The 144,179-nt window shown below is 37.6% G+C and overlaps 11 protein-coding genes across 16 annotated transcripts; 5 read left to right on the top strand and 6 right to left on the bottom strand.

Annotated features, from left to right (window-relative positions):
- The first annotated feature begins 1,372 nt into the window (after nt 1-1,372).
- LOC117335438 (urease accessory protein D-like) lies at nt 1,373-16,209 on the top strand. The gene is made up of 9 exons (XM_033895417.1): nt 1,373-1,576; nt 2,869-3,033; nt 5,549-5,707; nt 6,228-6,356; nt 12,541-12,632; nt 12,950-13,061; nt 13,413-13,500; nt 14,048-14,151; nt 15,411-16,209. Exons 1-9 carry the CDS (start codon nt 1,574-1,576, stop codon nt 15,486-15,488), a joined length of 930 nt encoding a protein of 309 aa, XP_033751308.1. The 5' UTR covers nt 1,373-1,573; the 3' UTR covers nt 15,489-16,209.
- An 814-nt stretch (nt 16,210-17,023) lies between these two features.
- Nucleotides 17,024-26,780, bottom strand: LOC117335436. The gene is made up of 8 exons (XM_033895414.1): nt 26,591-26,780; nt 24,785-26,156; nt 24,321-24,490; nt 23,941-24,108; nt 23,133-23,271; nt 21,891-22,013; nt 21,426-21,611; nt 17,024-20,898 (listed from the first exon to the last, which is right to left on the bottom strand). The coding sequence occupies exons 2-8, from the start codon at nt 26,127-26,129 to the stop codon at nt 20,006-20,008; spliced, it is 3,024 nt and encodes a 1,007-aa protein (XP_033751305.1). The 5' UTR covers nt 26,130-26,156; nt 26,591-26,780; the 3' UTR covers nt 17,024-20,005.
- A 98-nt stretch (nt 26,781-26,878) lies between these two features.
- On the top strand, nt 26,879-31,438 carry LOC117335437. 2 transcript variants are annotated; one of them, XM_033895415.1, is made up of 3 exons: nt 26,879-27,004; nt 28,951-29,116; nt 29,868-31,438. In XM_033895415.1, exons 2-3 carry the CDS (start codon nt 28,952-28,954, stop codon nt 30,723-30,725), a joined length of 1,023 nt encoding a protein of 340 aa, XP_033751306.1. In that variant the 5' UTR covers nt 26,879-27,004; nt 28,951; the 3' UTR covers nt 30,726-31,438. The 2 variants fall into 2 exon arrangements, with proteins under 2 accessions (XP_033751306.1, XP_033751307.1); XM_033895416.1 differs by lacking the exon at nt 26,879-27,004 and adding an exon at nt 27,017-27,189.
- Nucleotides 31,439-32,196: 758 nt separating this feature from the next.
- LOC117335605 (C2 domain-containing protein 5-like) lies at nt 32,197-82,043 on the bottom strand. Its single transcript, XM_033895725.1, has 31 exons — nt 81,952-82,043; nt 79,236-79,361; nt 78,739-78,825; nt 78,440-78,480; nt 77,694-77,824; nt 77,201-77,296; nt 76,320-76,473; nt 76,020-76,082; nt 75,413-75,544; nt 71,326-71,639; nt 70,891-70,994; nt 69,920-70,028; nt 69,325-69,439; nt 68,499-68,702; nt 67,720-67,821; nt 67,085-67,174; nt 65,098-65,155; nt 64,111-64,164; nt 63,607-63,681; nt 63,258-63,320; nt 62,227-62,325; nt 46,394-46,498; nt 44,044-44,172; nt 43,618-43,704; nt 43,140-43,229; nt 42,031-42,133; nt 40,787-40,900; nt 38,260-38,318; nt 37,743-37,868; nt 37,194-37,340; nt 32,197-36,776 (listed from the first exon to the last, which is right to left on the bottom strand). Exons 2-31 carry the CDS (start codon nt 79,323-79,325, stop codon nt 36,636-36,638), a joined length of 3,282 nt encoding a protein of 1,093 aa, XP_033751616.1. The 5' UTR covers nt 79,326-79,361; nt 81,952-82,043; the 3' UTR covers nt 32,197-36,635.
- LOC117335604 (POTE ankyrin domain family member G-like) lies at nt 54,606-62,122 on the top strand. The gene is made up of 6 exons (XM_033895724.1): nt 54,606-55,117; nt 55,668-55,868; nt 56,143-56,241; nt 57,546-57,644; nt 58,829-58,930; nt 59,403-62,122. The coding sequence occupies exons 2-6, from the start codon at nt 55,704-55,706 to the stop codon at nt 59,991-59,993; spliced, it is 1,056 nt and encodes a 351-aa protein (XP_033751615.1). The 5' UTR covers nt 54,606-55,117; nt 55,668-55,703; the 3' UTR covers nt 59,994-62,122.
- A 3,520-nt stretch (nt 82,044-85,563) lies between the features above and the next one.
- LOC117336189 lies at nt 85,564-89,786 on the bottom strand. Its single transcript, XM_033896638.1, has 2 exons — nt 89,637-89,786; nt 85,564-87,125 (listed from the first exon to the last, which is right to left on the bottom strand). Exon 2 carries the CDS (start codon nt 86,449-86,451, stop codon nt 85,729-85,731), a length of 723 nt encoding a protein of 240 aa, XP_033752529.1. The 5' UTR covers nt 86,452-87,125; nt 89,637-89,786; the 3' UTR covers nt 85,564-85,728.
- A 2,514-nt stretch (nt 89,787-92,300) lies between these two features.
- LOC117336190 (proline-rich transmembrane protein 1-like) lies at nt 92,301-94,833 on the bottom strand. 2 transcript variants are annotated; one of them, XM_033896641.1, is made up of 4 exons: nt 94,728-94,833; nt 94,234-94,286; nt 93,370-93,477; nt 92,301-92,963 (listed from the first exon to the last, which is right to left on the bottom strand). In XM_033896641.1, the coding sequence occupies exons 2-4, from the start codon at nt 94,273-94,275 to the stop codon at nt 92,811-92,813; spliced, it is 303 nt and encodes a 100-aa protein (XP_033752532.1). In that variant the 5' UTR covers nt 94,276-94,286; nt 94,728-94,833; the 3' UTR covers nt 92,301-92,810. The 2 variants fall into 2 exon arrangements, with proteins under 2 accessions (XP_033752532.1, XP_033752533.1); XM_033896642.1 differs by having other exon boundaries at nt 94,234-94,282; nt 94,728-94,809.
- Nucleotides 94,834-97,878: 3,045 nt separating this feature from the next.
- On the top strand, nt 97,879-99,003 carry LOC117336615. The gene has a single exon (XM_033897226.1). It carries the CDS (start codon nt 97,879-97,881, stop codon nt 99,001-99,003), a length of 1,125 nt encoding a protein of 374 aa, XP_033753117.1.
- Nucleotides 99,004-103,513: 4,510 nt separating this feature from the next.
- On the bottom strand, nt 103,514-104,896 carry LOC117336616 (toxin CrTX-A-like). The gene has a single exon (XM_033897227.1). It carries the CDS (start codon nt 104,894-104,896, stop codon nt 103,514-103,516), a length of 1,383 nt encoding a protein of 460 aa, XP_033753118.1.
- Nucleotides 104,897-106,070: 1,174 nt separating this feature from the next.
- LOC117336325 lies at nt 106,071-112,484 on the bottom strand. The gene is made up of 2 exons (XM_033896819.1): nt 112,409-112,484; nt 106,071-110,291 (listed from the first exon to the last, which is right to left on the bottom strand). Exon 2 carries the CDS (start codon nt 110,249-110,251, stop codon nt 108,890-108,892), a length of 1,362 nt encoding a protein of 453 aa, XP_033752710.1. The 5' UTR covers nt 110,252-110,291; nt 112,409-112,484; the 3' UTR covers nt 106,071-108,889.
- A 20,020-nt stretch (nt 112,485-132,504) lies between these two features.
- LOC117336206 (dentin sialophosphoprotein-like) lies at nt 132,505-142,117 on the top strand. Of its 4 annotated transcripts, none has more exons than XM_033896655.1 (4): nt 132,595-132,843; nt 133,659-133,696; nt 137,811-139,798; nt 139,844-142,117. In XM_033896655.1, the coding sequence occupies exons 3-4, from the start codon at nt 137,834-137,836 to the stop codon at nt 140,897-140,899; spliced, it is 3,021 nt and encodes a 1,006-aa protein (XP_033752546.1). In that variant the 5' UTR covers nt 132,595-132,843; nt 133,659-133,696; nt 137,811-137,833; the 3' UTR covers nt 140,900-142,117. The 4 variants fall into 4 exon arrangements, with proteins under 4 accessions (XP_033752545.1, XP_033752546.1, XP_033752547.1 ...); XM_033896656.1 differs by having other exon boundaries at nt 137,811-139,708; XM_033896654.1 differs by lacking the exon at nt 132,595-132,843 and adding an exon at nt 132,505-132,588 and having other exon boundaries at nt 137,811-142,117.
- Nucleotides 142,118-144,179: the final 2,062 nt, after the last annotated feature.

A 144,179-nucleotide genomic window follows, 5' to 3' on the forward strand; every position in this document is an offset into this window, starting at 1 on the left:
TTATTGGAAGAATTAAAATAAATATGCAAATCTCAAGGAAAGTAAAAATAAAACTCCGTTGTTTTCGATCACAATAAACAGTGGATATAGGGCTAAAAAGTAAACCCATGGGATACTAAGGTAGATGTTAAATTACTTTTCCCAATTCCTCCTTAGATTTAACCATTTCCCCCTCAGCTATATAGAACGAAATAGCATTTGATCGAGTGATCATAGTTAATGGTCGGTGGACAGCTATGGTTACTTTGGGCCAAATTATATTGAGCTCGGTTATATGGAATTTTAAAACAGTTGAGATATATGGAATTTTGGAAGAGTTGGGATGAAGGAATTTTAAAACAGTTGGGATGTAGGGAATTTTAAAACAGTTGGGATGTAGGGAATTTTAAAACAGTTGGAGTAAATGGAATTTTAAAACAGTTGGAGTAAATGGAATTTTAAAACAGTTGGAGTAAATGGAATTTTAAAACAGTTGGAGTAAATGGAATTTTAAAACAGTTGGGGTAAAATCAAATGGTTAAGGCCTATATACATATAAAGAGTGGTTAAATAGTGCAGATAGTTAATTGGAAGTTATCAAATGGTGATAACGGTGTGTGAAAAGTAAAATAAAAAAAAATCTATCTCTTTAAAATAGTCGAATATTTATTCCAAAGCCACAGTAGAGAGTTAAGTTCTTGTATCTCTAGTATTTGTCACAAACAGATTTGAAATCTGAGCATTCGATCTCAAAATGTGAATGCAAAGCTTACCGTTTTAAAAGGTATGGATGGATATGACGTAGTGTGAGGACCACTTTCTGCGACGTTTTCGCTTTGAAGAGCGTGCACCTGTGGCCTGCTTTATGTCTGTAGCAGTGACATTAGCGGAATTTGTAAATAAAATTTAGCGCAAATAGGAACATAAAATCGATATTCGTAGTTCCATGAACTTCGTAAGAGATTAGCTGACTAATTTTTAAGAGACCTGCAGTAGTATAAAACCACTGTACCTTTCTATTATAGATAGTTTATTTAATTTATTTATTTAACGGGTTTCACGTCTGCCATTACGGCCTTGCGGTTTTATAACTAGGTCTCAAGCTGCTCATACTTATATATAGTAACCCCCTCCCCCCTCCGACAGATAGGGATAGTTGACAATTAAGTAGTTATGTCTCCGTTTAAAGCATACAATTCAGTAATGTTTGCAGGACGTACAAAATAGCCATAAATCGTCAGTAAAATGATTACCTTAATTTGTCAAGAAAATATATATAAGATTTTAATTTTATTACTGGACTTGAAATTTGGAACTCTCAATGTTTTCTAAATTGAAGACCTAAGTCATAGGATAGTTAATAAAACGGAGATAACTCTTGACACACACTACTAAATATATAGGTCAGAGCGGACACTGAGCCGATTATTACAGCAATCTTTTGTGTGTCATAAGACATTGTAAACACATACACGTACGCTGTAGGCGACACAGAACAGAAAGAAGAGAGACAGTCGGTACCCTGTACAAAACTGTATAAGGCCTACCACTCCGATGGTCACCATCAGAGCCGACGGAACCGTCATACTGAAATATGGTAAGAATTTGTCACACGTGTATTTGTGTATCAGTAAACACACACACGCACCTCACGCACATATGCCCAGGTGTATACAAAGTAATATATTTAGTAGGCATAAACTGGTGTCGTCCTTACATGATTAGGTTTATAAAACACATATTAAATTGGGAGCCTAATGTTAATTGCTCTTGTAGAAAAATTAAAAACAAAAAAAACAAAAAAAAAACTAAATCCTTATAAAACTCCAAATACACAGGAAGTACATTTGTAACTTTATAGTGGTCCCTGCTGCAGGTAAACCATAAAATTGTATCAGCTTTTGCAAATATAAACACATGAATCTGCATCTGTTATAAGGTATATAAATTATTTTAGCCTTTACCCCTACTATAGGTAATTTAGGCTAATATATATCTAAATAGGCCTACTAAAAATAACTATAGATGTAGACAACAATATGATTAAAATACATATCATTATTATATACCATACGTCATTATAGTGGATCATAACTTAAGAACTAATTATTTATCAAATAGTCATCAGAACTTAGGACAGGCCTGCATCCAGTCTGATAAAGTATTTCTTACATATTTTTCTGTTATTTAATTTATATATCCATCAAATTACATCAGTATAATTACGGTAAGTTTAATTGAAATATAATGATGATTTATATTTTAATCAAATTGGCGGACAGGTAAGGCTCTATAAGCTTTTTATATTACTGACCAGATATAGACACCTGTGTATCAAGTTATAACCATGGAAGAGTTAAATTATGCATAATATTTTGGAACTCTTTTAGTTTGTGGTATTATTAGAATTTTTTGAAATAACAACAGTAAATACATAAAAACTTGTATGGGATGCATAGGGCATTGAAATATTTTTCAAAATAATTTCATTTCAATTTGATGTCAATTACATCAAAATGATAAAAGATACATCCTCACAGGTATATGTAATGATATATCCTCACAGGTATATATAATGATATATCCTCACAAGTATATATAATGCTTGTATCAATCATAACATACAGTCAAACCTGTCTATAAAGTACACCAAAGGGACAGATCAAAAGTGTCCTTTATAGACAGGTGTCCTTTATACAGAGGTTAATTATACATTGAATTGGAAAGAGTTGGTCTAATGAGTCTGTCCTTTATAGATAAGTGTCCTTTATAAAGAGGTGTTCTTTATAACAGGTTTAAGTGTATATATATATACATTATGTATATATATGAAGATGTTCCCTTGGCTATGATCTATCAGACTGCATGTATTACATTTGTCACTTACAGCTTGTCACTGATGACAATAAAAATAAGGAGAGTAAATCCGTAGCCATGATATTGGCACGGCAACCGCAGGAACCAACAGCTAAAGTAGTCTTACAGGAGCAAGGAAGGAGAAAGGGGGAGGAATTCGGATTGTCAGAGGCGGTGACCATCAAATACACGTATCCTGTAAGTATTTCAAAGAGGGAGGAGGGAGGGGTTGTCAGAGGCGGTGACCATCAAATACTTCTATCTTGTAAGTATTTCACATAGGGACAGGGGAGGAGGGAGGGGTTGTCAGAGGCGGTGACCATCAAATACTTCTATCTTGTAAGTATTTCATAGAGGGACAGGGGAGGGAGGGGTTGTCAGAGGCGATGACCATCAAATACTTCTATCTTGTAAGTATTTCATAGAGGGAGGAGGGAGGGGTTGTCAGAGGCGGTGACCATCAAATACTTCTATCTTGTAAGTATTTCATAGAGGGACAGGGGAGGGAGGGGTTGTCAGAGGCGATGACCATCAAATACTTCTATCTTGTAAGTATTTCATAGAGGGAGGAGGGAGGGGTTGTCAGAGGCGGTGACCATCAAATACTTCTATCTTGTAAGTATTTCATAGAGGGAGGAGGGAGGGGTTGTCAGAGGGCGGTGACCATCAAATACTTCTATCTTGTAAGTATTTCATAGAGGGAGGAGGGAGGGGTTGTCAGAGGCGGTGACCATCAAATACTTCTATCTTGTAAGTATTTCATAGAGGGAGGAGGGAGGGGTTGTCAAATGCGGTGACTATCAAATAATCTTATCCTGTAAGTATTTCATAGAGGAGGAGGGAGGGGTTGTCAGATGCGGTGGCTATCAAATAATCTTATCCTGTAAGTATTTCATAGGGGGAGGAGGGAGGGGTTGTCAGAGGCGGTGACCATCAAATACTCGTATCCTGTAAGTGTTTTATAGAGGGAGGAGGGAGGGGTTGTCAGAGGCGGTGACCATCAAATACTCTTACCGTTATTCTGTAAGTACGTCTTAGGGGTAGAGGAGGAAGCCTGGGGGGACTTGGATTGTCAGAGGCTTTGACATCAAATAGTTTTATCTCATGAGTATTTTACAGGGGACAAGGGAGGAGGGAGGTCAGGGGAAATTGAATTGTCGGAGGCAGTGACCATTAGGGGTCAGGGGAGAAGGGGAGGGGAAACAAGGATTGTCAGAGGCAGGGGTCATTAGGGGTCAGGGGAGAAGGGGAGGGGAAAACAAGGATTGTCAGAGGCAGTGACCATTAGGGGTCAGGGGAGAAGGGGAGGGGAAACAAGGATTGTCAGAGGTAGGGGTCATTAGGGGTCAGGGGAGAAGGGGAGGGGAAACAAGGATTGTCAGAGGCGGGGGCATTAGGGGTCAGGAGAGAAGGGGAGGGGAAACAAGGATTGTCAGAGGCAGGGGGCATTAGGGGTCAGAAAAGAATGGGAGGGGAAACAAGGATTGTCAGAGGCGGGGGCATTAGGGGTCAGGAGAGAAGGGGAGGGGAAACAAGGATTGTCAGAGGCGGGGGCATTAGGGGTCAGGAGAGAAGGGGAGGGGAAACATGGATTGTCAGAGGTGGGGGCATTAGGGGTCAGGAGAGTAGGGGAGGGGAAACATGGATTGTCAGAGGTGGGGGCATTAGGGGTCAGGAGAGTAGGGGAGGGGAAACATGGATTGTCAGAGGCGGGGGCATTAGGGGTCAGGAGAGTATAGGGGAGGGGAAACAAGGATTGTCAGAGGCGGGGGCATTAGGGGTCAGGAGAGTATAGGGGAGGGGAAACAAGGATTGTCAGAGGTGGGGGCATTAGGGGTCAGGAGAGTAGGGGAGGGGAAACAAGGATTGTCAGAGGCGGGGGCATTAGGGGTCAGGAGAGAAGGGGAGGGGAAACATGGATTGTCAGAGGTGGGGGCATTAGGGGTCAGGAGAGTAGGGGAGGGGAAACATGGATTGTCAGAGGTGGGGGCATTAGGGGTCAGGAGAGTATAGGGGAGGGGAAACAAGGATTGTCAGAGGCGGGGGCATTAGGGGTCAGGAGAGTATAGGGGAGGGGAAACAAGGATTGTCAGAGGTGGGGGCATTAGGGGTCAGGAGAGTAGTGGAGGGGAAACAAGGATTGTCAGAGGCGGGGGCATTAGGGGTCAGGAGAGAAGCGGAGGGGAAACAAGGATTGTCAGAGGTGGGGGCATTAGGGGTCAGGAGAGTATAGGGGAGGGGAAACAAGGATTGTCAGAGGTGGGGGCATTAGGGGTCAGGAGAGTAGGGGAGGGGAAACAAGGATTGTCAGAGGTGGGGGCATTAGGGGTCAGGAGAGTATAGGGGAGGGGAAACAAGGATTGTCAGAGGCGGGGGCATTAGGGGTCAGGAGAGTAGGGGAGGGGAAACATGGATTGTCAGAGACAGGGTATTAGAGGCTAGGATAGTAGAGGATTGGAATCATGGGTTGTCAGATCTAGAGGCAGGGGGGATTAGGGGTCAGGAGATTACTGGAGGGGAAAAGGGATAACGTTTGAAATATATTTTGGGTCACAAATACACATACTCTCACATTGATTGGCATGTAATTCACAATATTCTGGTGAAATTCACTGAAGCACCAATGAATTTGACACTGATAGATTATTTATTATTTAAGAAACTATCTCTTGATATGTATATTACCTGAATTAACTCCATTTTGTTTCTGTAGATGAAAATCCTGGTACCAGAACATGTTGGCAATGGTACCTGTCGCTGGATTTTCCCAATCACATTTGGTGGAGGGTTGGTAGGTGGTGACAAGGTATCCATGGAGATAGACATCCAAGATGGCTGCTGTGGTCTACTGACAAGTCAAGAAGCTACAAAGGTCTCAGAGAGTATAAAAAGCCCAGATATTTTTACAGTACTTGATAGAGGACAGGAGACTTGATAAAGGAATTATTTTCTATCTACTTAAAATTGAGGAAAGACCATTTTTCTTAAATAAACAAGAGAAGTTAGTAAATTAAAAAAAAAAATTCAGTTTGTATAAAAAATAGATGTTATTCAATAAAGGCACTGGTTTAAATGATTAGATTTTTGCTGAACGCAGTTTCCTAATTAGAGATGTGGAAAATTCTTTTCTAATCTGAGAACAAAGCTAGGGTGTCAGGTGGCAACTTTTCTTTCACCATTGGCTGACCAGGGTTTCATTTATGATTAGACATGAAAAAAACGTTGATTGGGTCACCTGCCCGAACCACATGCATTTTCTCCAGTTATGATGGTTTCCTCCCACAGCTAGATCCACTGTGCCATCAATCCAGGCCAACACTAGTGATTGATATAAGTTATATAACTTGTTTAATGATTGTTGTAATATAAATAAAATCTATAATATTTTCCAGGTCTATCATTGTGAAGATGGAAAGCAGACAAGTCAGTCGTTTGTATATACAGTTGGAGAAGAGGCCTTGCTGTGTGTGTTACCCGACTATGTTGTGTGTTACAAAGATGCAGCATATACCCAGATACAGGTATGTTGTCATATACCCCGACACAGGTATGTTGTCATATACCCCAACATAGGTATGTTGTCATATACCCCGACACGGTTATGTTGTCATATACCCCGACACAGGTATGTTGTCATATACCCCGACACAGGTATGTTGTCATATACCCCAACACAGGTATATTGTCATATACCCCAACACGGTTATGTTGTCATATACCCCAACACAGGTATGTTGTCATATACCCCGACACAGGTATGTTGTCATATACCCCGACACAGGTATGTTGTCATATACCCAGATACAGGTATGTTGTCATATACCCAGATACAGGTATGTTGTCATATACCCCGACACAGGTATGTTGTCATATACCCAGATACAGGTATGTTGTCATATACCCAGATACAGGTATGTTGTCATATACCCCGACACGGTTATGTTGTCATATACCCCGACACGGGTATGTTGTCATATACCCTGACACAGGTATGTTGTCATATACCCCGACACAGGTATGTTGTCATATACCCCGACACAGGTATGTTGTCATATACCCCAACACAGGTATGTTGTCATATACCCCAACACGGTTATGTTGTCATATACCCCGACACAGGTATGTTGTCATATACCCCGACACAGGTATGTTGTCATATACCCCGATACAGGTATGTTGCCATATACCCAGATACAGGTATGTTGTCATATACCCCAACACAGGTATGTTGTCATATACCCAGATACAGGTATGTTGTCATATACCCCGACACAGGTATGTTGTCATATACCCCAACACAGGTATGTTGTCATATACCCCGACACGGTTATGTTGTCATATACCCCGACACAGGTATGTTGTCATATACCCCGACACGGTTATGTTGTCATATACCCAGATACAGGTATGTTGTCATATACCCCGACACAGGTATGTTGTCATATACCCCGACACAGGTATGTTGTCATATACCCCGATACAGGTATGTTGTCATATACCCAGATACAGGTATGTTGTCATATACCCCAACACAGGTATGTTGTCATATACCCCAACACAGGTATGTTGTCATATACCCCAACACAGGTATGTTGTCATATACCCCAACACAGGTATGTTGTCATATACCCCAACACGGTTATGTTGTCATATACGCCGACACAGGTATGTTGTCATATACCCCGACACAGGTATGTTGTCATATACCCCGATACAGGTATGTTGCCATATACCCAGATACAGGTATGTTGTCATATACCCCAACACAGGTTTGTTGTCATATACCCTGACACAGGTATGTTGTCATATACCCAGATACAGGTATGTTGTCATATACCCCGACACGGTTATGTTGTCATATACCCCGACACGGGTATGTTGTCATATACCCCGACACAGGTATGTTGTCATATACCCCGACACAGGTATGTTGTCATATACCCCGACACAGGTATGTTGTCATATACCCCAACACAGGTATGTTGTCATATACCCCAATAGGTTATGTTGTCATATACCCCGACACAGGTATGTTGTCATATACCCCGACACAGGTATGTTGTCATATACCCCGACACAGGTATGTTGTCATATACCCCGATACAGGTATGTTGTCATATACCCAGATACAGGTATGTTGTCATATACCCCAACACAGGTATGTTGTCATATACCCAGACACAAGTATGTTGTCATATCCCCCAACACAGGTATGTTGTCATATACCCCGACACAGGTATGTTGTCATATACCCCGATACAGGTATGTTGTCATATACCCAGATACAGGTATGTTGTCATATACCCCAACACAGGTATGTTGTCATATACCCAGACACAAGTATGTTGTCATATACCCCGACACAGGTATGTTGTCATATACCCCAACACAGGTATGTTGTCATATACCCCAACACGGTTATGTTGTCATATACCCCGACACAGGTATGTTGTCATATACCCCAACACAGGTATGTTGTCATATACCCAGACACAAGTATGTTGTCATATCCCCCAACACAGGTATGTTGTCATATACCCAGATACAGGTATGTTGTCATATACCCAGATACAGGTATGTTGTCATATACCCAGATACAGCTATGTTGTCATATACCCAGATACAGGTATGTTGTCATATACCCCGACACAGGTATGTTGTCATATACCCCGACACAGGTATGTTGTCATATACCCCAACACAGGTATGTTGTCATATACCCCAACACGGTTATGTTGTCATATACCCCGACACAGGTATGTTGTCATATACCCAACACAGGTATGTTGTCATATACCCAGATACAGGTATGTTGTCATATACCCCGACACAGGTATGTTGTCATATACCCCAACACAGGTATGTTGTCATATACCCCGACACGGTTATGTTGTCATATACCCCGACACAGGTATGTTGTCATATACCCAGATACAGGTATGTTGTCATATACCCCGACCCAGGTATGTTGTGATATACCCCGACACAGGTATGTTGTCATATACCCCGACACAGGTATGTTGTCATATACCCCGATACAGGTATGTTGTCATATACCCAGATACAGGTATGTTGTCATATACCCCAACACAGGTATGTTGTCATATACCCAGATACAGGTATGTTGTCATATACCCCAACACAGGTATGTTGTCATATCCCCCAACACAGGTATGTTGTCATATACCCCAACACAGGTATGTTGTCATATACCCCAACACGGTTATGTTGTCATATACCCCGACACAGGTATGTTGTCATATACCCCGACACAGGTATGTTGTCAAATACCCCGATACAGGTATGTTGCCATATACCCAGATACAAGTATGTTGTCATATCCCCCAACACAGGTTTGTTGTCATATACCCAGATACAGGTATGTTGTCATATACCCCAACACAGGTATGTTGTCATATACCCCGATACAGGTATGTTGTCATATACCCAGATACAGGTATGTTGTCATATACCCCAACACAGGTATGTTGTCATATACCCCAACACAGGTATGTTGTCATATACCCCAACACAGGTATGTTGTCATATACCCCAACACGGTTATGTTGTCATATACGCCGACACAGGTATGTTGTCATATACCCCGACACAGGTATGTTGTCATATACCCCGATACAGGTATGTTGCCATATACCCAGATACAGGTATGTTGTCATATACCCCAACACAGGTTTGTTGTCATATACCCTGACACAGGTATGTTGTCATATACCCAGATACAGGTATGTTGTCATATACCCCGACATGGTTATGTTGTCATATACCCTGACACGGGTATGTTGTCATATACCCCGACACAGGTATGTTGTCATATACCCTGACACAGGTATGTTGTCATATACCCAGACACAGGTATGTTGTCATATACCCCAACACAGGTATGTTGTCATATACCCCAATAGGTTATGTTGTCATATACCCCGACACAGGTATGTTGTCATATACCCCGACACAGGTATGTTGTCATATACCCCGATACAGGTATGTTGTCATATACCCCGATACAGGTATGTTGTCATATACCCAGATACAGGTATGTTGTCATATACCCCAACACAGGTATGTTGTCATATACCCAGACACAAGTATGTTGTCATATCCCCCAACACAGGTATGTTGTCATATACCCCGACACAGGTATGTTGTCATATACCCCGATACAGGTATGTTGTCATATACCCAGATACAGGTATGTTGTCATATACCCCAACACAGGTATGTTGTCATATACCCAGACACAAGTATGTTGTCATATACCCCGACACAGGTATGTTGTCATATACCCCAACACAGGTATGTTGTCATATACCCCAACACGGTTATGTTGTCATATACCCCGACACAGGTATGTTGTCATATACCCCAACACAGGTATGTTGTTATATACCCAGACACAAGTATGTTGTCATATCCCCCAACACAGGTATGTTGTCATATACCCAGATACAGGTATGTTGTCATATACCCAGATACAGGTATGTTGTCATATACCCAGATACAGGTATGTTGTCATATACCCAGATACAGGTATGTTGTCATATACCCCAACACAGGTATGTTGTCATATACCCAGACACAAGTATGTTGTCATATCCCCCAACACAGGTATGTTGTCATATACCCCAACACAGGTATGTTGTCATATACCCAGACACAGGTATGTTGTCATATACCCCGACACAGGTATGTTGTCATATACCCCGACACAGGTATGTTGTCATATACCCCAACACAGGTATGTTGTCATATACCCCAACACGGTTATGTTGTCATATACCCCGACACAGGTATGTTGTCATATACCCCAACACAGGTATGTTGTCATATACCCAGATACAGGTATGTTGTCATATACCCAGACACAGGTATGTTGTCATATACCCCAACACAGGTATGTTGTCATATACCCCGACACGGTTATGTTGTCATATACCCCGACACAGGTATGTTGTCATATACCCAGATACAGGTATGTTGTCATATACCCCGACCCAGGTATGTTGTCATATACCCCGACACAGGTATGTTGTCATATACCCCGACACAGGTATGTTGTCATACACCCCGATACAGGTATGTTGTCATATACCCAGATACAGGTATGTTGTCATATACCCCAACACAGGTATGTTGTCATATACCCAGATACAGGTATGTTGTCATATACCACAACACAGGTATGTTGTCATATCCCCCAACACAGGTATGTTGTCATATACCCCAACACAGGTATGTTGTCATATACCCAAACACGGTTATGTTGTCATATACCCCGACACAGGTATGTTGTCATATACCCCGACACAGGTATGTTGTCAAATACCCCGATACAGGTATGTTGCCATATACCCAGATACAAGTATGTTGTCATATCCCCCAACACAGGTTTGTTGTCATATACCCAGATACAGGTATGTTGTCATATACCCCAACACAGGTATGTTGTCATATACCCAGATACAGGTATGTTGTCATATACCCCGACACAGGTATGTTGTCATATACCCCAACACAGGTATGTTGTCATATACCCGACACAGGTATGTTGTCATATACCCCGACACAGGTATATTGTCATATACCCCGACACAGATATGTTGTCATATACCCCGACACAGGTATGTTGTCATATACTACGACACAGGTTTGTTGTCATATACCCCAACACAGGTTTGTTGTCATTTACCCCAACACAGGTATGTTGTCATATACCCCGACACGGTTATGTTGTCATATACCCCAACACGGTTATGTTGTCATATACCCCGACACAGATATGTTGTCATATACCCCAACACAGGTATGTTGTCATATACCCGACACAGGTATGTTGTCATATACCCCGACACAGGTATGTTGTCATATACCCAAACACAGTTATGTTGTCATATACCCAGACACTTGACAGCTCAGTCAGTAGAGAATCAGACCAATAGACTTCCAGTGAAGTTCTAAGGTATGTGGTGTGGTTAAATTCTTGGGTAAGGTACTTTACCCAGATAGTAATTTGTTCAGTGAGGTAGCCACCAGCTACTACAAGATGATTCCACTGCAAAATGACCTTGGCAATAAAACAAGCAACCAGGTAATCCACTGACATCAGTATGGCATGGTTACCTGGTTTAATTTCTTTGCTGGGTTCATCACTTTGTGAACAGCCAGATCATTTTGAAGCGGGTCTCCTTGTAGGAGTTGGTGACTACCTCTCTGAACATTATCCAGAGCAATTGGGGTAAAGTGTCTTGCCCAAGGACACAACCATGACTGCGTCCGCTGGCTCGTTATTCAGCTTCATGACAAACAGAGACCGACATGGTTAGAGGCATATACCTTGGATCATTAACTCCAGTATATATTCTGATAAGTTTGGTTCATCATAATTTCTTGATATAAATATACAGTCAAATCTTCTCTAACAAACCTTTGTCTAACTCCCTGTCTATAACGACCGTTTTGTAATGGTCCAAAGTGTTAACTATATATTGACACCATAGATAACGATCACCTGTACAACCCGACCAACGACCGGTCTATTTGGTCCTCTGATTTGGTATATAATGACCAGTCTGTGAAATCGACTTAGGGGGTTGCTTCCCTTTGTATGACATTAATGGGTAAGATGAAAATATACCTACTATGTGACTTATCATGTTACAACATAAAGCTGACTTTTGAATGTCTTAGGAGATCCAGCTATGTAGTACTGCCAATGTTGTGTTCCTGGACTGGATGACCGCTGGCAGGGTGGCGAGGAATGAAGAGTGGGAATTCAACAGGTAATTCTCTCAACCATTACACTACTTCTAGTCCACTGCATAAGATTGTATATGGTTTATTTTTGGAATCTTGTGATCAAGATGGGTCCAAATACACTTAGCCTGTAACAAATTCTCAGGTCCCTGTGGTCAGGACAGACCCAAATACACTTAGCCTGTAACAAATTCTCAGGTCCCTGTGATCAGGATGAGCCAAAACTGATTATCAGGTTCTGATATTATAAAGTTAGACTACTGAAGTAAGGTACATTATTATGTACTTGATAAGACTGATGAAGTGTGTACTTATGTACCTCACAAGTTGTTGTTCATGACAGGTATCTCAATAGGACAGAAATAAAAGTGGACGGGAAGTTGATATTTAAGGACCAGGTAGTGATGCAGGATTCACCCTACCTTACCATCCATCAGTCAATGAAGGATTATCAAGTAAGCCATGTTTCTCTACCTAATTTTACATACAGTTTAATCATCTTTGAAGTATTCTTTATAATAATGTAAAATATATTTTTTTTGTTCTTCAAACTAGTAAAAATATTCATTTGGCAATTAAGAATATTTCATTTTGTCAATATATTATTTTTTTGTTTTGATTGAAAGAAAGAAAAAAGGAAAATTTGCACTTCCTAGTGAAATATTGTGTTGTGTTAACATTTTAATTTGATAATGATGTAATGGTTACAGGTTGATAAACACTAATTTTAATAGTGATGAATTGAAAAGGTTGTCAGATTATAAAGGTTTGAGTCAGGACAGGGTAAACTTGATTTTATATTACAGGTGATAGGTACATGTGTACTACTAGGCAGCAAGCTCCAGGATATCTGTGTAAACCTTCAGAAGACTCTTTGTCCAAAAAAGAAATTTGGTAAGATTAATACATACTCAGTATTCATTTGGTACTGAACACTGAAGGGCTTCAGGCCACTAGATGCTGAAACCTGCTGAACTTGATGTTATTTATGGAATACTAAGAGACAAACATTTTATCAAATACTGAAAATTAGTTATTACAAGGCCACTAGTTACTGGCCAGTTCAGATATACAATCTTCCACTTTAGCAGGTGTTTGACCCAGGAACTTGGTGCCAATTCATAACTCAGGTTCTCATATATTATAATACATAAATGGAATGTGGGAGGGGAATATGTGTCATGTCCCTGTGCATTTTTGTAATTTTAAAGCAACTCTTTTGAAAATGAAAACATTAAGCACAGAAACAGGTCAAAAGTATTTGCACGATTACATTATTTTAAAATTACGTTTTCGTGCGAATACTTTTGTCTTAAATCTATGTGTTTCTAAGGTTGGAAGTTTGAGCTGCTATACTGGTTTACTGTGAATGTAACGGAGTGGTGTTGTTGGTATTTGTAGGAATATGTGATAAAGTAGGTGATCTTTTTGTTGTTTGTAGGCGAGAAGTACAACACAGACACAGTTTGTAGTGCCAGTCCTATAACAGACAAATATGGAATATCAGGCCTCTACATCCGTTTTATGACAAGGACCACAACAGCTGTAAGAATATATTTCATATTGACATGGTACCCAAGTCCGATTCCCTTCTAGCTTCCTGAATTTGCTCGATTGTTAAACCTCAATCCACAACCTCACCCTAAAAATAGGTGTACCCCCTTAGATTTCCTTACCCCATTTGATTGTAATAACCCGTTCTACGACCTCACCCTAACAATGGTTATTGTACCCCCTTAGACTCCCTAACCCAATTTGATTGAAATAACCCGTTCTACGACCTCACCCTAACAATGGTTATTGTACCCCTTAGATTCCCTAACCCTATTTGATTGTAATAACCTGTTCTACAACTTTACCCTAACAATGATAAGTGTACCCCTTCCCGACTTATCACATTATTAGTCTCCAACCGATGGAACTATAGGTTTCCTTTCTGTCCGGATGAACGCGTGTACTAGGTATGTACGTTTATCAGCAGTCTATCTGGTTCATTACCTAGGGATCTTAAAACTTCACACAATGATAATTGGTGATAATATCTCAGGACATGATTAGGTTCCAGGATTTTTTGGTCAAGGTCACTTTTACTAAGTATTATTAGTGGGTGCTGGTAGGGAACATGTAATGCTCGTCACATCAGCTATTACCAATGACTGAGTGAACAGATGTAACATTTGATAAATGGATATTTGAGTAAAGCTATAGATATTACACTCACCTCTCCTCAAAATGACAGAATTCCAACTTCTCTGTGAAAAGATATGGCGGGTCACCAGCATGACAGTATTCTCAGTTTTCTCAGGTACACCATTTCCTAACCTATTATGATCTGCAAGCTTCCATCATGGTCAATGCAAGCATTGAGATCAGTTGATAGATTGAAGCTTGTCAGGAAAATAAACAAAAGTTGTATACATTTACATGTATACACAGCAAAAATTGACCTGAAAAGGAGGTCAATTTCACAAGAAAAAAAATTCATGTCAATTTTGGTTCAAATTCAGGTCAATATCTTGACATGAATTGACTATTTTGCTCTTTTGTTGTCAGTTTGACCTGAAATTTTCACATGAAATTGACCTGAAGACATTTTGCCTGTGTATATGAACTGGGAAAAGGTTAAAAAAGATGTTTTTGAAAATAAATTATCGTAAAGCCACCAAGGTATATAACATAGTTATGTTCACTAATTATACACGAGGAGGTATTAAAGACAGATGCAGTGAAGAGACGGGTTTACATAATATCTCTCAAGTTTATGGTTTAATGGAATTTCACATTTATTTGACCCTTTTTTACAGGCCTATGCAGTGATCAGTGATATAGTTCAGCCATTGTTGCCAATACTTGGAGCAGATCCATTCCACAATAAATACTGACAAATCCTGTCAATATCTGCAGTAAGACTATCCTCACAGACTGTATCATACTTACTCTGTTCAGAGTATATAACAAGAATCTGGTGTTGTCTGGACAACAGATTTAAAATGTATCTGGAGTAGTAAGTATAAACAGGACTATAATTACAACAGGACAATGGAATCCCTCACAATGAGGCAGTCTGGTGATCGTCAAAATGGACCAACTACGCACACACAATTCTTCTGTGATACATCTTGCCATAGTAAAAAGTAAAGCTTCATATCTATCAGATATTTAGCATTCAACTCTTAGATATTACAAACTGCAACAATCAACTGGTTGTATAGCAGATTATTCCAATTTTAATCAGGTGAAAATTTTTACTTTAAAGAATTTTATTATAATAAAAAAATTGTACCATTTCTATAGCGAGACATTGTTCTTTTGATCTCTAAATAACAACCAGGATAATAGGTATCTGATGCAAATATTTTGAGACTTAAAAAGTTATCAAATCTCATTTTTCACATAAATCACTCATTAAATCTCGGGAACCAGCATTTAAAATGTTGTTAATCTGCCACACGTGTCTGTTTGGTATGTATGATATCCAAAGATTTGTTTCATCTGAAATGTTTTAACATTTGATGTAATAGATAATTTTTTGAATAAGTGCCTTTTTACAAACAAATGTATTAAAGATAAAATGTACAATATTAAATGTATTTATTTACTTTTGAACATGGTTTTGTTTTTAATCTATTAGCCCACTTTTATAGACAGCGGTCTTTTGAAGTCACGCTCATGTTCGTCATTCTTTACACATCATGAAACCACAGGGACTTGAAACAAATTCCCAGCCCATGGTTCATATATATGTATTATACCATCAAGATTCTATATAAAAAAATACATATATATATATATATATGGACAGTTGGTTGGAAATTTGTATCACGTTCCTGTTCTTGTAACAGCAGTTTCTAAAGCATTGGGTGAAGGGAAGCCTAGCAGGTACTTAAGATCGCTCTTCTCTTAGAATTCCTATGAAGGTTTCCAACAGCATTTAGATGTGAATATCCTAACATTCGAAGAAAATACAGAAACTGTCTTGGGAGTGAGGGATGCTGAATCCCATTAGGCCTATCTAAGAATTTTACCCGACAAACTTTGTAAATTCTGTCCTTCATTTCACTGCCATGACATAACATGTTGTGTATTTATAGGAATATTTTTGGAGTGCATCAATTTGTTTGCTGGGTTTATTGCCCCATGAACAGCGAGGGTCATTTTGAGGGGGTCTCCTTGTAGTAGTTGGTGACTATCTCACTGAACAACATACGAGAGGCTCGTCACATGTCTTGCCTAAGGACACAAGCACTACAACACAGACTGGTCCGTTTCTTGGCTTCCCCAGAAACAAACCAATACCGGGTAGGGAGCTTTGAAACATGCACCTCTTCACCCAAAGTTACTTGGCCAGCGCTCTAACCGACTGAGCTATCACATTCCCTCAGAGTGCATTAAAGAAAGAATAATGTATATCATTATATATATGTAAAATATTTTTAATAATTTAAAGTCACAAGGCACATTGAGCTGTGACAGCATATATCAACATACAGAGTATGTTTATACAGTAACAACAGAGGGATAATTGTTTTATACATAAATGTATATATAAACACCCCGAGGTTTGTACAATCTTTAACATGACACTCAACAACAAACATACAGAAACAGTGTGTAAGATTGATGATACAAGGTGTCGTCTGGGAAATGTTATCTGTACACCACTGATACAGTAAACTACGGAACACTACCAATCACAGTGGGATGTCTACATACAGCAAGATAAAAATCTACAAAATCTTTTTTCCTATAAATTCAACAGAAACATTTGCATATATTATCCTTTAAACTTTAAATGAAGGAAGACTTCCAAGTATGTTCTAACGTAATAAGGTAAAGCTTGTAAAATGTGTAATGTAACTGAGCCAATTCTAGTAAGAAAAGTAAATTAAATCTGGTTACTACTGAAAACGTGACTGAATCGTTCTGTCCAAACATTTATACAAAATATCAGATAGCTGAAAATTTCATGATTTAAGATTTTAACAGGTTAAATGTCAAAAAAGCTTGGGGCAAAATACCATCCATTGCTTGCATAATTAATTAAACAGGTGTCTAATTACTTGTGGTTTTATAAGTAAGAAAAAAACTTAATGGATCAAATTTTCATCTATGGACAGAATAGTTATTGTTCAAAACCAAATATACAAACAATAAGAATGGTAGAAATGTTGATTATTTAATCATGTACATGTTATTATGTAGAAATCTTTTTCTTACACACGTCCTAACCTCACAGCCTTATGACACTGCTTTTCTTTGCAATATTCCATCAAATGAATCACTATGTACATGTATCAGTTTTAAAAATCTATAGTACATATGTGTATGTGTTGTTTTTTCACAATTCACAGACCAAGAGAACAGGTTGCAAAATCTTCTGTTGGATTTTAAAATTATTATATACATGTAACTAAACCTCTACCAATATTATAAACATATTCCATTTGAACAAAGAAGGGTGTTTCAAATAATGTATAAAGAGGACCAACAGGACTAAGTCAGAAGACACAATATATAGCTCCCAGAGTGGGTTGACATTCCCTAGTAGTTTTGAAAAGTAGGTCAAATGTGACAAGTCAAGGTCAGCAGGTCTGCAAATGTACAACCAAAGGTCTTATCACAAGGAACACAAATGTCAAATATGAAAGCCCTGTATCATAATTATCATACAGTTCATATATTGTGGGCAAGGTTTAACATCATGGTCAAGGTCCACAAATGTAGAACCAATGGAAAGGTCTTATCACAAGGAACACAAATTGTCAAATATGAAAGTCCTATCACATACAGTTAATATACTGTGGCCAAGGTTAAAGTTTTTTAAAAGTAGCTGTCAGGTCAAGGACAGCAGGTATGCAAATGTTGTACCAATGGAAAAGTCTTGTCACAAGGAAGAAACATGTGATAAATACGGTAAGCTGTATCTTCATTACTATTGACTTAACACTGGTTTATAAAATCTTTAATCTAGCTGTTGACGAATGCCAATGCCGGTGGTATAGCAATAGCTTACCTGAACATTGCCCCAGCAAATTAAAAACTGTCCATTTCACATGAGATTTATGAATTAAACCCAATGAATTTTTCTTACATATAATCAATGATCAGTGTGCTGGGCTTTTTACAGCTATGTAATAGGAAGAACTCTTTTGTTTGAGAGGTATATAATACATGAAAATATTGTATATACAGTATACACGAAAATACTTTGTTTTTGAGGGATTGCTAACCTTAAAGTTAATTAGATCAGATTAATTTCAAGTGGTTTAATAACTGTAGGATAAAGTATCATATTCATTAATCTCTGTATGTTAAATAGCATTATTGGTATTCCTAATACAAAATGCGTTTGAAGGTTTTCTCTGAAAGAAAATAATTCAACAACTAGATCTAATTCAGATTTATACCTAGTAAACATTAAAACCATTTACAGTACAAAACAACATCACATCCTCACACCACATCTCAAACATGATTTTACATTAAAATTTTGGACTTGTGTCTGACAGCATGATGTTTTCAAATTAAATTAGAGCCGAATGCCAGCATCAGACAACTCTTTGGATAGCATACAATTCAGGAGAACAAACTCAGAAGACATGCCTGAACCAGTCATTCCCTCGGAGGACATGTCTGAATCAGTCATTACCTCAAAGGACATGCCTGAATCAGTTGTTCCCTCGGTGGACATGCCTGAAACAGTCATTCCCTCGGTGGACATGTCTGAATCAGTCGTTCCCTCGGACATGCCTGAATCAGTCATTCCCTAGGAGGACATGTCTGAATCAGTCGTTCCCTCGGACATGTCTGAATCAGTTGTTCCCTCGGTGGACATGCCTGAAACAGTCATTCCCTCGGTGGACATGCCTGAAACAGTCATTCCCTCAGACATGTCTGAATCAGTCGTTCCCTAGGACACATCTGAATCAGTCATTCCCTAGGACATGTCTGAATCAGTTGTTCCCTCGGTGGACATACCTGAAACAGTCATTCCCTCGGTGGACATGCCTGAATCAGTTGTTCCCTTTGAGGACATGTCTGAATCAGTCGTTCCCTTGGAGGACATGTCTGAATCAGTCATTCCCTCAGACATGCCTGAATCAGTTGTTCCCTCGGTGGACATGCCTGAAACAGTCATTCCCTCGGTGGACATGCCTGAATCAGTTGTTCCCTAGGAGGACATGCCTGAATCAGTCATTCCCCAGCTATAGGACATGCCTGGAACAGTTGTTCTCTCCGAGGAGATGCCTGAATCAGTCATTCCCTAGGACATGCTTGAAACCGTTGATCCCTAAAAGGACATGTCCGAATCAGACATTTTCTAGGAGGAATTGTCTGAAGCAGGTCCTTCAAAGTACATTACTAGTAATTGGTTTTTCACTAAGATTGCATGCCTAAATCAACTACTTAATGGACTTTGATCCTGTTCTCCAACACTCCAATTTAGACTTGAAATGTCGACAGGCAGTCCATCTTCCATCATATTAGTGTCAATTGGAAACTCGGCCAAGAATTTTGAAAGACTTTGGTTATGGTCCCCTCCCCCAAAGTCTGTTCCTGGGTCACAACGCAAGGGAGTTTGAGAAAAGGAGAAGTTAAAATCTAACACTGTAGAGTTGGGAGGAGTTCGGTTTTGCCCAAGAGATAACTTTTTTGCACATCGGATGTCAGGAGATATCAAAAAGCCCTTTGATTCTGTATCAGAATCCTTCAAGCAGTCCAAGAAACTTGAATCCAATAGTCCACTACTGCGAAGTGGAGTTAGGCCGATGATAGGGGAGGGCATTTGGGGAGAGGGAAATCCACAGGCTTTAAGTGGAGTAGATGTAGACACTGTTGTACTGCTACTCGTTGATAACACATTGGTCAGGGGATCCTCCTGCTCGAGATTGTCCAACTCCTCCTCTGAACTGTCGGCCATCAGCTCACGCTCCTTTGCCACAAGTTTCTGTTTCCTTCTCGCTTTACCTTTCCGCGATGGAGGTGTTGTGCGCATGTAAATTTTAGGTTTTGGAAGACCTGCTCGCAGCTTGGGTTTCTTAGCACCTGTTTGTGCCTGTGAAGTTGGGCTACACTTAGAGTCTCGCAGTCGATTTGTATCACCATCATCACTGGTACTAGTGTTCTGTGAATCAAGCCAAGCTTGACGTACAATACTGATGGACTGCTTAGGAGATGATGAAGGCAAGGAGGTCTCCTTTGGAGCAATGATGGAATAACGTTTCTTTTTAAGCCGAGTACATGATGGTTTCTCCTCAGCATTTGGCACCAAGGGAGAAAGTAAGGGAGATTCTGTCAATGTAAAAATAAAGCAACATTTGTATTTCATATTAACATGAAATGCAAGCTTTAATAACCAAAAGATTTAAGTAAATATACAAGAGGATTAAAAAAGTCAAGAAAGTTAAAACACAAACTTGTACGAGAGCACATATATACATGACATTTCCCAAGTCTTTTTGATTTAAGAGATTCACATTTTAAACCATAATTTTTTTTCTTTATTTAGAGATCGTATTCTCTTTTATTATTATTTTTGAATAACAATACAAAACTACCAAATGTAATATTGCCCAATAGTTTGAATATATTTTCATAATATACGCTTATCTAGACATTCTAGATATTTTTTGTAAAGTTATAGGGTTTTTCAAGACTTATGCTTAGATTTAAGATTTGTACAAGCCTTCAAAAAATTGGAATCAACTGATTGAAGCCTCATGCATCAAGTATCTTGATGTTCCACTCAATATTAACTTTTTTTTTTTTGCTTTTAAATCTAAGTCGGGTCCACAATCGGGATATCAAAATATGCCTACCTGGGTTTGAGTGGGATGCTAGACTCTGCCCAGACTTGGCCAGCTGGATTATCATTGGCTGGCCCTGATCTGGGATCTGGATGCCCTGCTGAACGCCCTGGCCCATGTTCTGTATGGGGATGAGTGCGTAGGTCTGTAGAGGGGTCTGTGACACTGCCATTGGCCGAGGCAGGATCGGCTGGGGACCTGAGCACATCACGAGTACATTGTATTAACACAAGCATATCTACACATTACTACCGTATTTAGCTTGAAGAACGCCATTCTGATGTTTTTTTCCCCCCATTTTAATCAATTGAGATCTTTAGATAGAAAATCTAGAATTCAGTCTTTTCTATATCATAATGATATTTTGCAGTTGTCCCTATGCTTTTTTAGGGTTCATGTAATGCAAAGCTCATTTCTAGAAATTTTTAATTCTACTTTTCCATGTCTAACAAAAGCATGACTACTATGTATTGTTACCTTTTTTAGACCTGTCTGTCAATGCTGGGTTAGGAGGTAATGCCAATTTAGGTCCATGTGATTGCTGTAAGAAGGTTGGAAGGGTCAAGGGAAGCATAGTTCCAATCCCCAATTGGCCAGCTCCTGTAGATATAAAAAGATGGTTTGGTTTTGTATGGTCATTTAAGTATGACCTCCCTTGTGTGCGAGATACGTGTAGTGATGGTGTGCGTTCAGGGAGGCTGAGGTATATACATGATTGTCTTCTTTTGAAAGTGCAAAATTTATATAATGCATCTTCACTGAAGCATACTGACAAAGATTAACAGCAGAACATCCTAAGCGGTCACATAATACAGGGTTTTTTTTCACTACTTTGGGAATGGGGCCTATGGCTTTGGAATTGGGAAAAAAATGTGCGGCAACAGGTAAATTGGGAAAAATAGACAGAATGGTAAAAATAACAAGTAGACACAAATATGGATCTATGCTATATCTATTTAGACTCAAGAGCATTATCTCCCTTTATCAAGCCAGAATAACCAATAAAACGTACAAGGGACGGCACCATCCGGATTTTTGAAGACATGTTTTTTTTTAGATCATTCGATTGGGAATTTTAACTGGTCAGATTGGGAAAAATATCAAATTTTGTCTGGGGGAATGGGGCCGAACTTCGGCCCCAAAAAAGTCCTGTAATACTGACAAAGGTTGAACCAGTCGTCCAACTTCCATAAATGCAGAGCAATAAGCAGGAGTAGCACCTATAATTTTTTAAAGACTCTGGTATATTTCGACAAGGGGACAGGACTCAAAACCTCCCTCACTGGGGCGAATGCTCAACTAAGTGCATATGTTTTTGGAAGTGCACCATGAACTTAGGTTGAACATGGTAAACAAAATAAAGACATTAATATGAAACAAATCCCTTTATCATTTTTCATTGTTATATCAGGTCAATACAACTCAAACAGTAAAATTTCTGGTCTCTGTGTTTTCATACAGTTTATAGTGCAATAAATAATGCTTAAATTTATGAAACTAGATCTTGATACTGATCAGACGAAATGTAGACGACAAAATTCTTCAAAATGTTCTTGTAGCTTTATGATTAATATTTAATCATATATTGTAAAATTGAGATTTCCCCCCATGTATGATATAAATCTTGGTTACTGTGTATAGTATGTAACCATGTCATACACATCCATACCTAAGGGAGACAACTCTAGCCTTAAACATGTATATAAGTTGTAGACTTACCTTTCCTCAATCCATCTCTAGCTGGAACTGACTTGGACTTTTCCGGACAGTCATCTCGTATTGTCCAGTGGGATCCATGCTTTTTAGATTTTTCCCGCTCAAATATACTGTACAGGGAAAGGTTGTGGCGTATGGAGTTCTAAAACAAAAACATTTACAGTCATTTTATAGAGTTAACTTTAATCTATGCAGACACAAAACTCCAATATATTCCAGACTTGTTTAGGAGCACCATAATTAAAATTTCAATCAATGATCTGTATGGATGTGATAAGCAGTCGGGATACAACTTGATATTTATCAATTATGGAACTTTGTTGGGGTCAATATTGTGTTATACTGACCTGGAAGAATAAAATATTCCAGAGATTAATATTTTAGATTCTACCAGGCCAGTATAACACCATTGTATTGATTAAATCAATGGTCTTTAACTTATAGTAGAGTGAAACCGCATTGTATTTATCTTCATAACAGGAAATTTACATTTGGGCATTGTGATGTCAGTCACAATGACGAATGATTATGATGCCATCAACACAATATTGACTCTCATCAAGTAAATATCTCAAAATGTTGATTATTGTGTGATCAATTTTCGCCAATGAGAATTGAAGAAAATTGGACCATTTGTTATTATTGATTAAAATTTTATATTTGGGTTGGAAACACATGCAAGTATGCTTTCATATCTGGCTGTGATTTCATAAAAAAAAAAAGCTGAACTATAATCGTTAGGGAGTTACATTCTTAATGGTGTTATAAAACAGACATGGGCCTCCTACTTCATCTGTGTTTAAAGACCAACCTTCCAGCCTGGTTTAGCAGTGTATCTATAGTAGAGGAATGTATCCTCTATCCAATGACAAATTTCCCTCAGTGTCATACGCTTGTCCTCTCGTGAGTTCAGAGCCATCTGTATGAGCGTCATGTATGAAAATGGTGGCCTTTTGTGACGACCACACTCCCTTGCAATCTGTACAGTAAAGGATTTAGAAATATGTATTTATATGTATCACACAGAATAATCCTATACAAATGTTATATATACAGACATGGGTTTTTTGTCCAAGCGTAGCTTAAAAGTTCCTATCAGGTATTAAACATTAATTAATTGTCCTTAAAAGACTTATTCATATATATTTCATGACGACAATAGCTTGACATATTATCTGAACTTGCACAAACCTTTTCAACATCTGAGGTACTGAGGCAGCGCCACTGTAAAGGGTTGGATGCAACACTTTTGGGGGTCTCAACAACAGAAGGGGCTATCCTGGGGCTACCCTGCACTGCCTCATTGATGCCTTGAATACCTTTCAACCAGTGCATGTTGGTGAGGGAATTATTTAGACAGTCTGAAAACAACAGGATAATGGTCAAAAGACATTTACTGTAGTAACTGTCACAAAAAACAAAAAGCATATATTGGGCATAGACATGACCTTGCTATCTGTTGCAATTCTAGAATTATTATAGAATTTGTAAGGACATATAATTGACCATTACTATGATAACTGGTGAAATGCAAAATAAGCAAAATAAAAAATAAAACAACAGCAAAGTAACGCAGTTAAACTGGACACTTCAATATATAGAACTGGTTGTGGTACAACATGTAACAGCATAAATATACTACTGGGTAGTAATACCTGATGTATTGCTCAAGTCTGGAGACTGTGACTCTGATTTAAAGAGATGAGGAGTACTTGGTCGAGATTGGTCCTTCTCCATTTTGACCACAGTCTGTTGTTCCTTGATGTTGATGTGAATAACTACCTCCCCCGCCTGTGGGTCAGGTGGCTCTGGAGGTTCTTGTTTAATGCCCTTTTCAGTAATTGTCATTTTCGTATTTGTTTTTGGTATTTGGCTCAAGTTAGGCAACACAATATTCATAGATTTAAGACATTTTGCAGCAGAAGCCCTACTGTCCAGGGGATGATATGCAGTAGAAGTCTGTACCTGTGTGAAATTCTTAATGCTATTGGTCGTACTTGGAATTGGAGAAGCTCCTGTGGAAGTATTAATGGCAGAAACAGATATGGATTTATTTTCAACAGGAGTAGAACTGGATAGGGGTTTTCCCAAGTCATGCTGAATCTGTGAAAGGACAGGTGAAATACCAGTTGGTGACTGAAAGAATGCTGTTCCTTTAAGATTACAAGCTAACGAGGACACAGGTGAGGTTATAGAATAGTTGGACGGTTCCTGACTGGATACAGATGAAGCTATTGTTCTACTTGGGCCAGGTGAGATCAGTATAACTTGTTTCGCAGCATTGTTTGGACTTGGCGAAGTTAAATCGGAAGGGGTTGGACTGGTGAGCCAACTTGATCCTCCAGCTGACTGGTATCCAGAAGATCCAGAGAGATCAATGTTGCAGGTGGAAGGAGTGTATGTAGACCTTGATACATTGTTAGGACTTTTCATTGCTTCCGTTTCATCCAGGTTTAAATCTGTATGCTGTTGTTGAACAAAACCTTCAATTATCATGGCAGATTCCGAGTATCCCTCATCCAATGACTTAACAGCTGCTGAACACTCCTTTTTTTCAGAATCATCATTGAAAACATTAATTGATGATGCGGTACTGTCATAATTATCAAATCCCAAGTCTGAGAAGTTTAATTTTACACGTTCTCTTATGTCACTTCCAAAGTGTCCTTTGCAACGAGATATTGTCTTGCTTTGTGGTTTCCATTGTTCATGACCAACTTTATCATGAGTGACTCTGGCATTTGTCCCAGACATTTTACTTTTATTTTCAGAAAGAACAAACTGAGGGGCATTGGTAGACTTTAAAAGCATTTCTGCATTTGGTATCTGGGTCTTTGATGTCTTTTGTGACTGCTGATTTACGATGAGAATGTAATTTGTTCCATCATCCTTTATCAACTTTGGGGTTCCCTGTCCTAAGGTGGTTTTTTGCCTCCCTCTGTAGACATCCATACCAGGAGGCTGGAATCCATCTCTGTGAAAGTCATGTTTCGTTTGCATTTGTGACTAAATCTGATACAGCATCACCTGAAAATATGATTATTATTTAATTTTTGTTACAATTTTCAGTGCAATGCCAATGGCATTGTTCGCATGTAAACAATTTTTGATTAGCTTGTTATTAGATCTACGACACATTATACGAGGTTAATGCGTATCTAAATATGCCCACAGTAGTCTGACGGTCTGTCTTATTGTGTCGACAGATTAGTATCATGCTTCATGGCATATGGTGGCGTTTACAAAATTTTATAATAAAAAATATCGTTTTCAAATAACTGTTATCATTACACAGGTCTATGTTCCTTATATCTTTATTTACTTGTGATTCGGAAAAGTATACATTTTTATAACAAAATATGTAAATGAATATGTAAAACAGTTACCATCTTTTGTGGCTATTTTATGACAAACTAAGAAAACAAAACAGTGGGGTCATTGAATGACCGATATGAACTCACCTGCACATCCATACAAAATTGCCAACTTCAACGTTCGTTATTTCGGTAGCTTCTTGGTCATTCAGCATTTCTCAATACAAATATCAAATTATGTGGTTGTAAAAACAATACATACAATAATAAATGGCAAAAGGATATGGCTTCATACACAATACAAGCATGCCCAAGCAGGCACGTCAACCATTTTTGAATTTTGAGGCTTGAAAGTAAATGACCAATCAAATGACTGGAATCAAGATCTCGTGAGATTTCCCGAACGCTCTTCCCAAACACCTGCTTGTGACGTTCTAGTTCATTGGTCAGCCCTGAATTCCTGTCCAATGAAACGGCGGTTCTTATAAGTTCCATGGATTCATCATGGCGGCGAATGAAAACAAACTTTGGTAAATGAGTCCAGACACGTCTTCGCGGCAGGTTTGTTGAGATTTACATAAGTCTTATAAGTCATGATCAGTCGAACAATTAAATCGGACGTCTGATCGACCCTCTACATTGTTAAAAGAACACTGAAACGATATATGATCAGAAAGCGAGATTGCGTATTTCTTGATGGATATGGTTATCTTTCATTCTGCAGTCATGATTAAAAAAGAAGCCTGGTAGTGACAGTCGTTTGTTTATAACAAGATTGTTCGATTATTTTGCTTGGAGACTGTGCCATCTCCAACCTTTAAATAGAACACAGAAAATAATAATATTCTGTATCCATGCTCACGACCTATTACACTATCAGGCGACTGATACGTACGATTCTGAAACATGACTAATACTGTAGGCCTACCGTTGTACTGTACCTTATATATCGGTGCTTTTTCTCACTGGTTTGGGAAAGGGCCTTGTTGTCTCATTTTGGGAAGAGATTTTTTCAGGGGTAAATTGCAAATTTTGGGAATTTGGCTTAAATATGAAATAATTTCAATTGGGAATGGGGCCCATTAACTGCCACAGAGCTAATTATATAAAGCCCTGTATATTATATCAGGGCATCCAGTTAACGCTTGACTTTTAGCAATTTCAGAAGTCAAATCACCATTTCTCAGAAATATGAAGGGTCAAAACATTATGTCAAATAGACATGCTCCTTCAAACTCAAGAGTCAAATCTAATTTTTGAGAGTCAAAAAACCTACTCTCAAGGGTCTTTTGGAGAACCTCATTACATGTGGCATGGACTGTTACAGTTATTTAAAGCATTTGATTGTCTGAAAAGCATTTAGAATAATAATATAATTAAGGACAATTTGAAATAAAACAGTGTTCTTCTATGCATTTGTAACAAAAAGGGTGTCATCTTTTTAGCGTGCATTTGCTATTTAATTTTGTACTTAAATGACAATTTAAATCACTTTCTTCTCCATTGACCACAGTGGCAGCATTTAGTGCAAATGTCATAGATGAGCATGACTTTACACGTGTTCTGTGTTTAGACACATGTATAGTTATGGGGCTACTATATGTTAAAAACCATGGGGACTTGGGGGGGGGGATGTGGGATTCAAAATTATTATGATCCAGGTGGTAGGTATTCTCTTACTTTAACCTTGAATTTGAGGTCATTTCAGATGCATATGAATGACTTCTATTCTTACTTTGACTTTGTACTTTGATCCTGAGCCATAAACCAAAGAAATTTTCTTATTTGACCATGAACTTGAAAATTCCTTAAATAGGAACCCAAGATGATTTGTTTCTTTGACATTACACTTGAAATCCTAAAACGGTAACCCATGGCATTTCCAAACAGGTACTTGGCTAAATTGTAAAGACTGTTTTCCAAAATCATCTCGAGTGTGATGAGAAATAGAGTAACCATACATATGTACAGATGTTACAGTAGTAACACTAACATAATATTGCTTGTACAACTCCAACACTATCCCAGGTAGCTTGTTACATTTTTAGGTCACCTGAGACGAAGCATGCTTGGGTGAAGGGTTATCAAAGTTTTTCAAATGAATGAAGCTTGACCTTCATGGAAGGTCACAGGTGTCAAATCTTTTTAAACAACTTCTCATTAAGCAAGAGGCCCATAGACCTGATATTGGGCCTGTAACATCCTGGGGTGAAGAGCTATTGAGATGGCACAAATGAATAACATTCAAAGTCACAGATGTCAAATATGCTAATATCTTTAAATAACTTCTCCTTATTATTAAGTGAGAGGCCCAGACACCCTATATTTGGCTTACAGCATGCTGGAGTAAAGCCCTATCAAGATTAATGTTCAAATGAATAACCTTCACCTTATATGTTTGGCTTTCTATATCTGAATATTTTCAGTTTAGTCATTTGCAGGAGGTATATATCTATTTGATGATAATACCAAGTAAGCTATCATTTGCCATGCCTTTTTTGCTGTAGAATGCCCCGGAAGCGTAAGAAGTCTAACAGGGACCGGAAGGCACCATTGATATTTACAGAGAGCCCTGTCGCTAATCAGCGCAATGTGCCGAGTCCTGTGTGCTGTGCCCTCCACCCACGTACTGCCCAGGCTGTTCCTGTGGACCAACTCGACAAATCATCCTGGGTAATACATGTGTATTTACTACATTATATACATACATCCTGGGTAATACATGTGTATTTACTACATTATATACATACATCCTGGGTAATACATGTGTATTTACTACATTATATACATACATCCTGGGTAATACATGTGTATTTACTACATTATATACATACATCCTGGGTAATACATGTGTATTTACTACATTATATACATACAATGTACATACTTTGACTTACGTAGATACTGCTATGTTAATGATGAGTAATTCTATCCACATTCAATTTTATCAGTTTCAATATTTCATATTTTGTATGCCATCTGAGGTATATTGTGGTTTTGTTTTACATTGCTATACTTTCTATTTGATTATTGAGTTTCTTTATATTTCTGCTTTAAGAAGTTAGCAAAGACTAGTGATTAAAAAGAATTGTATACAAGTTGTACTTAATAATGTAATCAATCTTATTAAGTCATCCAATCAAACAAAAATACATTAAAATTGAATGGAAATATTTTAATAGGTTGCTTATTCCTGTATCTGCATTAGACTGGTTAAAATATGTGTATGATGTCAACAAATAGACTGTATGAGCAGATGGTATTTGGAGAGTTGATGATTATAGTAGAACTATACAAATAAAAAAAATATAATCTCAATCTCAACACAAATTGAAGTGTTTGGAGATTTCCTTGAATGACTGTCTAACAACAGTAACACTACTGTTTATACAGCTTTGTTTCAATGCTTTCTTGTCACCACCAGGTGTCGCCACAGTTCAGCAGTACTGTCCAGTCTGAGGGTCAGGGCGGCCGTAGGACTTTAAGACGACAGAAATCTTCTGCCGATAACAAAGGATATAAACCTGAATGTACTTGTGGGTCAACAGGTCATGACCAGGTTAAAGGTCATGGTCACGCAGGAAGTAAATATAAGTCTCTGGAGTTCTTGGGCAGTAAGAAGGCACGGACAAGTGTTTCAGTACTGGAGGAAGTGAGTATTGAGGAAAACATCTCTCCTAATGTTGCTAAACATCAGAGAAATCTCAGAAAACAGTCTCTCACATCCTGGATTGGCGATGATTGTGAAAATGAACCAGTTTTGAAACGTAAAGTTAAACATAAAAATTCAAGGCTAAGTACCAAAAGTGTTGAAAGAGACGATTTAAATACTGGAGACAATTCTATAGGACCGAGTACAGAGTGCTCTCCCTTACCTAGGTGTCCTGTTGATGTATGTACCCCAATCATCAATAAGGAAAATGACACAAGCTTACACACTCCAGTGAAACAATTATTTCCAGGCAATAGTAAAGAAGCTGGGGGAATTTCTGAGTATGTCCAGCCCAAGAATATGATGAATGATGTAGTGATGAATTCACCTACAAATGAATTTTACTCACAAAGCCCTATCTGTGATTCGGTATGCGACAGTGAACCTGAAGATAAAACACCAAAATCAAGATATTTTTTGCGGAAATATTTTGAAATGACCATTTGCTCTACTCCAAAAATTAATCATGCACTAGGCTCAAGAATTCTTGTTCTAGACACACCAGAAACAGAATATGGTTTGCCAACCAGGAAAAGACAGTGTCTACAAAGGAAGCAAGACACATCTTAAACTTCATGCTAGGTCAGACAGTAAGATCTATCAGGCAACAAGTTCCAGCTATGAATGATCCTGACATGTTGTAATTTTGGGTAGAATTGATAGCAATAATGATGCATGTCTTACATGCTGTCCATATTTGACTATATTGTTAAATGTTGATCAATGATATTAAGAGTATTGGTGTATCTACAGTCTCTCCAAAATCCAACTTCCAATGGTTCTTCTTTCAATATAGTTTTGCACCTTTGGCATTTATGTCAGGCTACAAGAAAACTAATCTGTGAACTTTTAAGGGTCATGTGATCTCTTTGATTACATATGATGTGAAGGTATTTACCTGTCAACTTTCTTTGTCAAGGTCATACTGACTGGCATTTGTTCCAACTTTGGTGCAACACCTAAATGTAATCTTTAAAGGAAATTATGAGGGCAGTGATTGGTCAGTTTATTAGTATCTTAATCCAAAAGAAGTGGCTTACCAGGAGCTTTTGTTACTGCCATGTGTATGTCCCAAGGGTGCAGAGAAGGTATATTGAGAAAACCCTTGGATTTTGGAGATAGGACAAGGCTAGTGTCTGTCGTTACTATGGATACAGCTGATCACTCAGGAAATTCCAACATTGTTGCAGGTCAGCAATGTTTATCTTCAATAAATAAATTATGTTCTAATTATACTTGGATAGTCTGTCCGATATTAAATGTATACAACAGTTAACATTGACTTTTCCTACTTTTTGTTTTAATTCACCTGCAGCTGCCTGAATGGTGAGTTTATGCCATGGTGCAGCAGTGTCCGTCATCCAAGTAACAAATAAACTTTTTCCTTTGACTATTTCTCAATGACCAAGTCATGACGTTGGGCGTCAGTAGCACAAACGGAGGATTGTCCATAAAGTTTCGTCAAATGAATACCCAGTAGTCTTGATCTACATTAAAGGTCACAGAGGCCTAATGTCACTACTGTAGTGTTCACTTTGAGGACGTAGCATTCCTAGATTTTACCTAGATTCTGATGGCATAATGGATGAAGCAGAAGATGCTCACCCTTGTCTTTGTATATTTGGAATCGTGATTTTGTTATTAAATGACAGTATTTGTTATTTAAGCAGCTTGAATAATATTTTGACAACAGGTAGCATGGAAAAACCGATTTAATTTTCATTTCATTTGCCTTTTTTTTAAGGAACCTGCAAAATGGTATACCACTGTGGTATATGACATCCTGTGTAGTAAAGATGCTGGTACATTTAACTCCCATGAGGATTACCTCTAACTGCAGTCCAGAAGTAAAACCACAGCAAAAATGAAGGGGGGTTCATTTGAGGGCATCGGCTTATTTGCAGATGAATACAGTAATATCGTAGATCATGTTAATTATATGCCCCCAACATTTTTAATCATAAGGAATAAAAAAAAAAAAAACTTTAAACTTAAACACTATAAGCAATTAAACACTATATTGACATAAAAACCAAAATACTATCAGTTGAATATCTTTATTTTGTATTAGAATTTCAGGCAGCCAGATTGTAAACAAATGAAAATTTCTATCCAGCTACACAATGGAAGTAGCAGCATCATACCACTAACTCTGTCAGGCAAAAACCATATAATGTATACATCACAACTCTATTACCAACTATTATGCAATGTATTAAATGAATAATACAATTTTAAAAGGAATGATTTTTTTTTTCTTCTATGAATTAAACTCAAAATACCACTTCATATTTTACGGGTTAGACTACCATTACCAAACTGGGTGTCATACACGATACATTGTGTTTGGTTACCTCTCATAATGTCTGTCAATGTGAATTGACAGGATTATTAAATCATGCTGTACCAATGCAACTAATTGCTCCTTAGTGTAGTACAACATATTGGATCAGATAACTCAAATTATCATCTCCCTTCTCGATTATTACCTCCCTTTGCAATTCTGAGCAAATCTGCATTTTGATGTCTCCTTTCCAATTTTTAGCAAATCTGAAAAAGAGTGCTCCTAACTAACTTATTGAATTTGAGCTATCATAAATAACATTTTGTTCAAAAAATTCAAATGAACTAAAATTTGGCACCTATCAAACAATATCACAACATGTTTACTATCTTATAATCTATGATTTTTAAACAAACTACATGTAAATAACACAAATAAACAATAATAACATTAAGCGGAAATGATAAAACATAGCACTTAATATGCACACTAATTAGGATAAGACAAAATTGGCCCTATTCCTAAAACAAAATAAATAGAAAATCCAGAATTATCCTTTTTTTTGCTTGGCATCCCTATTTGACCTATAAATACTAGCTGACAAAGACTTTGGCCTTGATCTTTGGTTCATGAAATTAAAGTTCATATGAGGTTTAATACAAAAATAAGGCTTTCAAAATTAGATGATCACGGAAACAGCAATGATTTTTTTTTCTTCAATTTTTAATTTTTCACTTCAAACTATTATGACTGTTGGAGAAATTTATAACTGCTATTACAGATTTGAAAGAAAAAAAAAACTTCCTCATTTGCTTTTTTCTCTTAAAAAATTTAAAATATTATTTTCAAAAATATCAGAATCAATATTCAACCGTAGTTCACAAAGATGTTTAGTTATAATCAAGACATTTTTTGTTGAATCTAGCTATAGGACCATTTAAGACCTTTTCATCATTTTGAGGGCTTTTTAAGACCTGTTCTGATTCTAACATTATTGATCATAAGATGATTATGAATCAAGATCCAGATGGGACAGACATGTTCCACTAATGCCCCAATAATAAAATGGCTGTACATAAAAATCTCAAACATGCATGTAGGATTAAAACTATATTCACATGTAGTTTATTTGGTTGGTAAAAAAATGTATAGTGAAACCTGGCTTTACTGACCACTGACCATTAACAACATCCTGTAACATCTGACCATATCCAATGGAACAGCAACATGCTCCAGAGTGTCATAGCCACAATGACTTCACCGACCGACACTGTCATAAGTGACACATTGTCTCGGCCACACAAAGTGTCGGTAAAGACAGGTTTCACTGTGGTAGTGTCTTGCTCAAACTGGAGACTTGCACTATTATTCACAGGGCTGAGGCCAGTCAAACACATTGTTATAAGACAAAAACTAAAGGCCCAAATTCTTAGTGTAATTCTTAAAAGTTGAGTTAAATACAAAATCAATGGAAAATATTGATATGTTGATACATGCGGGATCAGCAGAAGGAAACACAACATATTATTTTGAAAAATTCAGAATAAATTAACGATACAAATTAAAACATCTTATCAAAGCAGACAATAATACCTATTGGAGTAGGTAATGACTTTGGTCTGATCGGTCAAAAAATCATAATGCCGGTATTTGAGCAGGAACGGCAAAACATGTTCCAAAATTTTATATATGCAACATCAAATTTACTGAATATAAAATTTAATTCTTGAACCTCTTAATCCAGACTCTCCGAGTCCAAATAATAATGCAAAATTTGGGGGGTGGGATTATTACCTGATAAGGAAATAACTTTTGTTCACATTATGAATGAACGGCAATATATATGGGTGGGCGTATTACCAGACATATGCTTATTGCAGCGTAAGTAAGCTACATGAATCAGAGTATTAGATATAACACAGAAAACAAAAAATCTTTGTTAATGGTCTGTAAATATATCAGAACAGACAGCTACATTAACCCTGTAATAAGCCTGGGAGACCAACACACAAGTCATTCAAGCAATAGAGGCAGGGTTATTACAACACAAAGAAATAACACAAGTATTTCTACTGAAATTCAAGATGGTTGGTTTACAGTCGAATGTCTCCTATAGTCATTTTCATGGGCTGTGTGTGGGTGATGTGATCAGGTAGACAGTGATTTTTTCTGCTAATGCCTGTATCCACCTATGGCAAGATTTGTGCTATCCATCTGGTATGACCACAGCGATGGACAGGTCCCTGGGGGACAGACATGGGTGGGGTGAGTTGGTCTTTCTCAGTCCTGGGTCACACACCATATGTGTAATTTCAGAGTTTGAGTATGTAGGATGATGTCAGTAAATTTAGTAGAAAGACTTTATCAGGAAAGCATTGAATCTGTAGTTATTTACATCACAGTTCCCATACAAAGACTTGTATATGACTGTCATCGGTACCAGACAGTGCTCCATTTTTCTAGTTTCAAACAGTTTTGCACGTGGAGTTAGATTCTAATAGTTGAAAAGGACCTGTTACATCAACAAGTCTTTGAGATTTAGTCCATGAACAAATTTGATCATAATTTGGTGTTATTTGTTGCAGCCTAAGAGACTGCCAAAGGTTTATGTATAAAAACTTTAAAAGGTCCTCAGGGATGTGCTAAGGTTCATTAAGGTGCAGCCATCATAGGTGTATGACACGGTTCACTATATGATTGGTTTAGTTTATTTTTGTTTAACGTCCGTTTAACAGCCAGGGTCATTTAAGGACGTGCCAGGTTTTGGAGTGGAGGAAAGCTGGAGTACCCGAAGAAAAACCACCGGCCTACGGCCAGTACCAAGCAACTGCCCCACGTGGGTTTCAAAATAGCGACCCAGAGGTGGAGGGCTAGTGATAAAGTGTCGGGACACCTTAACCACTCGGCCACTGTGTCCCTTCACTATATAATCAAACTAACAGAACAATATTGTATGCTATTAAAGATTATATTTTAGTTTGGTCTGCTGCAAATTATGAACTCAAACACATAGCTTAGTTCAATAACCTATCTTCATTTATATTAATTAAACGACAAATCAAAGAAGCACATTTTCACAGCTGTCAATACGACCATCCTTGCAATACACGGACATTGAACACATCACTGGGTTTACAATATTAGGAATGAACACACATGAGCTGATTTCAGGAAAACAGACCACAAATATTTGTGAAACTGACAATTCATGAGCAGAGTTATCATCTTTCATGACATTGACAGTCAATGTAATAATATAACCGATATTTATGTCAATTTAAAACTTTAAAACAGACATTTTACTGTTAATAGGTTACATCAAATAACCTCAGTAAAAAGAAAAAAACAACATAACGTGCAAAATTGATTTTTGTAACAAATATACAAATAATGCATACAAAAAAGGGTTAACATTTAAAAGGGAATTGTTAAGTCTGGCCAAGATTTTTTTTCTTCTGACTTTTATCTTTAAAATCAGGAAGCACATTTTTATGCATATTTCTTAATGTTAATACCGGGTATGTAAAACCAAAACTAGAACTAGAGCCTTAAGTCAATCTCTAAGTAGATTTAATCTACTGTCAGCAGTAGTTACAAGTCGAGGCCTAGCAGCATGTACAATTTCATACCAGACGACGTACATGTATTTAGTCTTAATAAATAGATAATACTTGTATTTTTTCTTTAATTCTATGCATTCATGATGAAAGGAGAATCAGTAATTTTTCCCTGTGGGTTCTATCAGTGTGGATCCACAGGAAGGCTCCTCGTTGTTTAGTGTATGATGACAGGAGAATTGGTGACATTCCCTGTGGGTTCTATCAGGGCGGATCTATTGGAAGGCTCCCTGTTGTTTATGTGTGTATGATGACAGGAGAATTGGTGACATTCCCTGTTGGTTCTATCAGGGCGGATCTATTGGAAGGCTCCCTGTTGTTTATGTTGTTGTTTATGTGTGTATGATGACAGGAGAATTGGTGACATTCCCTGTGGGTTCTATCAGGGCGGATCTATTGGAAGGCTCCCTGTTGTTTATGTGTGTATGATGACAGGAGAATTGGTGACATTCCCTGTGGGTTCTATCAGGGCGGATCTACTGGAATGCTCCTCGTCATTTAGTGTATGATGACAGGAGAATTGGTGACATTCCCTGTTGGTTCTATCAGGGAGGATCTACTGGAAGACTCCCTGTTGTTTTATGTTGTTGTTGATGTGTGTATGATGAGAGGAGAATCTGTGATTTTCCCTGTGGGTTCTATCAGGGCGGATCCACAAGTAGACTCTCCGTCGTAACATATACACACAGCATCACCGTACACATTGATCAAACATTGGCTCTGAAACAGAGAAATATCATTATAACTTCTATAGAGAAAGGCAATACATGTAATACATGGTAAGGCAAGTTGTTAAAATGATGTGATTTCCACATGGAGTTTTGTATACAGTGTATTTTTACTTCATCACATGACATGTCAGATATGTAATTTAGAAGACAAAAATTTCTCTGGACATCTTCCTGATCAATCCTCTGCCACTTGAGATACTGATAAGATATTTATAAACTTATGTTATCATATACACTTTAACTCCATACCAATGATGTCAGATTAAAGTCATTTCAGCCTATACAGAGCATTGGTAGCCCTTTACAAAAAACTGCCACAAAAAGATGACCATTTATTATGAGCACCGTGATATCAGTATTGCAATAACACATCACAATCCCAGCTGATCACATTGCCATGTCTAACCTGATTTTTCTGTGGGTTACTGAGAAGAACACATTGACTCATCCTGTAGGCCACCAGGCCGTTACCTCCTAGGGCGGCTACACTGGCACGAACATTGGCCAGGACCTCCGCTATAAAGGTCTGCATGAAACCTCCATCACCCCCCATCTGTAACAGGGAAATTTGACCATTTCTTATGGATCAAATTTTTACAACAAATTTAGAAGCAAATTTTCACAGAAAACTATGAAACACACTATAAGTTCATCCATTCATTTTATCTTCAAAGTATGCATTTTTTGTAAATAGTATCTCAAATATCAAAATTGTAGGAAAGTTGTATCTGAAACATTAAATTTTGTAGAGTAATTACATGTGTCTCGATCATGAAATCTTGTAGGAATGATGTGTCTCAAATAGCAAATTTTGTTGGGATGTTGTCCCTCAAATATTTTGACAGAATTTGAACTCTCATAAACATGCTGCCCTTTGGATAACATTATTTACTTTTTATAGAAATATCTCTAGTATACAAGCTGTTTTACAGCACATTACATCATAGATATGTACCTCTCGTAAAGATGTTGTTTCTCGAATGAAGAAGAAATTGTAGTTGCCAAGGTAGCGTTCGATCTTGCCACCAGGAACATAGGACAGGGGTGTGATCTCTATGCCAACCTTGTGTTTGGGAATGTACTGAAAAAGAAAATAGAAAAGTATGTCAAGGTCATTCATTTAAACAATCCTGGTAGCCCTTCATCGCAGCATGCTACTGGCCAAATATCCTGACTCTGGGTCTCTTTGTTATTGACAAGAAGTTACTTAACGGGAAAAGTTGAGGCCTGACAAGAGCTGCAACATGGCAGAAATTCATTTGCACTTTGAGAAAATGAGCTAAAAAGCAAGGCCATTCTAAAGTCCTTCATGGTATCTAATATATAGTCTAAACTGATTGTGTTTTATGTCAAGTAAAACTTATTTCATAAGTTAATGAGCAGTGTCTTTGAATGTGTAATGAACATGCATCCAAATTCTTTGTGTAAAAGTATTATGACTCGGTTTTAACAGAGGGCACCTGTGAACTTACTGGGTGGATACAGCGCTTTGAACTGCTGATCTGTATGTTGTCTTTGGATGTCCGGGATGCTGAAAACACAAATATCACATGACCTGTTACAAAACAACCAAAGTGCAGAGGTGGTTCTTTGTAGCCTGTGGTTTTACAGCAGATCATATTACAAATGAAATGGGGGCCTTTAACTGGAACAAGATAAACACAGTTCAGGGAATATCATAATTCAAATTCTTTTGTCAGATGGCCAAAAAAGAATGTAAGGGACGCCTTTCACAATGATAACATATTGTCTGTACACTGGCTTCCCCTGCGAGATGATATTCATGAGTTCATGAATGTTCATGAATCATTCATGAACTTTCAAGAATACTGTAAGTTTTTGATTCATGAAAAAATGTTCATGAATATTCATCAAATACCTCTCATGAACTCTTCATGAACTTTTATGAATAATTTTACAAATTCATTAAGATTCATGATAGTTCATCATATGTGATTATGAACTATTCATGAACTTTCATGCATAGATGTTATTCATTAAAATTCATCAAAATGAATGAAATAGTAAGAACATTTGATAATGAATTTTGAAGAACTTTAATGAATGAGAATATTATGTGATTATGAACTATTCATGAATTTTCATGCATTGATGATATTCATTAAAATTCATCAAAATGAATAAAATAGTAATGAATTTTGAAGAACTTTAATGAATGAGAATTTGACCTTAAAATTGAACATTTTCTTGAATAAAAAAATACCTTACATTTTAAATTGAATAACAAACTTAATATCTAAAAAGTTTTAAATTTAATTCCATGTCTATATTACAATTTTGATGTTGGCTTAATGAAGAATAAGGAAACAATAAGAAAACTTCAAATTTCCCGCCAAATTTTCCCGCCAAATTTTTCCCGCCCAAAAACTTCTAGCAGGAGAGCTCCAATACATGGCAGCCATGAGGCTTTTCTCACAGAGCTGAATAACATGTTATTTTACAAATGAAGGCAAGTATTTATCTTTCATACCTGTTTCATGATCAATACAACACTACCAGGAAATGAAATATTCAACTCTGGAAATATGTCAACCTGTTTATAGGTAAGAATTAACTTAAAATCAATCACCATGCATGTGACCTAAATTTACATAGTGCACATAATATTCAAATAGCTTTGGCATTTCTTAAATTGCATTGCCCATTTAACTAAATTGTTCAAACACACATCATATGTGCAATGAGAATTAATGCAATAATGAAAATAAATCACTCTTATCTGAAGAATATTAAAAGGATTTTCCATCCAAATGATTGTGTAAATATACTCATTTCAAGCAGTTATGAATTTTGAAACAAGTGATGGATCCATTTGAATGCAATTTTTAATGGAAGGACTACAAGGATATTGTCAAACATGCATAGTGATACAGTTCATGACAAACTTTGATGAAATTAAGTGGTAAAATGCATGCAAATTCATTTTCTAAATAAGTTCATAACTCATGAATTAATCATGAATTATCATGAATAGAATAGTTCATGAATATTCATGAAACATGATGATTTTATGAAAGAAAATCTTGATTTCAGGATTAATGAATGTTCATGAAATATTTCATTCATGAACATTCATCATAATTTTAAGTTCATGAATATTCATGAAGGGTTCATGAATGTTCATGAATATTTCATTCATGAGTATTCGTCATAGTTTTAAGTTCATGAATATTCATGAAGGGTTCATGAATCTTCATGAATATTTCATTCATGATTATTCATCATAGTTTTAAGTTCATGAATATTCATGAAGGGTTCATGAATGTTCATGAATATTTCATTCATGAGTATTCATCATATTTTTAAGTTCATGAATATTCATGAAGGATTCATGAATTATCATGTATGGAAATGTTCATGAACATTCATGAACTATGATGATTTCATGAATCCAAAACTTTTTGATATAATTCATGAATGTTCATGAACATAATTTCAAAAAAATATTCATGAAGTTTTAAGTTCATGAATTTCATGAAAATGTTCATGAACAAATCAAGAATATTCATGAACTAAGTTCATGAATAATTCATGAACTATTCATGAATGTTCATGAATTATTCATAATCGTTTCGCAGGGGTTTGTTAACAAGAATGACCTTGACCTCTGATATCAAAAGCAATGAAATTACCTAACACATAATTTATTGGAAATTAAGCAGTTATGCTTCACCAACTTATTCAATTCACATCTTAGCTACATTATTACATCCTAATCTTCATAAACTGGATCGGGAAAATGTTTTTTTATTTCAAAATGCATAATTTTGTTTTTTGAATACATGTAAATGAAATATGAGTACATTATGACATCTAACAATGTAGAAAGTCTTCTCTTGACCATTGACTTGATACCAGCCACTTATCATTATCTAATTTCAATATATTTTTGATACCTACTTACAGAATTGCAGCATGCCATCACTTAAGTCACACATGACCTAGCATTATTATGATTACCAGGTGAATAACACTGACCTTTGAGGTAGTTATGTAAGTTGGGTGAGCTTTCTGACAACTCTTCCATGTGGAACATCATATCATCAGGTTGTGTTTCTCCTCCCCCACCACTGCTGTCTCCAGCTCCCGGAGCTGTAAATAAACACGGGATATGTAAAATAAACAAATCATCACCATGCAACATCATAACGTCGAGTTTCTCCTCCACCACCACAGTCTCCAGCTCCCGGAGCTGTAAATAAACACGGGATATGTAAAATAAACAAATCATCACCACGCAACATCATAACGTCGTGTTTCTCCTCCACCAGCGCTGTCTCCAGCTCCCGGAGCTGTAAATAAACACGGGATATGTAAAATAAACAAATCATCACCACGCAACATCATAACGTCGTGTTTCTCCTCCACCAGCGCTGTCTCCAGCTCCCGGAGCTGTAAATACACAGAGGAGCTATAAAATAAACAAATCATCACCATGCAACATCATAACGTCGTGTTTCTCCTCCACCAGCGCTGTCTCCAGCTCCCGGAGCTGTAAATACACAGAGGAGCTGTAAAATAAACAAATAATCGACACACAACATCATAACGTTGTGTTTCTCCTCCACCAGCGCTGTCTCCAGCTCCCGGAGCTGTAAATACACAGAGGAGCTGTAAAATAAACAAATAATCGACACACAACATCATAACTTCGTGTTTCTCCTCCACCAGCGCTGTCTCAAGCTCCCGGAGCTGTAAATACACAGAGGAGCTGTAAAATAAACAAATCATCACCATGCAACATCATAACGTCGTGTTTCTCCTCCACCAGCGCTGTCTCAAGCTCCCGGAGCTGTAAATACACAGAGGAGCTGTAAAATAAACAAATCATCACCATGCAACATCATAACGTCATGTTTCTCCTCCACCAGCGCTGTCTCCAGCTCCCGGAGCTGTAAAATAAACAAATCATCGACACACAACATCATAACGTCGTGTTTCTCCTCAAACATTGCTGTCTACAGCTTCAGGAGCTGTAAAATAAACAAATCATTGAAATCATCAAAACACACAATATTTCCCCCCTTTCCTACATACAGACCATATCTGCATGATCGCTAATTAATATTTCACAATCTTTCAAACTGAACTACTGTATCACCTTTTGAAGAATTACTCTGTTTTCTCCCAATTGCTACTTTACCCTAAAGTGCTGCTCTTCCATTTGTACCATATTACCTCCCCCTGGTCAATAAATATTGTGTACGAGTGTAATATATCACCTGTTTTCAGGAGGTTTCCTTTCGTGCCAGAGTTATGGATGTCCAAGAGAGATGTGGCCAGATGTTGGTCGGTTAGTCCCACACAAACACCTGTCAGTGTGATCTAAAAAAAGTCACAAGAAATGATTAAACATATTTCTTTACACATATCTTGTGGTTACTTCTATATTAAATCATTTTCTTACATTTCAACATATAACTATGTCAGCATTATGGTTATAAAGACATATTGTGACTGGGAGGAAGTGAACACAGAAACACACAATTACATAGTAACACCTCTACACAAATGTATTTTTCATTCAAATATACATTTTGTAACTACATCTAAGTCTTATTGTTGTAGAATCTCTTGTTGTGATGCATAGATTAATATTAACTGATGGACTAACACAGGCCATTAAAGAGAAGGCGGGGTGTCATGAAATCTATGATACTTACCCTTCCAGAACACCTGGTTTTATTCCCCTTTTTCTTGTTCATATTTTGCCCTTCATCTATTTTTGATTTTGAATTGAATTATATTTTTGTTGTTCAGCACTCTTTGTTTTTCTCATGATTATTTTTTAATTAGTATTTGTATATGCATAGAATTATAGGACCTAGTATAGGCTGGTTTCTTACCTGAGGGACTATTCTGAGTGGTTGATGGTGAGAAGCAAAGTGAGCAGAAATTCACATAGATATATAAATTCCCCCCTCGTCAAGTGGTCAAATTAAACCTTTGGTATATAAACTTGACCAATGATCATCAAAATCCAACTGTGTAGAACTTGATACTGTGATGTTTTGATCACAGAATGAAATAAATCTGTCCAGGGATTCATCAGTTTTACATGGATGCATGAATGAATGCACAAAAAGATAAGTAATACAAAATAGTGTACCTGATTTGACCTTCAGAGTGATGCATCTGACTTGCATATTGACCTTTCTAGCCTTTAGATTGACCATCAGATTGATGTATTTGACCTTCAGATTGACATTTCTGACCTCCAGATTGACCTCATGTCCTTCACATTAACCTTTCTGACCTTCAAAGTGACCTTTCTGACCTTCATATTGACCTTTCTGACTTTCAGATTGACCTTTCTGACCTTTACACTAACCTGTATTTCGTCCTCATCTGGAAGCTCCACGTTGAATTCAAGTTTGCACACACAGCATGGAACCATTCTTCGTAACTTGAAACAGATTTTCTACAAGAAAAGAATGAAATATGTTCATCTTGAAACAGATCACCAACAAACATCACAGAAAATGTTGTTTTTTTTTCTCAAGTACCTCTCACTGATTACATATCCAAATGTAGACATAGAGAAATAATTTTTATAATCTTAGCAGAGACATTTTGCCAGAGACATTGCCAAAGGGAGCCGACATATGACGTTTGAGGAATCACTTTGGTTCTTTTTAAGAAATAGCGATAACAAGCATTGTTTACGGATGGACAGATGACAGACAGATGACTGACGGACAAGGGACCAAGGGTGCAAGGCATTTTAATACGATGACTGACGGACAAGGGACCAATGGTGCAAGGCATTCTAATACAAGAATGATAAAATCAACCTTGAGATTACTTACTTTTTTAATGTTTTCAAACAAGTCAGAAAAATCTTGTTTCTTGTCAGTAGTTGGAATGAACTCATGTCGCCACACATAGTTGAACATCTGAAACATATTAAAAATCTTTCCTCATTTTAAGGTCAAACCACAGTAATTTTTCATAAAAATCTAGGATATTTTCTGCTAAAAGGAAAATAAAGCTATATTTGTAATCAATCAACAAGCAATTATCTTCAGGTAAAAATTGGAATTTAATTGAAAAAAGGGGCATAACTCTGTATGCAAAGGTCCATATGACCTGATTATTGTACAGGGCACTCTACCAAACAAAGACACATAAACGGCAAGCCAAATTATGCCGGTCAATATATACCCATAAATTAATTTCTTAATTTGTGGATCTTTTTCACACACGAATCCTTACATTTCAAACTCTCTACTGACCTGGAAGTTGTATGTGAGGTTTGCTGACAGAGCACCAGGGACCCGCTCTGTGTTGATAAGATTGAACCCCTCAGGAGTCACAGAGTCACTCAGAATAGAGGCAATGTTCTGGTCTTTGGTATCATCCACCTAGAAACAGACATGATTTTATAGAGAATGCATTGAGCCCCTCTCCACCACTACGCTCATTTTGTTATTGTCATCTCCACCAACAGATGAATTAATGAAACGATTAACAAGATTTCCAATACTGTATAATCCTGTTATAAGACCTGAGGGCCAACACATAAATTCTACCATAATTAGGGGATTGGCCCATTACAGAATGATGATTAAGCATTTTTCAGGATTTATACTTCACCAGAGATAGGTGGGCTTATTAACAGGCATGGAGTTACTGAGATAAACTATAGCTTATGGTTATAGCCTGTGACATAGAAGTTCAAACCCACAACCATCCACATCTCTAGTATCAGGACTTATTACTTGGGGAAATGAGTTTTTTTTTTTTTTTTTTTTTCAAAAATGAAAAAAAAAAACCACCTTTCTGTGATGCTTTTCATTCATACCAAAGTTGATGGTTTAGTGAAAAATTTCATTCTCAAACTGAATTTCCTTGTGTTAAACTTTAACATTGAAATAAGAATTCTTATGCCAAGGGGAAAGTGATCAGGTTGTAACCGAAGACCTGCATTGATAAACATATATAAGCAATACATGTCCCCTACACCCCCGCTAAACATAGTAACAGTGACCTTGACCCAAAATCCCTGAAACTTGAACTTATTCGAGATATTATGGTCCTTTATCATTGTGTGAAGGTTGATAAAAATCCCTCAAGGAATGAAACCACTTAAGCGCTGGCTAACTTTAGCATTACGTACATACATATAGGTATGTACCTACATGCAAGACGGACAGAGAGGAAACCTAGAACTCCCCCACTATTTCCCTGATAGGGGACTAATTATGATCAGAACTAAACCACTGGGGAAAGAATCCATGTATAATTCTTGATTGATCTTAAGCTTATACTTAGATATTTTCTTAATTTATATTTACTTGAATTAAAGTTAAAGGAAACTTTTTTGTTAACATATATTTTTGAGAAAATGAGACCTCCAAGCTTATTAAATTTTTCATCAGTTTTCCATTTGTATATATCACAATCATGTGAACTATTTATACAAAATCATAACCTGCTATACATGTATAACATTAAAGAGGACCTGTGGGTCAAGCAGTTGATGAGTCCAGTCCTCTCTAACCAGTGGACTGAGGACAAGGATCCATAATTTATCGCTCCTGGACATAAACACTTATAAGGCCCTTTGAGACATGAGTTACTATCTCTGTGGGGTATTATAAATACTATAACTGCATAGAGTGGTATATAGACAGGCACTACTAGGTAAGGACAGGTGAGAGTATTTACAACTATGGTACAGATCACTACGTCCAAAATCATAACTTATAATTATCCTAAGTACATGTGAACCCAACCACATATCACTTTTAAGGTCGTAAGCATTAAGTTGAATCTACATTTTGCCATGTGAATTCCATGGAAGAAAAAGACTTACTTGTCATTTTCAACGTTTTATTTTTTGCTTTTTTTTTAATGACAGAATTTTAAAATGAAATATTGTTGATTAAGACAATAATCGTTGATTTCTCACACCTATGGAGATTTAACATTATCACTGGTCTCAACTTGGTGTTATCCAAGGAGGTCCACTACGACTACATGTATCAGTAGTAATAATGACTTATCATTGATGTGGTTATGGTTCATTGAAGTGGGGGCCAAATGTTGATCCCACATTTAACTTTCCTTTTTGTTTTGAACTTTTCTTAAAACCATGAAAATTTCAACCATCTTAAAAGCAACTTTTAATACATTATACATAAATTTGGATGACAAAATAAAATAAAGTTGGTGTGAAGTCTGTGGTGTGAGACAGTACTAGTGTAATATTTAATGTATGGACATAATTTTGCCTTCTGGCTTTGGAGGACATCAAACTGGACCTTTGAACAGGGATGTTCCATGTAAAATTATTTTAGGTCAAAAAAGTATGTGACATCTGGCAATACAAAGTCATGTGACATGACAGTATAAAACAGATCTGATTTGTGACATTACCTCCAGTATAAATGTGTTTTTACTTCCAGAAGATCTGATTTGTGACATTACCTCCAGTATAAATGTGTTTTTACTTCCAGAAGATCTGATTTGTGACATTACCTCCAGTATAAATGTGTTTTTACTTCCAGAAGATCTGATTTGTGACATTACCTCCAGTATAAATGTGTTTTTACTTCCAGAAGATCTGATTTGTGACATTACCTCCAGTATAAATGTGTTTTTACTTCCAGAAGAGAGTTCAAGGTCAGATGCATCATCATCACTTTCATCTGTGGTCACTGAGTGTGGACTTGTCTGTCCTGTATCCTAAAACAGCAAACATCGAAAGTAAGAGGTAAAAGTATCAGAGGTACAACATCTGTGGTCACTGAGTGTGGACTTGTCTGTCCTGTATCCTAAAACAGCGAACATATCTAAAGTGAGACCATATATCAGAGGTATAATATCTGAGTAGGGTTCGGAGGTATAATATCTGAGTAGGGTTCGGAGGTACAACACCTGGGTAGGGGTCACAGGTACAACACATGAGTAGGGGGTCACAGGTACAACACCTGAGTAGGGGGTCACATGTACAAAACCTGAGTAGGGGGTCACATGTACAAAACCTGAGTAGGAGGTCAAAGGTACACCACCTGAGTAGGGGTCACAGGTATAACACCTGAGTGAGGGTCACAGTTACAACACCTGTGTAGGGGTCGGAGGAACAATACCTGAGTAGGGGTCACAGGTACAACACCTGAGTAGGGGGTCACAGGTACAACACCTGAGTAGGGGGTCACAGGTACAACACCTGAGTAGGGGGTCACAGGTACAACACCTGAGTAGGGGGTCACAGGTACAACACCTTAGTAGGGGGTCACAGGTACAACACCTGAGTAGGGGTCACAGGTACAACACCTGAGTAGGGGATACACGTACAACACCTGAGTAGGGGGTCACAGGTACAACACCTGAGTAGGGGGTTACAAGTACAACACCTGAGTTGGGGTCTGAAGTACAACACCTGAGTAGGGGATACACGTACAACACCTGAGTAGGGAGTTACAGGTACAACACCTGAGTAGGGGTCACAGGTACAACACCTGTGTAGGGGGTTACAGTTACAACACCTTAGTAGGGGTCACAGGTATAACACCTGAGTTGGGGTCTGAAGTACAACACCTGAGTAGGGTGTCACAGTTACAACACCTTAGTAGGGGTCACAGGTACAACATCTGAGTAGGAGGTCACAGGTACAACACCTGTGTAGGGGTCTGAAGTACAACACCCGAGTAGAAGTCACAGGTACAACACCTGAATAGAAGTCACAGGTACAAAACCTGAGTAGGGGGTCACAGGTACAACACCTGAGTAGGGGTCACAGGTACAACACCTGAGTAGGGGGTCACAGGTACAACACCTGAGTAGGGGGTCACAGGTACAACACCTGAGTAGGGGTCACAGGTACAACACCTGTGTAGGGGTCACAGGTACAACACCTGGGTAGGGGTCACAGGTACAACACCTGAGTAAGGGGTCACAGGTACAACACCTTGGTAGGGGTCACAGTTACAACACCTTAGTAGGGGTCACAGGTACAACATCTGTGTAGGGGGTCACAGGTACAACACCTGAGTAGGGGGTTACAGGTACAACACCTGAGTAGGGGGTTACAAGTACAACACCTGAGTTGGGGTCTGAAGTACAACACCTGAGTAGGGTGTCACAGTTACAACACCTTAGTAGGGGTCACAGGTACAACACCTTGGTAGGGGTCACAGTTACAACACCTTAGTAGGGGTCACAGGTACAACATCTGTGTAGGGGGTCACAGGTACAACACCTGAGTAGGGGGTTACAAGTACAACACCTGAGTTGGGGTCTGAAGTACAACACCTGTGTAGGGGTCTGAAGTATAACACCTAAGTAGGGGTGACAGGTACAACACTTGTGTAGGGGGTCACAGGTACAACACCTGAGTAGGGGGTCACAGGTACAACACCTGAGTAGGGGGTCACATGTACAAAACCTGAGTAGGGGGTCACAGGTATAACACCTGAGTAGAGGGTCACAGGTACAACACATGAGTAGGGGTCACAGGTACAAAACCTGAGTAGGGATCACAGGTACAACACCTTTGTAGGGGTCACAGGTACAAAACCTGAGTAGGGATCACAGGTACAACACCTTAGTAGGGGTCACAGGTACAAAACCTGAGTAGGGATCACAGGTATAACACTTGAGTAGAGGGTCACAGGTACAACACCTGAGCTAACAACTAAGGAAATTGAATACACTGACATTTATCAATGAAACTGACTCTAAATTACTCTTGAAAAAAACAACTTCTAAATTAATCCATATTTGCTAATATATTGTGTTGGAATTAAGACACATAGCAATATATCTATTTCCATCAAAAAACAAGAAAATTTATACCACCAGCCTGACATATTTAATACACATAGACCGATTAGAATGGATGGATGACTTCAGTGACGCAGACATTCAATGGAGACTGAAGACACCACGGTTTTGCCATTACCGATACAGATAGCTCTGTTAAACTATAGTACCCTCAAAATTACTTATTCAGCATGTGTAAAATGCAGAAATTCCAGATGACACATCAAATCTTCATTAAATGTTTTAAAGGCAGATTTGTCAATGTTAAATTATTCCAGACTGAGATCTCGGTGAAAAGACTCACACTGAAACCATCTGAATACTTTAACAGATCAACAACATCTTGTATACATCTTAATATGTAGGGTTATATCTCACCTCGAAAATCCAATCTTCCAATACCGCATTAACATATTCCTTCACAGCATTTGGATTTATCTAGCTAACTTTTTAACATCTTAACTGCACAGATTGATATAAAATTGACATTCTTTATGTATTTCCATTTCCAATCGTCCCAAACCACTGTGGGGTTACTTGTACAGATGTTAAATATTTTACAGAGAAATTTGTATTTTAACTTTTAAAACTTCTTAAATCTTAAATCGTCCCTATAACCACTGTGGGGTTACTTGTACAGATTTTCAATATTTTACAGAGTAATTTGTATTCAAATTTTTAAAACTTCTTTAAACTTTTTCAGACTTATACTAGAGTTATTGTAATCTAAAATTTGATGAAATTCTATTTTTTTCCAATGCTGCTTGGATAATTCTTTATTTTGATTAACCAGATTGTCATTGTGTAACTTTAATATATTCCGAGTGGTCGGGTGAACAGTGGTAACACACTTGCTTTTTCACCTAGGCGGCCCGGGTTTGATTCTCCGATTGGAGGAGTCACCTGCCCGACCACCTGAGTTTTCTCCAGGTGCTCCAGTTTCCTCCTACAATACAGTTGTAACATCCCTCCCGCACTTCCATTCTGACCAACAAGCACAATTAACCTATGTCGATGTTACTTGTTTGCAATTGTTGTAAAATAAAGTTTATATTTATTTTTATATTGTGTAACTTTCACCATTTTCACCAAATAAGAAGTGGAATTTAACGATATAGGAAATGTTTTACTACTCCCTCCTGTATATGTCTCACATTTTATCAGGGAAATTTTGAACAGGGTGAAAAAGAATTTTTGTCACCGAAGGACTTTGACATATACTGATTCCATTCTGATAGAACCCCTAACTTCAATGCCGTGGTGGGTCGTAAGGTGACAATTTGTTTAACAATAATGTCACAAAAAATCCATATAAGAAGCCCTAAAATAGAGATTCATATGTCAGAGTATAAATTAAATAGTCATGTGACAAATATTTTATCTATACTTTGAAGATCTGAAAAAATTAACAAATATATTCCTAGACTTTCAGCAGAAAATGGGCTACCAGCTCATTTAAAAGACATCATGTAGCTTACCAATACATGTATGGCCATATTCTATTTCATCAGGTGACTTGTATATTTTCACAGCAAAACTTGTATTAACAAATGTAAATTGGCAAACATAAACCACCATTCTTAGTTTGAAGTACCGTAGGGTGACAGTGCTATAAAATAAGGTTACTGCTGGAGTAAGGAATTCCTGACAATACTAATCTCCTCAGAATTACAGCCTGCTACAAGACGTATACCAATATCTACCTTAAATCTTCTCAAAGGTTCCTAGTTATATATCACTGCATTAACTTCCTTTCTGATAATGAATGACAATGTATTTCATGAAAAAGCTCTACAAAAAAATAATTTCTTAAGTTACAAATTCATTTTTTTTTTTACATCAACTAGTTGACAGTGATAACTGACTTTTTCTGCAGATATATGAAACTCCTTCCCCAATGCAGGGTACTTATTACAAGCAGTATATATGTTGGGTAGAGTAATTATAACAGGTTCATAGTTTTTTATCTGGCAAATCCTGTCACAACATCATCAAAATAAAGAACAATGTCTAATCCATATAGGTATTGGTGTATCGGGGCTACTGTACCATTGTCAGGTATGTCATACCCTGTTATCACTGGTACTCACTCGCCTTCATATGTATAACTTTAATATATATGACTACACACACAACATGTTATATCTTTAGTATATCTAAGCATTAAACTGCTATCTGTGGATTTGTTTACCTGCAGTCTTGTGAGAGTTATAAGACAATTACTTTCCAAATAAGTCAGCTTAATACTTATAATTTCCTTTTTAGTTTATCTTTAATCTATAACTGTTATATCATCCCAAAGTCAAATTTCGCACTGTCAATGGGACCTGTCCTTGAAATGCTATATATAAAAAGATGGGACCGTTTGCAGCAAAAAAGTATAGTTCTTGGAACAAAATTATCAATTTATTTAAACATTTTCATCAACAAATATCACCATGAGGATGTTCCCTTTTTATCCAACATAACTAGTAACTACATAAACTGTTTCAAGCTACATTATCAACAGGAAATTTTAACCTGGTCGTGCAAATTTTCGTGATGTTAAAAATACACTTACCGCAAATGACACCACAAACATTGTTCATCATACCATTACACTAATGGGAACTAGAACTGTCGTCCAGAGGGCCAACTCATATACCCCCCCCCCCCCCCCCCCCCCCCCCCCCCCCTCTGGTGAGGATTTTCCAACAAAAACCTGTTTTTAGTGAACGCGTTACCACAGCAACCTGATTTTGTGGCGGAAAAACCTGCCTGTATATGTACACATTATGAGTCCCTAACATTCCTATGTATTTCAAATGAAATCGGACGATAGCTATATAGGAGTTGTCCGAGCTGTCTTTACAAAGTTTTCCACAAGAATATGGGTATTGAAACCTGGTAACCATAGAAACCAAAACTTCTGTATAGAAATATCATGCATGGTCCCTATCACTCCTGTGTAGTTTGACTTTAAGCAGTTCACAGGTTTATGAGGAGTTGAGTGGACAAAATTCCCCCTCACCCAAAAAACGAAGTATAGTGACCTGGTTACCATGGTAACCACAAAATTACAACATGATACAGATTACGCACATCTACAATGCATAAGGGTTATTGCCATAAAGTTTCGTTGAAATTCCCTCAGTAGTTTAAGGGGCATCTAAACAGCAAATCCAGCCAAAACAGTGATATTTTACAAGGCTATACATCCCTACTAGGGTGCAATTTAATAGAAGTAACTTGATAAAATTTTGATATGTACCGTAAATATTCGCGTATAGTGCACACTTTTTTTCAAAAATTGTCAAACTGTGGGCCTTGCTATTGACATTTATATTGTTCAATAGTTCGTAAATTTCAACAAAACATGAGAAAAATGCATGTTTCAGGGGGACATAATTAACTCATTCGTATCGCATTTATTGTGCTAAACAGTCGTGTCGTTTTGCTCACAAGGGTCTAAAGCACAGAATAGGAGCATTGGTTTGACTAGATTGGACTTTATGATTTGACCTTGGAATGCAAATGGCGGCTGTGAATAATTTTACACAAATATGGCTTAAAGGGGGGCATTTCAGTTAATAACAATACTCCTATATCATACATTTAAGACATCTCATCATAGTAAGAAGAACATTTTAAAGTCAATTTGTTAAATTGGTGAGTTTGCAGCCTTTTTCAGAAATAGGCATATTTTACCCCAAACTCAACGGTTGAACATTTTTTCATAAAAGTAGTCTTCTTGCCACTTCAAGAATACTTTATATTGTCTAATAAGAGCATTTTTGATGTTTTAAATACCTCCTTATATGCCGTATTTGTGTGATATCATTCACAACCGCCATTTGCAATTCAAGGTCAAAATAAAAACAGCGTTTATACATATAACAAGAGGCCCAGAGGGCCTGTATCCCTCACCTGGTTTCATGAGATATGAAACAAGAATGATGCTTAAGTATATTTGTCGCTGGTTTTGCTATGTCAATATATATCATAAGCATTTTATATGGGTACATGTACATTGGTTTTATTTTAATACTAAAAATGCCAAAAGGTGCATTAATCCATGAAATGAAATTGACTTTTGGTGTGACCCCATAGGGATACTACCACACAAATGTGAGTGATATCCATTGCTTAGTTTCAGAGAAGATCTTGTTTAGACCAATTGGTCCCTTTTGACCCTGCCCTCTGCCCCCTGGGGGGTCAGCTCCTTCCTTTATACAATTTTGAATCCCTATCCCAATAGGATGCTAATAGTCAAATATGAGCTGTTTCCGAGAAGTTGTTCATATCAATTTAGCCAAATTGACCCCTTTTGGTCCAGCCCCTCAGCCTCCAGGGGGTCGGCCCCATCATTTGTACAATTTTGAATCCTTAACCCAAGGGAATGCTACCAGTCACATATTAAAGATATCCATTGCTTAGTTTCAGAGAAAAAGTTATTTATATCAATTCTGCCAAAATAACCCCTTTTGGCCCGGCCTCTTAGGTCCCCTGGGGTCAGCCCTGTCATTTGTACAATTTTGAATCCCTACCCTAGGGGGTTGCTACCAGGCAAATATGAGTGATATCCATTGCTTAGTTTCAGAGAAGAAGTTGTTTATATCAATTCTGCCAAAATAACCCCTTTTGGCCCCGCCTCTTAGGTCCCCTGGGGTCAGCCCTGTCATTTGTACAATTTTGAATCCCTACCCTAGGGGGTTGCTACCAGGCAAATATGAGTGATATCCATTGCTTAGTTTCAGAGAAGAAGTTGTTTATATCAATTTAGTCGAATTGACCCCTTTTGGTCCCGCCCCTCAGCCCCCAGGGAGGTAGACCCCACCATTTGTACAATTTTGAATCCCTACCCCAAAGGGATTCTCACAGTCAAAATTGAGCAATATATATTGCTTAGTTTCAGAGGAGAAGTTGTTCATATCAATTTAGCCAAATTGACCCCTCTTGGCCCCGCCCCTCAGCCCCCCCGGGGGTCAGCCATACCATTTGTACAATTTTGAATCCCCACCCCATAGTGTTGCTACCAGGCAAATATGAGCAATATCCTTTGCTCGGTTTCAGAGAAGAAGTTGTTTATATCAATATAGCCCAATTGACCACATTTGGCCCCGCCCTTCAGGTCCCTGGGGGTCAGCCCCATCATTTGTACAATTTTGAATCCCCACCCCAAAGTTATGCTACCAGGCAAATATGAGCGATATCCATTGCTCGGTTTCAGAGAAGAAGTCGGTATTATCAATATAGCTATATTGACCCCTTTTGGCCCCGCCCCTCAGGCCCCTAGGGGGTCAGTCCCATCATTTGTACAATTTTGAATCCCCACCCCAAAGTGATGCTACCAGGCAAACATGAGTGATATCCATTGCTCGGTTCCAGAGAAGAAGTCGTTAATATCAATATAGCTATATTGACCCATTTTTGCCCCACCCCTCAGGCCCCTAGGGGGTCAGCACCACCATTTGTACAATTTTGAATCCCCACCCCATAGTGATGCTTCCAGACAAATAGGAGCAATATCCTTTGCTCGGTTTCAAAGAAGAAGTCGTTTATATCAATATAGCCAAATTGACCCCTTTTGGCCCCGCCCCTCAGGCCCCTGGGGGGTCAGCCCCATCATTTGTACAATTTTGAGTCCCCTACCCATAGGGATGCTTCTGACCAAATTTGGTCAAATTCTGATCAGTGGTTATGAAGAAGAAGTCAATTGTTGACGGACGGACGGATGACAGACGACGGACGACGGACGCCACGGTATGGCATAAACTCACCTTGGTCCTTTGGACCAGGTGAGCTAATAACGTCAAAGCTGGTCAAACCAATGCTCCTATTTTGTGCTTTAGACACGGCAAGTTTGTGTAATATATGGGATACAAATGAGTTAATTATGTCCCCCTGAAACATGCATTTTTCTTACGTTTTGTTGAAATTTACAAACAGCTTAACAAATTACATGTCAACAGCAAGTCCCACGGTTTGCCATGATACATACTAAAAGTTCATCATGTTACTTCTGTGGCATCGCACCATAATAGGGATTTATAGGCCTGCAAAATATCAATGTTTTGACTGGATTTGCTGTTTAGATGCCCCTTAAGAGGAGTAGCCGGTACATTGTTGTATCTACAGATGGACGGACGATCTGATGCCAGTACATGTATACCCCCCCTAACTTCGTTGCGGGGGGTATAATTATGTGAGAATTAAGATCTGATAACTTTTCTTTTTGTTTGGTAAGTTCATATATTTCAAATGCAGAGCTAATGGAAGGTACAAGGTCCTTGATATATAGGACTTTACAGAACCATTAACATCCTTGGTATATATGGGCTTCCATAGACTGCTATTCCATGCTTCCATACTTTATTACGACCACACTCAGCATTTAAAGCCCAGCAATCCCCATTTATCTCTGGGCCACAAAGACCCACAGTGGTACTCTGTGATGGGGAGAGTGGCTATCGGTGGTGTTTATGGCCATACATCTGGTCATTGACAGCATCTTGTATATATTTACTGCATACCTGGACACAGGACGATACATCCAAACAGGTGAGTTGTGTTCAGTTTTCCTTTCAAAATATTACCAGATAATTTAACTTTTTAATTTTTTAAATAAAAACGAGACTATGAATTAATTATATGGCTTTTTACTTGATCTTTGGTTGCCATGGAAACCTTTCCTAGGGTACATAATATTTATATAGATATAAAAAATATATCGGAGTACAGTGTACTTACTTACCAATCTATCAGTTATATTCACTTAAGCAACATCTCCAAATTTCTGAAAAAGTATGAGTTTTTTGCTTCCTTATTTTTCCCAATTCAACAAATTTAGAAAAAAAAGTTTCTTTTTTTCAATTTGATTCAAACTGAAATCTGAATCATTGTCTTTTTATTTTTAAATGTAAAGGAATGATTTCATAATAAAATTGGAAACATCTTATTAATCTGGTTAGTACATTTTGTATATGACTCTCATCCATAAGTTCCTTCTACCATTTTATGTCATGGTACAAGATTTTATTTCTTTGATAAGTTTGATAAGAATTTTTTTATCAATGTTTAAAAATTTGAATTTTCTAAAATTAAACTCCAGCTAGTATTTGTGTGGTATGAGGTATAGTGAACGGGAATGACCGGTAACGTGACCCTTGACCCCTGGACTGGAGATTGGACAGATGAGGTGGTCACGCAGAGGGACAGGCAGCTGGCTCTGTGGTCAGCAGTGGACAAGGGTAACCTGACCACTGTCCGAGCCATGATTGACCATGGAATGGACGTCAACACCTCAGATATGGTAATTTAGTATAAACTGTATATTTCATTATTTTTTAACCTCTGTCAATTATGCACAGAAAAGGTAAAGTACATAATCTGTTCATTAAAGACAGTGATGGCAAAACTAGTACAAGGTGCAATTATTGTGTATAAAAATCAAAACAAAATTAGTTGTCAATATTCAAAGACTGTTTTAATGTGGGAACTGTTCATCAAGATTTGTTTTTGTAATGAAGACAACAATTTCTTTAATTTAATGATGTTTGTGTCTAAATTCACTGGTGATTTTGCAGCATGGCAACCTAGTGTTACATACGGCTGTCATCTGGCAGTCATCGGAAATGGTCAAGGAGCTGATAGATGCTGGTGCAGATGTCAACAGACAGAATGATGTAAGCATCATTATCACATACGAGGACTGATTGATAAGTTTGAGTTATATATAGATATGTACTAGAGCTACATACCGATATATGAAACGGACTATAAGCGCTATAATGATACGGACTATAGCTAAGGCGGGTTGGGGGGTGATCTGTCAAGATGGCTGCTGTTTACTTACATGTTTGTTTACCATAATCACTTAATACAGTTTATGCAGTTTCCCAGTGTCTCTACGTCATCTGTCCAACAACGCAACAGTCAGCCTCGTATTGAAGGATATGAAGTTGGCCGGACATATTGTATTACTTTTAAACATATTCCCCTTCAGTATCTATACTCTTTTGCCAGCAGTGTTTAAGGGCCTCAGTGCCACTTTTATAGAACTCCTTTCCTTGGCTGTTCAGAAAGTCATCCACTGCATGTTAGGGTTAGGATTAGGGTTTAGGTGCATGAAATAGCTGTTTTTAGTTTTGGAAATAGATGAAAGCCTGATGGAGCAAGATCAATGGAATAAGGCGGATGCTCAATCAATTTAAAGCCACAATCATGAATGGCAGCCATGCAATGACAGACTCTTTCACCCTAACCCTAACCGATTTTGTCCATTTTGCAAAAGCCGCTTGTCTTGTTTACTTTAGAGAGTGCTACCCCGTCGATATACAATTACCAAATGAGACCAGTCCTTGGGTACACGGCCCTATATAGTCAGAGAATAGTAGGACTTAAAAAGAATATCCTTGAGTACATGTACCTCCTTCAATACGAGGCTCACAACACATCAATTAGTCCCTGTATATCAAATGCAAGCCTGTGATTTTCCATCTCCATGTTGGGTTCTCCATAATAAGGTACCAAGGTCAAGTTACACTTACATTTCTGTAAGGTCATAGACTATAATTGTAGCTTCATTAGTAGTTACATGGAAATGGAAATGATGCCAAGCATTTTACAGAAGGCACTGCCAGGCCACAAGGATGAAGTTTTGTCTGGTGAAGTTAACTTAATTGTGATGAATGAATATATCTATAGAATCCATCCAAGTTCTTCACCACCTTCACTGAAAGGAGGAATAGTAATTTTATGTTTACCCAGGTATCATTGAACAGTGGGACAGTAATTTTTCCCTTAAATTTCCTATAAGGATTTCCAAAAATGTTGAAGACTTACTTCTGGTTTTTGGTTCTACCCCTACCATAATCAAACATACAGTGGAGAAACATTACACATTATGTATTTCAGTTATGATTTATAGATGTAATAGAAGAACCTTCGATAGACCCTTCATATCCAATATGTGATATTTTATATACAGAATGGACAGACTCCATTACACCTTGCTGCAGACAGAGGTAAACCCTATGCTGTTCTACAACTTCTAGAGTCCGGGACATACTCCGACATCAAAACAAAGGTAGGTACTATACTCCTATACTTCTAGAGTCCGGGACATGCTCAGACATCAAAACAAAGGTAGGTACTGTACTCCCATACTTCTAGAGTCCAGGACATACTCCGACATCAAAACAAAGGTAGGTACTAGACTCCCATACATCTAGAGTCCGGGACATGCTCCGACATCAAAACAAAGGTAGGTACTATACTCCCATACTTCTAGAGTCCAGGACATGCTCCGACATCAAAACAAAGGTAGGTACTATACTCCTATACTTCTAGAGTCTGGGACATGCTCCGACATCAAAACAAAGGTAGGTACTATACTCCTATACTTCTAGAGTCTGGGACATGCTCCGACATCAAAACAAAGGTAGGTACTAGACTCCCATACATCTAGAGTCCGGGACATGCTCCGACATCAAAACAAAGGTAGGTACTATACTCCCATACTTCTAGAGTCCAGGACATGCTCCGACATCAAAACAAAGGTAGGTACTATACTCCTATACTTCTAGAGTCTGGGACATGCTCCGACATCAAAACAAAGGTAGGTACTGTACTCCCATACTTCTAGAGTCCAGGACATGCTCCGACATCAAAACAAAGGTAGGTACTATACTCCCATACTTCTAGAGTCCGGGACATGCTCCGACATCAAAACAAAGGTAGGTACTATACTCCTATACTTCTAGAGTCTGGGACATGCTCCGACATCAAAACAAAGGTAGGTACTGTACTCCCATACTTCTAGAGTCCAGGACATACTCCGACATCAAAACAAAGGTAAGTACTAGACTCGAACTATAAACTTTATAAATTTTACAAGTTAAACTGTATATCAGTTTATATCAATCATGCTTGTTGGCTTGGATGGAAGCAGGTCTTATTTTGTGTGTGTGTGTGTGTGTGGGGGGGGGGGGGGGGGGGGGGGGGGAGAACTGGAGTACCCGGATTAAACCCATATGGTTATGCAGGTAGCCCCAATATCTATCCATGTCTGCTTGGTCACCTGTATCTTTGAGCTCTTAAAAAAAGTTTTCAATTTAACTGTTGAAAGTCACTTGCATACTTATCTGGAACATTTGATAAGAGGAAATTGAATTCGGAATAATGAAATTAATCATTTGAACTTTTGACTAGTTTCACATGATTAGAAACTATGGACAGAGTTGAGTGAATTAATCCTTTTTCCTTCTCCAGTACAGTGAAATGACTGCTTTACACCTTGCTGCCAAGAGTGGACATCACAACATTGTTCGTTTGCTGCTTGACCATAACTCAAACCCTAACACACAAGACTGTGTAAGTCTTTAGCAATCACCCTTCCAAATAAAGTAAGCCTCTTTTTTCATCACTAAAGGTGGAGGGAGAAAGGGGTTACCATTACAAAGGGCTATAAATAGATCTGAATAGGGTATTACTCTACTGTAACACAAGGTTTTAGAAGCTCATGTTAGTTTTGGATATCTGGTCATGAATTTATCAACATTCCCAAATAAAGACTAAGCTAAGGAACTTTCCTTGAACTTTGTAATGCTTTCCTACAGAAAATGTCAAGTTAAGGAACTCCTTTAGTTAAGATAGAACCTATTAACCCACAATTAAATGGTTATCTTATTAGCCAATCACTTTTATACCTATTGACCGACATTTGATTGGTTATTTTATTAGCCAATCATTTTTATACCTGTTGACCGGCATTTAATTGACTATATATATTAGCCAATCATATTTACAGAAAAAAATAAATCGTTTTTATTTTTTAACTTTACAGATAGGTAAAATTCCAGAGTTTTATGCAGCAAATATACCCACAAAGAAAGAATTTGAAGAGTGGAGAAAGAAAAACGGAGAAATAACCAACAGTGACAATAAAACAAGTTCTTCTGTACATTATGTGTTTGTGAAAGAGCAGGACCTCAATATCCCTGGTAATTACAGAAAACCAACAGTGGAACGTTCAGGTTATCCTGACTCAAAACAGAACTCTTCACCTGATACACAAACTGTGTCAAAAACACACTCAGACCGAAGATTAACAGCGACACTCAACAAGGACACGAAAGGTCACTCAGTACAGCCGAACACGAACAGGAAAGAACAACCTAAACGTGATTTGATTGGTCAATCAGTATCATCTAACAAGAATATATTAAAAGGATCCAACAGAGACACAAAAGGTCATTCAGTGCATTTCGGCAATGATTCTAATAAAAGAAAAGAAGCTGAAACTAAGAAAGCTATCAACGCTAAAAAGACCCCGACCTCCAGTCACAATGTCAACTGGAAGCTAGAGTTCTCTAAAGAACATCAGGAACGCATGGCTACCAATGTGTTTGACAGACTGGCAGGCAAGAAAAAGTGAATCAGCTCAATATACCAGCGATCAGTTCTTGACTGGAATAAAGCATACCATCCTTATTATCCACTTAACAGCTAAGGTTAATCTATAATTCCATGCTGATCACATTCTGGATGTAAGCGAAGTTTCTTATTTCAACTGACCTTGGTCTGTTGGGCTTTTCTCGAAAGGAAAACACAAAATGAACACTATTTTTGTTCTTTGAATTAGCAGTAATTTATATGCCATAGCAATTTGTTTACGATTAGTTATTCTTATTTATCACATGACTCTTGGGTAATGTAAATAAAAATGTTTCAAGCTTACGAATGTCCTATATTACTTGTGTCAATGTTATGGCGACTGAGGATAATTATTCGGGTATGGACAAGCTTGCTATTTATGCAAGGTACAGTGATATTGTATCAACATACTTACTTAAAAACATTAAACAAAATCTGATACGCCACGTGATAGAATTTGCACACTGTGGTGAGTAACCACTTTGAAAGCCTCCAATTGGTCATTTCTGACCTCGAACAATTCTTATTGGATAACAGTCTGGCTTTTTACCATAGACTACTTTTACTACTCTCACTTATTCTTTTTGGTGTGTGTCATTCAAAAGATCAACATAGACATATTTTGTGGATTTACCGGGGGTTAAGTTTGGCATGACTGGGCGAGAGGGGTGTCCTCATGGAAAGGTCAATTAATCTTGGATTTGAGTTGTACAAAATAGAATTTGATGTTAAAATAGACTATGCATGGAAGTAAGATATTGCATTGAACATCGCGAAAGAAAACTGACCCCCCTCCCCCCTGGTGATTCCATATTTGCAATGGACCTCAATAGCCATCTATGAAACAGGAAAACCAAACATAACAAATGTACGACACAAAAGCTTGTGTCTTTTCTAAGTTTGAAAATCAACTAACTCGAGTTATATAAACATGGTAAACAACTGTCAAAAGTTTGAGAACCTCTATATAACAACTTATATTAATCACTCTCGTTGGTCTGGATGGAAGAGTACGAGGGGTTTTACTGTGGGAGGCAACTGGAGTATCTGAATAAAGCCCACATGGTCTGGTAGGTGACCCAACACCTTTTCGTATCTGACCCGGGAATCGAACCCCAGCCACCTAGGTGAAAGGCAAGTGTGTTACCACTGTGCCACCCGACCACCCATATTAACTAAATGGCATTAACTTACTTTTTCTATAATATTGTAAAATAAAGATAATATGATTAATAATTTTACAAGGACATTGTTCTACTATAAGGCGACTCACCATTTGTACAATTATGTACTCACTATTTGTGTAATTATGTACTCACTATCTGTACAATTATGTACTCACTATTTGTACAATTATGTACTCACTATCTGTACCATTATGTACTCACTATTTGTACAATTATGTACTCACTAATTTGTGTAATTAATACTCACTATCTGTACAATTATGTACTCACTATTTGTACAATTATGTACTCACTATTTGTGTAATTAATACTCACTGTTAGTACAATTATGTACTCATTATCTGTACAATTATGTACTCATTATCTGTACAATTATGTACTCCCTATTTATGTAATTATGTACTCACTATTTGTGTAATTATGTACTCACTATTTGTACAATTATGTACTCACTATCTGTACAATTATGTACTCACTATCCGTACAATTATGTACTCACTATTTGTACAATTATGTACTCACTATCTGTACAATTATGTACTCACTATCCGTACAATTATGTACTCACTATTTGTACAATTATGTACTCACTATCCGTACAATTATTTACTCACTATCTGTACAATTATGTACTCACTATTTGTGTAATTATGTACTCACTATCTGTACAATTATGTACTCATTATTTATACAATTATGTACTCACTATCTGTACCATTATGTACTCACTATCTGTACAATTATGTACTCACTATCTGTACCATTATGTACTCACTATTTGTACAATTATGTACTCACTATCTGTACAATTATGTACTCACTATATGTGTAATTATGTACTCACTATTTGTGTAATTAATACTCACTAATTGTACAATTACTGTACAATTATGTACTCACTATCTGTGTAATTATGTACTCACTATTTGTGTAATTAATACTCACTAATTGTACAATTACTGTACAATTATGTACTCACTATCTGTGTAATTATGTACTCACTATTTGTACAATTATGTACTCACTATTTGTGTAATTAATACTCACTATTTGTAAAAGATCATGAATCTCTCGGTTCTTCTGTACAGTTTCCGTTATCTTTTTCTGTAGTTCTATCAGCGCCAGGTTCTCACGGTCAGATGTTGCCTATAAAAATATTAAGGAACTCAAAATGTTACTTTGCTTAAAGTATAAAGCTGAAATAACTTTAAAGAATTATTCATATTAAATATTATTTCATTATTAAAAACATATATCACACTAAATTAGGTACATGTTTATCATCAGTTTGTTTAACAAGACATTGCAAATTTATACAAGTTATTGCCTGATGATATCCTTAATGTACTCATTTTATCCTAGAATAATCCCAGTGGACAAAACCGAACTTCAGCTGACTCAGGAGTGGGCTTCTTACAGGACAAAGATATGGCATTTGTTTATAATCATACAGAACAACTTCTGTTACAATACAGATAAGGCCAAAAAAAAATCATAACTTGGTTCTCAAACCGTTTTTTTTCAAAAGAGATGTGGCAAAGCAGCATATCTTTTTTTTTTAATTTTTCATGGCAAATCGTTATTTTAACTCAGAATTTTAGTATTCTGCTGTAAAATTAACAGATATCTTGTTAATTAAGCTCCAACAAAGTTATTGGTTAATAAATATCAAAGTGTTTTACTTTTGGTTTGGTGTCTTTTGCCCAAATGAGTTCTATTTGGTGTACAATCTTCTGCTATCAACATGAGGTTAACAAATCATAATCATTTAAATGCTTGACTTTATTTGTCATTTATTCAAACGTTTTCGTGACTTGGGTGACAATCCAGTAAAACTATCATGCTGATCGATTTTCCAGATTTGCTTTTAAGATAGCAGCTGACACATTCCCATTTTTAAAATCATTTTTATGATAAAATCAGCAATGTGGCACCCTTATATGAGATGAATGCAGGCCTGAGAACCAAGTAAATTATTTTTTTGGCCTAGGATGTTGGGTGGGCCTATTACCAGGCATGAGCTCAATGCTAGATGTAAACATTCTCCTCCTACTGAGAAGTCTATGACTATGACTTACCTGTCCTGTGACCTTGGGGACAGGTGGAAGCATTAGAGCAGACAGAAACACAGCAGTGGCGGTCTGAAATATGAACAATCCATCATCAGTAACGAGAGACTTATGTCAACAAATTTAACTTCATGTAAATTTTATTCTAAATTCAAGAATTATACAATCTTGGAAAATTTTTCAAAATCTAATTCTTAAATCTAGAATTATACAATGTCAACAAATTTGTAAAAATGTTAAAATATTCACAATCATTTTGAACCCCTATGTATATGTTGTATATATGTAGGCAAAGACTATTAAAGATACTCAACCTAATATAACACTAGCTAGCAAATATAGCATGTTTATAACTTACAGCTATTCCAACCAGTAGAGTATCCCCAATAGAAATCTGGATCTTCAATCCAAACAGGCCGTTCATACCACGTAACTAAAACACACAGGAAGTACAGCACAAATCAGATCCCATGATCAACACCTGGTATCATATTAACATACTGTATCACACCAGTACAGATCAAATCCCATGATCAACATCTGGTATCAAATTAACATACAGTATCACACCAGTACAGATCAAATCTCATGATCAACACCTGGTATCATATTAACATACCGTATCACACCAGTACAGATCAAATCTCATAATAAACAAATGTTTTAGACTTGTTATTATCTAAATTATCAATATTCCACTGTTACAAAACAATCAAATTTCATATTGTTATCTTTTAAAAATACACATAGTTGTTCAGACATTTAATTCCTTAGATTTCTCAAATTCTGACCTTAGATTTCTACAACTCAAGGTTGATACTTTTTAATGTAGATGATTGTGTAGATAGTGTATTTTATGTACCTTTAACTTGTTCATAAGCTGGTTGTGTAGTTCATACTCCAGGAAAGGGAGACTCTGAAATAAAACACAATTGTATAGACATTTTCACATACATGTACTTGCATGTCATATATCATCATGGGACAACACAGCACTGTGACTTAGTATACACGGAAAATGTACTTTTGAGGAAGATACTATGACTCTTATATCCTAACTCTTGTGCTTTAATAATGTTTTTTTTTTAATTCCACCTTCCACTGATGTCTTAAGATATGGACTCACTCTAGCTATATTTAGCATCTTTACCTGATTTTTTTTTTAAACATGCAATAATATCCCTTACATTAATCCATTTTGAATATCTACAGGATTTCATGTCAAACAATGTTTGTTCCTCTTTGGGTGTGAAGCAGTCCAATATTCAAACCAAAGGAGAACAAATACAGGGTGACTGCCAGGTAAATTCTGAAATATAATGTGGTACAAGAGAATGCTTTTCCATTCGCAAGATGTAGCAAATTTCTGTTAATTCTTTCCAATGCATGGTCAGAAACTGCATCACAGAATTGAAAACATGCTTCAGAAATAAGAAGTCACTGCCGACCAACACCGTTTGGCGAACCAGCAACCTCTGATGTTATAGGACTATTGCACAACTAGTACCAATTTCTAAAGGCCAAGATATCTATATCACTTATCTCCCTCATATTTGTCTCCCCTTTTCCTTTCAATTTCATTTAAAGCAAAGATACATCAATTATCTCCCTTTCATTTGTCTCCCCCTATTCTTTCCGGTTTCATTTAAAGGCAGACCCCTAGATCACATAGCTCCCTTGCATTTGTCTCTCCTTTTTCTTTCAATTCAATTTAAAGCCAAGATGCCTGCATTACTTATCTCCCTTGTATGTGTCTCCCCTTGTTCATTTCAATTTCATTTAAAGGCAGACCCCTAGATCATTTATCTCCCCTTTTCCTTTTGATTTCATTGAATGCCAAGATACCTACATCACTTATCTCTCTTGCATTTGTCTCTCCTTTTCCTTTCAATTTCATTCTACATATTCTGAAAATATAAGCAAACATTTGTGTCACAAAATGTAATTTCTATGACTTTCTGATTTGGACTCCGAAGATTTGTAACTAATTAATTTTCTAGGACTTTCTAATATGGACAAGGATGATTTGCAACTAATTTATTCTCCATGACATTCTGGATTGTGACTAAACAATTTTCTATGACATTCTATACTATAACAGGTACTGTAGCTCACTATTACTATAACATTTACTGTAGCTCACTTTTACCTATAACATGTACTGTAGCTCACTATTACCTACAACAGGTACTAGCTCACTATTACTATAACATGTACTGTAACTCAATTTACCTACAACAGGTAATGTAGCTCACTATTACTATAACATGTACTGTAGCTCACTTTTACCTATAACAGGTACTGTAGCTCACTATTACCTATAACAGGTACTGTAGCTCACTATTACCTAAAACATGTACTGTAGCTCACTATTACCTTTAACAGGTACTGTAGCCCACTATTACCTATAACAGGTACTGTAGCTCATTATTACCTATAACAGGTACTGTAACTCACTATTACTACAACAGGTAATGTAGCTCACTATTACTATAACATGTACTGTAGCTCACTTTTACCTATAACAGGTACTGTAGCTCACTATTACCTATAACAGGTACTTTAGCTCACTATTACCTATAACAGGTACTGTAGCTCACTATTACTATAACAGGTACTGTAGCTCACTGTTACCTATAACAGGTACTGTAGCTCACTATTACCTTTAACAGGTACTGTAGCTCATTATTACCTATAACAGGTACTGTAGCTCACTATTACCTATAACAGGTACTTTAGCTCACTATTACCTATAACAGGTACTGTAGCTCACTATTACTATAACAGGTACTGTAGCTCACTATTACTATAACAGGTACTGTAGCTCACTATTACTATAACAGGTACTGTAGCTCACTGTTACCTATAACAGGTACTGTAGCTCACTATTACCTTTAACAGGTACTGTAGCTCATTATTACCTATAACAGGTACTCTAGCTCACTATTACTATAACATGTACTGTAGCTCACTATTACCTATAACAGGTACTGTAGCTCACTATAACCTATAACAGGTACTGTAGCCCACTATTACCTGTAACGGGTACTGTGGCTCACTATTACCTATCACAGGTACTGTAGCTCACTATTACCTATAACAGGAACTGTAACTCAGTATTACCTTTAACAGGTACTGTAGCCCACTATTACCTGTAACGGGTACTGTGGCTCACTATTACCTATAACAGGTACTGTAGCTCACTATTACCTATAACAGGTACTGTAGCCCACTATTACCTGTAACGGGTACTGTAGCTCACTATTACCTATAACAGGTACTGTAGCCCACTATTACCTGTAACAGGTACTGTAGCTCACTATTACCTTTAACAGGTACTGTAGCTCACTATTACCTATAACAGGAACTGTAACTCAGTATTACCTTTAACAGGTACTGTAGCCCACTATTACCTATAACAGGTACTTTAGCTCACTATTACCTATAACAGGTATTGTTACATATGGGTGTAATGGGTACTGTAGCTCACTATTACTATAACAGGTACTGTAGCCCACTATTACCTATAACAGGTACTGTAGCTCACTATTACTATAACAGGTACTGTAGCTCACTGTTACCTATAATAGCTACTGTAGCTCACTGTTACCTATAACAGGTACTGTAGCTCACTATTACCTATAACAGGTACTGTAGCTCACTATTACCTATAACAGGTACTTTAGCTCACTATTACCTATAACAGGCATTGTTACATATGGGTGTAATGGGTAATGTAGCTCACTGTTATTCTTAACAGATACTAAAGCTCACTATTACTTATACAGGTGAGCTAAATATGCTTTTAATGTTTCTTCTCTTTCACTTGAACTCACCTTGCCTGAATGAGAGAGCCACGCCCACAAATCTGAATTTCACTGGGAGGGTCGATTGTGGTGAATAGGACATCAGGAACCTTCTTCTTCCTGTACAGATATACACACAAAAGTTACAATCTATAAATTTCATTTCCAGTCTTTATAGCATCACCAAATTATCATCTACCAGAATCTCATTGTGTGCATGAACCTGAAGGTTTGCTTTCCAAAATTATAAATATCTCGCTTTCAGGATGATTAATAGACAAACAACAACTTAAATGAATATCAAAACAGCCTTAGTTTTAAGGGCTATTCACATAATATATATATACCCTACGAGAGGATTACAGATTTAATAAAAGAAATTCCATGCACGGTGGGTGTGGAAGAGAATGTAGTTTTAGTACTGTCTGAATTTTAAAAGTCACTCCTTTCAGGAGTTCCTATGTGACAAACCTGGAGTCGTCCTATGGGGTAGATAATTGACTAGAATAGCCCTAAATTTAGGTGTGTGTAAAACAAATCATTCTGTGTGAATCTAGAGCAAATTTGTATCATTTTACACAAGAGCTGAGGTATTAACACGACCATAGCATGTCATGTAAATGTTGTATAATTTACATGTTAATTTCAAAATTACCCAAACTTACTTGCATATGGCACATACAGCGAGCTTGACAGGAAAGGGTGTAGATCTAGCCTTATATGGTATATGGCACAAGGAACAGTTACTCTGTATACTATCATCAAACCTGGAGTATAGAAAGATGGTGCTAGGATACAAGTCAATAACGAGGATATATCAGATGGAGGAACACAACACAAACAGAGTTAAAATTAAAACCATTTTAACTTACAGTCACTCTAATAAATTGCAAGATTTAATGTATTGTGACGAAACTGCATCTGAGGTATATTTCATATATCGATAAGCAAATTTTATTAAGCATATGAAAAAATGTAATTGCTGCAATTAAATATACACCAATATTTTGTATTGCTACATGTATGCATATGTATGGAAGAAAATAAAAAAAATTTCCAAAAGAAAATTTTTTTAACTTACAGTAAATTTCAACCACTTACCTGCTTTAGAGCATGACTTTATGTCAAATGTTTATTTTGAGAGATCTGATCAACTATATTCCTTGCAATTGTCTCCATAAATATTTTGTTTGGGAGACCTAAATGACTAAACGCATGCCTACCCATAGCCTCTATGGAAAGTTTTGTTTTAAGAGACCTGATTGGCAGAATGCAGCGTTCCATAGCCTCCATGGAAAATTTGTTTTGAGTGACCTGATTGGCTGAATGCCTTTCCATATCCTCCATGGAAGGTTTTGTTTGGAGAGACCTGATTGGCTGAATGCCTACCAATAGCCTCCATGGAAGGTTTTGTTTGGAGAGACCTGATTGGCTGAATGCCTACCCATAGCCTCCATGGAAGGTTTTGTTCTGGGAGACCTGATTGGCCAAATTGACATCCACAAATAGCCTCTTGTCCTTGTCTATCTGAGCCCGCTCATGGGGAGGGACCACTGGCTGGCTCGGATTTCGTAGTAGCTGAGTGAGATCAGAAGTCACGGTCACCCGGGCAGCCGTTCCCATGGCGGACAGAACAATCACTTCATCACTGCAAAAATAATACATACATTCCTTATATATCACACTTAAATTAAAACTTTCCAAGTTATGATACTTTTTCAGTTTTATGAAAATTTGTCAGGAAAGCTTTTGGTTTGTTTTGTTTAACGTTCTATTAACAGCCAGGGTCATTTAAGGACATGCCAGGTTTTGGAGGTGGAGGAAAGCCGGAGTACCCGGAGAAAAACCACCGGCCTACGGTCAGTACCAGGCAACTGCTCCAAGTTGGTTTCAAACGCGCAACCCAGAGGTGAAGGGCTAGTGATAAAGTGTCGGGACACCTTAACCACTCAGCCACATCACCCCTGTCAGGAAAGACAAAATCTAGAGTAATGACAAAGATTTTGAGGAAAAGATGAGACAAATACATATACATGTATATATTGCCTCTCCATCCCTCTACTCTCTGTATCAAAAGGTACATTCATTTCAAAGATCCTGGATATCCATATCAATTTGGAAAGATGGAAAGCCAAATTGAATGTTAATGTGCTGAGAAATTAAGACTTTATGTCTGATTTTATTGTGTATCACTGGGGCCCCAATTAACAGTTTGACTGTACATACTAACTGTTGTGAGAAGATATGTCGTTAACACATCCAGTACTTACCAGATAGAGGTGTGTTCTGAGTAGCCGAGCACAGCGTGACATCCCATGGCCCGGGCATGAGATCGGATTTCTGTCCGTATCTCGGTCCACCAGGCATCGCGAGTCTCTGGTTCCTCTGTCAAAAACAAACTGGAATTGTCAACAGCAAACAAAACAAGCACAAAAAATCATTGACAGTTGAAACCATCTCCATTATCAAAATTATAGAATAAAGTAATATATTTACATGTCCAATGTATATCTATGATAGGAAATATTTCAATTTTTGTTTGGAAAAATATATATATAAGTTTGTACAATGTGTGTTTAATATTATTTTTTTGAAAAAATATTATCTAATATTTTCAACACTAAGCATTGCTCTACACATAAGATGTTTCATTGAATACTATGTATCAATTACCGATAAATATCTCCTGAAATCATTCCATTTCAAATTACACAGCCTTACCAAAGAAATAGAAGTATTTTGAATTTTCTTGTTTAACTTAGCTTTCATTAATGTGATATTTGTTATGATTTAGATATCAACTTCATCGTATGTAATATTATAAGAATGCAATGTTAACAAGATCATCCCAAAACACACAATAACCTGGGTTGTGTATCTTGTCCAGAAGTTTGACTGAGCGGGCCGACACCACACCTCCCAGGTGGACGATGAAGCCTGGTGGGAATGATGTCATCGTGAAAAATGGGTACTCCTGAAAAAGAGAGTCAACTTATTAACAGGAGTAGTTTAAGTTTCACTGGCCCAAAGCAGTAGAGATGTTGTGCAGAAAAATATTTTCTAGTGTCATCATTTTGTCTTTTATCTTGAGATTGGAAAATTAATCCCAAGCAAGCATTTTTTATTAGGTAACACTATATGAAATATATGTTTGATCAAATAAAGGAATATGAAGTTATTGTTTGGAAATAGAAAATGGACAATCTACCAATGAGAAAGACAGAGGGATATTCCTATGTTTAGTTTTACCTTGTATGGTGAGGATATGAGAAAGACAGAGGGAGATTTCTATGTCTAGTTTTACCTTGTATGGTGAGGATATGAGAAAGACAGAGGGAGATTTCTATGTCTAGTTTTACCTTGTATGGTGAGGATATGAGAAAGACAGAGGGAGATTTCTATGTCTAGGTTTACCTTGTATGGTGAGGATATGAGAAAGACAGAGGGACATTTCTGTCTAGTTTTACCTTGTATGGTGAGGATATGAGAAAGACAGAGGGACATTTCTATGTCTAGTTTTACCTTATATGGTGAGGATTGCAAATTCAGAAAATGTTTATAAGACAGTAAAGGCTGGATGCAAAGTCTAAACAAAGTTGATTAAATTGAAATTGACAGTTTACAATTCATGGCCATTATGTACATATGCACTGTACAATCAATGATGACTATTCCTGTCAGTGTTACAGAAGGACTGCAAGATGGACTGAAAGATGGACTGATAGATGGTTTACAGATAGACTGACAGATAGACTGATAGATAGCCTAGGGATGGACTGACAGACAGATAGGGTGAAGAAATGAAAATGTTGAATATTCTACCATCTGGAACATACCATCATCTCTATACTCGGCTGCTGGGCTGATAACTTGGGTATGGCTTTCCCTCCACTACCAAACGCACTACCACTGCCACTACTCTCAGTCAAACTGTTATTTCCTGGTAAAAAAAATCATATTGTTGTTTACTAGTATAAAAACACTGGTCTTTATTTTCGAACGTTCGTGATCATTTTACCACCTGTGCTGTTTAATTTACTTTAATAGTATTCGATGTTCCACCACTGGGATTTGCACACTGGTATGACCTAATTTCTTAGAGCTTCTGATTTAGAGTTTGCATCCTTTAATTTGGATGCATTATATTAGTCTTATCTATGCTATTACTATTTTTCAAATAGTTTTGATTGAACATTTATGCTAGAAATATTTCACATTCTATTAACTTTACCTTTGAAATGGGATTTCCATATTAACTGAATACTACCTACCTTTAGGCGGGGTGTTGCTGAGGTCTGAATCGGATGACCGACGTCGTATACGTTGTGGCAACAGTGGAGACACCTTCATTGGTGATGTGGTGCACTGCTGAACCTGGGAAGGTGGGGAGGATGGAACAACCGCATCTTCGGGTACCGGGGAACTGAAAAGGAAACTAAATGCTGATTGGCTGCCATTATGGAAGGGCGGAGCTGAGGGTGGGGGTGATGATAGGGGAGACTGTCGGACAGGTGTATGGGGCGGAGTCCCAATGTGATGAAACGTGAGAGACCTGGATACGAATGAGTGGACAGCATGCCGCAGACTGAAAGAATAGAGAAATAAAACAGTGTTAGATCACAGCACACAGTTAATTAAAACACAAAATTCAACAACAACACAAGACATTAATATGATTTCTTAATTTCATATATTTACATCCTTTTTACTAATTTTTTTACTCATTACGAATGAATGCTGGAATTTGTGGATCAAAACCTGGTATTGAACATCTTAAATATAAAAATGGAGACCAAGAAAACTAAGAACAGTTTCAAACCAAATCAGCATTAACATTTTATTAATGTAATAGAAAGATATACAATAGATTTTAGTGGCTGGAAAACATTGTTTCAATAATTGATAATATTATTCACAAAAAAACAATGAACAAGATATTAAAGTCTTTCCTAATGATAAAAGTCAGCGTACTTTGATTTTTGCTGGTGTAGAACTTGGTATCATAACAAAAAGTATGTGTAATTATTTGTCATGTCGGACTCCTTTTATCAGTACAGTAGTTTTAAATTCCTTAACTTTCTGTAGTTTTGTCAAAAGCAACCAAAAACAAACCTCCACTTTAATCTAATTACAGCCTGGATACATCCTGTATACCTCATAGACATGTGTAAGTATTGATACATTGTAAATAGTAAATTTTACAAAATCACGAATTCTCCAACTTCACATCAATATGAAATTATACAAGAGGCCCAGAGGGCCTGTATCGCTCACCTCGTTTCATGAGATATGAAACAAGAATGATGCTTAAGTATATTTGTCGTTGGTATTGCTATGTCAATATATATCATACAATGTAAGCATTTCATATGGGTACATGTACATTGGTTTTATTTTAATACTAAAAATGCCAAAAAGTGCATTAATCCATGAAATGAAATTGACTTTTGGCGCGACCCCATAGGGATGCTACCACACAAATGTGAGTGATATTCATTGCTTAGTTTCAGAGAAGAACTTGTTTAGACCAATTGACCCCTTTTGACCCTGCCCTCTGCCCCCTGGGAGGTCAGCTCCTTCCTTTATACAATTTTGAATTCCTACCCCAATAGGATATTACCAGTCAAACCATTGCTAAGTTTCAGAGAATAAGTTGTTTAAATCAATTTAGCCAAATTGACCCCTTTTGGCCTCACCCCTCAACCCACTGGCGGCCCGGGTCAACCCAAATCATTTGTACAATTTTGAATCCCCACCCCATAACCATGCTACCATACAAATGTAAGTAATATCCATTGCTTAGTTTCATAGAAGAAGTTGTTTAAACAAATTGACCAATTTTGGTCCCCGCCCCTCAGGCCCCTGGGGGGTCAGCTCCATCATTTGTACAATTTAGAATCCCCATCCCATAGTGATGCTACCAGACAAATATGAGCGATAGCCATTGCTTGGTTTCAGAGAAGAAGTCGTTTATATCAATAGTGCCAAATTGACCCCTTTTGGCCCCGCCCCAGAGGCCCCCAGGGGGTCAGCCCTATCATTTGTACAATTTTGAGTCCCCTACCCATAAGGATGCCTCTGACTAAATTTGTTAAAATTCCGATCAGCGGTTATGAAAAAAAATCACTCTTCCTGACCAAGTGACAAAATATATTTGATCTATTACAGAACCAATTTGACTATAAACTAATTTGCCAGTGAATTGGAGAAGCAATAAAGATCTTCTAATATTTCTCAAAATCCAAAGTTTTTAAGCTTAAAATATGGCAACAAATTAAAAAGGAGAGGGTAGAGGGTCAGTGCAAGGAGAGCTCTTTTGATCAACAACGATCATATATTTACAATTAGCATTTTTTCATGCAGGGGATCATTGGTCAAGGGAAATGAAATGTGTTTGAACACAACACTTGTACGAACTGTATTAATTTAGTGCGAACCAAACCAAATCCTTCCCAACACCAGTCAAAATGTCCTCTTACACAACAGACAACACTATACGGTCTGAATGTAATTAGTAATTAGACACACATGTCAATCTATCACCAGGGTGGGTAAAAATAGGTGTATGTAAGTCATAGCTATATACAACACTATCACATATCTTTAGATTCACATGATATATGGAATGAAATATAACAGTGCAAAAATTATTGGAATTCAAACAAGTACAAAATAATGTATATAGTATGAAATATAAATGTGCAAAGATCAATGTCATTCAGATAAAGTTTACATTTCAAAATTTTGTTCTGATATAAGGTTCATGCTCAAGAAGGCTTATGACAGAAGTTACACAAGTTATATTGTATTTGTAATCATATAGTATATAACAGTGTTATAGCTATTTGTACATAACAAACGTTAAAATCTCTCGTAAGACAGACATATGTATCATGTATATAAAACTCAGCAAAATGTCTGGAGATGAGTATACATAATATTCCTAACAAAAATGTTGTATACCAAAAGTTTTAATAGCATACAATTTTTGATGGGTGCAAGTGTCTATTTCCTTAAAATGAACAATCTATCTAATCTATGTTAGTAGGGTATATAATATTCTTACACCTTGTGTCCATTTTTCTGATACCCAATCATTTAATGTAAAAAAATATTATGATAAATGTGAAATCCGTTTTATTACTTTTTATTACAAATTGTAATGAATGCATGATTCAATTAGCCACGGTAACCATATCAATCACAAACGCATAAAGTATGAGATTTGAATGTTTTAAATTGTTTGTTTTCAAATTGCAATTATCTGTAAATCTAAATACTTTCTAGAATATAAGAGCTGATTTGTATAATTCTGGATGCAATATTGCATGACTAATGTAAAGAAACTCCCTCCTTTTCTCTCTCATTATTTATCTATACCATACCATAAAATGACACAGAAAATTCAATTTTACATTAAAAATGAAAAAGGAAAGATTAACGAAGCTTTGAGACATAATTAAAGTAAAGATTGAAGATTTAAACATTTCAACTGACATTCTGTTCTAGATTTTTTATGGCAGAAGATGAACATCCATGCAGAGATAGAGAAGAGAGAACCAAATGTATGTTAAGTGCCTATACTGGGAACAAAACAAGTGATTCCAACTACCGGGTGAGTATTTACGATACAGGTACAAAATCAAACATTTACCTTTTACATGTATCTTGTACGCTTAGCAATTACATGTTCCAATGAAAAACATAATATATAAATGTATTAGATTTTAAAATCCTATACATATCAGATATAAGATTGGCAAATATTAGTAGTAATGGGTCATCTGATAGATAAATATTTTATAATAGCCATGTAGAAATGGTTTGAAACTTTATGAACATTTCTACTGTATCAGGGCTAATCCAGATATGAAGATAAATGAAACTTTCTGTTTCTTCCCAATATATAGATGGTGTCTTAAGTAACCATATACATTCCCCAGGCACAGTATTCATATAAAGATATGGAGATGGATGGAACTTTCCAGTTTCATGTATGGATGCTGGTGTCTAAAATAGCTGTATACATACCAAATGTATAGTATTAATTGCAGGGAAGGTATTGGGTCACAAAAGTGTTTTTTAAAAGCCCTCCCTTGTATTTCACATAAAATATATATGTACCTGGATTAGCCCTGAGTATTAAATAACAATAGATTACTGGACAAAATATTTTATTTCTTCAAAATGAGAATGTATTTTCAAAAGATGCAGAGAAACTGAGGTTCAGCAGGGTACAGTATATTTTCTTAGTCAAATACTAACCATATCTAATTATTTAAAATAGAACATACTTTCATAAAAATATTTAACTGGCAACAAGTGAAATAGAGTTATTCCCCCTGAAGGACCACTTACTCTTTGGGTTGCGGCGAGACCCCTAGGGGTGATGGCACAGGTTTGAGGTCAGGCCTATTGATTGTTACGGCTGTACCGATACTACGAACAACAATTCCCGACTCGCCTTCTAGATCAAAACACTGAGTGTACCTGTAACAAAATTTCAACATGTCACGCATCATAGACTTCATGTCACGCATCACAGACATGTTAATGTTAGATGTCACGCATCACAGACTTGTTAATGTTATAGGTCATGCATCACAGGCTTGATAATGTTTACATATTCTTGGAAATATATCTACAATAAATATTATTTAATATGAGGGTGATCATGGCAGGAGTTTAAATAATTGAAAGTTCAGATATGTAGCATTTTACTGAATTTTTTAAACAACAAACCATTCACATTTAATCAGTATCAGTCAAAAATTAGTTTTCCAGTAATATGTAGTTTTCAAAAACTAAATATGCTCAGCACTTTATGAACTTTTCTTATGGTACATTCAAGCTCAAGTTTCCAGTTGTCCTCTTATCCCAAGACTTTATTTCTGTAGATAAGTTATATTGATATGGAGATTACTGTATACTACAATGAAACATCAATTAGAAATTCATTAATTACCCTATAACTGAGTTACCACCGAGTTCTAAAACCTTCAGCCCTATCTTCCTCTGTAATTCTCCTAAATAAAGTAAAGAAAGAGATCAACATTAGATATATGTCGGGACATCTGTAGGAGAGTTATAAAAACAGGACTAGATGGTACATGTATCATCAATATTTTGAAGCAGTTTGGACAGGCTGTGTTATTTGCACAGTAAAATTTCATTACAATTCTCATCTAACATGGCAATTATTGTATAATCAATTCAAGTCTTATGTTCCAATCAGAGAAAAGTGAACGATTGCTATGGTTACCCTGAAAGCCTGGAAAACAGCCTTTGTCGGGCCTCGTTGGAAGCCCGGGGTGTTCGTATTTTATCAATCCACTGGTACTCCGGGTCGTCATTAACGACCAACTCCTCAACAAATCCATGGATCATCTGGAGCCGGTATCCACATGGCACCTCAGCAGCTGTAACAAACAGACCATCTGATCACTGATTGGCTAAAAGGAAATTTCCTCCTTTATAACATTCTGCACATTAAGATTATTAAATATAGTAGAACATATCATGTATTGCTGAATAATTTCCAAAAACACACAGAAAAAAATATAACTGTGAATGGCAATTCCCCTACATGTACATTGTACATGAAATGTACCTCTAATCATTTTCATATATAAACAGTTAGTAATTTCACCAAGGATTTCCATGAAAACAAAGTTAAAGTCTACAAGAATTTCAATTAACCATACTTTTCTTATTGAGGCTTCATTTATAATTAATTTATGAAATTGTTCTAAAACTCTTAAAAAGCCAACACAAGGTATAGGTTCCTTTAAAGCTGCCCCCGACACCCTCCAGCACACCTGTTTTTTGTTTTGCTTCAAATATCTATATCTGCAACCCCAGTGCTGACGGATATCCCATTTTTACATCCCCATTCATAGAAAAAATTCTATACTACATTGATGTTAGGAACAAGTGAGAGAACAGATATCATTTCAATTTTCAAAACCAGTCAAGATCTCCAACCTATGTATGTTCTTGTTATCCAATGAAAGTTTATATTGATACATATTTATGTAGTCTAATTCATCATCAGTTAATGTCTATAAACTGTTAGTTAATTAATATTCCTAATTGACAGTAGGATTCTTCCTGAAATCAAGAAATGAATGAAGGGGTACTACTCACTGCTGAAAAATTGAACTCCACATGATGAATGTCTGAATTTGTTGAAATCGCTGAACAGCTCAACTTTGACGATGACATTGAGCTCACCTCTAATTCCTGTAAACAAAATAAGATAATACTACCAAGTAAAGGGTATCAATAGAAAAGTAGTTCTCTGACCTTCCCTTTCATATATAGACGACATAACTAAATTATTTTTTTCCAGGGGAAAGAGTTACTTCCCTTTTTGAGGTATTTGTGTCTCATTTTGATGCTGTGCATTATACATCTTGGATACCAACATCAATAAGATGAAGGAATGTGTGAGAAGACAATCATTCTGACAGTTTAGTCTTCCTTTTTATTGGTTTTTTTTCCCCTTTTTTTCAAGTATGATTTATAGAATATTTCTGCAAATGGCTCAAGCCTTTTTTATGCTATCAGTCATAAATGATAGATTTTGATTTGATGGTATCCTTGAAAACTTATTGATATGTAACTGTGAGTCACTTACCATGCATGGTATCATAAATAGGGAACCAGCCACTGATGACATGTGGGTTTTCCTTGGTGAGAAGTGGGTTCAAGTCGATGTACACTTTACCTATGGCATCATGAGCGCTGTAGGTATCATGGTCCAGGACCCTACAATGGGATTGATATTCAAAATGTTGATTCTCAATATATGATTTTTTTTTTTTTTTTTGACAAATACAATTTTGTAATTAAGAAAACACCAATATGATGACACAACCCTTAAAAAATGAAAAAGAAGGGGGAACTTAAAATACAAATACAATGTCATACAGTAAATAAATACCCATACATGATGGTAGACTGAATCTGTATTACATCTTATTATTCAGTTTATTAAAAAGTATTTCAATTTACAAATGGAACTAAGTTACAATTCTCACAACAGAAAGATTCGGTAGCAATCTATTAAACTATGTATCTTAACACCGACATCATCTTGAATTATCTCCCTTTAAATGCCAGAGATTAGTTTCATTTTATACAGATTGCACTGCCTATCTAATAATTACTATCAAATTGCACAGGATGCAGTTACTACAGTACTCAATTGCAGAATCACTGACAGTTACCATGTTATCAGGCATTAGGACAATGATATTGATGTTGACCAATGACAATAGTCCTTGACCAAAGATAGACATTAACCTTAAAACTGAACAATAAATAAAGAAAAATAAATGATACTCATGTCAATGATACATGTATCAAAAGGTTGTAACTCACCTCAGTTCCAATGGGTCATCTTGTAAGGACTCATCTTCAACCTGTACAAAAAACAACATATGTAAATACCTATCCAGTCTTCATGATCTTTTTTACATTATGGAAAATATTTCTGTTTGTGAAATTCAAATATATAAACATCAGGAAAGGATATTTGTGAGTTAAGGTTTAAGTTATTAAAGCTGTAGGTCAGATTCAATGTCTTTAGTCTATTTTTGATATAGTCATTACAAATAATTCACGAAATGAGTGATCTCAAATAAACAATTAACAACGTTTAAATCTAAACCATTGAATACCTCAAACTTGAACCATTCTGAAGCCCACTGTGGATTTAGGGATCGTTTACAAACATCCGTCTTGAAGGCTTCATTTCCAAATCTAACCTGTAAAAGAAAAATAATGAAAACAGCAATTAATTAATTTTTTTATTGTATGTTATATATATCAATTTACTTTATTGTTATTATACAGCGAAATTAAAACATAATTTTATCTTTCTTTCCCATTTAAATATATGCATAAAAGAAATTTTTAAGATTAAGCTCCGAGTTCATGATAAAGGAGTTTTCCTTATTGAAATTTGCTACCGGGGTATATGAAATTCAATTACCTGGTACTCAAATATCTGGTAAAGGAATATTATGCAAAATAGGGGTTAGAAAATTTGTAAACATGGAGTTCAAGTCCGAAATGTTAATTTATCAATCATTGACTGAGCGACTAATGATCAATGTGGTTAAAAAAAAATCTTTGAAAAAATATCTATTAAGAATTAAAGTATAAGATCTCATACCTCTACAAAGGCATCAGTAAGGTCAGTTGACCGATCCATGATGGGTAGGGCTCTCCCACTGACCACCCGAACCTTCAACTTTCCCGGCATCTTTTTTGTTTATCAGGTTCTGCTGGTATTAAGGTTCTGTAGAAATCAAGTTAAACAGTATACATTTAAATACATCACACTCTTCTGTTAAATTTGATCTTTAAATGCAATGTTTTTCACCACTAAAATATGCTAATTTATTTGCTCTCCAACACATTCCTGACATGCCTCGGGACAGGAATCCAACCCATATCCTGTATGATTATTCGTAGCATTTTGATTATCTTCACTATGAAGAGTAACAGGAAATACATAGCTGCCAGATCGGGACTCAAACCTCCAAACTCTAAACAAATGCTTTAACTGTTTACTACCAGCATTCAGACCAGTCCAGTTATACTACAGAAGCAAAGGTTATTTCATTTTAAATAATGAAGATTTCTCTATACAATTATTATATACACTACAAAGAAGAATTTAAGATAATTTCTGCTATCCAAAGTGTGTATGTGTTAACTCCATGATATAGAGCATGGATACTTAATGACACACCCGACGATTTTTTTTTGCATTTTTCCTCCAAGTGGCCCAGGATTGTGTTTTTTTATATAAGGACTAATGCCAGACTTTCGTCGTACTTTTGACAATTTCAATATATATCACTCATTTTAAAAACAAAATCTGCTTGATATGACTCTCTTCAGAGAATATGGATACTGGTTAATGAAATATAGACTGTGTATTTGCAAATATATCTAAAATATCATTTGATCAGAATACAATAACTGAATATAAATCTACTAAGTATAACTAATTACAGCATTGATCTGCAGATACCCCATCTTTTCCGTCGCCTTATTTTCATCTCTGTAGGGAGTGATCATTAATTGTTCAAAGCTGAAACGGTAGTATAATGTATATTAATTAACACTTTCCAGTTTTACAATTTCATTTTTCTTTTTTTGATAATCAAATTATGCAATTGGGCTCAATCTTATTTTTTGATGTTGCTAGTCTACAAATTGTTGAAAACTATTTTTATCAACAAAAAAAGAAGTTACATGAGTGTGCAAAATTACGTTTCTGATCATCTTCAAAACCAAAAATAAGTTTTCAACAGCTTCGAATTCCCTGCGCAGTGATTCGTGTGCACACATCAGGTTACACATTTGTACATCTAACAATGTGAGGTATCTTTCTCAATTTGAAATAAATTGATAGAAATTTACTTAAATACATACCAAAAGTGTGTGAAATTACATACATGTACTCCCACTCTACATTAAACATTATATTGTTGCAGTGTTCCACTTGCATCATGGTTGCTGTTTCCATCATACCAAGTACCCTGGTAACTTCATTTATAACATGTACATTATTTAGATATACATGTATGTGGATTAAATAAACCCTTAATGTCTCTTGCTCTACCAACCCAGCTAAAGTAGAGCAGTGGAGTCCGGTAGCACACTAGAGACTCGAGCTTGATTTCTATTGGGGCACTTGGCAGGATCATGTTCCCCGGGAATTGGCGCCCAAAGTAATTATAAGGGGGTGGTATATTGAGAGTCTCAATTTATATTTGGGAAAAGGAAAAACAGGGAGGGTAGCATGTGTAACAGGAGAGGAGAAAATGTAGCGGCCAGACCAGGGTTCGAACCCTGGACCTCCGAACACTAGCCGGATGCTCTACCAATTGAGCTACCTTGTCACCGATGATCGACCCAGTCCAGTCTCGCTACACACTTCCCTCCTTTTTTTCAAGTCTTCACCCTCGAAGACACACAGGACCCTTATACCACCACCGTGGGTATTTTAGTTGGGCGCCAATTTTGTAACAGGAGAGGAGAAAATGTAGCGGCCAGACCGGGGTTCGAACCCGGGACCTCCGAACACTAGCCGGATGCTCTACCAATTGAGCTACCTTGTCACCGATGATCGACCCAGTCCAGTCCCGCTACACATGTAAAAGGAACTGTTTTTGTTGCCTTGTACATGGTGTTAAATATGACCTAGCTGTCACTCAGATGATGGAGAATGCTTCTTAAGCTCGGTTGGTAGAGCCAATGATTTTTAGGCCAGAGACTGGGATGGGGTTTATTCCTGTCTTGAGCATTTGACCAAAACGTCAAAAAAGTGTTTTTCCTTTTTCTTTGAAACAGATTTCTTTTAATTCAGTTGGTTGTTCTAGTCAGTAGTCTAGTGTGCAATGCAGTTTTATGATACAATGTAATCTACATCAATTCGGATCACAGGTGCCTGACTCGTTTTATAAAATAATAACATATGTACTCTATATGTTATTATTTTATAAATCGAGTCAGGCACCTGTGTTCGGATCAATTCAAAATACATGTAAGAGCCAGAGACATTGCTTAGAAGTTGTTTTTTTTTAATACATTATCTTGTTGGAAATAATCAGAATGTCATTACAGTTTGCTGAACGATACGCGCACTTTAATTTGCATATCACATATGTTTATGTGTTATCATCATTTTGTTATTACAGATATGAGATATTTTTATTGCAATAAACAGCTGATAAACAGCAGAAAGAAAGAAAATGACAGCGGTGTCCTTGTCTAAATTCCGGTCCAGTTGTATGTAAAGCAATTAGACAAATAAGTAGGATGTAAAAGAAATACTGTGTGAAATCGTGAGAGTTAAACTGCTGACGAATACTTACTGTACTTGTGTAAACAAGCCGGTGTTTACAACATGATCTGAACAGCCATTGCAAATAAGGTCAGTGTAGTCGCAATCTCAAACCCGAACAAAATGCGTGTGTCATTTAGGTTTGCTACCAAATTGATTTACGTAGCTTCGCTTCATATATGATTACGTCGCGTTATTCAGTTGCTAACTCATGATCATATTTTACAAGGTCCGTGGTCCGTGGTCCGTCCATCCGTCCCTCCCTCCGTCCTTAAACAATTCTTGTTATCGCTATATCTGAGTAAATACTGAAGGGATCTGCCTAGTTATACATATTGCATTTTGAGACCAATCGGAAAACAACATGGCCGACAGACAACCATCTTGGATTTTGGCAATTGAAGTTTGTTATCGCTATTTCTCAGAAAGTACTGAAGGGATCTTTCTCAAATTTCATATGCAGGTTCCCCTTGGTGCCTAGTTATGCATATTGGGACCAATCTGAAAACAACATGGCCAACAGACAGTCATTATCGCTAAATCTCTTTCATATATTGGTTCCCCTTGTTTAAAAAGTACTGGAGGGATGTTTCTCAATTTACACAGATTATTAAGAGGAAGGGAAAGATAGAGAGGAGATCAATCTGATATGGAACCTATAAAGATCATTCAATGCTGGGCGGCAAGATCCCTCTGGGATCTCTTGTTTCTTTAGCGAGGCTGTCTTTTCTGACAGCTAGGTATTTAGTTTAGGTAATTAAATGCTTAATTACTTTATATCAAATTGCAAACATTTAAGCTAACAAGAAACTCAGCACATGTATATATCAAACTAGTATACCTTCTGTTTATGTATATTTATGTACTGTACCAAACGAGGACATGTTTGCACGGAAGCCATAAATGGAACTATATCCAACCTAGAACATCGCCTCCTGCGAAATGTGTGATACTGCTGTCAATACACGAGGTAAATTTAGGAGGACCAATCCCAAAATATACAATGCCTCATTCTCAAAAAACAGAACAGGGGTAGTGACAACAGAACAATAAGATTTCAAGCATGGAACACGTCCAGCATTCTTACATAGAATGCGAGAAAAAAAAATATATTTTCAACATGGATGATAGACCAGGTGTTCCGGGAGAGTAAACGTCTTCTACTTATCGGTCAAATTCGGTTACGTCACATTTAAGTGATGAACACTGGTATTAATGTAGCCCGAGTTTCCTCTGGCCCTTACACCATTTCTGGTGTAGCTATACGTATCAGGGCCAGAGGAAACTCGGTCTAGTTTTAATGTTGTTATATATAGTCGATATTGCCTATGTTGCATGGAAGGTGTTGGTAACATGTTCTTCAAATTTTTTTTTCAATATTAAAACCACTATTCAATACTTATATTTACGCGGCCTTATCATTTTCGTTAATTTTGAAAAAATGAACCTACAAAAAATTACCGCCTTTTTGAAATTGTCACATGACTAAAAACTTCATTCAGCTGAAAAAAATGTGCGTGGAAGAACATGACTACTAACACTTTTCATTTCCTTCAACGTTTGATTTCCTATATTTAACGTTGAACATATATGCAAAATTCATTTTAAAATTGATAAACTATAGCAAAACTATATAAGCAATGAACAGTGAATTTTATGTTGTTATAGTAGATATGACAGAAATATAACAGCATTAAAATAACTGTTCAATACTAAATTTACTTTGTCTTGCCATTTTTGTCAAATTTGAAAAATAACTTCGCCAACAAAAAAAACAAAAAAAAATCTCACCTTTTTTAATGTCACTTGACCCACTGGGTGTTACAGCCTGAGGCATCGGGTGTTATAGGCGTATGGTGGCAACTGCCTCTTAGCATTGTGTCAATGAGAAAATGGGCAGCAAATGCAAATATTCTAAAAATGAGAATGATCATAGTGGGAACGGAACACGATATAAAAATATCTCCGTCATATTGTATGTGTTTTGATTATTTTGGCCAGTAAAAAACAACAAACAAGTAAATCTAGTTCGTTTTACTAAGGAATCATGTTTGAGCGCTACGGGTAGGGCGTATGAATTGTACCTGCTGCCCCATTGCATGATCGTAAGAGGCGACTAAACTTGGGATCCTATCTTTTCTTTTCTTTCTGAACAACTTTCTTCTTCCTAATGTCTACCTTGACAATGCCTCACTTTTGGCCTTTAGTTGAGCGTTCGCCGCTGTGAGCAAGGCTTTGGGCTCCGTCCCAAAGCCGAGACATACCAGAGTCTTTAAAAAATGGTAGTTGCTACTCCTGCTTAGCGCTCAGCATATTGGGAGTGGGACGACTGGTTCGATCGCCCGTTGTCAGTATAATGTGACCGGGTGGGGTGTGCTGTTGGGTGTCTTCGGCAGTATGCTCCATTGAGGTAGCACTATAAATCGGCAAAGTTTCGGGCCTATCACAAGGAGACTTAACACGAACATACCGCAGCCTCCCAAAACACACATACGCACACACTCACCACACGCATGTATGTCGCACGCACGGGAGGCCGTCCTTAAATGACCTTAGCTGTTAATAGGACGTAAACAAAAATAAACCGAACCAAACATTAAGCGCTGCGAGCCCAACTTCCTTTGTTTAAAAATATACATGTATTTCAAATGCATACCTGTCCTCATATCGTTTAGAGAATGATTTATGTAAATTTACATGTCCATACCTCATGTAAACAATTTTAGTTGAAAAAAACAACAACAAATGAAATGAAACCATGACATGTCTACTACATCATAAACTTTGTAAGACCATAGGCACTCGCCTGCTGGTCTGTCAATACACTCAATGCCAACGACCAAATTTCAAGAAAATTGTAATTGTCGGCAAACCGTTCAAGGTAAATGTCGATGGGGATGGTCTCAATAGACAGACAGATGATTTTTATTTAATGTGTATATGAATCTATATGTATCATGCCGTAGAAATGTCGTTCGGTTTCATGGAACATGAGGAAATGGTAAGATTCCAGTTAGTCGGACACCTATGGGGCGCCGTTTTACTATTTATTCCCATTTGGTGATATCACCTATTCGAAAAGGTGATATCACCTATTCGAATAGGTGATATCACCTATTAGAATGGATGATATCACTTAATGAATCGAATAGGTGATATCACTTATCCGAATAGGTGATATCACTCATTCGAATAGGTGATATCACCAAATGGGAATAAATAGTAAAACGGCGCCCCATAGATACCGTGGCCTCCGGCTAACAACAAGCAAAGATCTAGTGAGTAGCTAAAAAGTACGGCATGGCAGCTCTTCATGTTTGTCGCGATGTAGGAAAAAAAACTTACCGGAACACTAGTGTCTGTGATAAGACAAGTACTATTATTTGTAATTGTCTAGAACTTGGGCCAACAATGCATAACATTTACAGCACAGACCGCCCCGTTCCTCAGCTTCCCGTGAAACGCAAACCGCCACGTCCAACCAAGCTACACAGATCTCCAGTTGAGGTTACGAGGCAGGCACTCTAACTGACCGAGCTATCGCGACCAGGTGGAGTTAAAATACAACTGAAATATAACAACACGTTCTCTATTATGTTAATTTCAGCTGTTTCTTTATGCTTAAAATAAAGATCAGCCCGGGTTCTGATTCAAAATATTTATTTACAACAGGTCATGACTTTAGATCATGATGCCATATATGGCAAGCCAAGTTGTCATTTATTCGCGGAACAATGTTGATACAGCCTTTTACCAAATTATATAAGGTCCGCAGATATCGGGCAGGACAATGTGATGGTACCCATGTTCAATGTGATGTCTTCAGTGTCCACTGACATCGGTTACGCGAACAACCTAGACGCCCAGCGACACTTCCGTCCAATAGTTTAGACATGGCCATGAAATGATCTGGAAAGGCACGCGGAGAAAACATATAGTTGCCATTATCCATCTGGATAGCTTTCCATTCGCTTTCTGGCCCAGGAGGCTCTTTTAGGGTCTTTATCCACTTGTTTGAGCCCTTCGTCATTGTCACAAATTCATCCAAATGTCCTTTCTGTGTAATGTAAACGTAATTTCCTGGCCCTTGAACTTTTTCAAAAGAAAACAAGGATTCTGGCCCCACTCTATCTTTAGTACCACGAATATAGCTCAAATCCCCGTATCCAAAGAACAACCTATGACTTCTCAGACGGATGGCATGGTATTTCGGATATCTCACTGAACAAAGTTCAAACTCTCCTTGTGTTAACCAACTCTCTTCCGGCAAAAGCCCTCTCATTCCAAGGAATTTCATTAAAAGTCTATGCTCCTCTTCCCTGATGTATGACACAATGTAGACGTATTCTTTTGTCGGTTTGAGGAATAGACGGAGAACTTCTCGGTCTTTTTCAGCAAAGGAACCGATCACCCTCTGTACTCCTCCGGCCAGGTGCTGACTGTGGAGTGTTGAGTTGGTGATTGTATAGAACTGAATCAGAAGCATATCACGTAGTGATGCTAGTTTGATATATAATTCAATGAAATCCATGGCTTTCTTTGCCTTTCTCGATCTTTTTGTTCGGGTCGTTCTCCTCGTGTTCTTTTGCCAGTTCCTTGATTAGCTTTCCCAACTTACGAAGAAACGTACCACCTTGAAAAATATTCATTTGAATATGCATGTTAGTTATATCATGCTCAGTAAAGTGACTTTTCTCACTTGCTGGGTTTAGGAAGTCAAACGCCAAACTGTACATAAGGTGGAGGTCCTGTGCCTCCTCCAGAAGTGTTTCATCGCTGAGACCAGGAAATTTTCGTCGGATTTCGTCTTGAACGACCTCACCTACGGTTAGTGTGTCGCCTCCGAAAGTGGAGAATACTTTAATTAACAAACCACAGACCACTGGGACGACAGGTCCACCAAGACCGACGAACGAGGAGATGGAAGATACAATGCCTAATACACCATGTAGTACCTTGACAGGATCAGTACTGGTGAACTGTGGCAGATGTCCATATAGCTTCTGCAGGAGGGACACGACATCTTCTAGTTTGTTTACGTCGTTTGATCCGTCTTCATTTTTGAAATATTCTTTCGCATCCTTACATTTCTCCGATATAGTTGCATTTGTATTTTGTAAATATTCCCCAATCTTGGCGAGGGCTTCAGACACATCGTGAACTGACGACATAGTTGCAGCTCTCACATAAGGAAATTGAGGTCACCTGAAAATATATTAAACGTGGTTTAATTTATCGTGGAATTTTCTTTAAAGCAGTCATTGGTGGTAACAAATGAAGAAATGGAGACAATATTTAAAAAAAAAAAAAAAAAAAAGATTTGATTGCAATTTATCATGCGGTGTTTTACCTCTCGGTTGCAACAAAGCCAGGGCTTTATTTACATTTATTTGAGGAATGTTCATTCAACAACAGTAATACATAACTAATTACATAAAAAGGTATGAGCGTTTTAATTATATGAACAATAAGTGAAAATATGTTTTAGTACTAATGTGATAAACAAATAAAAGCCCCCCCTCCCCCCCCCCCCCCCCAGCCCCCTGCAGATCTTCCGAAAATAGAAAAAAAAAGAAGAAAAAACAAAAGCTATATCAGCTGTTCAGCACAAGCAATTTTCAGAAACAAATTTTTCCCTAGTATTAGTGACGACAAAAGGACCTGGCGTATACTGGCATGTTACGACTGAAAGTTGACCGTTTCCAAAATAATAATAAAAATGACAATATTAAAAGTCAACAACTGCGTTATTGAATGCAAAACTTCAATTTAGAACATATAAATATACTTATATGCGAAAATTTCATTATTAATGTATGACCGTAAGGTTACATCATCGGGCTATTTTATTTTATTTGGAAATTTCGAGGTTTCTTCCCCGAATTCATATCCTTTTTTGACATCGAAGGACCAACTTTTATAATGTCTTATTATATTCAATGTACCAAAAAAGACAACTAAAATCTTGTTCTTAATAAGTGATCATCCGATGCGCTGGTATCGAAAAAATGAAGAAGAAAAACATATTTGAGGAAATATCTTAATTTTAGCATTAACTAGACTGGTTCTATAAATCATAACACTAGGTTGATTGATATGTTGTGAGTTTTATATTGAAGGAGGTACTCAAGGATGTACTTTTTAATTCCTTCTATTCTCTGACTATATAGGGCCGTGTACCCAAGGACTGGTCTCATTTGGTTAGTTTATATCAACGAGGTAGCACTCTAAAGTAAAAAACAAAAACAAAAAAACAAAAAAGAACAAGTGGCTTTTGCAAAATGGACAAAATCGGTTAGGGTTAGGATGAAAGAGTCTCATTGCCATGGCTGCCATTCACGACTGTTTTCACCTGATCTCGCTCCATCAGATTTTTATCTATTTTCAAAACTGAAAACAGCTATTTAAGGCACCCAAACCCCAACCCTAACATGCAGTGGATGACTTCCTGAACAATCAAGAAAAGGAGTTCTATAAAAGTGGCATTGAGGCCTTTAAACACCGCTGGCAAAAGTGTATAGATACTGAAGGGGATTATGTTGAAAACGAAAAAAATAATAAAATATGTCCGGCAAAATTCAAATCCTTCAATACGAGGTTCACAACTTATCAATCAGCCCTCGTATAAACTTCGTCTACCAACATGTCTGCTTACCTCATGTGATAGAGCCACCGCTTTAAAATAAAGTGTTTAGTATAACATTCATTTTCATTTGGCCAATTCTATTTGGAATACGAAAGTAATTGGGACCATGACGGTCTATTTCGGCACTATGGGAATCAAAACAGGTCACATGATATTTTATCTGTATTTTTAGCGCTGTGCGTGGCAAAGTTCATGATGGTTTGAAGTGAAAAAACGTCATTTATGTATATGCTAAGCAGTTCTGGCACCTCCTTAGAGGAAACTCGCGTTCACGAATTATGCCACATTTCAACGCACGAATTAAATTTGTACACTGTATATCATGTTTCAGAAGATTAGCTTGAGGAAAATACCTACAAAGGGTATTTTACCGAAGAACATACACCAATATATGAGTAATTTAAAGATTCAACGAAAATGCTTATATAAATAATGTATTATAATATTTTTATGAGTCAATAAAAAGAACAACATTTCAATATTAAGGAATTGCAGGAAGTTAATTGTAGATGGGAGTTACAAAATGTAATTTTTTGGTTTGTTTTTGTTTAACATCCTATTAACAGCCAGGGTCACTTTAAGGACGTGCCGAATTTTGGAGGTGGAGGAAAGCTGGAGTACCTGGCAACTGCCCCACGTAGGTTTCGAACTCGCAACCCAGAGGTGGAGGGCTAGTGATAAAGTGTCGGGACACCTTAACCACTCGGCCACCACGGGAGGTAAAGTGGAGGTAAAAATGTAGAAAATAAATATCTTACAAAACACTGTTATATGTCTTTCTAGTTGTCGAGAATGTCAACATATCTATATCATTATTATCAACATACATTTTAAGTAAATGACACATTGAAACTAAACGAGAATATGGATTAAATAACAATTTCACAATGATCTAGTCTAACAGGATGTAAGACAAGATACTCGTCACGAGTATTAGATAAATTTTCTCATGTTATAGCTATTTCTTTAGTTCAATAATGCATCTTGTTTACTTACCTGTCTTCAATTGTATACACTTATATGAATAAAAGCTACAAGTAATCAAAGAACGAGTAAAATACAATACATACCAGAATGACCCTCGACCACGTTACATCCGCCTAACACCCCGAATGCAATCGCAACAAACATCCATCTCTAAAAATAGCCACTGTATATAAGGTATACAGTGTTACTCCAGTCACTGTCCAATAGTTACATCGTCTGAACATAGCAACCGCCGACGTAAAAAAGCAGACGTAAACCCAGACACTAAACGAAACCAGTCCAGAAGTAAATAACATATTCTCTGTTCTGGGAAATCATTTAATATGATACATTTCCTAATACTTGATATTATATCGTTTCAGGGAAGTGAGAGGATTGCAATTTCAGGATTACGTAGTACCTTTGAAATTACATGTACATACAAGTTTGTTGTTTAATACAGTTTTAAAAATACAGTAACGAAGACATTGTCGATAATGTGTTGATGTACTGTTTATACATGTATTAGGTCTCGTGAGTGCCTCTGTCAGTGTTTATGCATATCTTTAAATGCACTGAATATTTATATACATAATCAAGATCAGTGCAGGGAGATGAGTACATGCATGTGTGTCCCTGGTTAACGACACCTATGACATGCTAAGTCAATCTGCTTGTTACGTAAAATAATGTTGATTATCAAATTCATATAAGATACATACATATAGCATCTTCATATAAGATATTTTATACTGCTAGGGTTGATGAGAACTGGGAACAGTCCCAAACGGTCAGGTGTCCGAATGTAGAAGGGCATTTGTTCATCCATATCACTTTTATGCCACTTTAAAATAATAATAATGAAATAAACAATAATCATCATGTAGTTCACCTGTCACATGCCAAGCTCTTCTGTTTACATTGGGAGCCTCTTTGAGCCATTTTGTATGTAAATTCTTAAACTCATATAAGATCTCTTATGTCTAGCAAAGCAAGCGCTTCATGATATCGTATGTGGAATTTAAAAGTGGTAACTTAACGACACCAAATATGCATAACGCATTATGATCACTCTTTGAGCGCTGATAATTTTAACACACTATTGGCTGGTGAATGGTCAAGCTGTAGTGTTTACCAAGTACATATACAGGTTGCAATTCAGTTCATGTTCTTATAATAAATGTTACCTTATATTTTGTAAGTTGCTTTATTTATTTCATATTAAAGACGATTATCTGTTCATTAGATACAGGATATATACATTCATGTAATAACTCTTAACAAAGTTACAAGTTGAGTTTTATAAAATGGCGTCTCCTTGTTGAACGTCATATCCGGTAAGAGTCAATCCAGATTGATGCGTTGAAACAAATAATGAATAATATTTCCTAAACAATTCTACAATGTTTGAAATATATACAATGGACAACAAGTGAAAGTGTTCCACTGTTCCTTAAAGGGGCAATTTCGTCGATAATCAGATGTGTGGTAGCTGTTGTGATTCGTGCTTGATCTGTGTTACTCGAGGAAGGTGGTGATCCCGTCATAAATACAGTCGAATCTGTCTATAAAGGACACCTAAGGGACAAGGCAAAAGTGTCCTTTATAGAGTGTCCTTATAAACGAAGAAACAAACCAAAGTCTGTTTATAGTACACTATATGTCTCCTGATTTATTATATTTAAACACTTAAACAAATGAATAAAAGACAAATAATTAAAGATAAATGCTTAATTAATTAATTTTCAATCATTCATCTGACACAAAAATTGAAGTTGATATTTTTAATAATTTAAATCAAGCCTATAGTTTCAAAAAAAATCTTCACAATATTATACTATACTGAATATCTATTCAGACAAATACTCAATATAGTCAAAAAAGTAAATGTAATTCTTATCATAGTAAAACAATTTTCATTAATCCTCAATATTTTGGAAAATAAATATGTTTGAAATATCTTTTCTATTACAACATTAACTCTTTATAAATGTAAGTGCATTTTCCTCTGATAATTATAATCCCTAAGCATTTATTTTGAGACAATGATTTTCTGAAATCCATGTAGGGATTTAATTTAATAAATACCGTTTTCTGGTTCAGTATAGTGTATACGAAGACACTCGGAACTCTTCAGGTGTTCTTAATATGTTGCGTAGACATATTCCGAGGAGTTCCGAGTGTGACCGATGGCGATCGGTCACTCTCTTGTAATTACTGCCCATTGTTACAGCAACTTACAGGTAACAGGACAATTAGTGACTGATGAAGTGGCTTCCTAAGTTAGCATTGCTGCCAGGGGAGTTGAGTAATTAAGGCTTTGCTTGTTATTTAGAAACGTTTTACACGCAAATATCAGCTATGGTTTCACGTGCCCGTTATACGGAATTTTAAACAACTTTACGGACAAAAATAAGTGTCCGCTGCCCGCATTAGGAAGGTGTCCGCCATATACATGATACGGGGAGTATTTATATAGTGATTTTCATTGGGGATTCCTGGAAGTGTCCGTTATGGACAGGTGTCCGCTATATAAGGGTGTCCGCTATTACAAGTTTTGACTGTATAACAGTATTCCATCCAGACACAGAATTCGCAGGTGATATCAAGACACAACATGCGAACGTAAATTATCCCGACACAGCACTAGGACGTGAACTTATCCCAACATATCACTCCCAAAAATTCCTTGCTTTCTTAAATACAACATTGACTAATCACATGACATTTGAAGTGAAATTAAAAATGGGACAAATCAGAACGGGACCCTAGGTACAGGGTTGTATATTTCAAGGATGCATGAAAAAAGAACCACGTTAAATGCAGCTTTCCCAACAGAATGCTAACTTCATAAAGGTTAAGATTGACAAATGCTATTAAATCGCCTACACATGCTCTCCTGGTTAATGGAGGGCAGATCAACAGGTAGCCACAGGTAGTTTTGTTGCCCGCTTTGCAGTAGAAGCATTCAATAAAATCCTGACAGAGATTTTCAAAGAACAGTCCGATTCCGAGCTTTGACGAATTTGGCCGAGATGTTGCGATTGTCAGAGAGGTGATATGCTTGTTATCGTGCATTGATCTCGCATACCGACCCAGTGAACAGAGTCGTATAATATTATTGTCGAGTGTTATTTACAAAAAGATAAGCTGTTTCCGTATTTAATGACCTGCCAATTTGACAATATATAATGTTTTGGCTGCTTGTTTTGCACCATGTAAAGTCATTATTAAATCATACACGCCTCTCATATCTTATTCAATTTGATTACGACTCGTCACGATTTGAGGAATATCTGCCAGCCGATAACAGAACACACCGTGGAGACAACTACCACTCCAAACAGTAGTGATATGCCTATCCACTTCTTGGCTGCACTCTTACTAGTCTGTAGGTATATCGCATCTCCCCTCTTTCTAGCTTCGTCAATCTACAACGAAAATTAAGCTGATATTAGCATACACTTTAGGCCCCTAGCATCACTCACAATTCCTAGAAGAATGTAATAACTGTATAAAGTAGTTTTATATTCATTTGGCTTAAACTTATATATTTACTGTGTCTCCACAGGCGTCTGCATCTGGTTAGTATTCATAGAAATAAATATTAGCTTTGAATGAGTCTACTATTGGTTGAATAATGTTATTTGGACATTGGAAAAACACAAGAAAAGAGTTTTTACATAGGTAACCACATACACATGAATGTGATGCGATACAGGTCATGATTAAGTTGGCTACAATTGTATCGTGATTTTTCTTGGTAAAATGTTCAGGCGAAACTGGGTGCCAGGTCGCCTGGTTTTTGTGACCTCCACATTTGTATTGAATACGTACGTCTGTGACTTTCATGATGGCCATGATACCGGTTGGCCAGAAACAGAATAGAGTAACAAAGACAGCAGGCATCATGTAGTAGTGTACATGTCGTTTTTTCCCGACAGACTGAAATAAAACACAGAAGGCAAATAAGAAATAATGATCCATCTTTCCTGAACATTTTGTGTCGGTATGTTACTACCAAGGAAAGGAAAGTTAATATCAATGAATTACCATTCGAAGTGACTAGAATTGATATCGTTTTGTGATTATCATTTTTTTGTTAGATACAAGTGATACTTAAACATAGCCGTAATAAAACGTAAATAATAGGAATAAAACAATCTGCATCAACATACAAATCTAAAAAGACCACAATGTCAAAAACAAACAACCGACAATTCAAACTACACGAACAAGTATAATTCAAAAGCTAACCAATGTGAAAGGAAATTGTCCCATGTCAATATGGCGGAAAATGTAGGCTACAAAAGGTCTCGAATATAGAAATCATCTCTATAAACACGGTCTAGTTGTACACATAAATCACAAGACGGAGACAAGATATTCAGTTAAGAGATGTATGGAGATATTTCGTGAGTAGACTGTCGTTCCATCGAGGTTTGGTTCTGAAGTTTGCGATGGACAGCCAAAGAACATGAAAGGTATATTGACTTGGTAAAGGTTGTGTTAAAGCATATTGACTTGATAAAGGTTGAAGTGAGGATTTAATATGTTTAAGCATAGCAAATAAAAACCTGGCGTTGTCAATACAATCAACAATTAACGTCTGTGGAATGATATCAAGGTATCAAAAAATATTCTCATCTTCAAATATCCCCCGGGATATATGATTTTGCCACATTTGGAATGATCACCTACCGCTTTGGAACTGGCTGTGCTTGTGGATGGTGTGTGCTCCATATCCAGACTACCTAAGAGAAATCATCCATAGCTAAGTTTATGTATGTCATTTTAACCCCACAACCTATCCTATACTGTGAACAAGTTAAATAAAATAAAAGTATCAGTAACTTTAGAACTCTACTGATTAGCAAGAGCACTGTCATTATAGATATCAGAGAGCAAATGTTGTTTGATAAGTGTATGAGAGTTATTCGTCAGGCGACCATGGGTCAATCAAGATTTATGAGATTCACATTAATGCGACTTAAAAAAGAAGGGAATAATTAGAACGTTTAGAGTAATTCGGTGAGAATAAATACATATTGAAATCGGCATTTTAGGTTGAATTACAATTTATTTCAGATTTATATTATAACAGGTTGAACGATACACTAACATAATGGAAGAACTGTCAATGAAAATATAATGATATTTCGTTTTATAACGTCTTATGATAAGCACATACATACCTTTTAAGCTGCAATCAAAATATTAAATACAGCAGCACCATCCCGTATGTGTACATAACATTTCAGTAAAGCCTCATACACAGTCTACATATACTATAACAATGAAACGATTTATCGAGACAGGATACAGGCGTCATACCGGAAGTTGTATATATCTCAAGGTCTCCATGTGTAAAATCGGAAAATGCATGACGAAGTTAATATTGTAACTGTTTATGTGTGGGTGCTTAGTTATATTGCAGTTTTGTTTTTGTGTGGGTGATAAGTAATATTGTAATATTTTTATATGTGTTATATATAGTCGATATGACAGCAATATGAAGATGGGTAAATGCCATGAGAACCCATGCTGCATATGCACACCAAACATCTTGCTGTCATATCGACTATAACAACGTTAACATTAAATGCACTGTTAGATACTCAAATTCACATTACCCTATCGTTTTCAACAATTTTGAAAACTGAACCAGCAATAAAATGACCACCTTTCTTAAATGTCACATGACCTACTGGGTGTTACAGCCTGAGGTACTTGGTGTTATGGTGGCAACTGCCTCTTGGCATAGCGTCAATGGGGATACGTGGAGCAAACGTTAATATGTAGCTACGTGAATCATAACTCATTCTCAGATCGATGTAATATAAGATTATGAATCACCGTTTGTATCATAAATCATAACATTTTCTAAAAAATAGATCTCCATGCCAGCATGACATTTATTGGCCAAACAAATCATTGAGATATGAATTCACGTGCATATGAAAACCCGGACATCTGTCAGACGAATTCAGTCATGCATCAGACATACATTCTGCAGAGTAGATAAGCGTATATACAGGGGTTTGCTGACAACGATTAGAGCGATATGCAAGATATATGAAACGCATGCTTAAATTGGCTTTGCGCTGAAGCTCTCTGTCGTTGATGTAGGGAGCCTCGATAGCTCATTAGAGCGCTGGCCACTTAACCTTAGATGAAGGTCAGAGGTGCGTGGTTTGACGTTCCCTACTCGTGTCAATTTGTTTCTTAGGAAGCTGAAAAAAGGGCCGGCTCTGGATGGCATGCAACGGACCTCCGTAAGGTGTTCAGTGAGGTAGCCACTGCGACGAGACCCCGTTTCGTAATTACCCTGGCTGCTCATAGGGTGATACACCCAACATATAAACAAATTATGGCCGATGACGTAATACAAAAATCAACTGGTCAAAAAATACTTAAACAATGTCTATTACAATCCTTTTGAATTTGTTCGTTTAATCATATCATTCCTGTGTAGGTGAATTCTTGTCATATAAAACGTGTATAAAATGTAATAATTGATTATGATATCTAAAATTCAGTCTTGCATTTATCATTCTTGTGATAAATCGGTAATATGATGTGACATATTCATTTGATTTCAAGGAGGCTTTTCTTTCGAGATCTCTAAACTATGAAGAGTGTTTCGTAGGCTTTAGTTCCGGCGAATCACCTGCAATGTTTTGGCAATTTTAAAGTAGTTATATACTCTATATAAATCACCTAATATAGACAATACTTATTATGCAAACAGTGTATGGCCTAATCAGCACTAAAGAATGCTACATATAGAAACAATTATGAAAAGAACTACTGGTGCACTTAACGGTTATTTAAATCGACGCCCGTTTAGCTGTGCAACATTCGACAATTTGGAGATACCGCAATCGAGACTTACTCTGATAATATATGTTTACTCCTGCATGGAATATTAATGTACTTGAGTACATTTGTAAATAGGTTAGTATACATAATACATTGATGCATTTCGGTAACATTGATGAATTAATTTTTGATCTATTTACCGTGACCGATTTTCGTCAATTCACATCCTGGTTCACCGGGACCCTGCAAAATTCAAAGAAAGGACGACAAACTCATGCTTTATCATTATCGTTTTGTCCTTATTTCACTATTCTCTACAATGTTGACCATGATGTCGACAACTAGCAACACACAAAAAGGTGTCTTGGACTATATTGCATATACAGTGGAACTTCGTTAACTCGAACTCGACAGGACCATGATAACACTTCGAGTTATCCGAGTGTTTGAATTAAGCGAGTGGTCATTTTTGGTGCAAAGTTTGGTCAATATTTGTCATCATTATATAATCATTATAACTCTGCTATGTCGCCTATCAGTTTAGTGTAGAGACTGGTCAATGCAATGTACATGTATATGTAATATTTCCTTCTGTCACTCGTAATGTATACAAATGTACAAATCTCAAGGAGTTCAGCGTTTCGTTTTGATTTCATGTATATGTACAATTAACATACTTGTAGATTTCTGTATACATGATATATCTATAACCTTATATAAGGATAACGACACGTTATTTTTACTTATGTTTTTGTCATTGTCAATGACAGCTTAGGTAATAACTAAAGCTAGATATGATATCAATTGTTTTAACTTCCTCAAGCTTGTCTTTCTCAAACATACCAATGTACTGGCGTATTGGAGCCTTTCATAATAGCTGAATATCAATTTAACTTGCCAGTACTGTTTTGGGTGTATATATTTATATATTTTTTTATATCTCATGTACAAAGACGTGCATTTCCTCGTCAGACCTGCACGATTTTAAGAATATAACATTGTTCTTTGTGTTTTGCTGAAGCGGCTCACACAATGGAATCATACATACCTTTGAGTTTATACATTGTATGACTATAAGTGAATGGGAGATCATACCAACAATATATAGTCTCAATAGACGTCATATTATTATACATTTCTAGTCGTTCTCTCAAAGTCTCTTTTTAACATTAACGCACGTAAGAAATTATCACAACCTTTTTCAATTCGTAACATCTTTATAATTCATTTTTTCAGAAGACCCAAATTCAATGAAGAAGTTTTCCTTCTAATGTGAAGGCTGGAAAAACGTCGTCAGTTGGTGATGTATCTGATATCCTCTCCGAGATAGAGAAATGCTTTCAATCAGCAAATGTAAATATATCGGAATATTGCAAGGATGCAAAGAAATATTTTGAAAATGATGACGGATCACTCGATTTTAGCAAACTAGAAACTGTCGCGTCCTTCCTGCAGGAGTTACATGAACATCTGCCGAAGTTCATCAGTTCTGATCCTGTTAAGTTGTTGCAAGGCGCAGTGGGGATGGTGTCGTCAGCTTCTTCATTCACTGGTCTTGGTGGACCAGTCGTTCCGGTTATTTGTGGGATGTTAAGTAAAGCATTTTCCGCTTTTGGGGGTAACAGTCTCAGTATTGGTGAAGTAGTCGAAAACGAAATTCGACGAACATTTTCTGGACACAGCGATGAAACACTTCTGGAGGAGGCCCAGGACCTCCATCTCATGTATCGGCGTGCATTTGACTTCCTTAATCCAGCAATAGAGAAAAGTCACTTTACTGAGCATGATATAACGAACATGAATATTCAAATGAATGTTTTTCAAGGTGGTACGTTTCTTCGTAAGTTTGGGAAACTAATCAACGAACTGGCAAAAGAACACGAGGAGAACGACCCGAACAAAAAGATCGAGAAAGCAAAGAAAGCCATGGATTTCATTGAATTATATATCAAACTAGCATCACTACGTGATATGCTTCTGATTCAATTCTATACAATCACCAACTCAACAACCCACAGTCAGCACCTGGCCGGAGGACTACAGAGGGTGATCGATTCCTTTGATGAGCAAGACCGAGAAGTTCTCCGTCTATTCCTCAAACCGACAGAAGAATACGTCTACATTGTGTCATACATGAGGGAAGAGGAGCATGAACTTTTAATGAAATTCCTTCGGATGAAAGGGCATTTGCCAGAAGAGTGCTTGTTAACACACGGAGAGTTTGAACTTTGTTCAGTGAAATATCCGAAATATCATGCCATCCGTCTGAGAAGACATAGGTCGTTCTTTGGAGACGGGGATTTGAGGTATATTCGTGGTACTAAAGATAGAGTGGGGCCAGAATCCTTGTTTTCTTTTGAAAAAGTTCAAGGGCAAGGAAATTACGTTTACATTACACAGAAGAGACATTCTGATGAATTTTTAACAATGACGAAGAGCTCAAACAAGTGGATAATGTTCCTAAAACAGCTTCCCGGGCCAGAAAGCGAATGGAAAGTTATCCAGATGGATAATGGCAACTATGTGTTTTCGCCACGTGCTTTCCCAGATTATTTCATGGCAATGACTAAACTATTGGATGGAAGTGCCGCTGGGCTGCTTGGTTGTTCGCGTATCCGATGTCAGTGGACACTAAAGACATCACATTGAACATGGGAACCAACACTGCATTGTCCTGTCCAGGTGACCTAGAAAGTCTAACTACTTGCATTGAAGAATATACCGTTGGCATCGACGGAGAGAACATTGGTTATTTATCATTATCATCAATCATCATCATCATCATCATCATCATCATCATCATCATCATCCATCAAAATAAAACACACCAATGTATCACACAGGCTATTTGGTCAGTATCATTCAGTATTAACACTGTACTGTGTCTATCCCTAACAATGAAGATACACAATAATTAAGTAATCGTTACGCAACAAGCATGCTATGTTACAATTAGACAGTTAATGTTTTCATCAATCATATTAGAATCAAATCATTTTAATACAGTAAAAGTAATTTATATATATTATGATTAGAGAAAAAAACTAGTGTAATCGGCTAATCTGGCAATAAACTGCTTGATTAGAACATAAAATATACAGCAAGAATGGCATGGCAGATTATAGAGTAGATAGCGTTAATATACAATACACGGTAAGAATAGCATAGAATATTAAAGTAAATTCATAATAGTATTGTTAGCTTATTTGTCTAATATAGGCTTCCACTTTCTCCTGTCTAATTCAAATGACATATTAATACTTTCGTTTCGAGTGTTATTTATGTATTTTTAGAATTTGAAATTATCTCTAATGACATTTATCAATGCATTCATGTTCAAAGAAATGCTAAGGCATCTAGTTTTGTTTATATCGTGTTTAATAACGATTAATATTTCATTATCGACACAGCGACAATGTTGTAAAATTAATGAAAAATGAAAGGAATCTTTATTGTAAGCGAATGTTATTAAAAGTACATGTAACAACGTTCCAGTTAAGTAGTATGGTACGTAGAAATGGGGAAAAATATACATGTATATCTAAACTGTCCTTGCAGCTTTTGCGTTGCCCTGACTCATTCGTCATATAAAAATAGCAACCAACACTAAAATATTTTCATGTTGCTTGTCTCCATATCTCAGCCTTTCAGTTATGACCAAACGCACTGCTTTGTGATTTGATATAAAAAGCATTGTTATTTCAGTTATCCGCTTCACTACATTATATAGCATGGCGATCGACTTAACATGCAGTAGTAATGCTAGTGTAACGGGATTGGTTTGCACGTTTCTTTGATTATTTTTTGAAATATTCACCTGAAAAATCATGAAAAATATAGTTAAGTGCCGTAAATCGGCATCTGCTTATACATCGTCTTATTTGTTGAAAACGGAAGAACTTTGTTTTAGAGATTATTACCAGTCAGGAACAGTTAATAATCATGTTGTGATTTTGTGTTTTCTTACCAGGTATTTGCAAGTATGCCACTGTTATAACTGAATTCGTCAGCTGATGGTCTCGTACATTATAGCATCTTTTTATTGTAGACTTAGTGAAATGTCCTGTAAGGTTTAAGTGCGTGTATTCTGGGGTTTATTGGTCTGTACATGTCAGTCGAGGTTCGATTTCGCAAGGTCGTTGTTACGTCATGCGAGTCAAATCAATTAATGTTTCCTTAATTCGAGCTTGAATTGAGCATGGTGCACACTTGAGTACACCTTTCTCGCCACAAGGGTATAATTCAAGGCTACTTTACGAGTTAAGGGCTTTTTCCTGTACAACATCAGCTGTGAGACTGTAAAGGAGTGAAGACTTTTACTTAGGCTTATGATTGAATTCGTCAACTGAGTGTCACTTAACGTCTTTGCCACTCTTTCATCATATAAGTTCGAATGTGAGGCTGGTCGATTTTGACTGGGGTACCCGTTTTCTCGTGTATTATTGGTTTGTGGCATTGTGTTATAAAAGGTAAGTATACAGAATGAAATGATGAAATACATGCATAGAAATAACTATAAATGGTGATACATCAAAACAATTTATTTTTTGTTGAATGATTCACTCCTTCTCTTAATATTTTGCTTCCCCTCGCCTCGTTCCAAAATAGAAAAAAAATCTTTATTTTTTGTTCACATCATAAACTTTATTTGCCTAGTTTATGCTGTGGGAACTATCTGAAGATACTTTCATTAATGGAGTAACTTTTATTTCCAAATTCCACACATTTTTATCAATGCACATTGTATACAATATACTATACATAGTTTTGCAGTATACCTTTACATGTGTAGGCTCTGATACAACTTAAGATATTAAGGGGTGAATCCTGACTTTACCGACCACCTGAATGGTGACATGATCCACTTCCATTGCCGATGCTGACTTTATGACATACTGTAACATTTGACCCTATCCACTACTCCAATGTCCTTGCTAACACTTACTTTACTGACAAACTGTCATATCCGACACATTGAGTCAGCCTAATACATGTACAGTGCACGGTAAAGTCAGTTTTCACTGTATTAAGACAAGTCAACATTCAGGATATTCCGGTATCACATTGGCCTGATACTCATAATAATGATTTATTACAATTATGTACAAGTATATCAAATATATTTCTGAAACAAAAAGACTTGTAATTGATAGATCGTTCTGTCATTTATAATTCAGAGAATGTCAATGTTCGACAACAATAAATGTATAACGCCATGATTGTTGCTTGAGTCTATATTTGAGGTGAAATATAGCTGTACAATAAAGCTTCTTCATTGAAATATTTTTTGTTGTTTTAAAATCATTTTGGATAAACGAACCATATCATTCATGATGACACGTGTTATTGATACAATGTATATGATCAAAACGCCAAATTACTGTCAGATAGTTTCAAATAAACTTATTAATCTGCATCATTTCAATTTTCAACGAAATAGTTTTCTTAGTTAATAGTCAAGTTCTCAAATAATTATCGGTAAGCAAAACAGCATTATCACCATATCAAATAACAGCATTGTTTTATGAATGATGTCTAGACTAAAGCTTAAGGATAATAGTTGTCTAATGGTAAAATGTGCAGGTTTATTGTTCGCATATGAAGAGTGAAAAGTAAAATATATGAATTATTAAGAGTGTATTGAGAGGATTACAAGAGTTGGTGCAATTCTAACACAAAAATGTATGAAATTTAAACTGTTTACAGATTTATGCGCCGTCTATTACACATGTTGCCTGGGTAAATTCAATAATGCAAAAACCCTTTAGATGTGATAGCTGATACCGCTGTTTTTACTTACACATGACTGAGAAATTTATTCACACATCCAGATATTCTGTATGTTTTTTTCAAGTCTATGTACAAGATAAATAAAAGGTTACATGTGGATTGGTAATCTCTGTGGTATATGATAGCATGTACTGGAACGATCCCAGGTCACTTCATGTCTTCAAAGATTTGGATGAAGTCCTTACAATTTTTAAAGCGATTCAATAAACAAAACAAACAATCCTTTAAATATCGCAATGGTTACTATAGGAAGATATATATTTAAACCCACGAATACATCTCCTTCCTAACTTACTGTTAAATTATTAACGCCTCTCACTCTAGTGCACTAGTTCTCCCTGTTTATACTATTCTCTACTCTCCGGGTACTCCGACTTTCCTCCACCTCCAAACCTGGCACGTCCTTAAATGAACCTGGCTGTAAAAAGGACGTTAAACAAAATCAACAAAATAAACCAAATACCATTCTTTACATCAACAATGGACATTTCGGTTGTCATTCCATTTTACGAAATTCACAACATTCTTGGTCTAAAAAGAAAGAAAAGTATATTTACTATCAATACAGAAATCCAAGTACATTGTAACTTGTTTTCTAGAAGAGTTGAATCTCTTTATATTATTGTTTATAAATGTAAAATTCTATCAAGTTAAAAATCATAAACCCCTAAGGGTTTATCTTTCCGTCTCAGTTACATCAACAATTCATAAGTAAAGTATGTAATAGAGATTTAAAAATAGAAAGGGAACCAAACCTGCGCGTGCCGAGTTACACCCTGGATGATAAACAGAAAGGCACTGGTTTGCAAATGACAACTGTATCGATTCCTGATGGCTTTCCATGTTTAACTTATCTTTAATTTTTGTCTAACAGACTCACGTTGACTCTTTAAATCGTCGATGATGTGATATTTTATCCCATCCTTTTCTTTGCCTTTGAGGCAGCAACGAGTACATCATTCCATATTTCGTGTAATTTTGTCATAATTAACATTTAAAAAAAATAGAAACTTTAATATTGTAAAATCATGAAATGCCCTTCTTTTTTTCTTTTTTCTTAGCTTCCACCAATATCTACAAACCATATAGATGACAATGTTCGCCCAGTAACATGATAGTTCATATAAAGGCATTTGGCCATGCTAGTAAGTGTAAACGGACGATGTTGTTTTTTGAATGATGTTTATATTCAGCTTACATAGGACATGATACATTTATGTCCCCAGGAAACTCATACGTAGGCGTAAAGTGTCCAGTGACTTTGATCATAATATATTTGAAGAATTTTCAATCTATTTGGTTATCGTTTTCCAAATGTCTCACTGTTCTTAGGTTTAAATGACACGATAAAAAGCTGCATAATGGAATTTCAATCCGATGCCCGAAGTGTCCAGTGACTTTGTTCATTATAACCCCCGAGAAATCCTGCAACGCTTCCATCCAACAGCTTAGTCATGCCCATGAAATAATCAGGAAAAACACGTGGAGAAAACACATAGTTTCCGTTGTCCATCTGGATAACCTTCCATTCGCACTGGTGTTTGGGGCCGTCTTTTAGAGACATCACCCATCGATTTGGGCCCTTAGTCATACAAATCAACTCGTCTAGTTTTCTCCCCTGTGTTATGTAAAAACAGTTTCTTTTCTCCTCGATTTGCTTAAAGCAAAATAATGATTCCGGTCCAACCGAATCATAGGTACCACGTATGAACCTCAAATCCCCATTTCCGAAAAACGATCTATGTGCTGTCATGCGTGTAGCGTGATATGTCGGCCATTTCTGTGAATAAAGTTCAAATTCCCCGTGTGCTAACCAGGAGTGATCCGGTGTAAGTTTTTTCTGGTCAAGAAACTTTAGTAAAAGTTCGCACTCCTCTTCCTTGACGTATGAAACAATGTAGACGTATTCTTTTGTCGGTTTGAGAAACAGCCCAAGAGCTGCTCGATCTTGCTCATCAAATGAGCCTAGCACCCGCTGTACTCCACCGGCCAGATAATGACTGTGTGTTGTAGAGTTAATGATTGCATAGAAATGCAACAAAAGCATGTCTCGCAATAACGCAAGTTTGATGTATAATTCAATGAAATCCATTGCTTTCTTTGCCTTCTCGATCTTTTTGTTAGGGTGTGTATCCTCGTGCTCTTTTGCTAGTTCCTTGATTAGCTTTCCCAACTTACGAAGAAACGTAACACCTTGAAAAACATTCATTTGGATATTCATGTTAGTTATATCATGCTCAGTAAAGTTACTTTTCTCACTTGCTGGGTTTAGGAAGTCAAATGCAAAACGGTACATGAGGTGGAGGTCTTCAGCCTCCTCCAGAAGTGTTTCGTTGCTGTGTCCAGAAAATGTTCGTCGGATTTCATTTTCGACGACTTCCGCTATAGTTATTTTCGTACCCCCAAATGCGGTGAAGACTTTACTTAACACCCCACAAATAGCCGGAACGGCCGGCCCACCCAATCCGGTGAAGGACGAGACTGAAGATACGATCCCCGCCACGCCATGCAGTACCTGAAACGGATCTCCACTTGTGAACTGCGGTAGATGTCTATAGATTGTTTTCAAATGATTGGCAACTTCCTGTAATCTTTGTATATGTATTGGTCCGTCCCCATTTTTGAAGTATGTTTTTTCAACTTCATGAGTTCTGTTTAGATTTATTTTCATTTGTTGTAAGTAAACTTCAATCTTGGAAAGGACATCTTCTACATCGTCAATTGTTGGCGATGCTGTTTTCAAATGTTCCATTTCAATGATCAGGTAGTTTTTCTTTTCTAAAACATATATGAAAAATATATAAAATGGATAGAAAGATCTAAATATATTGAACGACAATAAAATGAACGAATAAATAAATAGTGCAGTATATTTACATATTCTCAGAGATAACGTGTTGATTAAGATGTTGAAAGTTGAAATTGACAAATCGTTCGTTAGTCTAAAACGTTTTCTTTCATGGAAAAGACTATTCCAATGTTATATAATCCCCAAAACACAAGTTTGTGTCTATGATAATGCCATGTAAAATCTTGGTCACTTTAATTAACAAAGATTATACATTTTCTGTGGGTGTTAAGCTTGTAACGTACAAGATCATATTATTGATGATTTCAGATACATGTTGTTGCATTTCTTAACAAAATTTAAAACAAAAAAGATATGTTTACCTGATGTCTCTGAAGTATAGGGATGTGATACCAGTTTTGATGATGGCCATAATCATGGAGCAATATTCATCTTGTCATATACAAGCGATATATATCTGTTACACTTTTTGTACCAGGTAAATACTATCTGACAGCAATGTGAGATAACGTTGCTTTATATGAATATTGTGTAAATATAGGACGAATGTGACGCTGTTATCAGATAACGCGACGTATATACATCTGTTTGTTATAAATGTCATGCTTGAAACGTTGATTCCTAATATAACAATTGTACAAACCGCAGGCAAGTACTACCTTCAATTATGAAGTTGTGTTCTATTTTAAAGGTGTTTTCGCGCTGGTAGTTATTTCCTGAATAACCATTATAAAGCAACCACGACAGAATATTTATTTTTCAATATAGAACTTTTCATATAATATGAGGTAAATATTGAACAGGAAATATAAAACTTCACCATGCACCACTTTGTCCCTCAAATCAAAGACACTACAGACTCTTCAACATCAGTCTCTTGTCTCGATCTTTACTTACAACATAACCACCAACAGGGACCACTTACGATTGAGCTGTATGGAGAGCGTGATTATTTTAATTTCCCAATTTTAAATTTTCCATTTCTAGGGAGTAACATAAATGCTTTCCCTACTTATGGTGTTTACATGTCCAAGTTTGAGATCTTGTTCTGGTATCAAGATTTCCGTGACCGATGATTCGAGTAAAATCAGAAAAAAAAAATCAAACTCAAAGTAAATTAATGTTAAGACACAGAAGAGAAGCATATTTATTCCAAAAAGTTCATAAATTTCGTAACATTTGCTATTGGATAATTTTGAGAAGATGGGAAACAATGAATATACTTCGAACTACGTCATTCGATATCTTTTATTATTTGAGCCAGTTTTGATGAAAAATTACAAAAAATCTCTCAGCTTTAATTGACTTGTTTTTCAGTGCTGTAAACCAACTTATTTTCGCAAAAATGTCATTAGGTATGTACACGTGAAATTAAGTGACGCGAAAATAAGTTGGTTTACAGTATATATCCTACTTAATACACAATAACGACTTAATAGCGTGAAGTTATGGTTTTCTATCGAGGCATATGGTAACATAAGAAATTGTGTTTTGTTTACATCACATTAATTCGAAATTATTTATTTTACGATATGAAATTAAATTTGAAAATTATTTTGAAATCATGTATTAAAACAAAATTATGGTCATTCATGAAAATGGTTATTTTATTTGTCTGAAAAGTGGCATTAGATGAAACTATCTGTAGCACAAAAATTGGCTTGTATATTACCAATGATACAATGATAACTACAAAAATAAAATGACCGCAGGATTAGCACTGCTCCGTGTGTTAGTGATATCACTGAAAGGAAAATACTATCACTATCAGTAGGCATCACAGTTATGTACGTTTTATCAGATTGTGATAATACTTAGGCTATTACATGTAGTGCAATGATAAAATGTATCTGTGTGTTTAACGTACGACATCAGGAATAATATTCAATTGACACAATTATTTATAAATGTTCCCATCTATTGTAGAGAATGCAACGATGGATTAATTAAAACAACTTAATCAATTATAGCGAATTAACTGTACACAACCGCCACTAATCCGATTTTCACAGTATCCAGTCATCATTAATCCGATTGTTCCAGTATCCAGCCATCACTAATCCAATTTTCCCAGTATCCAGCCATCACTAATCCGATTTTCCCAGTATCGAGTCATCACTAATCCGATTGTTCCAGTATCCAGCCATCACTAATCCGATTTTTCCAGTATCCAGCCATCACTAATCCGATTTTCCCAGTATCCAGCCATCACTAATCCGATTTTCACAGTATCCAGCCATCACTAATCCGATTTTCACAGTATCAAGCCATCACTAATCCGATTTTCCCAGTATCCAGCCATCACTAATCCCATTGTTCCAGTATCCAGCCATCACTAATCCGATTGTCCCAATATCCATTCAGCACTTATCTAGTGACCAAATCCAGTCGAGTATATTTTTTGGCAATTAAATCATTTTATCACAGTTAGTCTACAAAGTACAACATACACAACAAAATTTGGGTAGCATTATATGGACAACTCAATAATCACATTGGTAAGAAAACAAAGCAGGTTATCTAAGTAAACCCAAGCAAAAATGAATTGTGACTATCACAGGTTAATTGATGTAAAATAAAATGTTTTCATACTTTATGTTGGTGCTAATCTGCTTTCATACAGGACATATACTATACATTATGTATATGCAAGATCTCACATGAGTTTCTATTAAAAGATTTTCAAATAAGAAAACGAGCTTAAGAATGTTTCATTTCATGTAGCTTGATTAAAAAAAACAAATTACGAGAATCCTTAATCCCATAAGTGATGGAAATAAAATTCTACTCCTTTTTTTTTTTTTTATCAAATAAGGTTATTAAGGACAGTTTGGGCTCTTCATCTCCTTATGGTTTTGACATTATGGCATGAAAATTAGAATGAGTAACGTCCTCATAATCATTTTATGATGTCATATTACGAAATGTTATTTAGTCGTCATAAACAAAAATATGATATGGCTATACTCACTTAAAACAAGGCAATCATGCTTTAGTAACAATACAGTACAATTACAATCTAGATTAACCAGTAGGATATAGTTAGCAATATTCATGAGGTGTAAATATGGCTGTATTTGCGGTCATAAAATATAGCGCGAGAATATATACCCAGTGAATATCAATATATGTAGACAAATGTATAGAGATTAAGTGAAGATTTTTTACATGGCGTGGTTGCGCGAAATTCAATACTTACGACCTAAGCTCTACTGCGACAACCGCGAAATATTAGCCCTTTAAATTATCCAAATATACAGTACAACTTTCTGGTAAAATATACCTATGTTCCCGACAAATCCTTCTCTTTGACATGTATGGTGTTTACTCGCAGTATTTACACGTATAGAAAGTTTGACATGAGAGACATATTTACCATCTCCGTAATTCCAGGGGATGCGTTGAAGCGAAATCGTTATTCTGGAATTTAGACGATGTAGGTGTTCTTACAATACAAGAGGGACCTGGTGACAGGTGACCTTATTGTAGAAAATATATGAACTGTAGAAATAAAACCACCCCTATGGAATGAAGTTTAAAAACACTAGTTAGATTTTAGTAGACACATCTAAAATTATTTAAAGAGTTTTTTGTGCGGTGTTCGAGACCAGAAAGCATGTACATTTTGTGTATTAGGTATTTCGGTTAATTACCACAGTTATAGTATCTATAAAGATCATGTTACTATCCAGTTAATTGTTTGTTTGTTGTTTTCGCTACAATTATCCATCACTTGACATAACTACAAACTGTCGAATTTCAAAAGCCAATATAATACAGTTTCCCTCTCTTTTACGACACTATCCAATAACCTTTTTGAGAACAAATGAGGGGTTATGGCACTCTCAGAATTTTCAATCTATTTGTTTATCATTTTCTGCATGTCTCACTGTTCTTAGGTTTAAATGACATTATAAAAAGCTGCCTTATGGGATTTTAATCCGATGCCCGAAGTGTCCAGTGACTTTGTTCATTATAACCCCCGAGAAATCCTGCAACGCTTCCATCCAACAGCTTAGTCATGCCCATGAAATAATCAGGAAAAGCACGCGGAGAAAACACATAGTTTCCATTGTCCATCTGGATAACCTTCCATTCGCACTGGTGTTTTGGACCATCTTTTAGAGACATCACCCATCGGCTGGGGCCCTTCGTCATACAAAGAAACTCTCCAGAATTTCCTATCGGTTTAATATGAAAATAAGTTCTTCTTCTCTTGATCCGCTTAAAGCAAAACAATGACTCCGGTCCGACTGCTTGGCTGTTGCCTCGTAGAAACCTGAGGTCCCCGTCTCCAAAGAATGACCTATGTGACCTCAAACGGATAGCATGACATTCGGGCCATTTCACTGAACGCAGTTCAAACTCTCCATATGTCAACCAGCTTTGATCTGGAAGCAGCTTCTTCTGGTCAAGAAACTGCATTAAAAGCAACCAATTCTCTTCTATGACGTATGAAACAATGTAGACGTAATCTTTTGAGGGCTTGAGAAACAGGCCAAGACATTCTCGGTCTTGTTCATCAAAGGCGCCTATCACCCTCTGCACTCCTCCTGCCAGATACTGACTGTGGGGTGTTGAGTTGGTGATTGTATAGAACTGAAACAGAATCATGTCCCGTAGTGAAGCTAGTTTTATATATAACTCAATGAATTGCATCGCTGTCTTTGCCTTCTCTTCCTTTTTGCAAGGATCATCCTCTTCGTGTTCTTTTGCTAGCTCCTTGATTAGCTTTCCCAACTTACGAAGAAACGTAACACCTTGAAAAACATTCATTTGAATATTCATGTTCGTTATATCATGCTCAGTAAAGTGACTTTTCTCACTCGCTGGGTTTAGGAAGTCAAATGCAAAACGGTACATGAGGTGGAGGTCCTCTGCCTCCTCCAGAAGTGTTTCATATCTGTGGCCAGAAAATATTCGTCGGATTTCATTTTCAACGACCTCCCCTATAGTGAGCGTGTTGCCCCCGAAAGCAGCAAATACTTTACTTAACACTCCACAAATGAATGGAACGACAGGCCCGCCAAGACAGGTGAATGAGGAAATAGATGCTACTATTCCTACAACGCCTTGCAGTAGCTTTGGAATTTCGCCACTGGTGAACTGTGGCAGATATCCATATAAAATTGTCAAGTGGGAATGGACTTCCTCAAGGCTTTTGAAATTAAGTGATCCGTCGTCTGTTTGGAAGTATTTCTTGGCAATGTCAACTTTGTCTTTGATATCAACTTTTAACTGTTGTAAGTACTCTTCAATCTTGGAGAGGATTTCAGATATATCACTGACGGACGACATTTCTTCACTCGCCTTTTACCGCTAATTTGCTGTGTAGTGTCTGAAAATAAATAAATCCAATCCTAAATTATAAAAAAAACAAACATTTATTGTAATAAAAAAAATCTCATTAAGAGCAAATTAACACCAGCGATTTATTTTAATTTAAATCATTTTCCTTAAAACACACACACACACATAACACACACCCTCACACACACTCACACACACCCTCACACACAAACCAAGCAAACAAGAACAAATCTCTTATAAAATCTGTAGATAATTAGGACAAATGCAAGAACTGTATGTTCTTGTGCTCATATTCGCTTTTAGAAGTCACTATCCGTAGATATAAACTCCAAATTCTTACATAATATTCAGCTATAGTAATCTCTTTTTAATTGACCCGGTGATACTTCTAGAAATTATTAAATATTTTCCTCGTGTGTACATCTACTACTATTCTGTTAGTTCCATTTTTATTTATTTACCCAACATAAAAATGCCTTGCTGAAAGAGGAGATAATAAATGATAATAAATTTATTAGAAAAGTTGCCATGAGAGAAGTTTCAGTAAAGACAGTCAATCTAGCAGAGTTATCTCCCTTCTATCAGGCAAACGAAGCATTTAAAAACATTCTTTATAAAGGTTGCGTTGGTTGAGCATTTAATACAACAAAAGCAAGCTGTAATGTAATCCCCATTACCTAACACATGTGAAAACTTTGTAACCTATTTTTAATTGTGTGGGGTTTTTTTTAAATTCTATTTTGTCTAGTTTACACAAACATGGAACCAATTTTTCGATAAAACAATCAGCACTACTCATTCGGTTTTTTTACCAAGTCAACAATATGCTACCAGAAAACAAATGGTTGCATGGTGTCGTTTGTCTCAAATACCAAGACAGTATATTGATGTAACACCGTTTTTTTTGAAATGTACTGCAATGTACAATTGTAAAATAATAAATAAGATATGCTTTTGAGACACTGAGGATAGGCCATGTAATGTGTGATATTTCTGAAAAAGAACCTATATCTTTATATATAAATGGGGATCACCCTATATTTGTATATAATGGGAGACAACCTCTAGTAGTATATATGGGGGACAATCTGTGTTTGTATATATAAATGGGCAACCTATATTTGTATATATAAATAGGCAACCTATATTTGTATTTATGGTTGACAACCTATATTTGTATTTATGGTTGACAACCTATATTTGTATATATAAATAGGCAACCTATATTTGTATTTATGGTTGACAACCTATATTTGTATATATAAATGGGCAACCTATATTTGTATTTATGGTTGACAACCTATATTTGTATATATAAATAGGCAACCTATATTTGTATATATAAATAGGCAACCTATATTTGTATATATAAATGGGCAACCTATATTTGTATTTATGGTTGACAACCTATATTTGTATATATAAATGGGCAACCTATATTTGTATTTATGATTGACAACCTATATTTGTATATATAAATGGGCAACCTATAGTTGATAACCTATATTTGTATATATAAATGGGCAACCTATATTTGTATTTATGGTTGACAACCTATATTTGTATATATAAATAGGCAACCTATATTTTTATGTATGTTTTGGTGACAACCTATATTTGTATATATAAATGGGCCACCTATATTTGTATTTATGGTTGACAACCTATATTTGTATATATAAATAGGCAACCTATATTTGTATATATAATGGGCAACCTATATTTGTATATATAAATAGGGCAACCTATATTTGTATATATAATGGTGACAACCTATATTTGTATACATAAATGGGCAACCTATATTTGTATTTATGGTTGACAACCTATTTTTGTATATATAAATGGGCAACCTATATTTGTATTTATGGTTGACAACCTATTTTTGTATATATAAATGGGCAACCTATATTTGTATATATGGGGGGGGGGGGGGGGGGGGGCTATAACGCTGAAATAACTACAGCATATAAGCAATGACATTGCGCTTTTTCTTTACAACCACTGTATGTAAGCAGGAAGTATATCAAACATGTCGATACGTAACCTGAATTCTCTGTTCCTTCACCCTATTCTAACATATAAATAATATTACCAGTAAGAGATTTAGTAAGTCACCCTTCCATACTGTTTTGCATTACCTACCAAATTATAGAAATAACACTTCAAATCACCTTCCCCTTCTGTTCTGTACATATACATGTAACTGCATTCATCTTGGTCGTCACTGGTGAATAGGCATGGATTATGCTAATGATAGCTGTGTAGCTTTTAAAAAAAACTAATAAATATATATATATGTGTTGTTAAAGTAACGTGTACTTGGGTTGACAGTGTATGTGCTGTTACAGTAACGTGTACTGAGGCTGACAGTGTAAGTGTTGTTAAAGTAACGTGTATTGGGGTTAACAGTGTATGTGTTGTTAAAGTAACGTGTACTGGGGATGACAGTGTATGTGTTGTTAAAGTAACGTGTGTTGGGGTTGACAGTGTATGTGTTGTTAAAGTAACGTGTACTGGGGTTGACATCGTGTGTGTTGTTAAAGTAACGTGTACTGGGGTTGACAGTGTAAGTGTTGTTAAAGTAACGTGTGTTGGGGTTGACAGTGTATGTGTTGTTAAAGTAACGTGTACTGGGGTTGACAGTGTGTGTGTTGTTAAAGTAACGTGTACTGGGGTTGACATCGTGTGTGTTGTTAAAGTAACGTGTGTTGGAGTTGACAGTGCATGTGTTGTTAAAGTAACGTGTACTGGGGTTGACAGTGTATGTGTTGTTAAAGTAACGTGTGCTGGGGTTGACAGCGTATGTGTTGTTAAAGTAACGTGTGCTGGGGTTGACAGTGTATGTGTTGTTAAAGTAACGTGTAGTGGGGTTGACAGTGTATGTGTTGTTAAAGTAACGTGTAGTGGGGTTGACAGTGTATGTGTTGTTAAAGTAACGTGTACTGGGGTTGACAGTGTAAGTGTTGTTAAAGTAACGTGTACTGGGGTTGACAGTGTATGTGTTGTTAAAGTAACGTGTACTGGGGTTGACAGTGTATGTGTTGTTACAGTAACGTGTACTGGGGTTGACAGTGTATGTGTTGTTAAACTAACGTGTACTAGGGTTGACAGTGTATGTGATGTTACAGTAACGTGTACTGGGGTTAAAACGTGTGTGTTGTTTAAGTAACGTGTGTTGGGGTTGACATTGTATGTGTTGTTAAAGTAACGTGTGCTGGGGTTGACAGCGTATGTGTTGTTAAAGTAACGTGTGCTGGGGTTGACAGTGTATGTGTTGTTAAAGTAACATGTACTGGGGTTGACAGTGTATGTGTTGTTAAAGTAACGTGTACTGGGGTTGACAGTGTATGTGTTGTTACAGTAACGTGTACTGGGGTTGACAGTGTATGTGTTGTTAAAGTAACGTGTACTGGGGTTGACATCGTGTGTGTTGTTAAATTAACGTGTGCTGGGGTTGACAGCATTTGTGTTGTTACAGTAACGTGTGCTGGGGTTGACATCGTGTGTGTTGTTAAATTAACGTGTGCTGGGGTTGACATCGTGTGTGTTGTTAAATTAACGTGTGCTGGGGTTGACAGCATATGTGTTGTTACAGTAACGTGTGCTGGGGTTGACAGCATATGTGTTGTTACAGTAACGTGTACTGGGGTTGACAGTGTGTGTGTTGTTAAAATAACGTGTACTGGGGTTGACAGTGTATGTGTTGTTACAGTAACGTGTACTGGGGTTGACAGTGTATGTGTTGTTAAAGTAACGTGTGCTGGGGTTGACAGCATATGTGTTGTTACAGTAACGTGTGCTGGGGTTGACAGCATATGTGTTGTTACAGTAACGTGTACTGGGGATTGACAGTGTATGTGTTGTTAAAATAAAATGTACTGGGGTTGACAGTGTATGTGTTGTTAAAGTAACGTGTACTGGGGTTGACAGTGTATGTGTTGTTACAGTAACGTGTACTGGGGTTGACAGTGTATGTGTTGTTAAAGTAACGTGTACTGGGGTTGACAGTGTATGTGTTGTTAAAGTAACGTGTGTTGGGGTTGACAGCGTATGTATTGTTAAAGTAACGTGTACTGGGGTTGACAGTGTAAGTGTTGTTAAAGTAACGTGTGTTGGGGTTGACAGTGTGTGTGTTGTTAAAGTAACGTGTACTGGGGTTGACAGTGTATGTATTGTTAAAGTAACGTGTGTTGGGGTTGACAGTGTATGTGTTGTTACAGTAACGTGTGCTGGGGATGACAGTGTATGTGGTGTTAAAGTAACGTGTACTGGGGTTGACAGTGTATGTGTTGTTACAGTAACGTGTGGTGGGGTTGACAGTGTATGTGTTGTTACAGTAACGTGTACTGGGGTTGACAGCATATGTGTTGTTACAGTAACGTGTGCTGGGGTTGACAGTGTAAGTGTTGTTAAAGTAACGTGTGTTGGGGTTGACAGTGTATGTGGTGTTAAAGTAACGTGTACTGGGGTTGACAGTGTATGTGATGTTACAGTAACGTGTACTGGGGTTGACAGTGTATGTGTTGTTAAAGTAACGTGTACTGGGGTTGACAGTGTTATTGGTGTTAAAGTAACGTGTACTGGGGTTGACAGCGTATGTGTTGTTAAAGTAACGTGTACTGGGGAATGACAGTGTATGTGTTGTTAAAGTAACGTGTGTTGGGGTTGACAGTGTATGTGGTGTTAAAGTAACGTGTACTGGGGTTGACAGCATATGTGTTGTTACAGTAACGTGTGCTGGGGTTGACAGTGTGTGTGTTGTTAAAGTAACGTGTGTTGGGGTTGACAGCGTATGTGTTGTTAAAGTAACGTGTGCTGGGGTTGACAGTGTGTGTGTTGTTAAAGTAATGTGTGCTGGGGTTGACAGTGTGTGTGTTGTTAAAGTAACGTGTGCTGGGGTTGACAGTGTGTGTGTTGTTAAAGTAACGTGTACTGGGGTTGACAGTGTGTGTGTTGTTAAAGTAACGTGTGCTGGGGTTGACAGTGTGTGTGTTGTTAAAGTAACGTGTACTGGGGTTGACAGTGTAAGTGTTGTTAAAGTAACGTGTACTGGGGTTGACAGTGTATTTGTTGTTAAAGTAACGTGTACTGGGGTTGACAGTGTATGTGTTGTTAAAGTAACGTGTACTGGGGTTGACAGTGTGTGTGTTGTTAAAGTAACGTGTACTTGGGGTTGACAGTGTATGTGTTGTTAAAGTAACGTGTGCTGGGGTTGACAGTGTGTGTGTTGTTAAAGTAACGTGTACTGGGGTTGACAGCATATGTGTTGTTACAGTAACGTGTGCTGGGGTTGACAGTGTATGTGTTGTTAAAGTAACGTGTACTGGGGTTGACAGTGTATGTGTTGTTAAAGTAACGTGTGCTGGGGTTGACAGCATATGTGTTGTTACAGTAACGTGTGCTGGGGTTGACAGTGTGTGTGTTGTTAAAGTAACGTGTACTGGGGTTGACAGCATATGTGTTGTTACAGTAACGTGTGCTGGGGTTGACAGCATATGTGTTGTTACAGTAACGTGTACTGGGGTTGACAGTGTATGTGTTGTTAAAGTAACGTGTACTGGGGTTGACAGCATATGTGTTGTTACAGTAACGTGTGCTGGGGTTGACAGCGTGTGTGTTGTAAAAGTAACGTGTACTGGGGTTGACAGTGTATGTGTTGTTAAAGTAACGTGTACTGGGGTTGACAGTGTATGTGTTGTTAAAGTAACGTGTACTGGGGTTGACAGCGTGTGTGTTGTTAAAGTAACGTGTACTGGGGTTGACAGTGTATGTGTTGTTACAGTAACGTGTGCTGGGGTTGACAGTGTATGTGTTGTTACAGTAACGTGTACTGGGGTTGACAGTGTATGTGTTGTTACAGTAACGTGTGCTGGGGTTGACAGTGTATGTGTTGTTAAAGTAACGTGTGCTGGGGTTGACAGTGTATGTGTTGTTAAAGTAAACGTGTACTGGGGTTGACAGTGTATGTGTTGTTTAAAAGTAACGTGTACTGGGGTTGACAGTGTGTGTGTTGTTAAAGTAACGTGTACTGGGGTTGACAGTGTATGTGTTGTTAAAGTAACGTGTACTGGGGTTGACAGTGTTTGTGTTGTTAAAAGTAACATGTACTGGGGTTGACAGTGTATGTGTTGTTAAAGTAACGTGTACTGGGGTTGACAGTGTGTGTGTTGTTAAAGTAACGTGTACTGGGGTTGACAGTGTATGTGTTGTTAAAGTAACGTGTACTTGGGTTGACAGTGTATGTGTTGTTAAAGTAACGTGTACTGGGGTTGACAGTGTATGTGTTGTTAAAGTAACGTGTACTGGGGTTGACAGTGTGTGTGTTGTTAAAGTAACGTGTACTGGGGTTGACAGTGTGTGTGTTGTTAAAGTAACGTGTACTGGGGTTGACAGTGTATGTGTTGTTAAAGTAACGTGTACTGGGTTGACAGTGTGTGTGTTGTTAAAGTAACGTGTACTTGGGTTGACAGTGTATGTGTTGTTAAAGTAACGTGTGCTGGGGTTTGACAGTGTATGTGTTGTTAAGTAACGTGTACTGGGGTTGACAGTGTATGTGTTGTTAAAGTAACGTGTACTGGGGTTGACAGTGTATGTGTTGTTAAAGTAACGTGTACTGGGGTTGACAGTGTATGTGTTGTTAAAGTAACGTGTACTGGGGTTGACAGTGTATATGTTGTTAAAGTAACGTGTACTGGGGTTGACAGTGTGTGTGTTGTTAAAGTAACGTGTACTGGGGTTGACAGTGTATGTGTTGTTAAAGTAACGTGTACTGGGGTTGACAGTGTATGTGTTGTTAAAGTAACGTGTACTGGGGTTGACAGTGTATGTGTTGTTACAGTAACGTGTACTGGGGTTGACAGTGTGTGTGTTGTTAAAGTAACGTGTACTGGGGTTGACAGTGTATGTGTTGTTAAAGTAACGTGTGCTGGGGTTGACAGTGTATGTGTTGTTAAAGTAACGTGTACTGGGGTTGACAGTGTATGTGTTGTTACAGTAACGTGTGCTGGGGTTGACAGTGTATGTGTTGTTAAAGTAACGTGTATTTGGGGTTGACAGTGTATGTGTTGTTAAAGTAACGTGTACTGGGGTTGACAGTGTATGTGTTGTTACAGTAACGTGGAGCTGGGGTTGACAGTGTATGTGTTGTTAAAGTAACGTGTACTGGGGTTGACAGTGTATGTGTTGTTAAAGTAACGTGTACTGGGGTTGACAGTGTATGTGTTGTTAAAGTAACGTGTACTGGGGTTGACAGTGTATGTGTTGTTAAAGTAACGTGTACTGGGGTTGACAGTGTATGTGTTGTTAAAGTAACGTGTACTGGGGTTGACAGTGTATGTGTTGTTAAAGTAACGTGTGTTGGGGTTGACAGTGTATGTGTTGTTAAAGTAACGTGTGCTGGGGTTGACATCGTGTGTGTTGTTAAAGTAACGTGTACTGGGGTTGACAGTGTATGTGTTGTTACAGTAACGTGTGCTGGGGTTGACAGTGTATGTGTTGTTAAAGTAACGTGTACTGGGGTTGACAGTGTATGTGTTGTTAAAGTAACGTGTACTGGGGTTGACAGTGTATGTGTTGTTAAAGTAACGTGTGCTGGGGTTGACAGTGTATGTGTGTTGTTACAGTAACGTGTGCTGGGGTTGACAGCATATGTGTTGTTACAGTAACGTGTGCTGGGGTTGACAGCGTGTGTGTTGTTAAAGTAACGTGTACTGGTGTTGACAGTGTATGTGTTGTTACACTAACGTGTGCTGGGGTTGACAGTGTATGTGTTGTTAAAGTAACGTGTGCTGGGGTTGACAGCGTGTGTGTTGTTAAAGTAACGTGTACTGGGGTTGACAGTGTATGTGTTGTTACAGTAACGTGTGCTGGGGTTGACAGTGTATGTGTTGTTAAAGTAACGTGTGCTGGGGTTGACAGTGTATGTGTTGTTAAAGTAACGTGTACTGGGGTTGACAGTGTATGTGTTGTTAAGTAACGTGTACTGGGGTTGACAGTGTATGTGTTGTTAAAGTAACGTGTACTGGGGTTGACAGTGTATGTGTTGTTAAAGTAACGTGTACTGGGGTTGACAGTGTATGTGTTGTTAAAGTAACGTGTACTGGGGTTGACAGTGTATGTGTTGTTAAAGTAACGTGTACTGGGGTTGACAGTGTATGTGTTGTTAAAGTAACGTGTGTTGGGTTGACAGTGTATGTGTTGTTAAAGTAACGTGTGCTGGGGTTGACAGTGTATGTGTTGTTAAAGTAACGTGTACTGGGGTTGACAGTGTATGTGTTGTTAAAGTAACGTGTACTGGGGTTGACAGTGTATGTGTTGTTAAAGTAACGTGTACTGGGGTTGACAGTGTATGTGTTGTTAAAGTAACGTGTACTGGGGTTGACAGTGTATGTGTTGTTAAAGTAACGTGTACTGGGGTTGACAGTGTATGTGTTGTTAAAGTAACGTGTGCTGGGGTTGACAGTGTATGTGTTGTTAAAGTAACGTGTACTGGGGTTGACAGTGTATGTGTTGTTAAAGTAACGTGTACTGGGGTTGACAGTGTATGTGTTGTTAAAGTAACGTGTACTGGGGTTGACAGTGTATGTGTTGTTAAAGTAACGTGTACTGGGGTTGACAGTGTATGTGTTGTTAAAGTAACGTGTACTGGGGTTGACAGTGTATGTGTTGTTAAAGTAACGTGTACTGGGGTTGACAGTGTATGTGTTGTTAAAGTAACGTGTACTGGGGTTGACAGTGTATGTGTTGTTAAAGTAACGTGTACTGGGGTTGACAGTGTATGTGTTGTTAAAGTAACGTGTACTGGGGTTGACAGTGTATGTGTTGTTAAAGTAACGTGTACTGGGGTTGACAGTGTGTGTGTTGTTAAAGTAACGTGTACTGGGTTGACAGTGTGTGTGTTGTTAAAGTAACGTGTACTGGGGTTGACAGTGTATGTGTTGTTAAAGTAACGTGTACTTGGGTTGACAGTGTGTGTGTTGTTAAAGTAACGTGTACTGGGGTTGACAGTGTATGTGTTGTTAAAGTAACGTGTGCTGGGGTTGACAGTGTATGTGTTGTTAAAGTAACGTGTACTGGGGTTGACAGTGTATGTGTTGTTAAAGTAACAGTGTACTGGGGTTGACAGTGTATGTGTTGTTAAAGTAACGTGTACTGGGGTTGACAGTGTATGTGTTGTTAAAGTAACGTGTACTGGGGTTGACAGTGTATGTGTTGTTAAAGTAACGTGTACTGGGGTTGACAGTGTGTGTGTTGTTAAAGTAACGTGTACTGGGGTTGACAGTGTATGTGTTGTTACAGTAACGTGTACTGGGGTTGACAGTGTATATGTGTTGTTAAAGTAACGTGTACTGGGGTTGACAGTGTGTGTGTTGTTACAGTAACGTGTACTGGGGTTGACAGTGTATGTGTGTTTAAAGTAACGTGTACTGGGGTTGACAGTGTAGTGTGTTGTTAAAGTAACGTGTAGCTGGGGTTGACAGTGTATGTGTTGTTAAAGTAACGTGTACTGGGGTTGACAGTGTATGTGTTGTTAAAGTAACGTGTGCTGGGGTTGACAGTGTAAGTGTTGTTAAAGTAACGTGTACTAGGGTTGACAGTGTATGTTGTGTTAAAGTAACGTGTGTTGGGGTTGACAGTGAATGTGTTGTTAAAGTAACGTGTGTTGGGGTTGACAGCGTGTGTGTTGTTAAAGTAACGTGTACTGGGGGTTGACAGTGTATGTGTGTGTTAAAGTAACGTGTACTGGGGTTGACAGTGTATGTGTTGTTAAAGTAACGTGTACTGGGGTTGACAGTGTATGTGTTGTTAAAGTAACGTGTACTGGGGTTGACAGTGTATGTGTTGTTACAGTAACGTGTGCTGGGGTTGACAGTGTATGTGTTGTTAAAGTAACGTGTGCTGGGGTTGACAGTGTATGTGTTGTTAAAGTAACGTGTACTGGGGTTGACAGCGTGTATGTGTTGTTAAAGTAACGTGTACTGGGGTTGACAGTGTATGTGTTGTTACAGTAACGTGTACTGGGGTTGACAGTGTATGTGTTGTTAAAGTAACGTGTACTGGGGTTGACAGTGTATGTGTTGTTAAAGTAACGTGTACTGGGGTTGACAGTGTATGTGTTGTTAAAGTAACGTGTGCTGGGGTTGACAGTGTATGTGTGTTGTTACAGTAACGTGTGCTGGGGTTGACAGCATATGTGTTGTTACAGTAACGTGTGCTGGGGTTGACAGCGTGTGTGTTGTTAAAGTAACGTGTACTGGTGTTGACAGTGTATGTGTTGTTAACGTAACGTGTGCTGGGGTTGACAGTGTATGTGTTGTTAAAGTAACGTGTGCTGGGGTTGACAGCGTGTGTGTTGTTAAAGTAACGTGTACTGGGGTTGACAGTGTATGTGTTGTTACAGTAACGTGTGCTGGGGTTGACAGTGTATGTGTTGTTAAAGTAACGTGTACTGGGGTTGACAGTGTATGTGTTGTTAAAGTAACGTGTACTGGGGTTGACAGTGTATGTGTTGTTAAAGTAACGTGTGCTGGGGTTGACAGTGTATGTGTTGTTAAAGTAACGTGTACTGGGGTTGACAGTGTATGTGTTGTTAAAGTAACGTGTACTGGGGTTGACAGTGTATGTGTTGTTAAAGTAACGTGTACTGGGGTTGACAGTGTATGTGTTGTTAAAGTAACGTGTACTGGGGTTGACAGTGTATGTGTTGTTAAAGTAACGTGTACTGGGGTTGACAGTGTATGTGTTGTTACAGTAACGTGTGCTTGGGTTGACAGCGTGTGTGTTGTTACAGTAACGTGTACTGGGGTTGACAGTGTATGTGTTGTTAAAGTAACGTGTACTGGGGTTGACAGTGTATGTGTTGTTAAAGTAACGTGTACTGGGGTTGACAGTGTATGTGTTGTTAAAGTAACGTGTACTGGGGTTGACAGTGTATGTGTTGTTAAAGTAACGTGTACTGGGGTTGACAGTGTATGTGTTGTTAAAGTAACGTGTACTGGGGTTGACAGTGTATGTGTTGTTAAAGTAACGTGTGCTGGGGTTGACAGTGTATGTGTTGTTAAAGTAACGTGTACTGGGGTTGACAGTGTATGTGTTGTTAAAGTAACGTGTACTGGGGTTGACAGTGTATGTGTTGTTAAAGTAACGTGTACTGGGGTTGACAGTGTATGTGTTGTTAAAGTAACGTGTACTGGGGTTGACAGTGTATGTGTTGTTAAAGTAACGTGTACTGGGGTTGACAGTGTATGTGTTGTTACAGTAACGTGTGCTGGGGTTGACAGTGTATGTGTTGTTACAGTAACGTGTGCTGGGGTTGACAGTGTATGTGATTGTTAAAGTAACGTGTGCTGGGGTTGACAGTGTATGTGTTGTTACAGTAACGTGTGCTTGGGTTGACAGTGTATGTGTTGTTACAGTAACGTGTGCTGGGGTTGACAGCGTGTAAGTGTTGTTAAAGTAACGTGTACTGGGGTTGACCAATGCATGTCCAATGCATGGTTTATCTACTTGACCACTTTTTCTGAATACATTGTAGTTTGTTTTGAAGCCATGTGCATTGAGAGAGTAAAACGTTGCCTACTACCCGGTTAAAGAACTATGTAGATAAACTTTTAGACTGTTCCCTGTTTTACAATATTCAATTTCAAAGTGTATCGATTCGGTGTAAGTCTACCAGGTAATTGGAAGTTAGGGAAGTGTTGTATACGTCCTTCGATAATTTTGCTCTTGATTTCTAATAATTTCTAAATGATGGTAGCTACTTGGCGATGTACATGCGGTCTTGAATTTAACAAAAAACTTATTTAACTACAAAAAAAAACAAAAAACAAAAAACAAAAGCAAAAAACAAAAAACAATCATATAAGGCTTAGTCAAGTTAGTAGCTATTAGCATTAGCGTGTGATTGGTAGTTTCAAATAAAAAACAACTGCATTTTATGAAAGCTACGGAAAACATTATTATGTATGTAAATCAAAATTAGCGCATAATGCCTCCAAACCCTAGCTCAAATTAAGAATGCATTATAGAGAGAGTTTTTGGGTTGTGCCATGCCATCCTCGTACTTTGTTTTCTCGTTTTCCTCTCTCTCTTTATTTTTATATATTTATTTATTGTATTTTGCATCCTGTTATTACCCTTATTTGATAAACAGATAGACAAATAATATATTTATAATTTCAATTAAGTCGGAATATATATTATGTGTGATTTGAATGTAAGTATAATTAATTGTATAATTGTAATATAATTGTATTAGAGAGAATATGTATTGTGTGTGATTAGAATATAAGTTACAGATTTCCATATACAGAATGTACTTAATTGAAGTGGGGTATCAACAATTGTCTAACTGAAAAATATGTTCTCTGATATTATCTTGAAACACAGACATTTATGTGTCCTACCATGTCTCTTACCCACAATGACATTGTACCATTGTTTCGGAATGTCCAACCTAATAAAGGTCTGGATGGTCTTCCATGAAATCAATGTTCAAAATCGTGAATCATATATAATGGGAGAAATTCCCTACAGGTAATGTACCAGTAAGCATTTTGTTGACCTAATTCTGCCTACCTCTACATAATTCCTTGCGTAGTTGACATTTAAAGCATTTTTAAGAAATTTTGAAAATGATCTACATTCAGTTACACTTGAGATAAAATCTCATTAGTCGTTCAGTCCCCAGTACTTGTCAAAATTTAGTTTGAAATACCCATTTACCCGCAAGAGGTTTCGGGGTGATGTAAAATATAATGTTTTTTATGCGTTTCACAGGTGGGCTGGCTATATTATTTTGTTAAGCTCCCAGACGCTATAGCTACAAAATATTGTTATTGTTAAAGTATTATTTGCCGAAAACCCGCCCGGAAATGCATTAAATTGTACCAGGTGTCCCAATGTTACGATGGTTAGATTTGATCACAGTTTAACCTATTCTCCATTATATAAGTTAAACATCCTGTGATAACTGGTGTAACTATCCTCCAGACTCTAGAATGTTGAAATGATCAATAAAATTGAGTTCTATAATTTTGGTCTTCACGATATGTCTTGATTTCTAAGTTTCAAAGCTATGGGAAGATATCAATCTAGTATTAGAATTCAGCTTAACAATTCTTTAAAAAAAAAATAGGGAGGATTCTTAGCAAAGAAACTTTCCTAAATTTTGAAATGCTTCCCCACGGAAAATGGGGGAGGAGGGGGATGCATTGATTTAAACCGGGCCTCCTCTTTCCAGTTATTACAAATTTCGAATGTATAATGTATTCGTGTTTTCCTTCAGTTTGTAGAAGTTGACCTTTATGGTAAGGACCTTCAGTTTGTAGAAGTTGACTTTTGATATGGTTAGTAATTGAGAGTCCCAGGAGTTCGACAGGCACGAAGTTGAATAAACAGAAAAAAATTCCAGAATAAACAATAACATCGGATGTGTCGACTGGATGGTGTTGACAGGTAGGGAGATATCAGTAGGTCTATTGTTTTAACATGTGATGAGATGAATCAATTATCACATTGTTATCATACACAATACATCCTGTGAACAGTAAATAGCTCTTCTTGGTCTGTGTGTTATAGGATTGGAGGAAATATTATAGGATTCGAGAATTATCTTGAACAGCTAGATGATAGAAACAACTAACCATTAATTTATAATTGGAACAGGAAGGTGGAATAATGCTGCACGGGAAGATATAATTTTCAGATATTGTAATAATGGAGAGGTTTCACTATTTTTTAGAATGTGCCAAATCTGCCAGTAAAAGAACATTTCTTTTAGGAGATTATTTCTGTTCGAAAATACAATTCAATTCCCTAATGAATACTAATAATACTGACTTGCTGAAAAATTGCGTAAATTTATTCGATTTGTATTTCATTTTCTACTGTTTGTTCGCCATCATACGTTTAAAATGTAACAATTTCATCAACTGTAAACACCATTATTGTCTGTATATGTGTATTGCAATGTTGATTATCTATGTATGAAAAGGGAATTAAATAAACAGTTAAACATATTTTTATTTCATTTTTTTTTTATTTTATTTTATTTTTTGTTTACAAATTTGCTACTGAATTGTCACGAAGGGATAAAATTATCAATTAAACCTGACACACAGTCGTGTTGCCAAGCGTGGCGTCGGTTGAATATGGTACCATGCTTCCACCGCTTTTTGTTATGTTAACATATTTTCGTTGTTGAACGTTTGAGTACTAAATCAAGATATTGTATAAACCGTTGGGCCTGGAATCCCACCAAACATATTTTATATTCAAATGGTATTTATGCTGTAATCAATGAAGACGCTTACTACTCCAGGACGCATGGTCTTATTCTCTTGGTCAATTTCAATTTCATTATTTTCTTTATAATCTAATTGACGTTAAATTGTGGTCGGTATGTACTTGTGACTGAATTAAGTAGGTCAAAACTGCTCAGTGATCGGTTATATATACAATATTCAATACAATATTGATTGCATTAAGTCCCAGGAAGTAGGAGTCATGCATGAGATAACATGTTCACAGGGGGGGGGGGGGGGGGGGGGGGGGGGGGGGGCTAGCTTATGCTGATAATGTAAACTCGGAAAAGGAGGGGGGGGGGGGGGGGGGTGGAGGGTATCCTGCTTACTGTCACCAAGCGTCAATTAATCTTCATTAAATGTCGGTCGGGAATATAAGATTAACATATTTCATCGTTATTATGGTTTTAAAGCGCCCTCCATAATGGTTTAATATGTTAATACTAATTCTGACTGTCAAATTATTAATGAAGATTAATTTGTTGACATTTGGTGCAAACACACACACCAAAATCAAATTAACTCAAATTTCAAAAATACCCCTGTTAGAATATATTTATTAATTTTAAAAAATATTTGTCAAAGTGATGATTTTCATCTCTACGAATAAAATAATTCATAGCACATGTGTTTCTTTACGCTTAAAAAAACTTTAACCCGGGTTCTGATTCCAAATATTTATTTACAACAGGTCATGTCTTCACGTGTTAAGGTTCCAACAGACTTATAAAACCACAATGAAAACATCAACAGCAACTGACCATTATTTGATTGGTATAGATTAATAAATAGCTGGTTTGATAGTGGCCATTACTGAGGCATTTAATTGATCATCTCATAACCTGAACTAGTGACCATTGACCACTGAATTGATTCAAAATTCGGACATTTGAAATATCGCTACACTTAGAGTGATATGATTATGAATTCATAGTTTATTATTAGTTCATTGCTTAATTGAATTGATATGCACATCAAAAAAAAAAAATCAAAATTACCTATGTTAGAATATAATGTCAAAAAGATGATTTTCTAATTCTAGATTAACTGCTCCTAGTTTTAAAGTTACAGGGAACCATGATAGATTTAATTCAAGTTAATAAAAAGATTGATGGATAGAGTATATTGGCCACCTGTCTCTATAATATTAATAATATAATATAATTATAAATAAAAGTGAGCTTTATGATTTTGGTCCCTAGGATATATCTGATTCTAGATTAAACTAGGGGCAGATAATCTGGTATAGCATTTAGCTTGGCAATTCTCAATGATTAATGGTTGATAATCAGTTACAGAGAGCAATGATAGTGGGGCTTAATGCAATGATCTAATTCAAGTTAATAAAACAATTTATATCGCCCGTAATAACAAGCGTTGGTGGCCAGTTTAATGGACAGGGGTGTGTGCAGAGTATGATAGTAGAGAGGAAGCCTGGCCCAGTGGGGTCAGCATGTCAAAGAGCGAGAGTTGTTGATGGATTACAGATAGGGCAGGGAGGTGGTCCCTCCAAAGCCAGCAGGTGTAACAATAAACATGATAAGGAACAATACATTAGCTACAGCGTAGGAAACGGCGGGGAGGGGGAAGGAGGGGGGGGGGGGGGGGGGGGGGGGGGTGGGGTGGGGGGGGGGGGGGGGGGGCATAGGATTTGTTTTTGGTGCGTGCAATTTTCAAGGTTCACCCCCCAACCCTCACCCCACCCCACCCACTTTCTGACGACTTCTTACGTCACTGATGAGGGTTACTTACAGCAGCCTGTGTCGGTATAGCTAGACTGATTTGTAAGCAACTGGTTGATCGCCTACATGTAGTCCAAGCTATTACTATCGGTTTCTTTTCGTCATTTTCTCCTTATAATGAACGGTGGGGGTGTCAGATTTTTCTCCTTATAATGAACGACGGGGTATCAGATTTATCGAATTTTACTCTATCCCCCCCCCCCCCCCCCCCCCCCCCCCCCCCCCCCCCCCCCCCAAAATCGTCTGAAAATGTGCTATATACAAGACCAACAAAATCTCAGGTGCGTTTGTTTATACTGAGTGACAGCTGTCATTCTTTACAGCCGTTTCCTGTCAATGTCCTCAGGCTGGACCCACCGGGGATACTAATCCCAATAACTAACAGAGCTCAATATAGATTTATGTGTTACAATGGACAAAATCTGATATACTGTCAAGTGTCCAAGACTCGGATATAACCGGAACAAGGATGTTAAGACCTATCAATCAATCAGACATTCAGACTAGCTTTCAATCAATCAAACGTCGAGAAAATAAGCGGTTTTTCGTTATTTGTCTCTCTCTCTCGATTGCACAATCTATAAACGCGTGCGATTTTGCTAATTAAATCATGCAGATCTCTGTGGTACTCTGTGAATCTGGACAGATCGTCAGTCCAGTCAACAAACAAGTAAGTCTAACATCTGATCGATCCTTATCACAGCTGATATCTATGTTTTAAGTTCTTCAACGTGGAGATCATTAGGTACACAAGAAATCGACAAATGAACAAGAGAACAGTTCAAATAGAGCGAATATAGAGGAAATACGAATTTTCATTAAAAGGCCCAAAAAGTCATTTAGCGCGTAGCATACACAAAGAATTGGACACACGTATTGCACCTAATAAGGTTTAAACAAAAGTGTTGTTGTCCGAGTTACAATCGAGTTGAAAACACTCAAGCTTAACTCAGAAATACTTGCAGATTAATTGAGGCAGAAGTCAACTATGGCATCACCGAAAGTCCGGGAGCCCGTGTGAAATATGGCATGGTTTGGTGTACATGTAGCTGGTAATGCCAGTATTTAGTGAGTAAATCACATCTACAATTATGTCTGATACAGATTCCGCAACAAGACACATTACGCATGTTTTGTAGGAGGCAATCATAATAATCGATATATATAGATATTCTCAAGAATCTTTTTGCCATGCGCATTGTTAAAAATGGAACAATCTTCCGGAAAATGTGCACGTGGTATAAGCGCCGAATGCAAACATGAATGAAAGGAATGTTTGCAAACCTCTCACAAAAAGGATGACCCGTGATTCACATAACACAGGTGAGAAGGTATATCAAAGGTGTAAACACAGGTATGATTAGACCCAATGTTCAGGTAACTATGGCAGCCATCTTGACCCCGGCGGGACTAGGATATGGACATTACTAATAATATGACTATGGGGACGTACACCGTACGATGTACGGGTAGGAGTGACGTAACCGTACGGTGTTCGGATAGGACCGTACGATGTACGGGTAGGAGTGACGTATCCGTACGATGTACGGCTAGGAGTGACGTATCCGTATGATGTACGGGTAGGAGTGACGTATCCGTACGATGTACGGGTAGGAGTGACGTATCCGTACGATGTACGGCTATGAGTGACGTATCCGTACAATGTACGGCTATGAGTGACGTATCCGTACACTGTACGTGTAGGAGTGACGTATCCGTACGATGTACGGGTAGGAGTGACGTATCCGTACGATGTACGGGTAGGAATGACGTATCCGTACGATGTACGGGTAGGAGTGACGTATCCGTACGATGTACGGGTAGGAGTGACGTATCCGTACGATGTACGGGTAGGAGTGACGTATCCGTACACTGTACGTGTAGGAGTGACGTATCCGTACGATGTACGGGTAGGAGTGACGTATCCGTACGATGTACGGCTATGAGTGACGTATCCGTACAATGTACGTGTAGGAGTGACGTATCCGTACGATGTACGGGTAGGAGTGACGTATCCGTACGATGTACGGCTATGAGTGACGTATCCGTACAATGTACGGCTATGAGTGACGTATCCGTACAATGTACGTGTAGGAGTGACGTATCAGGAGTGACGTATCCGTACGATGTACGGGTAGGAGTGACGTATCCGTACGATGTACGGCTATGAGTGACGTATCCGTACAATGTACGGCTATGAGTGACGTATCCGTACAATGTACGTGTAGGAGTGACGTATCAGGAGTGACGTATCCGTACGATGTACGGGTAGGAGTGACGTAACCGTACGGTGTTCGGATAGGACCGTACGATGTACGGGTAGGAGTGACGTATCCGTACGATGTACGGGTAGGAATGACGTATCCGTACGATGTACGGGTAGGAGTGACGTATCCGTACGATGTACGGGTAGGAATGACGTATCCGTACGATGTACGGGTAGGAGTGACGTATCCGTACACTGTACGTGTAGGAGTGACGTATCCGTACGATGTACGGGTAGGAGTGACGTATCCGTACGATGTACGGCTATGAGTGACGTATCCGTACAATGTACGTGTAGGAGTGACGTATCCGTACGATGTACGGGTAGGAGTGACGTATCCGTACGATGTACGGCTATGAGTGACGTATCCGTACAATGTACGGCTATGAGTGACGTATCCGTACAATGTACGTGTAGGAGTGACGTATCAGGAGTGACGTATCCGTACGATGTACGGGTAGGAGTGACGTATCCGTACGATGTACGGCTATGAGTGACGTATCCGTACAATGTACGGCTATGAGTGACGTATCCGTACAATGTACGTGTAGGAGTGACGTATCAGGAGTGACGTATCCGTACGATGTACGGGTAGGAGTGACGTAACCGTACGGTGTTCGGATAGGACCGTACGATGTACGGGTAGGAGTGACGTATCCGTACGATGTACGGCTAGGAGTGACGTATCCGTATGATGTACGGGTAGGAGTGACGTATCCGTACGATGTACGGGTAGGAGTGACGTATCCGTACGATGTACGGCTATGAGTGACGTATCCGTACAATGTACGGCTATGAGTGACGTATCCGTACACTGTACGTGTAGGAGTGACGTATCCGTACGATGTACGGGTAGGAGTGACGTATCCGTACGATGTACGGGTAGGAGTGACGTATCCGTACGATGTACGGGTAGGAGTGACGTATCCGTACGATGTACGGGTAGGAGTGACGTATCCGTACGATGTACGGGTAGGAGTGACGTATCCGTACACTGTACGTGTAGGAGTGACGTATCCGTACGATGTACGGGTAGGAGTGACGTATCCGTACGATGTACGGCTATGAGTGACGTATCCGTACAATGTACGTGTAGGAGTGACGTATCCGTACGATGTACGGGTAGGAGTGACGTATCCGTACGATGTACGGCTATGAGTGACGTATCCGTACAATGTACGGCTATGAGTGACGTATCCGTACAATGTACGTGTAGGAGTGACGTATCAGGAGTGACGTATCCGTACGATGTACGGGTAGGAGTGACGTATCCGTACGATGTACGGCTATGAGTGACGTATCCGTACAATGTACGGCTATGAGTGACGTATCCGTACAATGTACGTGTAGGAGTGACGTATCAGGAGTGACGTATCCGTACGATGTACGTGTAGGAGTGACGTATCCGTACGATGTACGGCTATGAGTGACGTATCCGTACAATGTACGTGTAGGAGTGACGTATCCGTACGATGTACGGGTAGGAGTGACGTATCCGTACGGTGTACGAGTAGGAGTGACGTATCCGTACGATGTACGGGTAGGAGTGACGTATCCGTACGATGTACGGGTAGGAGTGACGTATCCGTACGATGTACGGGTAGGAATGACGTATCCGTACGATGTACGGGTAGGAGTGACGTATCCGTACGGTGTACGGCTAGGAGTGACGTATCCGTACAATGTACGTGTATGAGTGACGTATCCGTACGATGTACGGGTATGAGTGACGTATCCGTACGGTGTACGGGTAGGAGTGACGTATCCGTACGATGTACGGGTATAATGACGCATCCGTACGATGTACGGGTAGGAGTGACGTATCCGTACAATGTACGTGTAGGAGTGACGTATCCGTACGATGTACGGGTAGGAGTGACGTATCCGTACGGTGTACGGGTAGGAGTGACGTATCCGTACGATGTACGGGTAGGAATGACGTATCCGTACGATGTACGGGTAGGAGTGACGTATCCGTACGGTGTACGGCTAGGAGTGACGTATCCGTACAATGTACGTGTAGGAGTGACGTATCCGTACGATGTACGGGTAGGAGTGACGTATCCGTACGATGTACGGCTATGAGTGACGTATCCGTACAATGTACGGCTATGAGTGACGTATCCGTACAATGTACGTGTAGGAGTGACGTATCAGGAGTGACGTATCCGTACGATGTACGGGTAGGAGTGACGTATCCGTACGGTGTACGGGTAGGAGTGACGTATCCGTACGATGTACGAGTAGGAGTGACGTATCCGTACGATGTACGGGTAGGAGTGACGTATCCGTACGATGTACGGGTAGGAGTGACGTATCCGTACGATGTACGGCTAGGAGTGACGTATCCGTACGATGTACGGTTAGGAGTGACGTATCCGTACGTTGTACGGGTAGGAGTGACGTATCCGTACGATGTACGGGTAGGAGTAACTTTTATACTATTTTGATGTGCAGCGACCGGACAGATAAATTTCCCTCGACTTAATATGGTCATGGGGTTCGTGACCTGAAGTCTACATGTAAATACAAATTTTTACCACATTAATTGGAACCACAAGAAGATAATTGAATACAACCAGTATTACATGAACATGGTTTAGATAACATCGTAGTTGTTTAGAGAACCGAGGTTTACTCTATATAATTACTGGCAAATTAGCTAACATGTGTACATTTTGATACGATGATTAACAAGTTCTATGTATAAGTATACAAACAGCTACTGGACATATTACAGTACAGGACCTCCGAATACTCGCCGGACGTCGATGATCGACCCGGTCCAGTTCCGCTACGTTTATTAGATACGTATTATATTTTTATTGGTGAAGGAATATTTGCAGGTTGTAATTGACCAATGACCTTAATTTGTTTTAGGTTTTGGCTTTTCAAATTTGATTTCCTGTCCAGTGTCCTGCATGTCGGAGTCTGGCACACTGCCTTGACCTCTCATAACTGTACCATTTAGTTTGTTCCATGGTCAGCTTGCCCTGGAGTGGAATTTGGTCAGTACGCACTACACGCACTACATGACCCGACTGATATATACTGTAGTTAAGACAGAGACGTATATGCCATGATATTCAAGTCTCTGGTTAAGACTATAACTATTTGTTAAGATATTGTATTAAGTTTTAATCTTACAAATTTTCTTCGAATTAGTACTCTGAAGAATAATAATGAATATGTTATTTTAATTATTAGTATCTAATATTTTAGTGTTCTCCGTTGTAACAGTGAAATTACTTCAATGATCAAACAGGGGACAAGAGATTCATCCTGATCTGACAGAGTTACTTCCCTTCGTATCACTCTGTCGACAGCCGATTGGACGCGAGAAAGATCTACTGACTAATATAAAAGCTCGTCAGCTGAAAGGCCGTAAGGCCGTAATAGCTGACGTAAAACCCATAAATAAATAAATAAATAAATACTTGGAAAAAATAGGTACTCCGGCCAGAGACCTATATACTATTATAGGTCTCTGCTCCGGCGTAGCCGATCCCAAGCCTGCGTTGAGAAAGGAGGAGGGGATCACCAACTGACATCATCTAACAGTCGACCCGGACTAATGTTACTAACCTAGAGTCGCGAGTAGAACCTAAATCGAGACTTTAAACCATCAAATATGCATTTCAGCTCGAGATTGACGAACGTCCGACTGGAGATCGTTTATGGCCTGTTTAATATATTTCAGACAACTAAATTTAGTTTTTCTGGTTGGGTTCTTTAGCACGTGTCTTAATTGATGAGTTTATCGTTCGGACTACGGACAAAGATAACTGAGTCTGTGTCCGAATTGTTTGAGTCGTATGAGGTCACACATCCATTCAAATTCTGACGAAGTGGCGAGTAGTGGTTACATAATGGCCAATTATAACTGCCCCCTGCCGTCGTCAGAGTAATTGTTGCCCCGGGCGTTATAACAACACTTCGGGTAGCCAAGGAACAAAAGAGTTCCCACGGAGAACAGGTATCATATGGCGCGAGGAATTATCATAACAAAGGGTATTTTTAAATCTAGAGGTCATTTTGTCCTTGGGATTTAGTTTGGTCAGAGTCGTAAACAAAAGATCTACAATTCCCTGGCGTGGTCATAGCATTTGTGTAAAGTTCTTTTACTTCAAGTCAATGCTATGTCATACCGAAAATATTTCTACACCGGAAGTTAGTTGTTCCACGAGAAAGTCGAGGGTTGTGTGTCGGCTTCTACAAGGAAGGCAAGGTGAAGTCAACATTATGGAAGTTTTGTTAATTTTACAAGTAAGTAGTTTAACAGAGCGATAATTATCCTTTACGACGGAAATGTAAATCCATGTTAATACTGATGACTTAAGATACAGAAACATGTATTTCTAAAAAAAATGTCGAACGGTGGTTTTATTGGTTTTCTGTTAGTAGTGCCACAGGGACTTGGCTGAATTTCCACATATTTAAGCTTATAACACACGAATATACATAGACCGTAACAAGTTATCATACTATGAGTCGAAACAAGTTTTATCTTAAAAATAGGTTTTGGTGATATCGCCCTGGTAAGAAGAATTTAAACACAAGTCAGTTTATGATATATGTATGTATGATATGTAGTACAATGTGGGCCATGTCAGCTGGCATCAATCATGTATGTGGGATATCTTATTGTCTCAACCATGAACTGGCCTGTTGCATATATATATAATGTTTCCTTTTATGTGATACAATTCGATACTCGTATTTATCACAGGGACTTGGCACCGAAATTCCCAACCCATATGTCCCATATAATATATATGTATCATGGACCATGAGTTGATAAATCGTACCAAGTCCCTATGCTAAATCCGTATTTTTTAAAAACATAACTACATGTTGCTAGAATGAGTCAGTCATTAGCAGTAATCGCCTTGCACATCGCGTGCAAAGGCAAGTATCTAAACTGGTGACGTCAGCACGGACCACTTCGCCATGTTTCCTTACGTAGAGTGATGGTCAAACATCGATGGCCATGTTTGAAGACCATTTGTCAGTTCCAAACTCTTGATCTTTAAAACTTGAAATCCAACTAAGTTGAATGTATCATTATACTCTTTTGGCAGACTCAAGACTTCAATTAGAAGCAGAATACTGAGATCAAGTGAGTAAGAGCTCTCTCTATATTGTATTTTTTAACGACGTAACTTGCACATTATATTTATTGTGTTGTAAAAGAAATATTAAATAAGAATACATACTGTTATGTAATGAACTTTTGATAATTATAAAATGTTAGATTTAAATAATTTTGTATAGTGGTTCATCTGCTATTTCATTTACCCTAATTATGTTAGAATTGTGCTTTCAGCTAATATATGTTTCTCCTTCTTACATATTATTCGCGCTTTTTTGTCATATATGACATTTTGCTGTGTCTTTCTTATATATTTAAAAAAAAAAAAAAAAAAAAAGTTTTGATGATTCTTTATTAATTCAAATTTTTCAAATGTTTCATAGTTAGATCTTTAGAAAATAACGTAAATGTTTTAAGTTTAAGTAAGCTTTTGACGCCTCTGATTCGACAGGGTTCTTAACCAATCACTGACACGAGTTGTTCCTTATACCCGTGGACTAGACTACCTAGCCAGGTACCAGCCCTCAGAGTTTCCTTTCTTCCCCTTACTAATGTCTCTCTCCGACTCAATTTTGACCTTCAGTCGAGCGACCTTCAAGGTTATACTGTCGATTGGCACAGATTAACCAGCCGCTCCCGCTCTGTAATGACGGAGGACTGATTATAAATCAGTTTACCCTTCAATTTACGTCGTCCATTTGTGTGATATGTATAGGCATAGCTCTGACCGATGAACAGAGGTCGGACAAACATCGGTACCACCAGCGCCTGATATCTTTGAAGAGCCACAACATTTCGTAAACACATTTATACTGAAATATGGTAATGTTGTGTCTTTTAGTTTAAACAGTATTTTATCTAATCCATAGACATTGTATACAAAAATACAAAATATCGGTTCATAATTTGCAAAAGGATCTGGAAACAAGCTTAAAGCTTATATCAATCCATCTCCCTCAAAAGGTCAGCATACTGTCATGTCTTTTGCATTAATTTGTAACCCGTAACGCCTTTGCTTGGTACCTATATTTGTTTTATATATTTATGTGTACCGCAATACTTTTGGTATAGACATTTAAATTAACTCAATTTCATTCCAATGTGTATTTTAAAAATGATTACAACAGTACAGACAAAATGAACAGGAATAGATTCTGAAAACAAGATTAAAAAAAACTTATACCTTTATTAATCCGTTTCCAATAGTAAATGCTAACAGTAGACATGATGGCAAAGGTGGAACGCTTCAAAATATTTTTAAACACAGGTTTTGTGGTGGAGTGCGAAAGGAATGTGCGATTGGGAAGAAGATGGGTTGTGGAAGAATGAGAGAGGAGGGGTATGTGGGAAGGAGTTGGATTGAATGGATGTGAAAGATGTAGGATTGCCGCGCCATTGATGTATAGCTTACACGTACATGTATATATGTCTCTGGTTAAGGTATATAGTAGAAATCAGAGTAGTACGATGCACAATCTGGTAGATTATATACACAATTGTTAAAGACACCGATTCGGACATTGATATATATCAAGAAGGGACGTACATATGTCTATATACGTCCCTGGGCATTTACACATTTACTCATTTTTTTTACGTAATCGTGACCTGTACAGAGGTCATTCTCCACAGGTGAGTGATTACATACTAGCTTTTAATTATACAGAGTTACATAATTATTGACAGGTGTTAATGTCGGCCGACAAACTGGAATGATCAACAATCAAGTATAGCATGGAGCCTAATACTCTAATCGGTACAATGTAGATTAAATACAAACGTTTGCAAGTGTAATTGTAAATGATGTAACCATCTTATAACCCGTTTTATATACGATCCATGTTTGAATATGATACTTTTACTGAACTGGTCACTTTTGATGTTGTCATATGTAATCCCTGTGGGTACATGTCAGGTTAACTAATGCATTGGCGGTGTCCATCTTAAAAGTATTTGCCTTTCAATGGAATCTATTACGTAATGGTATTAACTGGTCTTACCAGGTATGATACCGCCTTAAGGCTCGGACAGGGAATGTTAATTCTCTTACCTGTTCGTGTACCTGTTACCCCAGTCATAAAAGGCAGCTATAAATGTCAGCTGTCAATCAAATCAACTCCATTTCCTTTGTTCCCTCTCTGCTCTGTCTTTGTGCTTTGTTTTCTTCGTGACATCCGTCCTCATATAACCCTGGGTATTGACGTCTCCTTGACACCCGTCCTCATATAACTCTGCCTGTTGACATCTTCTTTACATCCGTCCTCATTTATCCCTGCCTGTTGACGTCTTCTTGAAACCCGTCCTCATATAACCTTTGATATTGACGTCTCCTTGACATCCGTCCTCATATAACCTTTGATTTTGACGTCTCCTTGACATCCGTCCTCATATAACCTTTGATATTGACGTCTCCTTGACATCCGTCCTCATATAACCCTTGATATTGACGTCTCATTGACATCCGTCCTCATATAACCTTTGATTTTGACGTCTCCTTGACATCCGTCCTCATATAACCCTGTATATTGTCTCTCCTTGACATCCGTCCTCATATAACCCTGGATATTGACGTCTGATTGACATCCGTCCTCATATAACCCTTCTTGAAACCCGTCCTCATATAACCCTTGGTATTGACGTCTCCTTGACACCCGTCCTCATATGACCCTTCATTTTTGGAAATTCCGGAAATCGCTTACGGACCTGTAGATAAGTGATATAGTTTACATTCTATATTTGCACTATTCATCTTCAGAATATATGCTTTGAACACTACACGTTGAAATAGTAATATATAAATATGTTTAACTCTCACTGAAATCACTTTCTATAATACATTAATTTTGTTTGGAATATTTAATATTGTTTGGAATATTCAGCACAAACATCCCCCAAGCTTCATCTCATTGATAAGACTTTCTTTTCTTCACGGTAACCATTTTTGTTGTAAACTAAACCCTTTTATTTTCATTTGTAGGGGTAAATGTTTCACATAGAATCTTTCTATAAACTTTTAGATAACTTTATATGATTATTCATTGAAATTAATGATTATTTTTAATCAAATAGATTCGAAGAAGTTAACACCATTTATGTGTTAGAAAATTAAAAAAAAGAAAGTTGTTTTGTTGTAAATTGGACTGAATATCACTTATAACAGCGATAGTGTAGCGGTGTAATTTAACGTGGAACTGTTCATGTATAAAAACAAGAGAGAAACCGATATAATAACGAAACTATAATTCATACTGAAAAACCCCCAGCTCGAAGGCCAATTATGAACTAAATAACAGATTTGTATATAGATCCTCGAAAAAAAACTCCAGATACGCGATAGGGGCGTATAGGTACGGAGGCCCATACCGACCGGACATTCGTTAACACCCGATATGGACATATGAGTATAGAGGTCCATACCGACTGGTCAGTCGTTGAGACGTGGTAAGGACGTAATGGTACGACGGTCCATACCCACCAGACAGTCGTGAACGCGATATGTTTACGTAATAATATGGAGGCCCATACCCACCGGACAGTCGTTAACGCGATATGTTTACGTAATAATATGGAGGCCCATACCGGACGAGCAGTTGTTAGGTGTTTTACAATAAGCCGTTAATTTTTTTTTTATAGATTAGACAATATTACTATGGTCTGGCACTAATTGCCATGATGTTTTCATCACAATTATGATACTTTAGTAACCATGGTGTTATCATTACAATGGTGTTGTTTTGGTTACCATGGTGTAATTACAATGGTTTTGTTTTGGTTATCGTCGTGTAATTAGAATGATGTTGCTTTGGTTACCATGGTATAATTACAATGATGTTGTTTTGGTTATCATGGTGGAATAACAGTGATGTTGTTTTGGTTACCATGGTGAAATTACAATATTTTTTTTTTCTTTTAACGCTTAAACATATGATGACTCAAGGACAACGTCTGTGACTTAATGTATTATTTACAACTTCAAACAGTTTGAGAGGTCCTGATAACAACCCAAATATTGTATGTAATAAATTTGCATTTTTGTTTCAAAATACTTAGATAAACAATGGTGTTAATTGTGTTAATTGATACAACCTGAAAGTGGTAGATGATTTTAATCTGATCAATGAACCGCTTCTTTTTCTTCCAGAGTAATGTTCGCTGACGTGTCAAATGGCCGTGGAAATCGTCTTCGATAACCCTGGATCACAGCATGTTTACTCGTGTCCAGCCCCGCTTCACTACCAAGAGGATGGAAAACAAGGTCTTCTGTCAAATTTAAAACTTTATCATCAATTCGGACCATACCAATGGATAGAAAACAATGAGAATTCTGCCTTTTCCACCCAAGCGGCTAGTGCAACTAGTGAAATATATTCAAATCAAACAGAAAAATCAGATGTAATTAAAGCTGAACTAGACTGTAACGAACACATCCATGTTAAACCGGAACTTTGTGGATGCGATGTCTGCCAGAAACTGTTTGTCGGAGCCTGTAATTTACTTCATTATGAAGACAACAAACGTGATCAAGCGTATGTTGCTATGGAAACCGAATACCATAAGGAAGAAGAGGTTGCACCGAACACTACGACTCCGGTATCTAATGATAAATTGCTTAAAATGACATGCAAAAATTGTGGAGAGGAATTAATGGACGACTTGTCTCTTTCATCTTTCGATCTGGAACAAAACTCGAGCCAACAATTCTGCGTGGCCTGCTTAATGAGTGACGTTGTCGATTCCATCCATGGGACAAACGACGTGTTTGATGACGTCACACAATGTATCGAGTATGAATGCTCTTTGTGCACGGCGGTTTTCCTAAGTAGGACGGAGATCCGAAAACATTTTGACACACATGATAGAATTCAAAACCACGTTTGTCCATTCTGTGATCAACAATTTAGTGACGGAGAGGAGTTCTATGACCACTTTCGGAGTCATGAGAAAAACCAGGAATTCACATGTAGGGTATGTGAGAAGGTGTTTACGTGTGAAAGTATATATCAGTTCCATGTAAAATCTCATAGGATATTGGACAATTTGAGACGACCCCATTGTGCCAAACAACCAAGTGATATAGACGAGTGTTACAGTGCTAATAATCATACACACGCTATATTACGGAAGGACAATGACGTCATCACAAATAGTGATGTCATTGCCACAGAAAAAGTTAGAGCTGTAGAAGGCAGTGCCAACAGACTTGGGAAGGACCTAACCGTGTCAGTCGAGACTTCACCACAGGGAAGTGATGACAACGTGGCACCTGATGTCTTACCTGCCTTTGTCTACGAGCGTGAGGTATATTGTGCAGGTTTTGATGATTACAGTGGACAGGATGTTTATCCTCATCGAAGGTTGAGCAATAAAGATATCAGTTCCAACCTCGATCGACTAACAACCTCATCGGTAAATATAGTAGGAACCATCCGTTTAGATGGTAACAGTTTTGAGATCGGAAGCATAGAGAAAGACGGAATAGACGAAAACCCCGTTGAAACTGATAGCGAGGGACACGGAACGGGAGAGAATGGCGGTGCTGAAGTCAGTAGTAGGGGACAAATAGAGGTAGAAGGGATAGAAAATGTCCAGATCGATTCAAGGAGTGAAAAAGAGAAAAACATCTTGGTAACCGGTAGTAGGTACCAGAAAAGATTTGATCGAACAGAGTCCGGTAACGAGGGACATGAAGTGAGAGAAAGTCACAACACAGAGACCGGTAACGAGGAACAGGAAGTGGGAGACAGTGACTACACAGAGTCCGGTAACGAGGAACAGGAAGTGAGAGACAGTGACTACACAGAGTCCGGTAACGAGGAACAGGAAGTGGGAGACAGTGACTACACAGAGTCCGGTAACGAGGAACAGGAAGTGAGAGACAGTGACTACACAGAGTCCGGTAACGAGGAACAGGAAGTGGGAGACAGTGACTACACAGAGTCCGGTAACGAGGTACAGGAAGTGGGAGACAGTGACTGCATAGAGTCCGGTAACGAGGTACAGGAAGTGGGAGACAGTGACTGCATAGAGTCCGGTAACGAGGTACAGGAAGTGCGAGACAGTGACTGCATAGAGTCCGGTAACGAGGAACAGGAAGTGCGAGACAGTGACTACACAGAGTCCGGTAACGAGGTACAGGAAGTGCGAGACAGTGACTGCATAGAGTCCGGTAACGAGGTACAGGAAGTGCGAGACAGTGACAGCACATACATAGGAAGTGAGGGACAGGTAGTGGGAGAAGATGGTAGCATTGCGTCCGGTAACGAGGGACAGGAAGTGGGAGATAGTGACTACACAGTGTCCGGTTACAAGGTACAAGACGTGGGAAACAGTGACAGCTTTACGTCCGAATGCGAAGGACAGGATTGGCGAGATGACGACTGCGAGCAACAGCAAAAAGTAGGCGACGAGAATGTTCCTGGGGATGACACCCGTAGGATAAAACGACGACCAAAAGAGTCAACGAAGCTATTCGAAGAGAAAGAAAATCCTGCGGAGGAATTGTTTGTTTTGAGCCGGAAGAAATTTGATATTGATAAGAGCAAAAAGATAATTATTAAAAAGACTCTTGTCATACCTAAAAAGCAACCGGCTGTTTTGGGGAAAAGTCATATAGACGACAACAACAATAACGTCAATCACAAAAAAACAAAACAGCCACGTGACAGAAATAACAATCTAGAACATAACAAATACAAAAGTATATTAAGTCCCAGTCCTATAAATCAGTCGAATTCTAAAGTAGCTGTCTTACCATATATATCGAACCGCAGCGGTGGCAAAGACGACAATGGCAACATTGCATTAGTTTCAAATTTCTTACTTGAAGAAGAGTCATTAGATCGTGTTCCACGATTTCGAAAAAAGTCGAGGAAAAAGCGCCTATCAGAAGGAAAATCTAACTTGGGGGATAATCATTCCAAATCAGAAAGGACATTTTGCTCATCGGAGACTAAATCGTGTAATTTGGCAACAGTGAAAAAAGGACGGAAATGTGCTTCCTCAAAAACACCTGGAAAACATGTGTCGGGAAACGGGCAACTTTCGACGCAACTGAAGAAAAAGAGAGTTCGCGTTAAGGACGACAGCTCATCGTTTTCCAATAACCACCTTTCGTCATCAGATGGTCATTGCGAGTGGACATCAGATGGACAAAAGATGTTATCCTCCTGGCAACAGTACCTTGGAGGAGCCAGGGCCGCCCTCAGATTTCCATGCCGGCGGTTCAGATGACCTCGATTATTCTTCAGACGATTCTGACTTTGCCAGAGGCCATCGCAAATGTAAATACTGCTCCAAGACATTTCGGACTAAATCTAGCCTCTCCTTGCACGTGTCTATACACGAAGGAAAGGGACCATTTAAGTGTGACATTTGTAATAAGAGTTGTCAAACACGAGGAGACCTGAAAAAGCATTTGACCGTTCACACCGGTGACCGGCCATTTTCGTGTGACATCTGCCAAAAGTCATTTTCTCAAAGCAGTAATTTGAACAGACACAAGGCAACTCATACAGACAGAGATACGGACACCGATAACTCCAAGACGGGAATGTTCCCATGTGATTTGTGCGATAAACGTTTCACACAGAAAGCGCATATGCATCGACACAGACGTCTACATACGGGTGAGAGGTCACACACGTGTGATACGTGTGGTGAGAGATTTTTCGAAAATCGTGATTTAAAGAGACATCTCCAGAAACACAAAAGCGGGAAATATATGAAATGTACCGTTTGTGGCGAGAAATATACGAGACGTCTAGAATACAATCGCCATCTGCGGACACACAAGCAGTTTAAAGATTATCGTCTCTACAATTGCGATGTTTGTAAGAGCGGTTATGATACACGATATGATCTAGTTCATCACATGTCGAAACATACAGGCGAAAGACCCTTTGAATGTAAAGTCTGCCAGAAATCTTTCAGAAGTAGAAGAGACTTTCAAGATCATACTAAACGTTCGAAACACAAGAAAAGAATGTTTAAGATAGAGAAAAAATATTAATCAAAACATCAGGCAGAAGGGGAGGGAACCTTGTTGGTGGAACAACCAAAGTTATTATTCTAGTCAAAAGAAAGTGTGATTTGAGCAATCCAAAAATCATTCGGAGGGAATGAACAACCAAAATGATAGTTGGACCAGGAAGTAAGCTAAAACATCCTTCGGAGGTAGGGATATGTGTTTGAAAACGGTCAACACAATAATAAACGATTGCCAGGAACTTGACTGACAGGAACAATGAGAAATATCTCCATTCTCAACTGAAATCTGAATTCTTTCGGATACAAACCGATCCCATTTAAAAGGAAGCGAATTGTTGTAATTAACGTAATTTGTCATATATCAGTTTAAATATATACATACACAAAGCGCCATGAAATCATTTATAAATTCGATATCCATATGATAGAACCAATAAATATATAGAAAGCTGGTTTAATATACATACGTATTGCTTTCACTTTTGTACTCTCCTTTTTGGAAGAATATGGAGGGAATTTGCAATGACCCCGGCGTCATCGAGCTCTACATGAAAAGAATCACCATCACCAAGAGGATGTTGATTAGCAAAAAGCTAAAACATCAATAAGCTGAATCACGTTGTTCATATTTATGGGGTCCGGATTTGAGTTTCTTCATAATTTACAAAAAAGCCATGTTTTATATTTCTTAACAAGTTTTAAGCATTACTGTTCACGGCTATCAAGGGGCAGTTGATTATGAAATAGCTAAACAATAGATGTGTATTGTTCGCCATATTTTGGAGCCCAAAGGGTAAATTTGAATTTATAATGTGTTGTGGTGCAAGTTTGTTTATGCAGTGAATGAAACCCCAAAGTGGAGAAGCTCTTGACGATGACACAAATCAAACTTTGATGTGGAATGTTGTTGATATGCCAAACAATATCAGATGGTAGGATGTTCAAATCCTCCTTGTCCGAGTGGTTTAAGCGAAGGTCAGCCGAACATTTGCAATGCAATTGAATTACTTAATACAAAAGCTTGCATTTCACTTCTTAAAATAACCCAAAAATATGACTTGTTGGATATTTTTAGTTCCCTGCCGTTTGAAAAACGGGGGGACTATAGGTTTACCCTCCGTCCGTCTGTCTGTCTGTCTATCTATCTGTCTGTCTGTCTGTCTGTCCGTCTCTATCACCCAATAGTTGTCCGGACAACTCCTTCTAAAGTACTACTCCGACTTTAATGAAACTTGGTATACATGATCAGTATAACATGAAGTTGTGCATACCACATTCCCCCCCCCCCCCCCCCCCCAAACCAATTTTCAAAATGGCTGCCGGCTTCTCATTGGTTGAGGCTTGTCCGGACAACTCCTCCTAAAGTACTACTCCGATTTTAACGAAACTTGGTATACATGATCAGTATAACATGTAGTTGTGCATCCCACATATTTTTTCATCAAAAATTCATTTTTCAAAATGGCTGCCGGCTTCTCATTGGTTGAGGCTTGTCCGGACAACTCCTCCTAAAGTACTACTCCGATTTTAACGAAATTTGGTATTCATGATCAGTATAACATGTAGTTGTGCATCCTACATTTTTTTTCCGAAAAACCAATTTTCAAAATGGCCGCCGGCTTCTCATTGGTTGAGGCTTGTCCGGACAACTCCTCCTAAAGTACTACTCCGATTTTAACGAAACTTGGTATACATGATCAGTATAACATGTAGTTGTGCATCCCACATATTTTTTCATCAAAAATTCATTTTCAAAATGGCTGCCGGCTTCTCATTGGTTGAGGCTTGTCCGGACAACTCCTCCTAAAGTACTACTCCGATTTTAACGAAATTTGGTATTCATGATCAGTATAACATGTAGTTGTGCATCCTACATTTTTTTTCCGAAAAACCAATTTTCAAAATGGCCGCCAACTTCTCATTGGTAGAGACTTGTCCGGACAACGCCTCCTAAAGTACTACTCCGATTTTAACGAAACTTGGTATACATTATCTGTATCACATGTAGTTGTGCATCCCAATTTTTTTTTCGAAAAAAAAAAAAAAATCAAAATGGTCGCTGGCTTCTCATTGGTTGAGGCGTGTCCGGACAATCCTAAAGTACTACTCTGATTTTAACGAAACTTGGTATACGTGATCAGTATAACACGTAGTTTAAAAAATGGGAAATAAATAGTTGCACTCCTGGGTCAGGCAGGGGACCTTGTATTGCTGTTGCAATACTATCCATCCTTGTTGCAACATTTCGGTTTCAAAGGCAGTAATTGTGTGAACAATTGGAAGAATTGGAAGATAGTCACGTGATTGCAATTAGATAGACAACACATTTAAATTGTAAATCATTGGACATGTTGGAAGTGGATGATAGGGTATTGCTTACTTGTTAGTCCCCACAACGTTTGATTTGGTTTATTTTGTTTAACCTCCTATTAACAGCTTAGGTCATTTAAGGACGGCCTCTCGTGCGTGCGACATGCATGCGTGTGTTGAGTGCTTATGTGTGTTTTGGGAGGCTGCGGTTTAT

Source organism: Pecten maximus, chromosome 10 (genome assembly GCF_902652985.1).
Source record: "Pecten maximus chromosome 10, xPecMax1.1, whole genome shotgun sequence".
Taxonomy (NCBI): domain Eukaryota; kingdom Metazoa; phylum Mollusca; class Bivalvia; order Pectinida; family Pectinidae; genus Pecten; species Pecten maximus.

Bases quoted from the DNA above. Each gene is read 5' to 3' on its own strand.
- LOC117335437 (XM_033895415.1), top strand. From the start codon at position 28,952: ATGCCCCGGAAGCGTAAGAAGTCTAACAGGGACCGGAAGGCACCATTG. The intron at 29,117-29,867 runs GTAATACATGTG...TGTCACCACCAG, and splicing joins AACTCGACAAATCATCCTGG to GTGTCGCCACAGTTCAGCAG.
- LOC117336616 (XM_033897227.1), bottom strand. From the start codon at position 104,896: ATGGAACATTTGAAAACAGCATCGCCAACAATTGACGATGTAGAAGAT.
- LOC117335438 (XM_033895417.1), top strand. The intron at 3,034-5,548 runs GTAAGTATTTCA...TTGTTTCTGTAG, and splicing joins CCATCAAATACACGTATCCT to ATGAAAATCCTGGTACCAGA. The intron at 12,633-12,949 runs GTAATTCTCTCA...TGTTCATGACAG, and splicing joins GAAGAGTGGGAATTCAACAG to GTATCTCAATAGGACAGAAA.
- LOC117336325 (XM_033896819.1), bottom strand. From the start codon at position 110,251: ATGTCGTCCGTCAGTGATATATCTGAAATCCTCTCCAAGATTGAAGAG.
- LOC117335605 (XM_033895725.1), bottom strand. From the start codon at position 79,325: ATGCCGGGAAAGTTGAAGGTTCGGGTGGTCAGTGGGAGAGCCCTACCC. The intron at 70,029-70,890 runs GTATGTTCCAGA...TCTCTTTTTCAG, and splicing joins AGCCGAGTATAGAGATGATG to GAGTACCCATTTTTCACGAT. The intron at 43,230-43,617 runs GTAAGTAATCTC...CTTTTCTTGTAG, and splicing joins TGTTTGAAAACATTAAAAAA to AAAATCTGTTTCAAGTTACG.
- LOC117336190 (XM_033896641.1), bottom strand. From the start codon at position 94,275: ATGGAGCACACACCATCCACAAGCACAGCCAGTTCCAAAGCG. The intron at 93,478-94,233 runs GTAGGTGATCAT...GTTTTATTTCAG, and splicing joins GCACAGCCAGTTCCAAAGCG to TCTGTCGGGAAAAAACGACA. The intron at 92,964-93,369 runs GTACGTATTCAA...TTTTCGTTGTAG, and splicing joins CCATCATGAAAGTCACAGAC to ATTGACGAAGCTAGAAAGAG.
- LOC117336189 (XM_033896638.1), bottom strand. From the start codon at position 86,451: ATGGATTTCATTGAATTATATATCAAACTAGCATCACTACGTGATATG.
- LOC117335436 (XM_033895414.1), bottom strand. From the start codon at position 26,129: ATGCAAACGAAACATGACTTTCACAGAGATGGATTCCAGCCTCCTGGT. The intron at 24,109-24,320 runs GTTTGTGCAAGT...TTTACTGTACAG, and splicing joins GTACCTCAGATGTTGAAAAG to ATTGCAAGGGAGTGTGGTCG. The intron at 23,272-23,940 runs GTTGGTCTTTAA...TTTTTGTTTTAG, and splicing joins CTGCTAAACCAGGCTGGAAG to AACTCCATACGCCACAACCT.
- LOC117335604 (XM_033895724.1), top strand. From the start codon at position 55,704: ATGACCGGTAACGTGACCCTTGACCCCTGGACTGGAGATTGGACAGAT. The intron at 56,242-57,545 runs GTAAGCATCATT...TTTTATATACAG, and splicing joins ATGTCAACAGACAGAATGAT to AATGGACAGACTCCATTACA. The intron at 57,645-58,828 runs GTAGGTACTATA...TTCCTTCTCCAG, and splicing joins ACTCCGACATCAAAACAAAG to TACAGTGAAATGACTGCTTT.
- LOC117336615 (XM_033897226.1), top strand. From the start codon at position 97,879: ATGGTGTCGTCAGCTTCTTCATTCACTGGTCTTGGTGGACCAGTCGTT.
- LOC117336206 (XM_033896654.1), top strand. From the start codon at position 137,834: ATGGCCGTGGAAATCGTCTTCGATAACCCTGGATCACAGCATGTTTAC.